General features: G+C 38.4%; 8 protein-coding genes and 2 long non-coding RNA genes across 14 annotated transcripts; 5 read left to right on the top strand and 5 right to left on the bottom strand.

The window, feature by feature from the left end:
* The first annotated feature begins 3047 nt into the window (after positions 1 to 3047).
* LOC131324715 (uncharacterized) lies at positions 3048 to 3834 on the top strand. Its single transcript, XR_009199420.1, has 3 exons — positions 3048 to 3074; positions 3303 to 3373; positions 3526 to 3834. It is a non-coding gene; the product is annotated as an uncharacterized LOC131324715 (long non-coding RNA).
* A 389-nt stretch (positions 3835 to 4223) lies between these two features.
* LOC131324714 (uncharacterized) lies at positions 4224 to 7192 on the bottom strand. The gene is made up of 2 exons (XR_009199419.1): positions 6931 to 7192; positions 4224 to 4529 (listed from the first exon to the last, which is right to left on the bottom strand). It is a non-coding gene; the product is annotated as an uncharacterized LOC131324714 (long non-coding RNA).
* A 33111-nt stretch (positions 7193 to 40303) lies between these two features.
* LOC131324713 (ACT domain-containing protein ACR10-like) lies at positions 40304 to 46180 on the top strand. 2 transcript variants are annotated; one of them, XM_058356795.1, is made up of 6 exons: positions 40304 to 40754; positions 41412 to 41630; positions 42152 to 42257; positions 42904 to 43228; positions 43881 to 44165; positions 45734 to 46180. In XM_058356795.1, the coding sequence occupies exons 1-6, from the start codon at positions 40592 to 40594 to the stop codon at positions 45869 to 45871; spliced, it is 1236 nt and encodes a 411-aa protein (XP_058212778.1). In that variant the 5' UTR covers positions 40304 to 40591; the 3' UTR covers positions 45872 to 46180. The 2 variants fall into 2 exon arrangements, with proteins under 2 accessions (XP_058212778.1, XP_058212779.1); XM_058356796.1 differs by having other exon boundaries at positions 40341 to 40754; positions 43881 to 44100.
* Positions 46181 to 50216: 4036 nt separating this feature from the next.
* LOC131324712 (fatty acyl-CoA reductase 2, chloroplastic-like) lies at positions 50217 to 75748 on the bottom strand. The gene is made up of 9 exons (XM_058356794.1): positions 75401 to 75748; positions 72556 to 72659; positions 70477 to 70676; positions 62750 to 62850; positions 61052 to 61262; positions 60767 to 60928; positions 60601 to 60682; positions 52182 to 52555; positions 50217 to 50628 (listed from the first exon to the last, which is right to left on the bottom strand). Exons 1-9 carry the CDS (start codon positions 75696 to 75698, stop codon positions 50460 to 50462), a joined length of 1701 nt encoding a protein of 566 aa, XP_058212777.1. The 5' UTR covers positions 75699 to 75748; the 3' UTR covers positions 50217 to 50459.
* Positions 75749 to 91641: 15893 nt separating this feature from the next.
* Positions 91642 to 97850, top strand: LOC131324711 (serine/threonine protein phosphatase 2A 57 kDa regulatory subunit B' beta isoform-like). Of its 2 annotated transcripts, XM_058356793.1 has the most exons (3): positions 91837 to 93130; positions 93249 to 93324; positions 97273 to 97416. In XM_058356793.1, exons 1-3 carry the CDS (start codon positions 91994 to 91996, stop codon positions 97278 to 97280), a joined length of 1221 nt encoding a protein of 406 aa, XP_058212776.1. In that variant the 5' UTR covers positions 91837 to 91993; the 3' UTR covers positions 97281 to 97416. The 2 variants fall into 2 exon arrangements, with proteins under 2 accessions (XP_058212775.1, XP_058212776.1); XM_058356792.1 differs by lacking the exon at positions 93249 to 93324 and having other exon boundaries at positions 91642 to 93130; positions 97273 to 97850.
* A 3298-nt stretch (positions 97851 to 101148) lies between these two features.
* On the top strand, positions 101149 to 115003 carry LOC131324710 (uncharacterized). Of its 2 annotated transcripts, none has more exons than XM_058356790.1 (4): positions 101149 to 101387; positions 104865 to 104975; positions 111957 to 112025; positions 114696 to 115003. In XM_058356790.1, the coding sequence occupies exons 1-4, from the start codon at positions 101241 to 101243 to the stop codon at positions 114744 to 114746; spliced, it is 378 nt and encodes a 125-aa protein (XP_058212773.1). In that variant the 5' UTR covers positions 101149 to 101240; the 3' UTR covers positions 114747 to 115003. The 2 variants fall into 2 exon arrangements, with proteins under 2 accessions (XP_058212773.1, XP_058212774.1); XM_058356791.1 differs by having other exon boundaries at positions 101175 to 101387; positions 114586 to 114818.
* Positions 104998 to 107180, bottom strand: LOC131324709 (uncharacterized). Its single transcript, XM_058356788.1, has 2 exons — positions 106887 to 107180; positions 104998 to 105914 (listed from the first exon to the last, which is right to left on the bottom strand). The coding sequence occupies exons 1-2, from the start codon at positions 107178 to 107180 to the stop codon at positions 105444 to 105446; spliced, it is 765 nt and encodes a 254-aa protein (XP_058212771.1). The 3' UTR covers positions 104998 to 105443.
* A 4370-nt stretch (positions 115004 to 119373) lies between the features above and the next one.
* On the bottom strand, positions 119374 to 127211 carry LOC131324708 (probable pectate lyase 12). Of its 2 annotated transcripts, none has more exons than XM_058356786.1 (5): positions 126741 to 127211; positions 123250 to 123798; positions 122714 to 123071; positions 121172 to 121374; positions 119374 to 119651 (listed from the first exon to the last, which is right to left on the bottom strand). In XM_058356786.1, the coding sequence occupies exons 1-5, from the start codon at positions 126869 to 126871 to the stop codon at positions 119432 to 119434; spliced, it is 1461 nt and encodes a 486-aa protein (XP_058212769.1). In that variant the 5' UTR covers positions 126872 to 127211; the 3' UTR covers positions 119374 to 119431. The 2 variants fall into 2 exon arrangements, with proteins under 2 accessions (XP_058212769.1, XP_058212770.1); XM_058356787.1 differs by lacking the exon at positions 126741 to 127211 and adding an exon at positions 124035 to 124058.
* A 10250-nt stretch (positions 127212 to 137461) lies between these two features.
* LOC131324707 (uncharacterized) lies at positions 137462 to 138747 on the top strand. Its single transcript, XM_058356785.1, has 3 exons — positions 137462 to 137733; positions 137810 to 138419; positions 138512 to 138747. The coding sequence occupies exons 2-3, from the start codon at positions 138153 to 138155 to the stop codon at positions 138662 to 138664; spliced, it is 420 nt and encodes a 139-aa protein (XP_058212768.1). The 5' UTR covers positions 137462 to 137733; positions 137810 to 138152; the 3' UTR covers positions 138665 to 138747.
* A 1191-nt stretch (positions 138748 to 139938) lies between these two features.
* Positions 139939 to 142416, bottom strand: LOC131323886 (uncharacterized). The gene is made up of 2 exons (XM_058355726.1): positions 141303 to 142416; positions 139939 to 141030 (listed from the first exon to the last, which is right to left on the bottom strand). Exons 1-2 carry the CDS (start codon positions 142414 to 142416, stop codon positions 139988 to 139990), a joined length of 2157 nt encoding a protein of 718 aa, XP_058211709.1. The 3' UTR covers positions 139939 to 139987.
* Between the last annotated feature and the right edge of the window lie 1763 nt (positions 142417 to 144179).

Genomic DNA, 144179 nt, shown 5'->3' with positions numbered 1-144179 from the left:
TTGATTTTTTGGAAGAAACAGGCATATTGGGCTGTAGACCTGCAGATTCTCCTATTGAGGCGAATCATCATCTTAGTGAAGATGTGGGGGAGCGTACTGATAAAGAGAGGTATCAGCGACTTGTGGGTCGACTAATATACTTGGCCCACACTCGACCAGATATTACTTATGCAGTAGGTGTTGTTAGTCAGTTTATGCATGATCCTCGTACTTCACATCTAGATGCAGTTTATCGTATTTTGAGGTATCTAAAATCAGCTCCAGGAAAAGGAATGTTGTTCTCTAATCATGACCATTTGTGATTGGAGGCATTCACTGATGCTGACTAGGCTGGTTCTGTGGATGATAGGCGCTCTACTTCTGGCTATTGCACTTTCCTTAGGGGTAATCTGATTACCTGGCGAAGTAAGAAGTAATCGGTAGTCACTAAGTCTAGCGCAGAAGCTGAATATAGAGCTATGGCTAATGGTGTTTGTGAGCTCTTGTGGCTCCAAACTTTGTTACTTGATTTGGGGTTTGCTGATAGTGTTCCGATGAAACTTTACTGCGACAATAAAGCTGCCATTAACATTGCTCATAATCCCGTTCAGCATGACAGAACGAAGCACATAGAGATTGATCGACACTTCATCAAGGAAAAGTTGAACGAGGGTTTGATATGTATGTCGTTTGTAAGATCTGGAGATCAGTTAGCTGATATATTCACAAAAGGGCTGGGTAGCAAGAGTTTTCATCCTATTGTGTTCAAGTTGGGCTTGATTGATATCTTTGCACCAACTTGAGGGGGAGTGTTAGATGATGGATCTATTTGTATCTAGTGTAATTATGTGTCTTATCATGTAATTAGTTTAAGTATCTAGGACCGTAGTGCAATTATTATACAGCTTGTATATATATATTTTACGTTGAATGAAATTAACTCTAATGGGTTTTCTCCCTATTATGATTACCCTAAAACTGAACAGAAATTAGTGGGGGTATTAGAGTTAGCACATGGAGTCCAAGATTATCCATAGCTCTGACTCTCAAAGCCCGCTCCTCGTGGAGCTCGAACCGAGATATTGTTGGCAAACCTAAAATGGTAACTTAGTGGGACATTTCATCGATCATAATAAAGCACGACATAGAGACTTTTATTGCGAGACAAAAGTTTATAAGCACAAGCTGCACAACTTTTACGATATTGTCTGACAGTATCCAATAAGAATGTAATTGTGAAAGAAATTTTTTATTTTTTTTATAACTCAAGTGTCCGTTCCAACGTATGTGCATATCGATTGATCTTGAGGCAGCATCACTAACTAGGGGCTCAATTAAAGCCATGACAAATCACCGTATGAATGGCCCTGAACGAGTTGATAGCATCTGAAAGGTTTCAAACCTAAGACTTTAATAGGGAGCAAACCCCCAAGCAAAAATACAAAAAAGAGAGTGAATAACAAAATAATGAGTGTGAATATCAATTCCCAACGAAAATTGTACTCCGATTGATTGAAGGATTTTATAGAATGAAATGATTTGAGAGACTTTTTTTACATATTTATTTATGACTACTAGGAACAAAAAAGACAAGAAGTGAATGACTCAATAAACACGGTAATCCTTTCTCTGCGCTTACGCATTCTTGCCTTTGTTTCTGCTTTCTTCGAAAGAGTACTCCAGTCTTCAAAATAATCCTGTTTCACGTGGTAGGAGACTTTTCCGTTGACGAGGGTTCCAACCTCCAAATAACAATAGGGGTTTGCTTTTTGCAAATTCTCCTTTCCTTTTCATTATGAAATTGATTTTAGCACTTCAAAAATTAATGGATAGGCTCCAAAACGACGTTATTTTGTGTATCAATACAGTTCAATTTTAGAGCTCCTCTATCAATTTTTGAAATGTCAAAATAACAATCATTTTCTTTATTCCCAAGGGTAATGAGTACTTTCATTTAATTGGATAGGATATTCTCTTTATGTATGGGGGTTCTAGATAGGAATGGCAAAGGGGCGAGGCGGAGTGGGACGGGTTTTTTGCATACCCTATCCCGACCCGAAAATCATCACCCGACCCGCCCCCGCCCCTGACCCAATCAGGTTTTTTGAGGTACCCCCACTCTTGCCCCGATTGGGGAACGGGTTTACCCGCCCTACCCCGCCCCGCCCCGCCCCATAAAAATTTAAAAAATTAAAGTATAAGTAAAAAAGTAAAAATATATATATCTAGAAAATAAAAATTTTGTAATTATTTTCGTGTCTTTTGGTATTGTGATTTTATCTAAACTTTTAATTGCAATCAATATTTTAGATACTTCATTCCATTTCTTTATGTGTAGAATTTATTATAAATATTTGAAGAAAACTTTTTAAAAAATCCACTAAACACCAATAAATATCAAATTTTATTTCTTTTTTAAATTTAATTAGGCTACTTGACAATAAAGAGACATTGTTTTTTAGATTAATGCTAAAAAAATGAAAGAACATGTATATAAGTATATATACATATATAAATAAATTATATATATATATATATATATATATATATATATATATATATATATATCCACTCCGGTTCTCTTGAGGGATCCCGGAAAATCTACTCCATGCGGGACTTCACTCCCAGCTCTTGGATCTAATCCAAGGGCTCACGTTTTAAAGGGGAACACGCGGGTCGTTACCGGGTAAATAATACCGGATGCGGGTCGCCCTCTCACTCGGGTTCGAAAACGGGTTAAAACAATTCACCCCCCCTTCAGTCCAGTTCACTGTTCACGCGACCTCAGACCAGAGAAGAGAGAGACAGAGAGAAGTCAAAATGAAGAAGAAGAAGAACGAGTAGCAGTCCCAGCGACGAACAATGAACGTCTCTCTCTCTCTCTCTCGCTTTCTCTGTTAGGGTTTTAGTTGTTTTCGATTTCTCCATCCCTTAGGGTTTTCGATTTCGTTTTGAGAAACCCAAAAATTAGGGCTTCGAAGAACGAACGACTGGTATAGGGTTTGATTTCTGTTTATTAGCATTTGATTTCTGTACAAAGGAGAAACGACTGGTATAGAGTTTTGAACCGACTGGTATAGAGTTTGAATTTCACTGTACGTGTGTTATGCTTAGCCATTTGCTCCTTCTTCTTTTTTTTGAGTTCACTTAGGAATAGCCCTAAGACTGATATTATGATTTTTGTTTGTCTCATTATGGATCCCATGAGTTAGGGTTCGAATCTCTCGTTCGATTGAGATCTGTTAGGGTTTTCAATTTCATAATTAGTAATTTCTCATTCCTGGTTCCATCTCTCACTTTTCTCCTCTCAACAATCTTAACAGAGAAGAAGAAATGGAAGAACAAGATAGACGAGTGGATCCACCCCATTGTTTCGACCACCACCACCGCCAAGGTACTATATAAGTCATTTTGGGAACCTGTTGTCATGGATTTTATTCAAATGTTATGAGCAGTCATGTTAAAACAGGATCGTGAGTTAGGATAGTTGTTAAAACAGGATCGCTATGGTTGTCAGAATTTATTGTTTTCTTTTTTGGTTTGTAGAATGCAGTTATTGGATGATATACAACTATTCTCACCATCGCGACGATGAATGTAAGTGTTTTTCAAGAGAAATATGCACATGAAATAGACATTGACTATGTTGAATGCTAATTTCCTTTGTGTTTCAGGAACAAAATGGTGATGTGCGAATATGGAAATGGCAAGGCAATAGAGAGACTTGATGGGGATATTTTTTTGCTTGGACTGAGATATTTTTTTGTAAGTAATTTGTATGAACTTTGATTGCTTGAATGGAGATGAACTATGAACTTGGATGAACTTTGTATTTCGAGTATGAACTTGGATGAACTTTTTTAATGTTCAAATTAATAGCTTAATGGCTTAGTTGTTGCTTAGGCTCTCAAACGACATAATTCTCATTCATTCTTCAATGGCCACAGGTCTTGTGGTTGCTTTCCATGTAATATTAATCATGTTTAAACAGTAGGAGGTAACTTCAAAATTCAACCGGAAGAGAAGCCTTGAATCCAATTCATTGTAATTGGATGCTTTGTTGAGCTGATCATTATGAAAGAAAGGAAGATGTTGGAATCCAATAAAAGACTGGTAGGTCTTGTGACAAAAGCCTTTAGAGTTGGATGCTAGTGCCCCAGAACACTTGGAAGTTTCAGAATTTTGCTTTTATGTTTCTGCTGAAAATGACCTACGCATTCATCCGCATAGTTGCATTACATTCATCAAATGACATCTCCCTCAAGGCAAGAATCATAAGTTTCCTTAATTTGTTCACAAATCTAAAACTCCTAAAACAAATGGCAAAGCCCATAACTAACATAACAACCAACAAAAGCTAGAGCTTCAACGCTTTGGTTTCAGACAATGTTAAGGACTTCATCAACTCTTCATTAATTTCTCTTCGATAACTTACGGAGGTTGTCGCACAACTCATCAATTTTTTTGGCCACACTCTAATTTGAGCTCATCAATTCCTCAATTTTTATCACCAATGTTTCATTTTTCCTTACAAGCTCTTCGTTTTCAGCCTGCAATGGAACATATCAAATCAAAGAGCTGACTTATTGTTCAATTCTTCATACTTGGATGAGGACACCACCGTAAAACAATTTTCAATGAATAACACCAAAAAAAAAAAAAAGATCTACAAAATTTGGTAGCACATCACATAAAGAAGAGGTAGCCAGCCTTTACAAGTTCATGAACTCAAGTGGTTCTTCTGGTTAGGGAATGGACGAATGAGATATGTGCAATTTCAACACTTTTTGCATTTGAAAGTGTCACGACCCAAAATCTACCTTGGAAGTCATGACCGGCCAAGCGGGTGTTAAGCCGCCGAAGGCCTGCTCATATTCTAGTTTAGGGATTTCTCGCATCATTGCCAATTAAAACCATATAAGCAAAGAATGCGGAAGCGTAGAATAAATAAGATAATCCCAGAGCTTCTAAGTGTACAAGTATAATAAATACAAACCATTAGACACCACTTGATTCACCACGGTTATTCTAGAACCTCATTTAGTCCACAACTTGCTATCTACCTTAACCTGAAAAATTGGAAAAGGTTTTCATAAGCCGAAGCTCGGTGAGAAACGTATACCAAGGTTACAAGTTTGACCATGGAAATACCCCACATTATATAATAGTTCAAAACAACATTTCAAATATTTCGTTGACCATCCAGTACATGCATTTTTGTCCGAAGCTCATTTCTTCAGTCCAAGAGATGGACCCTTTTCATTTCATTTTTCTTTCAACTTTTGCACTTTTGAGCGATAATAGCATTCAACGATATTTTTGCCAGTCGGTTGGGGAGCGACCCCATTGAAGAGTGGTAAGATATCATTACCCGGTGATGCCTGGCTGCATCTCCTACCTTATTACTTCACGCCACTAGTATCTTTACCCGTCCCCTAGTGCTCGGGACACCGTTCGAATGAATCATATTATCACGAGCATGTACTAGCAACCAATAAAATTCAAGTTTCCAAAACATATTGTCGTGGTCTAATTTAACTGAGACTCAAAAGATTTATAAATCAGCCATCGCATGCATTAACATCAATTAAACCAAATAGGAAGTTCAAATTCCATATATTTTCAGCAAAATCAAGCAACATCTCATTCCAAAATTTCAGAAAATACATGTAACTAAGGTATGCGCAACTCACCAAAAAGAAGTAGTGGCCACTTTACACGCATCACCTCACTTCACACAATACTTCCACTTTTGAATTCTTGGGTGCTACGCTAAAGACTTGGTTCGTTCTTGTACTTATCCCTCAAACCAACCTATTGCAATTACTTTGTGTCACAACGCGTTCAAAACTGTAATCGAAATATTTTTAGACCTTCTCGATTGTGAGTCAGCCTACTGGGCAACAGAAAAGGTTCGGGATTATGGGTCTGCTATTCTTAATCAAGTTACCCAGAGAACTAGACTTTGTTTAGCAATTAAGTTATCTACATTTTTATAGAACCGGTAAGCTCTAACTAATTCAAATTGTAATTGCTTGAAAGTTCTTTTAATCTACTGATGTAATTGAATTTAAATAGAGCAACCACACTTTATTTACTAATTAGGTGATTTACAAACTAATACATATATATACATCCACTGATTCCTCCCTTTTGATTCACACACACACATTCTAATTTTATACTAGATGCAAAGATACGCAGCATACTTCTCGAACAGCAGCGGCGGTGCCGTTGCTATTCCTACTTCTGGTTTTGGCCGCAGAAAAAGGGAAAAACGGAATGGGAAAGTCCGACAGGACCGCCGCCGCGTGCGGTGGTCTGCGTAGGGAAAAGAGAGAGAAGAGGAAAGAGGAATTTACCCAAAGAATTTCCTGAACGGCAAGCGGTGGTGCGGAAAGATGTACGGTCGATTGGAAGGAAAGGGCACTTCGCCAGTTCGCCTCCAATTCCTTTCTACCGTTTTATCTCTCTTTCTTTTTTCCTATTTCTTTGGCAATTAACAGCATATATGGCTATTAGTTATTTTGAGAGGTGAAATATACTGATGATTCATCCTTACCTTAGGGGATATTTGGACACTTGTAACAGTTGGACTTCCTAGCTTGGATACGTGGTGCTAGGGTAAATGGTTTACTAAACTTAATTTTGCTATTTACTAAAATTTATTCTGATTGAATTATTCATGTCCGAGTTCCGAACTCAAAAAATATTACAACGTAGACTAATTAAAATGTGTAGATCATTACGGCGTAGTTCGCTTTCTAAAGAAAAGTATTGAACCCCTAAAATTATATCATGCTATCCTCATGTTCTAAAAACGTCGACTGAAAATATTCCCTTAACCGTAATCACTTATTTATTTTTAAAAAAATATTGTAACCTAATTAGAGTCACATAAGTGCATTTTTAGAAACAGGGCTTTACAGAAAGGTTTTGATTTGTCACTACCAAAATATCCATAAGAGATCTAAGCCAAAATGTCTTAATCCTACGTTAATTGGTCGACTCTGATTGTGAAAAGAGAAATGTGGTAAAAACTTGTCCTATTTCTTGACGCCGTCACTCACGATTCCAAGATCTTGTAATCTTGAGAAGCCTTTCACCAGAAACACCACCGTCAACAAAATTTGAAAACAAAAACCTAACTTTTACACAGATCCACAAATCCACCATTTAAAAAACCTAATTTTGTTTCATTTCCAATCGGTAAATGAATCGTGAGACAAACAAATGAGACAAACAAAAACCATAATATCAGTCTTAGGGCTATTCCTAAGTGAACTCAAAAAAAAAAAAGAGAAGTGGAGCAAATGGCTAAGCATAACACACGTACAGTGAAATTCAAACTCTATTACCAGTCGATTCAAAACTCTATACCAGTCGTTTCTCCTTTGTACAGAAATCAAATGCTAATAAACTGAAATCAAACCCTATACCAGTCGTTCGTTCTTCGAAGCCCTAATTTTTGGGTTTCTCAAATCGAAATCGAAAACCCTAAGGGATGGAGAAATCGAAACAACTAAAACCCTAACACAGAGAGAGAGAGAGAGAGAGAGAGAGAGAGAGAGAGAGCGTCGTTCGTTGTTCGTCGCTGGGACTGCTGCTCGTTCTTCTTCTTCTTCGTTCTGACTTCTCTCTGTCTCTCTCTTCTCTGGTCTGAGGTCGCGTGAACAGTGAACTGGACTGAAGGGGGGGTGATTTGTTTTAACCCGTTTTCGAACCCGAGTGAGAGGGTGACCCGCATCCGGTATTATTTACCCGGTAACGACCCGCGTGTTCCCCTTTAAAACGTGAGCCCTTGGATTAGATCCAAGGGCTGGGAGTGAAGTCCCGCATGGAGTAGATTTTCCGGGTCGGGGTCGAGGTCGGGGCGGGACACTTTCACCCCGAACCCTACCCGAATCCGGGCGGGTTTGGAAATTTTTACCCTGACCCTGACCCGATACCCAAAAATGGGGTGGAAAACCCGCCCGGATCGGGACGGGGCGGGGCAGGACGAGTACGATTGCCATCACTAGTTCTAGATTGGCAAAATATTCTAATATTGGAGCGTAGATTGTCTACGGTCCTTAATTGGGTTGGATCAGACGACCAAGATTTCAGCTGTCCAGCTCAAGAATCAATAAAATTAATGTTGTTAATAGTCTCTTACCATACAAGACCAATCTTGCCAGTACTGAAAACTATTGACAAATCCAAATTATTAATTGTCTAAATTGAACGATTCAGTCCAAGACTTTCTTTTTTTCTTTTCTTTATACCCCAAACTATGTTCATTTTCTCTATTTAGTCCATAAACTATCAATTTAATAATTTCATCCCCCAACTATCACCCTGTTACCTACTTAGTCCAATAGATAACGAAAATTATGAATTTGGACGGAAAATGCCGCATAAGGCCCTGTTTGAAACCTTATAGAGTAGATACTTGATTATGAGAGCTCTAGAGATAAAAATTAATTATGACCCTTTAGAAAAAATGATTAAAAAAATAAGATCTTCGCACTGATTCAAACGGGTTGAAAACTGAAGCGCTTAAATTTTTTTAACTATATTTTTAATATATAAACAGTCTAAATTCTATATAAGAACTCAGTTTTTTTGAAAAAAATATGCATGTGTCAGCCTCTATAAAATGCCACGTAACGCCTTGATATATTAATAATGAGAGCCCTACAAAATAAAAATTAATTATGACAATTTAGGATAATATGATTAGAAAAATAAGATTTTCGCACCGGTTCAAACGGATTGAAAATCGGAGCACTTAATTTTTTTGACAAGGTTCATATATTAAAAAATATGATTAAAAAATTAAGTGCTCCAATTTTTAATCCGTTTTAACTATGTGAAGAACTTATTTTTTTTATTATTTTATCCTAAAAGGTCATAATTATTTTTTTATCTCTAGAACTTTCATAATCAAGTATTTGTTCTACAAGGTTCCAAACAGGGCCGTACGTGGCATTTTCTATCAAAATTCATAATTTCCGTTATCTATTGGACTAAGTAGGGAACGGTTTGATAGATGAGAGAATGAAATCGTTAAATTGATAGTTTAGGGACTAAGTAGAGAAAATAAACATAGTTTAATGGATAAAAAGAAAAAGAAAAACTCTTAAGTACTCCAAATTGTCTATTGAAGACAGTAGAGAATTCCATTCATTTTCTAGTGGTAATGTTTGCATCTTCAAGTGGAGAACACAAAACTACAAAAGCAGTTGATTGGAGAAAATTTTGAATTGGAACAAGCTGACTAATTTTTTCCTAATTTTTACTGGAATAGGAGATCGACGTCAAGAAAATGAGTTCGTATGCATTTCAGTATCGATCCGGTTTTGGTTTAATTATCCAGAGAAAAATTGTTAATTATTTCTCTCAACATTTTCTTTTCTTGAAACATCTATTGTCGAACTCTTGAACTTTATAACTTTTCTCTTTCTTAAGCAAATCATGTGCATAAAAGTTTCAACAGGAACTCCCACGCACCTACATGCATATGTCATATATTTCTCACAAATAAGAGTCCTCTTGTAACATGATTCGAGAGGAGTACGTAGTAGATATAGGGATGGCAATCCCGGCCGCCCCACTCCGCCCTGCCCCATTCCCCGCCCCAAATGGATTAGGGATTCGGGGATTTTTCGGGGATCGGGTAAGGGATGGGGATAATTTTTTAAAAAAAAATGGGGAACGGGTAGGGGATGGGTATGAGTCTGTCCCCGCCCCATCCCTGCCCCGCCCCGTTTGTGTGTGTGTGTGTGTGTGTATATATATATATATATATATAATAAATAAGTTATATACATAAATGAAAATTATATAGGAGTACTATATATACATAAGTGAGGAAGAAAGAAAGAAACTAAATCTCACTGTCAATTAACATAGAAGTAATTGAATTCACTTACCACGGATAGAAGATTAGTAGAAAAAAGAGCTCAAATCGATAGTTCTATTCAGATAAATATTGTTCACGTCTGATAAATATTGTTCACGTCGGAAACTCATGAAATAACGTCTTGTTGAGAGACTAAGAAACGAAGCTTTAAAGAGCTTTGCGCGTGTTGTTTGTTCTTGGCGTCTTGCTACAGAAGGGATACCGGATTAAGAATCCCGATTCCCCACGGGGATCCCCGTTTGGGGAGGGGATGGAGGGTAAAAATAATTCCCCCATGGGGATCGGGGAGGGGATGGGGATGAATTTGGATTCGGGAATCGGGGACGGGCCGGGATAGTGGTATCCACCCCCTACCCGCCCCATTGCCAACCCTAAGTAGATAGACAACAATCTCACTTAATTATTTTCTAGTGTGACTGGTTCCAAATTAATTAATTATAAATTCATGAAGAGACGTGCTGAAAGACATCTCGTTACTAACATCAGGACTTCTCTCATAATACCATATCAGTAAAAGTGGTAGATAGACAGTCACACTTCTACTTTCTGTTGAGTTTGATTCCGAATATTTCATAAAATTGCAAAGACGTGATGAAAGATGTGTGGTGACTAACACATAAGACGCCCCTCGTAACATAACATAACATAACAGGAGAGATGTAACAGATAGACAGTCTCACTCTACAGTTTAGTGGCGAGACTTATTCCGGAAAAAGAAACACATATATAGAGGGTCGCAACTAACTAACAGGCATCCCAACCAAACCATATTATACTTGCACGACAGTCAACATGACCAATACGAAATTAACTATTTGCCCTTGGCGGCCTTCTCATCATCAACTTTTACTTTTGTTTTATCCTCCCCAGTAACTGAAGCCTCTGAGTTGCTATTGTTTTGTGGAGGGGTTTTACCCGGATTTATAACTGGCTTCTTGTTTCCTGAAACCTTCTTTGGGGTTGTCGGGGCAGCACATCTTGCATGCAACAAAAAAGGGAAATGACATGAATAGGCACGTAGTAGGGGTACTTGAGCCAGATATTTGAATTCAATGGTGGTAATAGAAAAATTCAATCATATTCAATTAAATAAAGTACACATGTTCTAAAGTTAATTATTCACATTACTGAAGAAAAGTACGTAAATTCTAAGGTTAATCACACACACAAATATATATATATATATATATATATATATATATATATATATATGTGTGTGTGTGTGTGTGTGTGTGTGCCAATATAAAATAAAATTAGTCTAACAATCTACCAAATGGAAGTAAATGTTTTTTCAAATCTCGAAAACAAAGTCAAATTTAAAAAAAATTTGCATTTGGTTTTTTGATGAAATGTGGGATAGCTGGAGAACTGCACATAGGAAATAAAGCCTGGATTTTTAAGGTTTAAACTTCAAAAGTACACATTGCGCTAGATCCCCTTAACTAATTGGATTATATGATTTAAAAGAAGGGTTTTAAAATTAAAAAATCACACTAAACTCTCTTACAAGAATTAACATTAGCATTAATATTTTTAATACTTTTAACTGGGGATGACACGTGCCACCCCACCTGTCTCAGTGACTCTGCGAGTATTAGGTAGTTATTGGATTTTTTTTATTATTTTTGATTGAAAATGACAAAGTCATTTTTTGGCTTGACAATCAGCAAATCAATATTGGAGGCAATATTTCGTTACTTCATGCCAATAATGACTTTTAACAATAGAAAGTTCCTACTTTATATTAGACATGCTCGAATCAAAATTAAGAAAGAAACTGAACTTCTTGGTGTATTTGCCTTCTCCTCCATGTTTTTCTGTCCCTCCAAAAATTCCTCATGTGCACATAACACAAGTGCGTGAAACAAGTTGAGAAACAGAGTACCCTTTTTCCTGCTTTTATTCTTTTTTTCTTAAAAATTAAAAAAGAACAAAAAAAAATCCTAGTTTTTGGAACAAAGGTGTACTTGATTGTTTTAGAATTAGCCATTTTTGGCATGCCTTTCAAATTGAAAAAGCCAAAAAAATACCCAAAAAAATGAATGATACCAGTAGTAAAGTAATTCTTTGGGGGAAATGATCACAAAGCCAACTAAAAGGTAATTGGAACTTACTTAACCATGTTTTTGAGCCGATAAGGTTTGGAAATAGGCATTTGGAGCAAGGTGTAGGTTTTGAAACTAGGCATTCGGAGAAAAGTGTTTGCCATGGGAGGGAGAGAGAACAGCTACAGCTTGTGAACCAAACTGTGTGTGCTATAATTGAGGTCGTTGCTATGTTTTATATAGAGCAGAAAACAAGAGGAAAAGAAAAGTGGAATTCACTTCTTTTTTCTAGTATTAGTTTCCGGTGCTGATGACTTGCATGTGCAACCTTGCCTTACCTCTTTCAGTTTTCTTTTTGTTTGTACGTGTTGGAAAATTTGTCCCCGAAAAGGTGCACGGGCTTTGAATTCCAATGTTCACACATACACCAAATTTGTTGTGTCCGGCGGTCGTCGCTATCTACTTGATGGGGGTGCAAGGAAATTTACATTTACACTTTGCGTGTGTTGGTAATGCCGGGTGTCTTGTGTCAACATGCACGAACCATTAGACTAATTCGTACAACTCTTTTCATGGCCATTTCACATGTTTAAGTGGGGGGAGATGGCCCAAGAGTAGCTGGTTAATTAAAGGAAAATTGAATCCATGCAAGACCTTAGAAGGGACCAAACCTTAAGTCTATTAGGGTTTGCTTTTACACTTACGAGCAAGCTTCATCAATTCGAAAAGGTAATAAACAAAGTGAGATTCAGGATCTGGCGGCTGAGATCGAGATGAGAATAAGGGCAGCGACTCCAGTACTAATGGGTTGATGGACTCAGGAGTAGGGCTGCAAACGAACCGAGGCGCTCGCAAGCGGCTCGTGACTCGGCTCGCTAACGGCTCGTGACTCGGTTCGCTAACGGCTCGTTCGAGCTCGGTTCATCAAGCAAATGAACGAGCTCGAGCTAACATTTTCAACTCGTTTCATAAACGAGCCGAGCTCGAGCCACTTAATGCTCGGTTCGTTGAGCTCGCGAGCTGCTATATACAGTACATACATATACCAAACGAGCCATTCGAGCCGAGCTCGAGCTTACATATACATATATCTATATATATGTATACATACATATACCAATACCCATACATATACCGAACGAGCCATTCGAGCCGAGCCGAGCCGAGCTCGAGCTTTTGAATATATGTTCGAGCCGAGTTCGAGCCCACATATTTCAGCTTGATTCGAGCTCGAGCTGAGGAAAACTAAGGCGAGCCGAGCTCGAGCAAGGCAAAACTCGGCTCGACTCGGCTCGTTTGCAGCCCTACTCAGGAGTAGACTTTAGAATAAATATATTAATTCTGCGAATGTGGCTTACTATGAAGCACATGCATGTTGATATATATGGGATAGAATTAGATTATTAATTATATATCAACTTATAACACAACAGATGCAAACATAATTAGAATACATTATTCCTCTACAACTGCAACTCAGGTACGTTCGATCGGTAGTGTGAAAAACTGAAACTAGAACACACATGCATCATGTGAAATGATCAGGACATGAGTTGCAGGACGTACTCCAAGGATCCTTGCAGAAAAGTTGGGCATCAATATAAACGGCTAGAATAATGAGTCGAAAGAATATCGGATGTGTTTTCTTTTGATAACTCAAGATGTCTGGATAAATTTACACGCAGATCGACCAATTCAAAAGTGTTGGTGTCCGATGGCCAAATACACGTCACCTTGTTTGGAGTGGTGGTCCTTAGTTTTAAGGTATAGCTTAGGAGTTTGAAGCATTTAAATACAGTACCTAAAAAAGTATAGCTTCTAGTAGTAGAATTATTTGGTCAAAGTCAATCCACGAGTACTGGAGGAATGTCTAAAGTGGTAGGAAAAGAGGAATTAAAGTTCATTTCTTTTTAAATACTTTTGTCTGTTGTTTCCTGTTACTATCGATCTTTTTTCCCTTTTGGTCATCAGAGTGGCTACTTTTGACTGATCATTCTGGTCTTCTTTTCAAAACAATTTTTGCTTGACTTCTGAAGGACGACCTGAGATATCCGCTCCAGTAGTTCAGGAGGGCCAAACTGTTTTGGACACACTCCACTAATAGTAAGTACTAAGTACTGTTTTGTTTAAAGAGAAAAACAAAAATACTCCCTCCCACAAACAAAGATTCTTCGTTTTTACTATTTACGCCTTCCAAAAAACTTGTCTATATTCGCCAATCAATTTGTTTTTATTTTTTATTTTTTAATCTGGATCATTGGAGAGGCCTTCCTTCCATCGAGAGATGAAATATTTGCTGGCCAGGGAGTGTTGATGAAGTACTGCGATTTTTATACCCTATACTAGTGTATAGCTTTTGCTGTTGTTTTAGGCTACTATTTTTTCTTGTTTTTCATCTATTGTGCTGTGCCACACCGCAGTGCCAGTAGATGGCCAGAGTTAGTTTGAGTTGATTGCTTTGTTTCTGTAGTTTGGCAGGGACTCGTGAGTCGTGCCCGCTGGATCTATGATGAGGGTAAGGGCATGAGATATGTGTGCAACCCCCCATAGTGACCCATACCCACAGTAGACCCTCAGATCTGTTTTTTATTTTTTATACCCTCCATCTCTATTTTTTTGTCCATCGTTCTATTTCAATTAGTTAAAAAATTAATTATAATTTTTAAATGGTAGTACTATTTATATGTAATATGAATTTTGTTTAATAAATCTCAATGAATTTTTTTAAACGATATTTTCAAAATCACCTAAAAATTTATAAATTACAAGATATAATCAATTGAAAACTGACACGGACTCTCAAAAGAGACTAAAGAACGACGACAGAGTTAGTATTTTAATATATATGACGGGTGACAATAGAACCTCAGATTATCTAGTATTGACAATAGACCACCCAGACACCACCTCTCCATCCCACCTACGTACAAACGCCACCTGCTCCCTTCCCTCAATTTCGCGCGCCTACTTCCCCTTTCAATGTCAGAACCCGCTACTAACAGCAATCACTAACTCTCCACCACCTCGTTGTTGCCTCCGCTGCTGTGCATCTCCAACCTCTTGCTATTTCGGCGAGGATGTAGAAGAAGCTCCTCCGTTTCAGCCACGCATGCTCTTTCTCAAACCCCCAACCGCTCGGACTCCTCTATTCCGATTGCCCCTCCCCCCATCCGTTCGGCTGGTTTTTTCAAAACCTGATCGGCCTCCCCCTTTCGATTTCCCCTTCTCGTCTGATCAGGCTCCTTTTCTTTTTTTCCTTTCTCTAACTGGATCCGACTCCCCCCCTCTTCCCCACAAATCCGACTCCCCCCTTCTTCCTCCCCTACCCTGTCGGATTCGATCGGCTCTGTGTGTGGCTGTGTTTTTGTGTGTAGGCGTTCCATGGTTTCGCGGAGGTTGCTGTTTTTGGGCTACTCGATCTGCATTGGCCGCCGTTTCAATATGGTCGCGATTTGGCCAGTGGCATGGTCCCTTTGGTTGGAGTGGGCTTTGGCAGGTTCATTTGATTCATTTGCTTGGTTGATTGGTTCTTCAAGCTGCATCGGCTGTGGTCCTCTTGTGGTGCATTTGTTTAGATTTTGCTTTAAGTTTTATGCTGTAGGTTTTATGCTGTTTTTGGTTTGTTGGGGTGGGTAGGACAGTGTCTCAGGTGGTGGTTTTTTGGCTTTCGTAGTTTATCGTAGTTCTTCGTTCAATAATCGCGGTTGCGGAATAGTTTACGTTTGCCACGCACACAATTTTCACACTTCCCACGCTGTGTTTTGTTCTTTAGGCCTCTTTTGGCCTTCGCTCGTCGTCAGCGTCCTTAGGCTTCTTGTTAGCCTTTATCTTTTGGCGATAGTATAGCTTTTTGTCTATTTTTGTGTTTGCGGGGTAGTACTTTGTGTTCTGTTCGCTCGGTCTTCGCTCGTCGCTGTTGTATCTAACTATTGTAACGGCGATAGCACAATGTACTTTTATTATTTATCAATGCATTTCTATCGTATTCCAAAAAAAACAGCAAGCACTTCTTCTCGATTGAAAAACACATGAAACTCATACGGTATAATTGTTTAGTATCTTTAATATTTGTTTAATCAATAGAACAAACAATTCGCGTCTGAGTGGATTCTAATAGTGAAACGATGGATTTTGCAAATGTGAGCAGGTCTCAAGAATTTTTTAACTTCTGAGTTCAAGCCTTGTACAGTAACCAGGCCAAACGAACTTGAAAAATGCGGACTTTGAGGATGTCCTAACAAACAAATTTGGAATGTTTAAGAGTTTTTCGACCGAACAACGTGGACTGTGCGAACCTTTTCAGCTGAACGCCCCAAGGTTGGATAAACTAGTTGGTTCGTATAACGGATGCTGAATGAGCTTAATTTGTTGGGCCAGCTATTGCTGGTCAATCTTCATTAAATCGTGAATCAATTTGAAAGAAGCTTGGTTGAATCTTTTCCAAAATGCACAGATCTATCAACAGTAATGTGTATCTGTCAAGTTCCAAGAGAGCTACTTCTTCTAACAATGCTACAAAGGGGTAGTGAATAACAGACGTGACAGTTTTTGGTTGATTGTCATGTAAAGACTAGTTTTTTTGTAAAGCTAAAGTGGTACAAATTGTAATTTGTGTTCTTCATGGTAGTATTAGGTTGTTGGAATTTGTTTTGGATGTTGACTGGTAGTTGAAAACATTTGGTAGATGCAAAATATTTTGGCAATTTGTAATGGTATTGAGAGTTTGTAATGACTTCAAATGACCGTAGTTTCTTGTTAATGGTAGTAATGACTTCAAAACATTATAGTAGTTGGTTTGCAAAATGGCCTTTTGTATTGGATTTTAATTGATGTAGGATAAGATTCTGGAGAGATTTTATGTTTTTATTTTTATTATTCTAGAATTAGATCTTGAGTAAGGATTTTATTTTTAGCTTTAGAAATATTATGTTTCGTTATTTGAGTTAATTCTATGTTTCTATTTCTTTAAGATTCTTGGTCTACAAAAATTAAAAATTTTATTTGCGATTATATTATTAGAAAATATTATTTGTCCTGCCTGTTTGCACATTTTCAATTTTCCCTCTAAGTAAGCCCCTTAACGTTTGTTTTCCAGCGTCTCCAGCCCATCCTTTTACGTTTTCAATTTCACAGAAGTAGATGGCGAGGGTAAATTGACAAACAGAAGAATAGTTTTGGAGTAAAATTGAAATTTATTGAAGTTTGGGAGCTTACGAGACATTGAGTATAAAGTATGGGGGGTATTTTGAAATTTTCCCTAAATATTTGACCATAAGATTCTATTGAGATATGTAGGTATCAAATAAGGGGGCGACTAAGGGTCATCATCGGGCCGGGCCGGGTCGGCCCAGCTCGCCAAGTTGTTGTTCAAGCCCGCCCACGGATAGGGCTAATCAGGCTTTTTCTTTTTGGCGGGCCGGGCGGGTCGGGCTACCTACCATAAATTGAAGCCCAAGCCCGGCCCACGGGCTAGCCCAATTGGCGGGCCGGCGGGCCAACAGGCGGGCTTAATTTTCCTTGGGCAAAACTAAACCAAGGGAAAAAAGAAAGGGTTTTGTGAGATTTTGGGCTAACAGGCGGGCCCGTTGGCGGGCTTTTGGGCGGGTACCACGGGCGGACTGCCCGGCGGGCTCACGGGCCGGGCCTACGGCCGGGCCGAGTAAAAATCCATAGGCCCGAGCCCGCCCATCACAAACTACGGGCCTGGCTAGCCCGCCCGTTTTACGGGCTCAGGCCTGGTAAATGTCCGCCGGACAAGGCGGGCTTTGGGCGGGTCGCGGGCCTTCGGGCTAAATGATGATCCTTAGGGGCGACTATTCGCAGCCATGTATTTTCTTCCTTAACCCGCTAAAAATTTTCAATTATACTCTACAGTTAGTTACCGAAATTGAGATACATTTTCAGCATATAATTACCGAAATATAATATTTTTTTCAACAGCTATTTACCAAAAATGTATGTTCGGCAATTGTTTACCAAAATTTGAACATATTTCGACATGTAGTTACCGAAATATAATCTTTTTTCAACAGCTACTTACCGAAATGTTATGTATGATTTTTAACAACTATTTACCGAAATGTAATGGGCGAAGAGGGAAAATACAGAGATGCGAATAGTCGCCTCCTCAAATAATTAGAACGACCCTTCATGGAATTGGGGCTTACCGTTCTTGGATTGTGATGGGCAGAGGTCGCTGGACTGAATTCCTACAAGAGAGAGAGAGAACCAAATATTACAGAGATGGAAGCATATCTGCGAGGCAGAAAGGTTGGCGATGACAGGGACGAGGCAGGATCTCTGTGCCGAAAAATTCTATGCTTCTGTGCCGAGAGATTTTTCGGAAGTTAGATTTAAAACATAAAAAAAATGACACAATCTAACAGCCGAAAAATCCTTCGTCACAGATGAACAAACATTTTCTGAACAAAGGAGATCGGACCCTGACAGGGACAAAACTCAGTAGGTTTAAAGCCTTGATGAGAGACGTGAGAAAATGATTGATTGAAAGATTGGGAATGTTTTTAGGATTAATTTTATTACCAAAGCAGAATCTATTTTATCGATTGGCGCTAAAACTGAAATAGCACTATTTTATTTACAAGTACTATTGAGTATTCTCATAGCTCCCGCGCTATTAAAATGGCATCGTTTCGTGTTTTCATTTGCGACGGGACAAAGTATGTACCGTGGCAAATAGAGATCTTTTGCTACGATGTTTTTCGAGACGGTATTTTACTGTCGCAAGTGTGCTCTTTTGCGACAGAAAGTTTTCACCGTGGCGCATGTCAATGTTTCGTGACGCAAATGTTATTAAAATTGTTTTTAGTGGCCACTGGATTTGAATCGAAAAACACATTGGTTTAATCCAATAATTTAATTTTGGCGTCTTGTCAAAATTGCACCAAATTGATGCAGTGGCATTGTCGTCGTTTAACTTTTGCACTTTAGCAAAGCTAAAAATAACTAGACAACGTTACGTTGGTAACAGACTAAGGCCTCGTTCCGCAATGCTAAATAAGTACTTATTTTTTAAGAAGGTAATTTCAAGCTTAAAAATGATGGATTTATTGAAATCTAAAAATATGCAATATGGATCTTATTTGAAAGATTTCATTGAGATCTCTAATACGGTGCAAAAAAAATTAAAAAATTATTTTTCATTTGCATTATTTTTGAGTTTGAAAATGTAAAATAAGTACTTATTTTTTAAGGAGGTGTTCTGAAACGGGCTCTAACAGATGAACTTGTTCTAAAATGAGATAATTTAGCACAGCTCGTCTAATCAAGTACCACCACCCTCATAGACATTGGTTTATCAATTTCTCTTTGACCAATTCAAAACCTATGTTGTTAAGTTAATTCGAGATTTACGCAATCATTTTGGAATTTTAGAATCCAAGTGGACAATCTGCATAGACCACAAAAATATTATCATATTAGTGCCACTTGCTCAATGCGTGCCCAACAACAAAAGAGAACAACAGGATGCGCACTACGTCTAGGGTTGCAAAGTGTCGAGCCAAGCCGAGCTTTGTTGAGCTCGATCTCGGCTTGTTTTTACTAAATTAGTCAAAAACTTGAACTCGAGCTCGGCTTAAGTCTTAACGAGCCGAGCCCTTAACGTGCTGAACTTAGTCATTTATTAAACAAGTCTTTTCAATCGAGGCGAGCCGAGCTTTTTACGAACGAGCCGAAAATTTGAACTCAAGCTCGGTTTTTTCATTAAACGAAGTGAGCCGAGCTCACGAGCTGCTTGGTTCATTTGCGGCCCTAATTACATCTCCAAAGCCCAAAACTTTTTGGCTAATTGAGGGTCGGTGAGTTGTTAAACTTGTTCCAAGATGGGATATTCTCCTATTTGATAACAACTTTAATCGTCTAATACAGTATATTCCATCCAACCATGCCGCGCGAGATCAGATAGTTTAGATTATCATAATCTACCTACATTGGTGACATGGTGTACAAAGAGTCCATGACCTCACTCCTTTTCTACAAGCACATAACAACTATATATGTACAAATATGATTTTTATTTGGCTATTAGGTTTTTATTTGGATATCATTTGATATGATTTTGGAACACATTCAGAACACGTTATCTTGCAAAAAAAAAAAGATTGCATCACTGGAACAAAACTATTTCCACTTGTTTTTGGAATATAAATGTATTTCGAAATCATATCAAACGATAATCGATCAAACTGATTTTCAGCATGCTTGATGTTCTCAACAAATTAACATATATATATATGTGTGTGTGTGTGTGAATAGTCCCGGTCATTGAAATGAGATCCAAAAAGTTTTTTCGGTTCTGGATTGGAGAGGATATTCTCTTCGGTCCATTTAGGCTCCGTTCCGAAAACCTTCTTAAAAAATAAGTACTTATTTTGCCACTTCTTATTCAAAAATAAGAAGGATCATTCCACAAAACCCAAATAAAAAGTTTCTTTCACATTTTCAAACTCAAAAATAATATAAATGAAAAAAAAATTCAATTTTTTTTTGCACCGTATTATAGATCTCAATGAGATCTATCAAACAAAATCCATAGTAGTAGAAAAATTATTTGCATAAACACATGATTTTTGAGCTTGAAATTGCCTTATACGAAAAATAAGACTATTGCTATGATAATGGGCGCCGGCGGAGGGAAATCGTACCGGCGGCCGGGCCGGGCCGTCTCCGGCCACCGGACGACCGATCCGAGCCGTCCAAAAATTCTAAAAAAAAAAAAAACAAGGGGGCCTGTGCGGGAATTAACGGCATCCGAGGTGTGTAGGGTGCTTGATCCGAGCACCCCTTTTCCGTGTATATATGATCAAGCACCCTATACGGAAAAAGGGTGCTCGGATCAAGCACCCTACACACCTCGGATGTCGTTCATTCCCGCATGAGCCCCCTCGGTTTTTTTTTTTAGAATTTTTGGACGGCTCGGATCGGCCGTCGGTACGATTTCCCTCCCCGACGCCCATTGGTACTTATGTAAATTCTGAAAAAATAAGTACCACCTTCTTATTTTTTTGGAACAACCCTTATTATTAGACAAAAAATAAGTTCTTATTTGTTTTCTGGAACGGACTCTTAAAGGAATTGAAGAGGAGCCGGACTCTCATTTCTTGGCACAGTAGGAATCCTCATAATTATGTATCATAATTGCACTCTTCTTGATCGAGGTCAAGTTTTTTGGTGATATATGTACAAGTATTTTTATATTGGCATAAATTGAGGCTATTGTAGTAATTTTGTACCGCAAGACGAGGGCAAATTACACAAAAGTATCTTAAAGTTTCGAATAAATAAAGAGGCTTCCTCCATTAATTCTTACATTACTCTGCACCCCTAGTTAATGACGTATGTTAGGATGATATTGTAACGAACTTGATTTTTGATAAATAAAAATTTCGTTAAATATTTAAAATTTATTTTAATTACTTGAATTTCTTTTAAAAATTTCTTTTTAACTTTAATAATCTGTCATAATTAGATTTGATACTTACAAAATTATATCTCTTTGCACCGGATAACCTAGTCATTTTCTAAAGACAAGTATGCTCATAAAAGCACTTGTATATTTTTCCGAGTGAGTAAATAACATCTTTAAATTATATTTCTTGCCTAGAGATTCTACTTGGCAAGTATAGTTAGATTCTAACCAATTAGTTGGAGAAACCGAACTGCCAATTCACTTAGTTGTAATTCCCTAATCCTAGATGAACCTTTACCCATTGGACAATAAAAGTTAGAAAAACTTTTATCCATTGGACAATAGGAAACCTAAATTTTCTATCAAGGATATTTTGTGTTAGATTTGATAAAGTACTCATATATAGTTGTATACAGACTTATATACACATGCCTAAAGGACATTTGGTTATTTCAAATACTATTCAAGTATATATTACCTTATTCCTTTTATCCTTTGGTCAAAAAATGCAAGAGAAAATATTATCCATTAGATAATAAGTTAGTCTTAATAACTAGTATTAGGATTTATTAAATAAATCACTTCCTAGATTTTTCCATGTGTTATTATGCATTAAAGATATGTGAATATCTAATTTCTTAGATTTCTAAGTACACTAATAAATATATAAGTACTAGTACTTCTTGAATTATTCTAATAAGAAAATCTTGGCCATATATTTTATTTGATACTTGGAAATCTTGATAGATTATATGGTACATAATAGTACCTACATTTATATTTGAAAACTTGGACATGCATGTATATATATAATAATATAATAGGAGCACGTGCTTATTAGATTAGTTTATTAGAAAATCTTGACCTTATAATTTTTTATTGGATAGATTACATAGTACAAAATCTAGACTTTCAAGGTCATACCTTTCATAATTGACCCTTTACCCATTGGACAATAATTGCTAGGGAAAATTTTATTCCTTGGGTAATAGCCAAGAATTTTACTATAAATAGCACCTCATTCTCACCATTCAACTCACACCTTCCATTCTTCAACTTCTCTCTCTAGAAAGTCTTGTATTCTTGCCTTGTTCTTACTTTGTTCTTAGTGTTCTTGAGGTTATTCTGGAGTTCTTCAAGAAACTCATCCTAGGCCGCCACTAAACCACCACTCGACCACCCTTTCGATCCAAAAAGTTTAGTAGTATAGTCAAGATCTAGTTTCGAGAGAAACCTTTCTCATTCAAAACTACCGGAAGCTTATCGTAGGAAGTCACTCCGTCCGATAGCCGACTTACTTTTCCATAGCCGCCCTACCGCCAAGGAGAACAGTAGATTATTCTTATCCCCTATCTCTAAGTATATGTAGAATATCTATACTTACTATCTCTAGTATAAATAGAAGTTAGATTATTGCTTATAATATTTGGAATGCATGATAGTTAATATATTTGTTGTGCTAAAGGATGTATAAACATGTTGAATAAACGACTTTTACTTCAATAAACATATGCTGTTTTGAACTTCTCACAAAGAAAGAAAGAACGGATTTTTGGATTTATAAACTTGATTAGAAGTATTCGTATTTTGATCTTTGAGATGGTTATGAGCATGCATACATGAATTTCTTGTATTACTTATGGTGTGATAAAGCATAAGTGTGAATTTCACTCCAAAGGCATCCGTATATGTGGCATTATGCTTTTACTAGTGATTTGAGCATGATTTGTAATATAGAGTTGGATGATCTTACTAGTTTAGTTTCAAGATTATAATGAATGATTTATGATTACGTAAGTAAAATGTCCTACCGTGGAGTCGTTGCATGAAAATGAGACACAAAAATCGAGAAGGTAGAAACATGACACCTAGGGTGTGTTAAAGACAAAGTGTAGTTTTGAAATCGCAATGTAGCCAGACTTGCCTATTGTGTGGTATGGGTGTGTTTTTCGAAAACCCAATGGGAACCCAGAGCGGCGGAACCGAGGGATGTATTGTGGTTTGGTTACCCGTGGAGAGGAGCCAACGCAATTGTATTAATGATTTTCGAAAACCCAAATGGGAACCCGAAGCGACGGAACCATTGTGGGATACTCGGGAACCCGAAGCGGCGGAACCAAGGGTTTTGAATTATGGATTGGTTATCCGTGGAGAGGAGCCAAAGCCAAATTCAATGTTTTATGTGCCAATAGGAACCCGGAGCGGCGGAACCATTGTGCAGATACTCGAAAACCCGGAGCGGCGGAGCCGAGGTTGGGTGTGTAAAAACGATTTTGAAAATGTTGATTTGGAAAATGAAAAGTGGAAAATAGAGACACGGATTACGAGATATTGCGTAGGAGAAACTCAGAAATCACGGACACCAATGTTAGTTGAATAGTGAATGTGGATGTGTCATTATTAATTATTTGTTAAATACGCATGTACTATGTGAATCTCACTGATTCTATGCCCTATTATGTGTAAGTTATGGGTTAGCAGGTATGAAATTGTTCTGCTGAGTTTTCGTAGCTCATGGTATTACCTTTGGTGATCCTGACATATTATACTGGTGGTGACGCTGGTATAATGTGTCAGACTATGTAGATAAACAGGGAGAACTCTACACCTTGGAGACTTTTGGAGCCGAGGAATTGGCTAGGATGGAGGAGCAGGCGAAGCAGTAGATAGGAACCCTAATTTTCCCTCTTTTTGTTGAATAAAAGTACTCTTGTGAGAATTATGATGTAATATTGAGCCAGACTCTATTTAGATTTTCAATGAAAATGTCTATTTAACGTTCCCAAAATTAGGGGCGTTACAACTTGGTTTTAAAACTTTAGGTTCAACCCTCGGCCATGGGTAGAATGGGTAGACCATAAGATAGTTTGATCGTTACACAAATGAGAATTGAGTTTAAGTTTACCGTCCCAAATTGGGTGGGATTCTGACACAACAATCTTCGGATTGAAGCAAGGTGTGGAAATTGACAGTACTACCGAGCTGGGAATTCCCGAACAATTAGATGATGACTTAAGTCAAGAATTGAATGTGGAACTAGAAAATCGAAAGTTTTCTCTAGAAGATAGTAAACCCTTGTCCTAAGACATTACTAATTGAGGTTAAAACTCTTCCTTGTAGATGAACCATCTAGTTGACCTATTGGTTGGAGCTCGCTAACTCAAGGATGCCATAGAAGCTATGACAACTCAACTAGTGGAGAATCCCGACTTTATTGCCGCTGTACTCGCAGAAAAACGAGATTTCATGAGGGTGCAGCAAAATACCCCTATTCCCGTGGAGGAGGACCCTTGGTTTCCTGATATGTTCCCAATCCTGTATGCATTCTATGGGTTCTTTGGTACCTTATCCCCGATGGAGAACTTTGAGGTTGGAGTAAAGAAAGAAGAAGTCGATGGCGACAAGGACGCCAATGAGGTGACCGAGGAGGAAAACCGGTTAGGTTAAAGGAATCTCGAAGAGGACGAGACCCCAAAAGCAGAGAAAACCAATTAGGCATATCTTAGGCCGACCTAGGAGCAATTGTAATCCTTCGGGATGTAGGATGTCAGAAACTAGGATCACTTCTGTCTGTTTAAGAATCTCCCAAGCTGTACTATTCCTATGTTATTAATAAAAGCCTTATTTCGTTTACTACTTGTCCTTGTATGATACATTTAGTATTTAGTCATTATTCACGTACGTGCTTATCCTTGTGTCCCTACTTGCCATTATAGTAGAACTCTATGCTTATGATTGTAATTTTCTGTTTTTTTGTGAAAAGCTTGCTTTTATTAAGAGAGTACTGTTGCATACTACTTGATAAACGACTTTCGACTTTTGAAAGAAACACCATTTGCAAAAAGAAAATTTATTTTAGTAGACTAAAACCAACTTTCAATTTCCCCTAGTAGATGGTAAATACGCGCCATGAATTAGGATACGATAACGGAGAGCCCTCAAACTCTAACCCCGACCTAACCCAAATCATGCAAGCATTCATAACCGCTTTGAACGATAATTGCCAAAACCAAAACCATAACAACGGACCTATGAACCGAACTCAATCAATGAACAAGTTCTGCAAACGCCAACCCTCTACCTTTCACAGAGACACCAATCCCGTTGTGGCTGAAACATGGCTAAACGAAGTCAAAATGATCCTTAGAACCCTAGGGATTACCTAAGACGGAGACCGTGTGGCCTTGGCCACATACCAATTGAACAGAGAAACCTGCTATTGGTAGGACGTGATGGAAGCAACCCATACCATAACCACAATGACTTTTGGCGAGTTCGAGACCCTGTTTCTCGACAAGTACTTTCCCACACCCCTTCGCCTAGCCAAGGAACAAGAGTTCCTGAATCTGAAACAGGGAACAATGACCATTACCCAATATGCGACCAAATTTGAAGAACTGTCCCGTTACACTCTAACCTCCATACCAACCGAGGATAAGAAGGCAAGAAGGTTCGAGTGGGGATAGACGACTGCTCGAAAGGCTGTGGTGGCTCAAGCTTTTACCACCTATGCTGAAGTCGTGAAGTGTGCACTCCGACTAGAGAGTGAGAAAACTGACTTCAAAACCCAATAGAGAAAGGCGACAAATGGCACTAGTGGACCAATCCGAACCCAACCCCCTAACAGCAACCATGGACCCTACCCCACCAAACCCTCTATCCCGCCTCAGAGCAACCAACCCTGGAGGACTACAATCCCCGGAAGTGGCGAGCAGAAGAGAAGTGGTCAAGACATAACGACAGTCCAGTGCTTCAACTGTCAGGCTATGGTTCACTATAAGTGCGACTGCCCCCAACTTCAAAGGGAGAGGAATGGAAGCTTTGGAAATCAGAAGGCTCAACAACTTAGATAGGCCGGTTTTGAGAAACAAAACCCTAGAGGCCCATCGCAGCAGCAAAACAAGGGAAAACAGCCCATGGGAACATAGCAAGGCGCTGGAGGGCGTATCTTTGCACTGCAGACTAAGAAACAAGAGCAGGATCCCTCTGTGATCCAAGGTACGCTACTATTATATAGTACCTACGTACAAACCTTGTTAGACTCTGGTGCATTGCATTCATTTACATCTACTGCCTGCGTAACTGCTTTAGCACTGAAAACAAAACCCTTAAGTACGAGTATGAAAGTAACATCACCGTTTAGGGGGAGTATAGCTGTTAGTCTAGTGTGTAAAAGGTACGAACTGGGAGTAGCCAACCTGCGCAAAAACTGCGATCTTAGAGTGATCGACATGGCAGATTTTGACATAATCCCAGGGATGGACTGGATATCAGTACATCGAGCGGTCATAGATTGTCATCTAAAGATGGTGACTGCGTATACCCCTGAAGGGACTCGTTTCCAATTTAAGGGGGATAGACAGACGGTGAGCTCGACGACGAGAAGATCCAGGTGGCAGAATCAACAGTTTGGATGGCTAACTAGCCTCCAGTTGGGAGAAGCCGATAGGATGGAAGTGGGATTACCACACATCGTGTGTGAGTACGTTGATGTTTTCCCTGAAGGACTTCCTGGCTTACCACCCAAGAGAGAGATAGACTTCTCTATAGAACTCCAACTGGAAATGGCACCAATCTCTATGGCGCCGTACCAAATGGCCCCAACTGAGCTAAAGGAGCTCAAGACCCAATTACAAGAGCTGTAGAACAAAGGGTTTATCAGGCCGAGTACGTCACCATGGGGAGCACCTCCACTGTTCACGAAGAAGAAAGAAGGGACGTGCTAAGAAACGTTTGTGGGATACGAGTCCGCATGATGATTTTGCATTTGACGTTGGCGTTTATAGTGGAAACCCTATCAAAGGCCTACAAGGAGGCAAATTGTTCGACAACTGAAGCAACTCCAACCCCGTCTTGTTAAGCAAGTGATGAGGCTTAATTCGATTAACATCATGGTATCATCAGAAAAGGATCCGGGATGATGATATCGCCAAGATAGCCTTTCGTACTAGATACGAACACTACAAGTTTGGAGTAATGCCATTCGGGCTGACTAATGCTCCGGTAGTATTCTTATGTCTCATGAACAAGATTTTTCAACTCTGGCCAAACCAATGACCAAACTGATTCAGAAAGGAGTGAAGCTGGATTAGAATAAAGCCTGTGAGAGATCCTTTAGGGAATTAAAAAAAGAGACTGACCAGTGCACCGATACTTATCATTCCCGAGCGGGGTGTTGATTATATGGTCTACAGCAACGCGTCAAGAGACAGCTTGGGATGCGTGCTGATGCAGAATGAAAAAATTGTAGCCTACGGATCTCGACAACTTCGACCGCACGAGAAGAATTACTCTCACCTATTCGAATCCGAGCGTACACTTAATTTCGAAGACGAAATTATTTTAAGTGGGATAGTTTGTAACGACCTTGATTTTTGGTAAATAAAAATTTCATTAAATATTTAAATTTTATTTTAATTACTTGAATTTCTTTTAAAAATTTCTTTTTAACTTTAATAATCCGTCATAATTAGATTTGATACTTATAAAATTATATCTCTTTGCACCGGATAACCTAGTCATTTTCTAAAGACAAGTATGCTCATAAAAGCACTTGTATATTTTTCCTAGTGAGTAAATAACATCTTTAAATTATATTTCTTACCTAGAGATTCTACTTGACAAGTATAGTTAGATTCTAACCAATTAGTTGGAGGAACCGAAATACCAATTCACTTAGTTATAATTCCCTAACCCTAGATGAACCTTTACCCATTGGACAATAAAAGTTAGGGAAACTTTTATCCATTGGACAATAGGAAACCTAGATTTTCTATCAAGGATATTTTGTGCTAGATTTGATAAAATACTCATATATAGTTGTATATAGATTTATATACACATGCCTAAAGGAAATTTAGTTATTTCAAATATTATTCAAGTATATATTACCTTATTCCTTTTATCATTTGGTCAAAAAATGCAAAGGAAAATATTATCCATTGGATAATAAGTTAGTCTTACTAACTAGTACTAGGATTTATTAAATAAATCACTTCCTAGATTTTCCCATGTGTTATTATGCATTAACGATATGTGGATATCTAATTTCCTAGATTTCTAAGTACACTAATAAATATATAAGTACTAGTACTTCTTGAATTATTCTAATAAGAAAATCTTGGCCATATATTTTATTTGATACTTGAAAATCTTGATAGATTATATGGTACATAATAGAACCTACATTTATATTTGAAAACTTGGACATGTGTAAATCTTGATCTTATAATTTTTTATTAAATACTTGAAAATCTTAGTAGATTACATAGTACAAAATCTAGTCTTTCAATATCATACCTTTCATAATTGCCCCTTTATCCATTGGACAATAATTGCTAGGGAAAATTTTATTCCTGGGGTAATAGCCACGAATTTTGCTATAAATAGCACCCCATTCTCATCATTCAACTCACACATTCCATTCTTCAACTTCTCTCTCTAGAAAGTCTTGTATTCTTGCCTTGTTCTTACTTTGTTCTTAGTGTTCTTGAGGTTATTCTTGAGTTCTTCAAGAAACTCATCCTAGGCCGCCACTAAACCACCACTTGACCACCCTTTCGATCCAAAAAGTTTAGTACTATAGTCAAGATCTAGTTTCGAGAGAAACCTTTCTCATTCGAAACTACCGGAAGCTTATCGTAGGAAGTCACTCCGTCCGATAGCCGACTTACTTTTCCGTAGCCACCTGCCGCTAAGAAGAACGGTAGATTATTCTTATCCCATATCTCTAAATATATGTAGAATATCTCTACTTACTATCTCTAGTATAAATAGAAGTTAGATTATTGCTTATAATGTTTGGAATGCATGATAGTTAGTAGGCTTGTTGTGCTAAAGGATGTATAAACACATTGAATAAACGACTTTTACTTCAATAAACATATGTTGTTTTGAACTTCTCACAAAGGAAGAAAGAACGGATTTTTGGATTTTTAAACTTGATTAGAAGTATTCGTATTTTGATCTTTGGGATGGTTATGAGCATTCATACATGAATTTCTTTTATTACTTGTGGTGTGATAAAGCATAAGTGAATTTCACTCCAAAGGCGTCCGTATATGTGGCGTTATGCTTTAACTAGTGATTTGAGCATGATTTATGTAGGTGGACAAATTCAAGTAGTACTTTGAACAGCACTGGAATGCAACGGCTTCACGTGCCTCTTGACCGAAACCCTAGTTTGTCAACGAAACCCTTATCCTGCAAAACAGACAAGGAGTGAGTGCACCTTTGCCTCTCGTGGCAAAGGCCCTCCGATGCCTTTGTTAGTGTTTCGTACTAGAGAAACCCTAATTATCAGTAGGTGAATATCGAATAATACAATGTATTGCGTACCTTTTACCTCTAGGTTTACCTAATATTTATAGATTTATGGATGCTTGCTGCCCAAGTATCCATATTGCCCTAGGTTTCCTACCTCGTATAGGAAAACTAGGATCTCTTGGATTCTCGTTCCCTTATCAGTTTATTTCCTTAATCCTTGTAGGACTCTTTCCATAACATGCCGAACATCCCATACTCGTTGGGTATCTTTCTTAGATCCTATATTCTTGGGATCTCATCCCTTAACGGAATACCAGTGATTCTGGATCCTTCTAGAATGTTCCCTCTAATAGGACTTCTCTCTTTGTTCGGCCATCTCATGGCCGAACAGACGGCCTGGACCAGTTACTTCACATGTAACTGGTCCTAAGGAAGCAATTTGGACCATTTCCTTTCTAAGGAGCTCTCCTCCTCTTCGGCTCTCTCTTGCCGAACAAGTGTCTTGAACAGTGGCATCTCATGTCATTTTCCTTGTATTTGGTCCAATAACGTCTCGTGTTATTGCACCGAGAATCGTACAACCTCTCTGGACCATTGACTTCTCATGTCACTGGTCCATAGTGCGTTGACCTTTTCTTTGACCGTGCTCGGGCTCGTTTTGGACCTGTTCGGGAATATCTCCCTACAATTTGTAATATAAAGTTGGATGATCTTGCTAGTTTAGTTTCAAGATTACAATGAATGATTTATGATTACGTATGTGAAATGTTCTACCGCGGAGTCGTTGCATGAAAACGAAACACAGAAATCGAGAAGGTAGAAATATGACACCTAGGGTGTGTTAAAGACAAAGTGTAGTTTTGAAATCGCAATGTGGTCGGACTTGCCTATTGTGTGGTGTGGGTGTGTTTTTCGAAAACCCAATGGGAATCCGGAGTGGCGGAACCATTGTGGTATACTCGAGAATCCGGAGCGGTGGAACCGAGGGATGTATTGTTGTTTGGTTACCCGTGGAGAGGAGCCAACACAATTGTTTTAATGATTTTCGAAAACCTAAGTGGAAACCCGGAGCGGCGAAACCATTGTCGGATACTCAGGAACCCGGAGCGGCGGAACCGAGGGTTTTGAATTTTGGATTGGTTATCAGTGGAGAGGAGTTAATGCCAAATTCAATGTTTTATGTGTCAATGGGAACCCGGAACGGCGGAACCATTGTGTGGATACTTGAGAACCCGGAGAGGCGAAACCGAGGTTGGGTGTGTAAAAATGATTTTGAAAATGTTGATTTGAAAAATGAAAAGTGAAAAATGGAGACACGGAATACGAGATATTGCGTAGGAGAAACTCAGAAATCACAGACACCAACCGTTAGTTGAATAGTGAATGTGGATGTGTCATTGTTAATTATTTTGTTAAATACGCATGTACTATATGGATCTCACTGATTCTATGCCCTATTATATGTAAGTTATGGGTTAGCGGGTATGAAATTGTTCTGTTGAGCTTTCGTAACTCATGGCGTTACTTTTGGTGACCTTGACATATTATACTGGTGGCGACGCTGGTATAATGTGTCAGACTTTGTAAATGAATAGGGAGAACTCTACACCTTAGAGACTTTCGGAGCCGAGGAGCTGGCTAGGATGGAGGAGCAGGCGGAACAGTAGATAGGAACCCTAATTTCCCCTCCTTTTGTTGAATAAAAGTTCTTTTGTGAGAATTATGATGTAATATTGAGCCAGACTCTATTTAGATTTTCAATGAAAATGTCTATTTAACGTTCCCAAAATTAGGGGCGTTACAGATATTAAATCCTTAAGGGATTTTATAAAGAATTTTATATACTTGAATTTGAGAGAGAGAGAGAGAGAGAGAGAGAGAGAGAGAGAGAGAGAGATTTATAAAGAATTTTATTCCTTCTTTTGAAACCTTTAAATCCTTAAGGGATTTTATATATATTATTTCACTTTTCTTCTTTTTCTAATTTTTTTTAGCAAAACTAAACAAGGAATTTTCAAAAAAAAAGAAAAAAAAAAAAGGAGAAGGAACGCGATAGAACCATCTCTACCGTTAAAGAGAGAGCAACATAGGTAGAAGGAGATGTGACATGCTACATAAAAATCATTATATAAAACGTTGCAAAGAAATTATATACTGCAAAGTAATTTCTAAACTATGGGGTGGTTTTTACATGTGTTAGAAATATCAAGAGATATCAGTGTATTTGCCAATGAATAAATTATGTATGCCTTTTGAAGTGCAGAATGGAGCTGAGCCCCCGAGAGGTCTCCCCATTGTCGAGGGATTATCTGGTACGTCGGGAGCACCATCACGTGATATCCTAAGTTTCTCCACGAGTATACATCGATCCTCTTCCGCTTCATAAAAATGCATTGGACGGTCGAGTTTGTCTTTTTTACTTCGAAAAATCAAATAGATTAGCTAACGGTTTGTATGTGAAAAAACAAGGGTTCCTTAATAATCTGTAAAAACCCTAACCGTATGAATGCAAATCACCAAGTTATACTAACTAGCAAAAACTACGAAAGCAAACAATCCCAAAACGCAGAGATATACGTGGAAAACCCTTGAATGGATAAAAACCACGGGAATGAATCAATCACTATAATTATTGTGCAGTTACAGATATACCTATCCAAACGAAGTAAATCTTCATAACGTTCTAAATACCACTTGTCGAGTCAAACGTACACCGCACCCAGTGATCTTGATTGTCACCGCCTTGAATCCTTAAGCCTTCCACAATCGTCTGGAAATCCACCGAAGAACAACTCTAAGTTTTGTTGAGATAAAACTGTGGGCGCCTCTTGGAGTTTCATTGTTGCTTCAACAATCCCACCATTGAATCAGAATTCCCAATGCCCGAAGTCAACCACGAGGAGTTTGTAACTCTTCAATAAACGTTTTGGCTGCTGCCCATGTGTCTCCCTAATTCTAGTCCTAGCTGTAAATAAAAGACTAGTATTTATAATACTAGTACCTCGTGCACAAACAGATCAATAACGTCCATCTCTTCAATCCCACACACTGCCTTAACTAGACAGATTACTGCGATTGATACCCGACTAATCTGTTCCAATTTGAGCCGGTTCCAAAAACGAAAAAAGGTTCTTATTTTAAAAAAAAACAATTTCAAGCTAAAAAATTATGGGCTTATTGAAATCTAAAAATATACAATATGAATATTGTTTAAAAGATTTCGTCGAGATCTTTTATACGATGCAAAAAAAAATTAAAAAATTATTTTTCATTTACATTATTTTTGAGTTTAAAAATGTGAAATAAGCTGCTTATTTTTTAAGAAAGTTTTTGAAACGGGGTTTGGCGCTCTCCAATCACTAGATTTGATGGTGAAGTCGTATTACCTCTTTTTATTTTTTTATTCGATCATTCACTCTTAAATACAAATAAAGATCTCTTCCACTCTAATTCTCTACAGACTCACTAGCTTATAAAAAATAATAAAGTTATAACTCGATATAAAATAGTATATGTTTTGTCATACGGAATTGCCAATTCAATTAAGACTACGAAATTTGGTCTATCTTAAAGAAATGGATAATAGCACTGGATTAAAACCCATTAGAGCAAGTCCAATGGGGGGATGGATAGTCATTTTCCATCCCCAAATGCTAAAATCTGGTCTGCAATGGGGGATAGAAAAGGTGATGCAAAATGACTTTGATGAATATGCGGATGGATATATCTATCCCCAAATGACTATAGCTATTAATGCCACATCATCAGACCCAACTGCAATTCCCAGAAAACGGATGACCGGAGTTACCTCAATTCGCCGAAAAGTTGGTCAGAATCTGCAAATGTTGCCGGTTTCTACAATCTGTTGCCGGAATATGCAAATGTCGTTGGTTTATGCAATCTGTCACTGGAGAGAGAGAGATAGAGGTGAGAAAGGGAGAGATCTCACCAGTGAGAGAGAGAGAGAGAGAGAGAGAGAGAGAGAGAGAGATCGACTAGTTTTCCTGCCTTGGTGATTTTCTAGAGTTTGGTGAAATAGGGGTTTGCTCTAATCGAGAGAGAGAGAGAGAGAGAGAGAGAGAGAGAGAGAGCCGTCATATATGGGAGTTATGGTTTGGATGTTTCTTATTCAGCCTAGATGACTTCATAGAGAGAGAGAGAGAGAGAGAGAGACATAATATAACTTTGGAATTTTTATCCAATTTAACACTTTGGGGAACAATAATATTTTCGATCCCTTTGGTTCTATTTTAAAACTCACAATTGGAGAGGGGTGAGTCCTATTTTACAACTAACTGACTTTTAACAACTTTTTGATACTAAAATAACTATCCATCCCCTTATTTTTCATCCCACCATTGGACTTGCTCTTAGACGCATTTGCTTGACCGATTTCTAGTCCTAAATTAATGGGTTGCCCCAAGCGTAGGGCTGAGACCGACGTAGCACAATACCCGGTAAGACCGGAGTCGAATTCACAAAGACGGTGATGTGTGCTGACTAAAAACTCGGGTTGTTAAAATTAAAATGGGCTCTTAAGTAGCCACCCCTTGTCGATTGATTAAGATTAAATTAAGCTAAGAAATAACAAGTTCTTCTTGAGAATTAAAAAGGAGGCACGGTAGTGGGGTTCATAGTACTCGTAACCAGTCCAGATTAACTTGCTCCATTCAGTGTTCTTAAAAACGTTTAACTTTAGATTGGAAAAGATACCCCGCAAGATGCGAACCCTAATGGTCGCCGTTTACCCATGCGAAGCGGAGAATGAGTTTTGGACCTCCATTCTCCCGTTCACATGGGCTCCGACAATGCCTGGATTCGTCTACGGGAAGTATTTTACTAATCTAGAAATTGTCCTTTTCATTGTTTGAAAATAAGAGCAGTGCCCGGACTGGCCATGATGTGCTAATCACCCTGGCACCCTATCCCGACGACTACTCACTCATTATCAAGCAAAAATTGAAAGAAACCCAAGTTTAAAACATGTTTCTATTACATGAGGTGAATAGAAGATCTAAATTAAACAGCAACCAACGAACAACTTTTATAAAGAACAGAAATTAAAATTAGTTACCGAAATACGAGTAATTAAATAAAACTTCAAAACTTGAATGGAAAAATAACTAATGAGAAAACTAAATAATATTCGGAACAAAGAAATCCTGTTGCAGCTCGTTCGGCAGCCTCGTCGTGCGTGATCCCAAGAAGAATCACGGCAACCCCCGTTCTTTCTTCTTTTCCGTGGGAATTAATCCCTTTTTTTTCCAATCTGCCGCAGTCCTTCTAATTTCGTTCGTCAAAAACCTTTTTTTAAAGGGCACTGCTATTCGCAGCCCTTTATTTTCTCCCATAGCCCACTACATTTCGGTAAATGGTTGTTGAAAATCATAAATACCATTTCGGTAAATTGCTGTTGAAAACAAGATTATATTTCGGTAACTACATGTCGAAAATATGTTCAACTTTCGGTAAACAACTGCCGAACATGCATTTTCGGTAAATATCTGTTGAAAAAAATATTATATTTCAGTAATTGGATGCTGAAAATATATCTCAATTTCGGTAACTAATTGTCGAGTATAATTGAAAATTTTTAACGGGCTATGGGAGTAAATAGAGGGCTGCGAATAGCAGCGCCCTTTTTAAAAGCTGCCCCCCGTCAGTTGGTATTAGGTTTTGATTTTAGAGGAACTGCATGTATTAATTACATAATGGTCCCTTAGGATTTTGTCTAATATTAAATTGACCACCAAAATTCTAATGCACTTCGCACTTCAATCCAAAACTTTTGTTAACTTCCATATTTACCCAAAAATCATGAAAATCGAGCTCGAGCAACCTGTAAACATAAAAACGCAAAATAAATACCAATTAACAAATATAAAAGACTAGTAAATATAGATTGGAGGGCCAAAATATGTATATTTTGGCACTTATCAGCATTTATCTCAAATAAATTTTGTTCAAACCCATACCAACTGATATTCAATCAATCAACTAAGGCTAGCTCATTTGGGCATATTCTCCACCTGATCTATAAGGTAAAAGATCTTGATGATAAATGGAAGGGAAAATTTTAAAGGGAAATGATATTGGCATTTTAAAAATTGATGCAGACACTCCAAAAAAAAAAAAGAAAAGTGGCTTTGAAGTTACACTAATTTTGGAGTGTCTGCATCAATTTTTGGAGTGCCAGTATCATTCCCCATTTTAAAATGACTCTTGAACTTTCACCCAAACGTCTCATAAACACTTAAACTTTATTTTATTTCAATCAAACACCTATCTATACTTACAAAATTCTCTAATTTAGACACGTGCTGTTATATTTCGTCCATTTTCTCACAAAATATGATGATGTGGCATCTTTATCCTGTTAAGTGCCTCAATTGCACATGATAGGAAGTCCAAAAGATGCACACAATGAAAACCCATCATTTTCTCCACAATCTCATCTGCTCACATTCTTTTTGTCGCGCTGTTGAGACCATCTCTCGATGCCTCTCCTCCATCGAAGAAGCGAAGAGTCGGATTCCAATGCGAATAAGTGCTGGAATGGTGGGTGGTTGACTTGAAAACTGGCCCTTTTATTTTATTTGTGTTTTCACAGACTTGGGCCCTAGCCAATTAATTAACCTCAATCAAATTTGTCCAATTTCATGGGTGGTTGGTGCTTCCCAACGGTCCTTCATTGGGTACATCACTGTCATAAACGGCGCCGTTGAACCAAAGCCCCAGTCCCATCTTGAAACAAACCTTGTCACACTCCTCACCTGAAACCTGATCTCCTTCTTCCCCCAATCAAACGGTAAAACAACGGTGGCTGTCACCATACCACTTCCTGGCCTCCTCCATATCCACAAACGAAGCCTCTTCCACCGACGCCTTAAAAACCTAATCCTCGGCAACAAGTGGTGAAATCCATTATTTATCAACCCAACAAGGTTCACCATTTCATCAAATAGTAGATAAGTTTGTTTGTTCATGGGATCCGAGTTTGAATGATGATGATTTTGTGATTGGGACAATTTTTGGTTGAGATTTTGGATTTGGATTTGGATTTTTGTTTCTTGATGGGTTTTTGCTCTTAGATTGGTATTTTTTGAGTGATTATTGGATGAGACTTGTTAGAATTTTTTCGGGTGAAATTTCTAGCATGAATAACCGATGAATAACCAAATTTTTGGACTTGGTCTGGGCTACTATTATTTGAAAATTTGTTGGAAGAGGGAGGTGGGGGAGGGGGAGAGGATGAGGGTGGGTGATGTGGTGGGAGAAAAGAAACGGAGTTTGATTCTCCACATTTTTTTGGGCTATTGTTGTGTGCCAAAGAGGCACTTAACGGAGAAAAATATTCCGCTCTTAATTTTCAACATAAATAATAATAATATTGGATAATTAAAATCCTCACTAGAGTTACAATTAATAACTCAAAAGATAGTTCAGTCCCCAAGTTCACAAACTCGCCCAATAAATTACAGAGTTCCAAAGTAGATAAACACAGTACAATGCGGTTTGTTATACAAAAGTTATCAAGTATTCTCTGAAAAATAGCTTTAATCGATAACAACAGCATGCACTCCAAGCACTTCATAATCGTGACCTGCAATGTACTTGAAAATGATAGGTTGAACTACACTAACTTAGTAGAGAATTCTAAACTCAAAATATATGAAAATGCGAAGAAACATGCGCCAAGAGTGAATGAGTTTCAATAAGCGAACATGAGAAACAAAGGTTTACCATAATGAACCGGTGGACTACGACTACAGGGTTCTAGACATTTTAGAAGTATTCCTAACTATTTACACATCAAACTAGCAACATTAATAAACTCGTATCAGTCTGCATCAACCCATAACCAATCTTCAATAATCTCATTATTTTCTGTACAATACCATAATCCTCCACATTTCCACATCGTTCATCATCAAACCCTTTCTCCATAAAAAGTTTCCCCTTTTGATTTCAAAAAGAGGTAAAGAAATACAAAACCGTATCAAGCTCTGTTGATTCGAGCTTGAATACCAGAATCTGTTGATTTGTGTCCAATTATCGGAAGCCGTTGATTGGCTCAAGAATGCCGGATGATTTTTATCAAAATCCTTTAACCAAAATCAAAATCATTTCTTTTAAAAAACTTGGCAAAATCAACAATTTGTCTCTCTTTCATATCATATATCATCATTCACAGTTTTCGCACGTACCGCTCGTGGTCCAGTCATATCACCGAATGTCCATGGTGATATCCGTTCATTTGCATGGTCCGGCCGTCTCACCGAATGTCCATGGTGATACCTGTAGTGTCAATTCCGGTCGTCTCACCACCGAGTGGTGATACCCCGTAGTGTCAAGTTTTTGTTGTGTTTGTAATCTCAAACATTCATTCATATCCTATTTTATTACAAACATTCAACCATGTCATAAATCAACAAATACATAAATTCATACTTTTTTCCCGAGTATAACACTGAGCCCAACGTAACGTACCGAACCCACAAATAACTTTACAACACACCACTCACTGGGTCCTATACAAGAATCTTATAGAATGAGTGCCAAAGTAATTTAGGAAGATCAACGAGACGAATCATGATGACACAGTTACCCTATTATCATTCGGATTATTAGACAGGCTCACATCATCCAACTATACACCCCACAATATACCTTGTATAGCCTATGATGTTCAATAACAATTCTACGATACGTTTTCCATTTCACCAATCACCACGTCACGTCACGTCATATCACTTAACAGTCTATATCGTTTATTGAGACATGACATAATATCTACTACAATCAACCAAATGCATAAATAATATACGAGTACCATATTCATTTAACTCTACACTTTCTTTTCCAACAATGAGAGCCAAAGGAGTGAGTATGATTAACGAATCATTGGAATATGAACAATCAAACTTAGAAGTGATTTGAAGACATTTAAAAGGTATTAGAAATGATCGGAGGTCCAAACCATGAAAGGAGAAACTTTTCAGAAATTTTCAGTTTGGTATATGTGACAGTTAAGAGCGTTACATGTACCCAGCGAATAGAATAATATATCTGGGTTTTGGTATATGTAGTAGTTAAAGGCGCTAGATGTACCCATCGAACAAAATCAGAGAAATCTAGGTTGGTACATGTACCAGGGTAAACACTGGTACATGTAGCACTGAGTTTTTCAGCATGATTTGACAGATTTCAAGGGCAAACACAAGGCTTCCAAACAACGATCGAAAGCAAATTTTAGACACCGAATCAACTCATAAACATATAGAGAAAGTTAGAAATCCCTACCTCTATCATCAAAGCCGAACCCAAAGAGATCGATCAAGCCCTTGACTCCAAAACTTGAAATCAACCGAAAAACTTTGATCCAAGATTAAGCCCATGGAATTCAAGGTTGAAATCACAGGTAGAAGGTATACTAGAGGTTGAATTTCATAGGTCATTGGTTATTTGGAGGGTTTTTGGTGAGAACTTGAGAGAGCGAGAGGGGCGGAGAGAGAGAGAGGGGTCGGGAGATAGAGAGAGAGAGTAGGAGTATTTTTACTCCTCTACACTCACACCCACATATATATACTGGCACATACACTAATCACACTTGCACTCCCTCAAATAATAATCCTAACACATTAACTCCAAATTAAATAAACTCAATTTACATTTTTCTATCATTTTAAACATATTTAAATAATATCCAAAAAATACGGATCCTTACAAAAAATAGGGAAATTTTCAAAATGACATATGAACTTTGCACCAAATGTCACAAAGACACCTGAACTTAAGTTTATTTCAATTAAACACATGTACTAACAAAATTCTCAAATTTAGACACCTGAACTTAAGTTTATTTCAATTAAACACATGTACTGACAAAATTCCCAAATTTAGACCCCGCCGTTATATTTTGTCCCAAAAATTGCTGACATAACATCTCCAACCCGTTTAAGTTGCCCATTGCACATGTTTCCAATAAGAGACGATGCACCCAAGCGAAACCCATAGACAAACTTCATCGTCCACTATTGGAAACAGTGCAATGGGACAACTTAAACAGGTTAGAGATGCCATGTCAGCAATTTTTGGGACGAAATATAACGGCGGTGGTCTAAATTTGGAGATTTTGTTAGTACAGGTATTTAATTGAAATAAACTTAAGTTCATGTATCTAAATTTGGGGATTTTGTTAGTACATGTGTTTAATTGAAATAAACTTAAGTTCAGGTATCTCTGTGACATTTGGTGTAAAGTTCAAGTGCTATTTTGAAAATTTTCCTAAAAAAATCACATCATCACATTTTTTTCACAAATTGGACGGAATGTGACGACAATGAGTCTAAATTAAGAAATGTTGTATAATACAAGTGTTGATAATAAAAATAAAGTAAAGTATAATGCTGTGTTTTGATGGATTTTTAAAATTTTTTGAGTTTGGTTTTTGGAGTAATGAATAAAGAAAGAAATAAGGTAATGATTGGAGACAAAGGTAATAAGTGGAGAGAAATAGAGAAAGAAATGAGAATACTAATTGGAAGGAGAAGAGAGAAATGTGAGTAATGATTGAAAGTATATGTAATGAGTTTTTTGAGTTGAATTTTTTTTTTTAAGCTCTCATCCAATCAAAGCATAGGTGTTTATGAGATATTTGGGTGAAAATTTAAGTGTCATTTTGAAATTTTTTTTTCCTAAATGTGAATCCGGAAAGAAGTTAAAAAGGGGTTAAACTGACCGGACCAGTCAATTCATAGAGAATCCAGCGGATCCCGATTCTGGCGTTTTCTTGCACGAAAGTTCAAAGAAGTAAGAACGCAAGATCCCGATTCTGGCGTTTCCTGTATGTGTCCGAACTTCACTAGTCTGTACACAGCGAGGAGAATTCCGAATGAGTAGATTACTAGTAACAGTTAAATCAGAGGTTCCAGTGTTTGTTGCTTTGATTTGATTTTGAAGAAGAAGATGATGGGGATGCTATGCGACGACGTGGTGATGATAAGGGAAGCGGAGAGGGAAGGAGATGGGGCAACAAGTGTGATAACAGTGAATTGCCCAGACAAGACTGGGTTGGGTTGTGATCTCTGCCGCCTCATCCTTTTCTTCGGTTTGACCATTGTTAGAGTTGGTAACCCACCCAAAATTCTCCCACTTTCTTCAATCTGCACTACGTGTTCGTTTGTTTTTCTCTCTGTTTTGGTAATAAAATCATGGGTATTTGCGTTTTTATTTTGTGATATTATACTAACTTTGGTGCTCAACGTGTTTCCAAGGTTGGGAAATGGAGATCTCTCTCTGTGTTTTGTGAACCAAGTCATGGGGATTGAAATTTGTGTGATTTTTTCACATAATTTGGTGCTCAATAAGTTTCCTTGCAGAAAATGCTACCAGATCAAAGTGCACAGATCCAGACACAGTTGTCGAAACATGACGAAACCGTCTTCGTGTGTTTGGACCTATATATATGGACCCACGTGCATCATCTGGACAAAATTATGCACTTTCATCATCTGGAATTGTTTAGTTGCTGGTTTTGCATAACATGTTTTCAAAGACTTTAATGGCGAAGACATCATTTTAAGTTTAAAAAATACAATATTGCTTAAAGATTTCTAGAAAACTTGTTTCGATAAATAAAACCAAGACATTTGTTAGTTGGTACTAAAATCCATGCCAAGGACTACAGGAATTGTGCTACACATCTCTCTGGCTATGGCGCTTCTTGGGAAACTGATAGCTGTCTTGATAGTTTTCTTTACGTGTATCCTTTAATTGTGTGGTGTAGATGTGTCTACGGATGGGAAGTGGTGCTACATAGTATTCTGGGTCATCGGAAAACCGACTACTAGATGGGGTTTACTGAAGAAGAGACTAATTGGGGTATGCCCTTCTTGTTCTTCAGCATCTGGGATTTCATTTTACCGATCTGAATTGCAGTCTCCCAAGCCTCCTAATGTTTTCCTCTTGAAACTGTGTTGCTATGACAGAAGAGGCCTTCTCCATGGTAATTTCTCCAGGGCTCGTATCCACTTCTACAATGCTCTACTTTGTGAAATTTTCTCGTGAATTGCTTTATTCAATATTTTTCTTTGAACATTCAGCTATATTCCACTACGTGGTGTTCATGCCAGTCTTGTATATTTTTTTCATTTTGATATTTTAGCTGCTAGCTAGTGTTTTTGATGTGATGAATTTGTTTATTGGCGTATGTTCTATTTAGATTTTTAATGTGGTGATATCTTTGACCCTAATCTTCTTTATTTTCTGTTTGATTACCTAGAAGCAGAGGAGAGATAAGAAAACTTGATTTTGTCTTAAGCCCACAAGTTTCGAGGCTTTCTTAGACATTTTTAGTTTCAAGCATTTCAGAATTGCACTTCTTCCTATTTCTTTAAAGCTAATTAGGGAAATTATTGTATCTGATTGTTCGGCCCTTTTATATGTTGTTTGTATGCTACTTGAATTTTCAGATTCTAGCGTGATTTCAGTAATTTATTCCTGAGATGTGGAGAACATTTTGGACAGATGTGACCGTGGTTCTTTGTGAGCTTGAGCTTACGATAAAGAGAGTGAAGGTATCTACCACCCCAGATGGCAGAGTGATGGACTTATTCTTCATCACAGACACCAGGTTTTACATTCTTGGCTCCCTCGAATTCCAAGTTATTATGATCACATTGCATATCATTTGTAGTATTCCGTGAGCGGTCTTTGCGAAATTTTGTCACTAAGATGACTAGAAACATGAGGTAGGATGGTTTTGAATTCGAACTATGGTCATTTAAGGAGTGTTGAGTTAGTGGATAATAGTTTATGAAGATGATTTACATACTATAGGTTTCGTTTTTATGTGTCTATTTTTTCGGTTGGGTGATGTCCCGATTAATCAGAATTGTAGACCTTAGAGCATCTCCACTTCTAATCTTCATTATTTCTTTGCCTAACTACAGTGTCGAACAGCCAAAAATGGCGAATTTGCTCTATTGGTGCAAATACCATTTTGGCAAAACTGCCTTTCACCTACAATAATGAGCTGATGTGGCAATTTTGCCAAAGCCAAACTTGATGCCAAATGGTGCAAAAGAAATGGTTTTGGCAAATTTTTTGCCATGGTAATGACAAGTCCAGTGGAAATGCTCTTAGGAGGGGAGACTCCGTTTCTTAGGGGGAGAGACTCCGTTTATTGTGCAATGCTATGTATTCGAAGTTCTGATAAAACCCTGCATTCCTTAGTATATGATTCCTTGACTCTTTTTAACTTATTATCTCATTGACAGGGAACTTCTGCATACAAATATAAGACAGGAGGATACGTGTGACTGTCTAAAATCTGTTTTAGGAGATGTTATGATTAGTTGTGCAATACAGATTGTTGGCCCTGAAATTTCTGCATGCTCACAAGGGCATTCCTTTCTTCCTCCTGCTATCACAGAAGACCATTTGGATGATGAACGCAGAAGTGGATCTCGTACCTCAAACAATGTATCTGTCATGTTGGATAACTCTCTGAGTCCTGCTCACACGCTTGTCCAAATTGTTTGCCAAGATCACAAAGGTCTCCTCTACGACATAATGAGAACTTTGAAGGATTACAACATCCAGGTAGGTTATTCTGGTTGTCAGATTTGATGGAAATGATTGGTGTTAAGCTCCTGTGTAAACCGACCAGGGTCTAGCCAAATTGGCCACCATTTCACACACTCAACTTGTCGTTATTTCCTGCCAAATGCAGGGTTTTTTTAAACTTTCTCCCTCATTACAAGGGCTCTTTTTTTTTTTTTTTTGTACTTGTGGTTCTTGGCTGTATTTGTGTTCATCGGAATATATGGCGGACTTTCTTCTATGGGTGATTGTTCAGTTTGATGTATTTCTCAAGATGTTTTGTTAATTATCTCTCGCCGTGGGAATAATATGTCCTTTGTGGTATGTTGCCAAAGTCTCATGCTTCCTTTTCCAAGTCCATTTTGAGGGCGAATTCATTACAAGAATTGGTGGATATCTGCATCTCCTTGAAAACTTTATAGGCTCTTGAGCGTGGAGGGATGTTTTTATGGTAAAGAACCTAATGGATTTTAGGACTTGGGACCTCAAGATGATAGTTTTGCTAATGTACATGGCATTCTCGGCACAGATAAATCCTAATTTCTTTCCAGGCAAACGTTGCTTTATAAGTTTTTATGCTATATTACCACAAACATGCAATGACTGTAATTTCATCTGTATTCTAAACACTTGTCTCTCATCATGTACGCAGATTTCTTATGGGCGAGGCACAACGAAACAAAAAAGAAAGTGTGAAGTGGACTTATTTATCATGCAATCAGATGGGAAGAAGATAGTTGACCCTATCAAGCAAAGTGCCTTGTGCTCTCGTATTCAAATGGAGCTACTTTGTCCTCTTAGAGTAGCTTTGGTGAGCCGGGGGCCTGATACGGAACTTCTAGTAGCAAATCCCGTGGAACTATCTGGCAAAGGTCGCCCTCTTGTTTTCTACGACATTACCCTTGCTCTCAAAATGCTCAACACTGGCATATTCTCGGTAATTGCTGATCGCCCTAGTGTATAGTTTGTTCAGATGAGATTAATGTTTGAAAATGGCTGGATTTTCCCTTCTTTTTTCCTCCTTTAGGGCTGTTTGCTGGGCATTATTAGAGTGCTTGGTCGGAATTGCTTTACAATGAATTAGCCGCGGAGACATAAATTTTGTTGTGTTGGTTATTGGAACGACACTACAAGCTTGTGAACTCATGGAGACTAACGCCCTAGTGGCTATGTTACATGGACTTGGGTGCGGGTGCAAGTCCAAGCATCGTACTTTCCTAAACTTAAATCATAGGATACTCATATGTATCCTCAAATTGGGTATGGCTATGGGGGCACGTCCTGAACAGTTGTTTGTAGTATATATATTGCGTAATTTTTTTCAGATTAATGTATCGTAATTTATATGTAGAAATGAATTTACCCAAGAAGGGGTTAAGAAAGATATGTTTTTGCTATTTCCTGTCCATTTGAGACTAGAAATATTGCTTTTCTAGCTAATTTAATATTAATTTTTCTGTAATATTATAACAAGTAGAGGATCCGAGTGTCAAATGGATATGGTTGTCAGACACATCGACACAGATACTTCAGCCAAAATGAAGGATTTATGTAACATAGATAGTGGAGTGACCGCAAGTAGTATCGGAGCCACGGTTGGCGAGAAAGGGTTCATGTATCTGACCTCTATTGAATGCGACACAAGGCTTATTTTCTTTTGGTTTGAACCCGCAATCTACCTTTGTAAACTCTAAGTGGCTAACTGCCCTAATGGACTGATTGCCACGACCCAAAAGCCTCAGAAGTGATGCCCTCTCTGATAATCTTTGGTTTTTAAGGAGATGGTGGAACTCAGATAGGTCGCATATCCCTTTTGCTAGATTGATTGTTTTTGTCAGAGTCCCTTAAAGCAAGTAGAAATGCAAGATTCTATATTGTTGTTCTCTTTTGCGCTATTGGTATGGTTATATAATGAGTTCTGCTATGAGTACTGACCGGCTGGGAGGGAAATCGTACCGACCGGCCTCGCCGGACCATCTCTGGCCACCGGACGGTCAATCCGAGCCGTCCAAAAATTTTAAAATAAAAAACCGAGGGGCCCAACGCGGGAATCAACGGCATTCGAGGTGTGTAGGATGCTTGATCCGAGCACCCCTTTTTCGTGTATATAAACGTATATACATATATACACGAAAAATGGGTGCTCGGATCAAGCAGCCTAAACACCTCGGATGCCGTTTATTCCTGCGTAGGACCCCTCGGTATTTTATTTTAAAATTTTTGGACGGCTCGGATCAGCCGTTCGGTGGCTAGAGACGGCTTGGCGCGGCCGGTCGGTACGATTTCCCTCCCCGGCTCATTAGCGTTATATAATGGCTCCATGTTTGGACACCTCAAACAAGGGGAGTAGTTCAAGAAAGAACTCTTGCTTTGTTTTCAAATGATCTAAGATTTTCTTCCGACTAGTCCCTTCAAAGACATACAAGTTTGTGATCGTACCAAGAACACCAGTAATTCTCTCTCTCTCTCTCTCTCTCTCTCTAAATTTGACCGAATTTTGTCCAGGCTGAGATTGGGAGACACATTATTGGAGACCGGGAATGGGAAGTTTACAGAATTCTACTTGATGAAGTTGATGGCTCACCAGAACTGAAGAGCCAGATTGAGGGAGCAGTTTGGAAGATGTTAATGGGTTGGGAGTGATTAAGAGACTCCATTCCATATGGATTGCAACAGCTTGATCGCTTGTCTTTACAGTATACTTCAACCAGTATGCATATCTTAGATGTCGACGTAGGATCTATCGTGGAAGGTTGAGCTTTATGATCTACTTCTTTTGTAGTCGAAAAGAAGGAAGTTGATGGTGAAATTGAATAGATGAGAGGGGACATAAAGCGTTCCTGCCATTGTACATATGCCATCTATTGTGAATAGTTGTGGAATCTTATCCTGGATCGATGTTTCCATGTAGCTCAGGCGTTCCTCTGGTGGGTAGGTTTAGCTTACTTTGTATTTGCGCCTCTTGTTTTTTCCTTTTATCAACGTCTGACTTGGTGATAATGTAAAAAACATGACAAACCAGTGAATACATAATCAAATTCTTTTCTTTTTGGTTTCCTTAAAGAAAGGAAGTCACAAAGAGAAGATAAAGCAGCACGAGAAAATCAGTAACAAACTAGAGACTCAGAGAGTCGTTGTCTTGGGTCTGTCAAATAGCAAAAAAACACTCTAAAACACCCAAATGGCTTGTGCAACCTCTGAAAATGTTTTGCCTGTCGTTTCAGGATAATGCTTCCTACTGATGTTCATTTAGTTCTGCATTCCATTCAAGTAGCTAAGACTGCATGGTGGATTTGTCTCATTATAGTGAATTGTCTATCTCTTATTCTTAGAAGTGTTCATAAAAGTTGAATCAATGTTTAAGCAACTATGCTAGAGACAAGCACAAACTTACAGCAACACTTGGTGTGTTTGTGCAACATTTGATGTAAGTTTGTGTATGTCTTTAGCTCTTTCCATATTCTAGTAGAAGCTTCTTATATAACTCACTTGTTAGAACTTGTGGCTCATGTGTTAATATGAAGAGATACTAAGAAGCTCTAGAAAGAAGCTAGATGCCGGAGTGGAGCGAAGCCCAACAAGTGAATCTAGTGGAGTGGATTGCGCCGAAGGCCCGTGGATTGGGGGGGGTTGGTTGGTTACAGTACAGGGGTTTTTGGGATACAGGCCAAATACCGAATTAGGGTTAGAATAGAGTAGGTATAAATATTCTATGTTGTAAATCCTGTTTCAATTGATTGAATAAGAAATGACTGCCGTTCTCGCTCCCGGGGACGTACCTGGTATTGGGGAACCACGTATATTTTGTGTTGATTTCTTTACTGTTTTCTATTCGCATATCGTGTGTGTGTTTCGGTCTTACATCTAATGAGAAAATTTGTATCTCGATGATTCTATAGCCAACTGTCAACTTCTGAGTGGAAGGCGAGTAAAGGGCCAAAGTATAGAAGTTGGCTCGGATAAAATTTGGTAAAACTCACTCTAAATATCAGATGGTTTTATATAGTCTTAGCTAAAATTTTGAGTTCGAGTTGAAAATTCCCATCACATGTAGTCATGTACAATGCAACCTTCTATTACAATCCACTCGGGAAATCAGGCGGGCAAACCCAAACCTTGAACCGGGTGGGAATGGGGGCACTCACGAATTACCCGGTCGGGGCGGGTTTGGGCAGTGTTGTAATTTTCGGGTCCGGAAGAGGTATGCAAAAACCCACCCCGACCCTGCTTATGTGGCGATCAATGCACCCCGGCCAACTCAACTCCACCCACCACAACCCTTGATATGACATGACACTTCAACATTACTAGTACTTCTCAGAACGGCCCACCCAGTCAGGTCAAATAAAGTTGAACAAAGTACTAAAATATGGACCAACATGCATGTAAATCAGTCGAACCTCATATACTCAGCCATCCTATCGGCTCATGCCACACCCCCCTTGTGAGTGTATGTCCAAATATGTGTGCTTATAGTATATTTCTGTTCTAACAAAAGATATATGTTCTGCAATAATAGTTTGCATCATGTCTCTGTAAGACTGCGTCATAGACAATTTATTGTTTTCTAATTAATTTCCTTCTTAAAGCCAATTTTAGTGATAAAATAGTGTCATTAAGTACATATTAGTAAAAGTTATTGTAGTATTATGATACAAGACCAGAAATAGTAGTAGTACTCGGTATTTGGTCTTGACGCCCAATTCTGTAGTTGAGTTTTCTCCTCTCCAAACCACTTTGAGGATGATGGGTTTCAACTTTCAAGACACCAACACCACAGAAATAGTGGAAACCTTTGGGTGGGTTTGAGCCACATAAAATCTTGAATGGCCTGTATTTTTTCCAAGATAAATGAAATTCGATTATGTTCCATCACCTTTATTTTTCAAATGAATGATTCAATTTATGAAAACTACCATATGTCAAACTAGTTGGATCACATTTAGTAGAGTGAATAAGTGGAAGATAACACATAGACCCACCAGGTGACTGTACTACCATTTGCAATTTTTTTCTTTCTTTCCTTAATGCTCTTGAACCACTTTGTACGTACCTTTGATTTTAAACACACTTATTGCGTTACTTCTCAATTATTTTTTAAACATGGAGTTTTCTTTTTCGAACAATAGCAGTTTGATATCTAAGAGAATAACATTTCAAACGTAAGCAATAATAAGGAGGGCTCTTTTTGTTATTATTTTTCCATTGGTCGATGAGTAAGTTTTGTAACTTTTTCCATCTTTTTCATCCAAAAATCGAAAAATTATATGTTTGAACCCCATACACAAAAAGTTCACTAAATATAATTTCTTTCCAAGACTTAATAAATAAACAAGACAAACCAAACAGACAAATTAGTTTTGTAATTGTCTTGAGTGCAAAATCTTGTATTATGATTGTTGTTTATTGCAATCTATTACGGAGTATTTTTAAAACCTTATTCAGTAATCTCCTCACCGATCAAGACAAAGCTAGTGGATCGAGGAAGTGCTTGTGAGTCGTGACATGGGCTCACACCAGAGCTAGGCCTATGCCCGCCCAAGATCAGGAACCAGATCAATACAACTTTTTTTTTGGTAATGCAGAGTGTCCCGGGCCAGCTTGCGCGCACCTCGGACTAATCCTTACAGCCCCTCCCACAACTGTTTCACACGCTTACGCATAGAGTGAAAGAATTGTTGGCAAGGAAAATCGAACTTGAATCAATGCACCTTTGTTCAACAAAAAAAAGTTCTTAGAAGAAAGAAATAACACTTGCACGATATATTCTATTTTGGAATTGGGCGAAAATTTTCAGTTGACCTAAACTAAAAAAGTTCTTGATTAATGACTAATTAAAGAAAAGTAGCATTTAATAGAAAAAGTGAAATCAAAAGGGGGCAAAGAGCAAACCTTGTTATTAAACAGCGCACCAAACTCCCTTCACCAAAAAAGAGCACACTCCCTCTTGTAGTAGGGAAAATGAAGGCCCATGACGTATTTTGATAATTAATACCTGCAAAGGAAATGCTAAGAATGATTAAGAACAATGGTGAATTTTCCGATACGAATTAGTACTTCTTCTTTTTTTATCCGCATACGAATTCTTCAGTATTACAGATCTCAAAAGAATGGAGGATGAAAAGTTTGTGGTCTTTGCCAAGATAATTGATGTTGAGTCAATAAATCAAGTCATTGAAAGACACCAAGTTTATTTGTTTGGCCAAATTTGATTTCTAGCCAAATTCGTCTACTTCACGCCAGTCTCATCTATAATCATTATGATTACACATCCACTTATACATCAAATAAATTAATTAGAGCGTATGTTATAATATTATCCAAAATAAATAGATTTACATAAATCGGACTGGGGCATGAATATCTCGTTTTCTTTAAAGAGATTGAAGCCGTTTGCGGTTGGGAAAAGTTTGAACCACCATCGATGTAGCAGAACTCCTCATATGGCTTGTCCCATGCATTCAGGATACAAAAGCCCGACTATTAAGTCGTGTCATTATGTGTGTTGGATCTAATTACCCTGCACAAGTAACTTGGATTAGAAATTAAGCTCCACCATTAGAACGCCAGCCCCTTACATTTAATCTCTTTAGATCAATAATACAGAAGTACAAATATAAAACAGTACTAGAAAATCTTGATCACCAGCCTTCAGCCTTATGCCCTGCTTCTGCTTTTTCAACGTGCACGATGCATGCATGCTTTATGCACATATATGCATAAAGGGAAAATTTCAGAATAACCCGGCCGCTTACCAAAATCATGCAGAGGCACAGCGAAGAGATACAATAATGCAAGTGCTTACACTTCCACCAGCCCCACAATTATGCACTAACAAAGACAAAGCTCACGGTAGAGAGTGGACTATATGGTCCATCACAAGCATAATGTATCTGCTTCACTACTATGTACGTACAAATTGAATGTGATAATCTGTTGCATTTCATGCTTCGTTGTTTGCTTCTTTGGCCGACACAGTCACAAAAAATAGAGAATGCACCCATATATATATCTAAGATATCCAACAGAAGTTGTTGAACCCAAACAATCTGGATATCAACATATTTACGTACCCACTGTTTCAATTTATTACTGGCTTCTTCTCTCCTTCATTACATACCGCACGTGGAATGTTTATTGTAATATTAAAACATCAAATATAGTATCCAACAAAAGTTGTTGATTAACCCAAACAATCTGGACATCAGCATCACTTAACCACTATTTTGATTTATTTCAGGCATTCTTTTATCTCCTTCATCAGATGTCGCCTAACACCTGGGATGTGTACATTCTTGATGTAATCTTTCCAATCTATGCTCCTCACATTGAATCCAAAATCCCTCTTTTCTTCTTCAGACATGCATTCCATCAGGTCCTCAGTGTTGCTATTATCAAACCTGCACTCAGTTTTTGGGATACATGATGAGCTTGAGTCATCTAAGCTTAAAGTTATAGAGACAAAGAACATATTCTTTTCTCATGTCACTTGAGAATTGGACAACTCCCCGTACAAAATATAATCGGCTAATGCTCTAGTGTTCTAGTTCTATATACGTAAATCAAGAATGCAAGAGCTAAAAAGTTATATTACGGTAACTGCTATATAGGAATAGTTTATTGGAACAATTTAGAATTAGCAATTAAGTTAGTTCAAAAAAAAATAAAAAAAATAGTTACATTGTTAACACAGATTCATGTATTAGGGTAATCAAGAGTCTAAGTATGTCTGACGCATGTATGATTGAGGTACATGTACTATGTATATTGGTGTATGATCGAGGTATATGTATTATGTATCTTGGTGTGTGAGCGGAGGTTCATGTGTGTGATTAATTAATAGCAGTCTTGAAGTATGTAAGACATTTACATAAGGTGTCATTGGTCTTTTCTATAGAATAATCCAGTTAGCCCCAGAAAACACATATCAAGATTGTAATGTTTAGTGTTTAAGGTACTTGTGCTCCTTAGAAGATCTGTACAGTAAAACCTTTGGGTTGTAACTCTCTATAGTGTTCTTTGTTATCTTGCACGCATACACGAATATGGTCTTGTTTGAGTTGCTTTAGTTATGCAGTACTGTTCAACGTATTCCAATGTGCTCACCTGACATAGCAAAAGCATCTTTTGTTTTTGTAGTTTTCAACATATTTTGCATGTACGGCCTGTTTGTTTGGCCGGTGATCGAACAAATGAGCTTTGATTGCAATAATTGGCGAAGGGATAGTACACCCCTTAGAATTAGAGAATACCTTCAAGGCCTAAGACCCGAGAAGTCCGCCCTCACTAATTAAGCCTTCCACAATATGATGTAAGAAGTGATCATCTGTTATTGCTGATTGTAAAAATGACTATAAGAGCCACCTTCAACTAGCAAAGATTTGACGTCTAGATTGGAGTCTAGTCTATGAAAATTCAACAAAGCCTTTTTCATGGTATCATCAGGGAAATAATATATCTCTTTAACTTTTTCCTGAAAGGTGTCGAGATCGTTGGGTTGTAGTACAGCACGTGAACGAATTCTGAAACTTCCCTAGGAAACTTTTATGGATCTCCTAGACGTGGTTCTCCTCAATTTTGGTTAAGGACGTTGGTCAAGCAAATCATATACTTGAGTGAAAGATTTCAATAGTCTTATACAAGGAGTCTTAGATTGTTTTCTTATACGAGAATTGAGAGTGTTGTTTACTTAGTGCGGAGCAAAGTCCAAACGCAAGATGAGGAAAATGCAAAGTTCTATATGCAAATGAAACACGCAAGGCAAAGCCAATATTAGTGCGAACGCAACAATGCGAAGCCAAGGCATCGCAAGGCCATGACGTCAAGTTATTCACTTTACAAAGAATTAAAACTTTGGGTGGAGAACAGAACTTGAAGAAGAAGAAGAAGGAAATAGAGTGCGAAGTAAATGCCCAAATATCTTCAATAAAAATTGCAAGAATAAATGTCTTACCTTCCACTATAGAATGCGAATGCTTTGTATATACCAGCCAAATGCTCAGCATATTGAACCAATTTGTTGTGCATGATTTCGCGTTTTCGTGGTGTTGTAAGCCCTGGGAGTTTAAAAGTATCTCTCCGAAGGTGAGCAGAAAAGTCATCCATAGAGTTAAAGCACTCGATCTCCTCAACATAAACTGGCCTCCCATTTGAGTTCAGGCATGGCATGGAATTAAAGTGTTCATAGCATGACCTCCAAAAGTCCTGGAAAACTAATGGGTTTACCAGTGATGAAGTAGTCTGATAGACATTAATTCCGGATTTCCTAGCACCACCGTGCTTTGCAATGGCTGCCAAGGATGCATTGACAACCATGTCAACGGGGACCTGCAACAAGTCATGTTAATTTCATAAAAGTGTCTCTAGCTTCAATGAGTACAAGAAAGCATAATACGAAAACACAATCTATCGTTAGGCTATTAATAGGACCCGGCACTCCACTCAACTGTAAGTAAAACTGTTGCCCAAAACCAACTAGCAGTGGGTGGAGAAAGCCACTAGACTCAGTGGCGGACCTAGGAATTTCGGACAGAGAGGTCACCTTTTGAGCATAAACTTAATAAAAATACTCATAATCTAATATAAATGTGTTCAAAAAAAATAAAATGAAAATAAAAAATGAATGTACTAATGCATCTACATTTTCACTAGATAATTATTACTACGTTTTTATTTGTGCAATTGGTAGAATTGTATGTGTTGGCTTTGTGGTAGTACAACTACCCAAGTCTGGGACTAGGATGACCTTGGTTCAACTCTTGTTAACTGAAAGTTTTGAAGAATTTTTCCCCCAACCGCGTGCAGTTAAAAACAAAAATCGAAGGCGGTAGCGAGTTTCAAACTCACGACCACTCAGCTAGAAACGGAAGGCCTTACCGCTTGAAGTAGACAGCTATTATGCTCTACTTCGGGTAGTTTAATATATATTAATTCTTGGTTTGATTCACACACACAAAAATCCCGATAATTTCAAGAGGGTCACATGACCCTCCAGTGCCTTAGTTGAGTCCGCCCCCGAATAGACTAGATGAATCAAGCTTGAGTCAAGAACTAAAAAAGAACTGTGACAAGTGTCCATATACTTTCTGCACTGTAAATGAGACAATCCCAAGAAGCTTTAATTCCTTACTTTCTCTATTTCGGAAAGAGTATTGGAAGCAGTGCTATCCATTGGTACCTGAAGGGATGGCTTTTGCTGCCTAGTCAGCTTTTCTACCATGATGGTTAGAGAACCAGTTGCCCCGAAATTCAGTTGACAAGCAATGAATCCAACATTTTATTTGAAGCCAAACAAGTTATGGGCACAATCCAATGGCCTAACACTAGGGTCCTAAAAATGGATCATGGTAGCTTATAGGCTCCAATTTGAAGCCTGAAAGAAGTGCTGCTAAAGTGTTTCATATCCCTAAGTAGGTAAATTTGCCCACCTCATTTTGAAAATTGCTCCCTCATCATGCAGTTCTTGATCAGTCTCACGCAGTATATGTCAAGTCTCAGGTATGGCCAAAACAAAACTTTCTCGCTTCCCTCATTGACAATGAGTGATTCATGTCCACGAGGATGTGAGAAGGAGCTTCAAGATTCGCTCTCCTTGGAGCTTGATAGTCGAAACAAAAGACAAAATGGATATTCCATACAATCATTACTACCATTACTACAGTTAAGCTATCTAACATTACTACCATCCATACAACATAGATATCCAAAATAAATGCGAAAGAAAACAGAAGAGATGAACCTAACAAAAAGATGAACATCCCGAAACACAACTGTAGACACCCTAATTTTGCTTGGCAAATGTTTAAGCCCCGCCTTGGGTGAATCCCGATGATAATATGGTTGTTCGTATGCTTTGATGAAGTGTGAAAAGTCCTACGAACTACGTGGGACTCTTAAGTAGCGAAGGAACACCTTAGAACTAGGGATGTGAGTAGCGAATAACACTTATTAGAGTGAGTGGAAGTGTGCAGACACGTGTTTTGGCCATAGTGTGGCTTCAACGTTCTTCGAATCGATCTACTTCAACCCTCTTTTCATGAAATAAACTTCCTTATTTTTGTGGTTGGAGTCTACCAACTTTTAGTACATACAGAACCCTTTTTATTGATATATTATAAGCCTCAATCCGATTTGAAAAAAGGGAGATGCGAGGATTTTACCAAAATGATTCATTTTCTGATCCACTTAGGGTATAATTGTCATATCTGTTGATGTAAAATTTTTTTTTGATCCAAACCACTTGGGTTAGAACTTAGAAAGTAGACTCAATAAGATTTTCAACGGTCCAAAGAACACGCAAATCCGAGTTCGGAAGTGTCCGAAACAAGCCCATGAAGTTTGTCCTGTTATGCAGATTTAAGGTTGCGGACGCCATATTTACAAGTTGCAGCCGCACGTTATAAGGTTGTGTGTACTCAATGTTACTCTTTGCCCATTTGACGATCGCCATTTTTTTGGCGATAGCTAGATCAAGTGGCGATCGCCAGAATCAAAAGTGGCGATCGCCAGATCGTTCTTCGCAGAGAACATTCCAGTACATAGATAAGCTTTGCAGGGTTCTTCGATCCGGTCAATTGTACTTATCCAATGCTCTCCAAACACTTAAAAAAAGAGTTTTGATGGGACTAAGTTCTATTTACAATTTTGCTATCAGCAGGGACCCAAATCCCGATCAACAATCTCGATCCCACGTGGAAGGTAAGGTCCCACTGCTCCCTTCCGTTCAAAGTTCAAACACGTGAGAAATAAAACCTTTTCATTTCAAAAAAATTTGGGAAAGTGAATATCACTCTCTTTCTTCCTATCTCCCTCCAAAAAACGATCCAGCACCCAACTCCTCCGGAGCTTCTCACATACGCCGGTCCACCATCGATTGACCACCACCGGAGCTCCTAGATACGCCGGGCCACCACCATTGGAGCCCCCACCGACTAACCAGCCCACCACCACCGACGCACCACACCACCACGATCTCCTCTCTTCTTTTTCCTCCCGCATTTCCCTTCCTCTGTCGTTTGGCTGAATTTATTTTGACTTAGAGCAAGACAAAAGGGTGTGGGAAATCTACAGTCGCGGGTAAATTGACGTGCCTTATTTATTTTCCTTCCTATTCCTATGTGGACATGTCGTAATAATGGGTCTCACATGACTGCTTTTCCTGGTTGGCATGGGAAAAGTATTCAGTGTTGCTTGTACCACCATGTACATTATCAGAGACTCGTACCCTCCAACATAGCACACTAACCCTAAGTCACATAATACGTGTGTGTGCATGCAAATGTCAAAGATTTAGGGTTTTCGATTAGGATTTTTAATTAGGATTTTCGATTTCTGATGGTATTGATCGTAGATGTTATTGTTTCTTTCAGTTATCATTCTCTTGATTGAATAAAGAGTTAACCCTCTCTATTTCTTGCTCTCTCACTCACTCACCTGAAAAGGCATTTACAAAGCTTGCTAAAGACAAAAATAATCCATACTTTTCTCTCTTTAATTTTCGATTTTCCTGCTTCCATGCATAATTGTTGTTTCTTCTGATAAGTAGAAATTGAATATAGACCTTGAAAGGGCTTCAGTCTTAGACTTAGATTGGTTGTGTAAAGTAGTTAAGGTCACTTGTAGTTGTATGGTGCAAATATTGTATCTAGACAAAGGGAAAATATTAGTACATATACTTACGCTGTCGTTTTCTCAATGACCAATTTATTATTTTGTAATTGTATGATTGTTTAATGTTTCAGTGCATTGTACATGTGGACTAGTTCAATTCTTTTTAAACATAGTTATGTGGGTATGCTCTTAAGTCTTGTATTTCTTATTTGTAGAATCATGGAAATACAAGATCAAAATTTGGAGGAAACTCAAAATTTTGAGGTGGTATTGGAACCTAAGGTTGGAACAAGATTTGAATCTGAATACGAAGCCTAGGAATGTTATGCTACTTATGCGAAAGCAAAAGGTTTTGGTGCAATCACAACAACCTCTAAGAAGTGTAACAAGGTAAAGTTGAATATAACTTATAGTTGTCATCGGGCTGGAAATGCCAGGCCAACGGGTTTGAATCCCATTAAATCCCATCCAACACCAAAAATAGGTTGTAAAGCCCATATGAATATCTCTTTGCAAGTTGATGGGAAGTTGACGGCGGATTTTCCAGATGGGACGGAAGTAAGGTAAAAAGGGATAAAGAGATAGTCGCCCACCACCTAAGTTAGGAATCAACGGGATACAGATATCACCACCCGAGGATTTAACTAAGGATATAGGGTGTAGGGAACCGCTCACCACTCAAAGGAATCCACCTAAGAGATACAGAAACGGGGAACTCGCTACCTATCGGAATCCACTGAAGGATAACAGTTAACAAGAAGAATTATCTTCTCACAAGCCAAAGGCTATTTTAATTCAACACACTCTTAAGATTTCATTCATAACAATAGAATTTATAGACTACTTGGAACAACCCTCCAAGAATAGGAAAAGACACTTGCATTTTCAAGACACAAATTAAAAAAGACTTGACCATAAACTAAAAGAAAAATGTGTTTGACTCTTTGAAACTCAAAAATCACTTAGAAACTTAAAAAGACTCTTTGATTGACACAATGACTTCTTGAATAATTTCAAGGACTTTGACCGGCATCAGAAGTGGATGTTGAATTTGATTGAATTGAACCATAACCATGAAATAGATCCAGAAAAAGTGAAATATCTTCGGTGCTACCGGAATATCCCACCCCATTCGAAAAAGGATAATTGAATTACACGCAGCAGCCAGAATCACAATGAACAAAACCATTGCCTCATGTGTAATAGAGGTAGGGGGGCCTAATAATTTACCATGGATAGAAAAGGATGCAAGGAATTTAAAGGATAAAGAAAGCCGCGTGCTGCTCAAAGAAGGGGATGCTGATGCAATGCATAAGTACTTTGTCAAAATGCATAAAGATAATACTAACTTCTTCTATGCCTTAGATCTTGATGAAGATAACCGATTACAGAATGTCTTTTGGGCTGATGCGTATAGCAGAGAGTTGTGTAAAGAATTTGACGATGTGGTCACCTTTGACACAACTTACCTTGTTAAGAAGTACAATATACCTTTCGCACCATTCGTAGGGGTCAACCATCATGGTCAATCGATTTTGTTTGGATGTGGTTTGGTAACACGGGAGGACACCGCTTCATTTTTATGGTTGTTTAAGACTTGGCTTTCTTGCATGAATGGTTCATACCCTAACGCCATCATCACAGACCAATGTAGGGCAATGCAAAACGCGATAAATGAAGTCTTTCCAAATACACGATATCGTTGGTGTTTGTGGCATATCATGAAAAAAATTCGTGACAAGTTGAAGAGTTGCAACGAGTATAAGGCGATAAAAACATCTTTGAACAAAATTGGGCAGAGCTCATCAAACAATTTAATCTACAAGGCAATGTTTGGCTAGCTGGATTGTACGAGGAGAGGCATCGATGGGTACCAGCGTTTGTTAAAGATACCTTTTGGGCAGGGATGTCAACAACCCAACGAAGCGAGAGCATCAATGCCTTCTTTGATGGTTATGTCCATTCCAATACGACCTTGAAGGAGTTTGTGGGGCAATATGAGAATGACTTGAGTAAGAAGGTGATGAAAGAAGAAGAGGCAAATGCCCATTCCTTAAACTTTCAAATTCAGAAAGTGTTCCCTTATGGTTTTGATGATCAATTTCAGCAAGCATACACAATTGGAAGAAGCAAGCAATTCCGAGAGCAAGTAGGCCAAACAATTGGGTGCAATTTGACTATTGGACCGGTAGTAAATGGTATTTCACAGTTCCACATTGAACAAGACATCCTAGTTAGAAAGAAAAAAAAAATTTAACACGTGCACTTTCCTTGTTCATTTTAATGAGGAGTCAGCAGAAACTAATTGCAATTGCCGGTTGTTCGAGAGTAAGGGAATGGTGTGCTCGCATATGATCTCGGTTTGGTCAAAAAAGAAGCTTGAAGTAGTGCCCGATAAATATATTCTACGACGATGGATGAAAAACTTGGTGAGGAGTCACACAAAAAATTAAGGTGAGTTATGTTAATTGGGAGCGCAAGCCCAAATTTGTTTGCTATGACAGATTGTTGAAGTTATTCAATGAGGTCGCCGACAATGCCATGTACTCCATTGCCAAGACTGATAGGATGGCGGCTAGGTTGCGAGAAATTAAAGTGGAGAATGACTTATACGATGAGGAGTGTCAAACCAATATGCCTATGATTGGAGATGTACAAAATGATTTGGAAAGTTTCCAAGATAAATCAAATACCGTGGGCGATCCAAGTGTAGGGCCTCGGAGAGGGCGACCGCCGACAAAGAGGAAACAATCAATGATTGGGCAAATTGTTAGGAAGAATACAAAATCAAACAAAAGGGTCCAATGTAGTCACGCCAAATGCAAAGAGTACACCGGTATACCAATCATTATAATTTATGCATTCCTTTCGATGTTTCACATAATTATGCTCATTGATTTGTATGATTTAGAATTTGACTTTGTTCCATTTTAGGATGTGAAAGTCCACACTCATGCTATGGGATTTCACGAGATTGTCATGCAAGAGAGTGGAAACATTACTGTATGTATAACTTCAAGGCGGTATATTCACATAGCCCTTACGGACTAGCCTTTTATTTATTTCAAGCTTTTTTTTCTTTGTTCTTTGCTATTTTTTTTTGTTTTTTGCTATTCTGGTTTAACGAGGAGTGACGATTGTCACAACTTTGTGGTGGTCGCCAGACCTGTATATTGCATGTGCCGATTGCTAGACCTAAAGTGGCGATCGCTAGTTTAGTTTTGTCAATTGCTAGAAGTTTCTGGCGATCGCCATAGTCTGTTGAACAGAGACTCAGTTTTCTTTGTTTTCTGCATGTTCCCCCTTTCCTCTCCCCCATTTGTAATTTTTTTTCTTGTTATCACCCATTTCTGTTTAATGGCTAAAAATCAAGTTTTTGCAAAATTAATGGAATAAATTGAAACGCTTCATGTCAAACAATTAGAGACCAACCTTTTGGTTGGGTCAAGAGGAGTAACACCTTCCCTTCATCATACCCTTGGCTCCCGAATTTAGAATCTCAATTTGGTTTCTTGATTCCTAAAATCAAGTGGCGACTCCAAACAAAGCAATGTGCGTTGCAATAGACACTATAGATAGAGACATGCTACAATTGGTGTCTAAAACCAAAGAGTGTCACTTATTGGCCATCCTGTGTGGTGAGACCTCAAAAGGGGTATCCACAACAACTCTTTCCTTGACCCTCTAAAACCCTAACAGGCATGACCCGAAAGGTCAAATCTTCCCGAGCCAACAACCCAAGGTCAGACACTCTCTAAGAAAATCACTCTTTCTTGTCTTTCAATCACATCACAACCTCCTTCATTTATTTTAACTCCTTTCTCGTTTGTTATAATCCTGTTCAATAACTCCAGCATGAGGCTCACTACTTGGGCCTAGCAACCAATATCGCACCCCTTGTGTGGCATTGATACTTCTTGGGCCTAGCTACTTCTTGGCCTGCTCAAGGCGAATAGAACACCACAATGCCTTGTCAATTATTGCTGAGTAGGAGTCAGGTTTCTGGAAGAAAATTCAATTGTCCCCAGCATATCGAGAAGAAGCAAAGAATAAATACCTTCAAAAGCATGGCCGGTCTCACCCCAAGTTCCAGAGAATGTCATTTTACACTCCAACATGATCACTAACCTCCAATCACAAACTACGAATAACTTTGTACCATTTCAAATACACTAGTAACACCAACACCAACGTCTTAAAACTTCCAACACTGGCTTAGGAAGGCATAGTTTTTGTACAAACATGAATAGAAGAACTAAACCAGACATGCTAGACTTCCTTTACCAAGACTTGCTAGATATCTCTTTAAAATAATTGCTTCGAGCATGTTTTGAAGGCTTAACCGTACAAACCATACACCCATTGTTTTTGCTATCAAATCTACGAAGAAACTAGAAAACAAGCAAAAATCTCTAAGCACTAAAAAGGAGAGCCCACATGGCATCCGTTTTGCCCCCTTATCGTAAAACAACAAGTGGAAAGTGTCAAAATAGTATGGACACCCCAATTTGGCTACATAAGTTAACTAACTCCCCACCTTGGACCCAATGATGAAGCTGGTCCCTATTAACAAAGGGAGTGACCAAGATGACTCTAGAATGAGAAAACCTCTCCCCAAACCTTTGAAACCTGTTGGATGGGAAGAAATAGCCCTTCTTTTGAAGGGAAAAAAGAGCACAATGATGCTCTAAAATGAACAATTTTAGCTACTTATGAAGATCGAGAACAAATTGTGCATTTTGGTATTATGCAATGAAACTTACCACGTCGATGACCGCATTTGGGTCAAACGGAAAACCAGTGAGCTGACCTTTTCCATAACCCAAAATAACTGGATCTAACATCCTAAAGAGAGAAAGGAGAGGTATTAGCATCAAAACGTTTACATGCAAAACAATTAACTGATAAGATGCTAACATTATCAGTTACCTGTTTCCTTGTATCCATCCCGGAAATGGTTCTCGGTAAGTGCTTTCAATAATACTAGGCCGAATTATGACGACTGGTATGTCTCCTCTCAGATTTTCAATCATCATTTCTCCCATGGCCTTCGTGAACTCATAGGTGTTGTGCCATCCATACTGATTTGCCCTGATTAATTGTAACTTATAACTGATCATTGGTGCGACAGAAACTTAAACAAGTACAATGTTTAATTGGTTTGCCTCAATCTCTTGGTAACAGGAAAGTAAAGAGGTAGGACAACCATCTCACCTCATTATCCCAAAGTTTTTCATCATTTGAGCAAGTGCATATTCCGCAGAAGATTTCTTTGAAACCAACGCTAGCTTTATTTCATTTTCAACATCCAATGCAGGGACAAATGTTTGCGGTGTCTCAAAGAGAAGCATCTCTCTTGCTATGTAATCGCCCATGCGAAGTGGGTTTTCCATGATGCAACCTTGCCTTCCACCATTGACATAAGCTCCAAGAGCAACAAAACTTACATCTATGTGGAGGAGTTTGTCACTGATGTAACATAAAAGTTACAAACATCAATCAGTAACTTCATTTGAAGACCAAAGCGTCATCTTAATGGATGATGTACCTTATAGGTGCCATGCCCCAGTCCGAATACCATTACCAGTTGCTAGTGGCAGTTTTCCCTTTAGCTATTTTGCAAAAGATTGTTTAAGAAAAATCGCACTTTGTACTGTTGGGTGTATATTGCGCCAAGGTATTGGTGCATGGCAGTTAAGAAGTACGGATAAGGACATGGAATACAACAACTGAAGAAAAACTGGGGGATAAACATGACGGGGACAGTAGGAAAATTTACTTACGTATTTTATGACTTCTTTTTTAATTTTTCATATTCTCTATAAAAAAAAACCCAAAGACTAATAGAAACTAACACCGACTTGGCACAATAGAAAGTAACACTAATTCTACATAACTAGTAGAGATCCATCAAACTGAAGACATCCGACACGCAAGTGACAAGTTTTCCAAATTTAACTCTTGAAACAAGTATTTTATCATCTGAAGCATGTCCCCGGGTCCCCAGTGTGTACCATGCTTATAATTTAACAACATTAATTGAGCACACCACCAAGTGGTGTGTCATATACCAAATCCTCATCCCAGACATGTCCGACATGAATATGCGACCATTTTGCTGTGGCGGTGCTTCAAAGCATGGTAGCTTTCACAAATTAAATTTGTGCAAACTACCAACACTTAATGGAGCAAGTAAAGCTAAACTACAGAAACACTACTGTTGTGTTAGTCAAGAAAAGAAACCAAGCATGAGAAACGAAATATACATGTTCAAGTGATATAAACCATAAAAAGATTGGATTCTTTTACAACTCTCTTTTCATTTCTTCTCACTTTCATAACTCTACCAAATCAGGGAAAACAAGTTTGATTGCTTATTTTCCCTCACATTCTTTCTTCTCTAAATCTCAAGATCCAAAAACTGGCCAAGTTTCTTACCATATTCTTGTTGCCCAAACACACAGGAAAATGAAATCTACTAGTCGTTATGCAAGAAGATGGCCAAAGGAAGTCCTCTACCTCCCTGACCCGATTCACCCAAGTTGGGGTATTGATCCATCTGATTGGTAGTCCTGGTTAAACAACTAGAAGTATTAACCAAACGGTATCCCCTCGACTACCTTGTTGATGTAGTTTTTGACTCCTCGCGATTCTAGTGTTTATCACGAGAATGCGAGGGTAAAAAGGGGAATGTTAGTGACTAAGCCCATTCAGAAGTTTGCGCGTATGATGTCCGGGTGTATAAATTAATATGAGCAATGAAACCTAATGGGATCCCCGTGGCCAGCCTTCTTTGGCGAATTCTCATGGATGATAATTTTTTTTTTTTGACTACAAATCCACCGCATGGACGATGCTTTCATATACTTCCCTGTTTATACTTGGGAGAAATTAACCCTATCTTTTGCATACCTGTTGAGATATGCAATAACAGCTTCAATTCCTTGCATTTCTTTGTAAAGCTTATCAAGTGTTTGGCTCCTTTTGTGTTTGTGTCAAGAGCAACATCATACCTGCAAATACAGAAAGAAATCATGTAAGCACTCCATTAAGTCGGCTTGGGAAGCTGTAAGGTGGGCACGGCCTGTGGGGCCTTGGAATAAAGTGATTTGGTTCAAACATCTGTGTCCGGCCTATATTGCTATGGATGGCTGTTCTAGGTAGTTTGTCCAAGAAAGAAATAATGCAGAAGTGGGGGTAAATGACAGATTTTATGCGTGGTGAGGATGGGGTTAAAGCCATAGCCACCTATTCTTTGAGTGTTAGTTATTTCCCAGATTCGGGGCATGCACTTGATGAGGAGGTATGAGATAACAAGTACTCCTTCCAGTTTATCTCATGAAGTAGAATGGGCTAGTCAACATAAGAATTGGAAGGGTTTAATTACAGTGTATAAGCTTGCCTTGGCTGCAGCTTTTTATACCATGTTTGCCGTTCGGAGAGAGAGAAATAGTAGAATTTTTCATAACATTAAGAAGGATGTGGATTATGGTATTAGGATGGTCGAATCATATCCGAGACCTTAAATAAGCTCTTGGAGAAGAATCATGAGAACTTCCAAGAATCAGTCCCTGAGTACTGCTGGAACATTTCCTCTTGTATTTTACCACCTCAGCAATTGTTAGAGAGTTTGTTCCTATTGATTCTGCTAGTAGTAGTAGATTGTTCAGGGCTTTTGCTCCTTGATTCCTGTGAACTTTGTAGACAGTTTGGAATAAGACCCAAAGTTAGGGTTTACTTTCTCATTAAGTTCTATTCATACAAGTGTAAAGAAATAATTACATGCAAGGACTTATCTTATAATATACTTACAAAAGAGATTAAACTAAATACACTTGAACCCATAACTTAACACTCCTCCTCAAGTTGGTGCGAATATATCGATCAAGCCCAACTTTGAACACAATGGAGTGAAAACTCTTGCTACCAAGCCCTTTCTTGAATATGTCGGTCAATTGGTCTTCAGATCTCATAAAAGGCATACATATCAAACCCTCGCTCAGTTTCTCTTTGATGAAGTGCTTGTTAATCTCTACATGCTTTGTTCTGTCATGCTGAACATGATTATAAACAATATTTATGGCAGCTTTATTGTCGCAGTAGAGTTTCATAATACCACTATCAGAAATTCCTAAATCACGTAACAAGGTTTAGAACCACAAGAGCTCACAAACACCATGAGCCATAGCTCTATACTCAATTTATGCGCTAGACTTGGCGACTACTGATTGCTTCTTACTTCGCCAAGTAATCAGATTTCCCCCAAGGAAAGTACAATAGCCAGAAGTAGAGCATCTATCATCTACAAAACTAGCCCAGTCGGCTTCAGTAAAGGCTCCAACCGCATGTGACCATGGTTAGAGAATATAATTCCTTTTCCTGGAGCTGATTTGAGATACCTCAAAGATGCGATAAATTGCATCTAAATGTGAAGTAGGAGGATCATGCATAAACTGACTAACAACGCCCATTACATAAGTAACATCCGGTCGAGTGTGAGCTAAGTATATCAAACGGCCCAGAAGTCGCTGATACCTCTCATTGTCAGTGCACTCCCCCACATTACCACTAAGATGCTGATTCGCCTCAATATGAGAATTTGCAGGTCTACAGCCCAACATATCTATTTCTTCCAAAAGATCAAGTATATAATTTCGTTGGGAGATAAAAATACCTCTATCAGGCCTTGTCACTTCCATGCCAAGAAAGTTTCTTAGTGATCCCAAATCCTTAATCTAAAATTCTTGAGTCAGACTAGACTTGAGATTAAGAATTTTATTCACATCATTGATTGTCATTATTATATCATCAACATACACAATAAGGACAACAATCTTACTAGCGCCTCCCTTGATGAACATAGTTTGATCTACATGGCTTTGTTTGTATCCAAATCCCAACATAGCCTTGGAAAATCTGCCAAACCACACTCTAGATAATTGCTTCAGCCCATAAAAGGCATTTTTCAATCTACACACCTTCCCTTCAGCCTCAGAAAACGAGAAATCTGGTGGTACATCCATATACACCTCCTCTTCTAACGCACCATGGAGGAATGCATTTTTCACATCAAATTGTTGAAGGATCCAATTCAAATTGGCAGCACAAGAAAGTATAGCTCGCACAGTGTTCATCTTTGCTACTGGTGCAAACGTCTCCTCATAGTTAATACCATAGGTTTGAGTAAAACCTTTGGTAACAAGTCTCGCCTAGTATCTCTTAACTGTACCATCAGCATTCTGCTTAACAGTGAAAATCCATTTGCATCCTACTGATTTATTTCCTCCTAGAATTGATACTAGCTCTCAAGTGCCATTCTTATTCAAAGCTATCATCTCTTCTACAATAACTCTTTTCCACTTAGGTATTATGAATGCATCCTGCTAATTCTGTGGAATACATATAGAAGAAAGAGACGAAACAAAGGCATGGTACGAAGGAGATAAACGATTATAAGAGACAAATTAAGAGATGGGATGTTGAGTATATGACCTAACACCTTTCCGAAGAGTAATTGGAAGATTATCAGACTCAATAAAGGGAGGTTCAATAGGAGAAGATTCATTACCAGATAAGTCAGCTGAGGAATCTGGACCTGGAGCAAGGGATTGTAATTAACAAGTTGGTATTAGACATGAGGACTCTCCATTCTTCTGTCTAATGTAGGTCTTTAAGTTAGACCCTTTCAAGTTTCAGTCATTGTGGTAGTTCCTCAATATTGTCACAAATGTCATGAGTTGCTCTTTCAGCAGACATTGGTTCCTCTCTAAATTGTTTCCTTTCCCCCTCACCATGATTATAAAAAGAGGTAAGCATCTTTTCCTCCATCATCTCTTCCTACTGATGATCCCCCTAAAGAGATGGAGTGGAGAGCGAGTAAAATGACACTATTTCCCAAAAAGTAACATCCATAGAGACATAAAACTTTCTAGAGTGAGGATTATAACATTTATAGACCTTCTGGGTAGGAGAGTATCACAATAAAGACACACTAATGAGCTTTAGGACCTAACTTGCCCCTAGAGGGATGAGGGGTATGAACAAAACACACAAAACCAAACACCCTCGGTGGGAGAGTTGTGACGCGAGAACTATGAGGAGGACACTCAATAGGAGTTTTGAAAATACTAGATGACATACGGTTGATAAGATAAGTAGCAGTCAAAATCGTCTCTCCCCAAAAATATTTGGGAACATTCATGGTGAATAAAAGAGAGCAAGCTACCTCATCAAGATGACGATTCTTGCGTTCAGTAACTCTATTTTGTTGTGAAGTGTCAACACAAGTCATCTGATAAAGAACGTTATTTTCTTCTAGGAATGCCCTAAAATTCCTATCTATATGCTCAGTCTCATTGTCACTACGGAGAATTTTAATATTCATATCAAATTGAGTGTATACCATGGCATAAAAAGATTTTAAACAAGAAAAGACGTCACTTTTAGATTTAAGTAAATACACCCAAGTAATATGAGAATAACAGTTAATAAAAGTGACAAACCACAGAAAACCTTTAAGAGAGGTAACAAGGGAAGGACTCCAAATATCAGAATGGATAATTGTAAAAGGAGACGCACTCTGCTTATTAATAGGAGCATAAGAGGAATGTTTATGTCTTCCAAACTCACAAGCTTAACAAAAAAATGACTCCTAGCTAGGACAATGCTTTATTAAATTAGAAAAAAATTTCTCTAAAATTTCAAAGGAGGGATGACCCAATCTACAGTGACACTTATGTAACGTAATAAGAGCTGAACCCGTATCTGCTTGCAGAGCAAAACCACATGACATGGGTAGACGATGTGCAAACTCCAAAAAATAGAGGCCACCATGTGATTTACCATTGCCAATTACCTTCCCCATATTCAATTCTTGAAAGACACAATGAGTAGGAAAAAAGGTCAAAGAACAATTTGCAGAATAAGTTAGGCTACTAACAGATATAAGATTAGTAGCAAAGTTGAGAATATGTAAAACTGAAGAGAGAGAAATAGAAGGAGAATAGCGAACGGAACCCTTCCCTGAGATAGCAGAGAATGATCCATCTGCTGTTCGGACCTTATCCTTACCAAAACAAGTAGAGTAAGAATCAAACACAGAGGAACACCCAGTCATATGATCTGTGGCACTAGAATCTATAATCTAAGAAATAGCAGAAGAGGTAGTAAATACACTAGTCGGGATACCTATGTGAGTAAAATATGATGAAGCAGGAGCTGCTGTGGAAGAAGAAGTTATAATAAATTGAGAATCAACCCGAGCCATAAGGCGCCTGAGAGTTTGTATCTCCCCTTGAGAAAAATCACCAACGTGATCAGATGACGCCTGAATCCCAAAACTGAATCCAGAATCAGGCAATGTGCCAACTACAGACTCCGAAACATGAGCCTGGGCCTGAGAACGTACCGAACCACGACCATGGCCATCACGTCCACCCCCGCGCCCACGAAAGGACTTGCCATGTAGCTTCTAACAAAAATCTCTGGTATGACCAATACTGTGGCAATAATCACACTAGAGTGACGCACGATCAGAAGGTCCGCTGCTAGTACCAGACTAGGACTTGTCACCCTAGAGAATAGGCCCACTACCAGAACCAAAATGACCCTAAAGAGTAGCAACCAGGGCAGAACGATCAAAAATAGGAGGGTGCAACATAGCACCTCTCCACTCTTCTCATGCTGGACAATAAAATAGGCCTCTCCCAAAGATGGAAACGGAACATGATCCAACACCTGCACTCTAATCGGATCAAACTGCAAATCAAGACCAGCAAGAAAGTCACAAACACGCTCTTTCTCCATCCTTTTTAGCCAATTAGCAGCATCCACAGTACAAACAGCCTGAAACCCCGGATAATAATCAAATTCTTGCCATACTCCATTCAAGTCAACAAAGTACATAACGACGGAGCGATGATTTTATTCCAATGTACAGAGTCTTTTTCTTAACTCAAAATACTGTGCATCATTACCTTGTTGCGAATAGGTTTAGACTATAGTAGTCCAAATCTGATGCAGAGTATTAAGAAGCTGGAAAGTATGGCGAATATTAACTCTTATGGAGTTAAACAACCAGGTCATGATCAACGATTTCTGATATTAAACTTCTTAAGTTCAACAGCCTCAACAGGTGGAGTAACAAGGTCTCAATGAACTCTGACACCCCTTTGGCCTCGATAGTTAAAGTAAAAGTGCGAGACCAAACCAAATAATTAATACCATCCAATTTAATATGATAAATATCCAGAGGAAAGTTATCTAGAATCCCTACACGACTCAACTCATTCTTTGTACTAGTAGAAGCCGTTTTTGATTTCGTTGACATCTTAACAAAATATGCAGTATAGAGCTACAAAGCTTCTAAATAATCTCAACCCTTGAAGAAACTCAAAAAATCACACATACTCAGTGGTGTACAAACTGTCCAGTGTTGTACAAGTAACCCAAACACAAACGACAGAAAAAATAGAGTGTACAAGATTACCCAGTGCTGGAACGTGATTGTAGGAGGTCAAATACAAGTCACTGGTGAGATTCAGAACTATACGTGATACCACAAAGGTTGTCGAGCAAGATCCAGGCACTATCGGAAGTCATACAGTGTCGTAAGGCGTAATGGAAGCAGATACAAGACCTGGTCAGAGGTCGAAGGCGATGGAAAAAGAGATTCAAAGGCTAGTCGAAACCTAGCAGGCCTTGTCGGCATTGGAAAGATCAGTTGGAGGGCCAATGATGGTCAACAAGGGTGATAGAAGTTGTTATCGAAATGAAAACAAGGCCTGGCGAAGGCAGATTAGGGCAGAAAGGACTGATCGACTTTGTGAAAAAGGAGTAGACGAGTCTGTCAGAAGGTAGAGGAGTCTGTCGGAGGTTGCCCAGTTGAGCAACAAGCAATTACGTCTGTCAGAGTCAACTGGAGTTGCTGAAACGAAGCAAAAAAACAACGAAGACCCATAACGTAAGCGATCGTACACTCTAATACCATGTGAACTTTTAGACAGTTTGGAATAAAACCCAAAGTTAGGGTTTACTTTCTCAATACGTTCTATTTATACAATTGTAAAGAAATAATTACATGCAAGGACTTATCTTCTAATCTACTTATAAAAGAGATTAAACTAAATACACTTAGACCCATAACTTAACAATTTCTTATCAATAGATAGTGGTTCTTCCAAGGGTATGCCCTGTTGATCTTGTACCATGGTTTTTGTTTCAACGAACTAATGTCTTACCCACGGGAAAAAAATAAGAAATCAAGTAAGATTATGTGCACTTGTATGTGTATCAATACTTCTATATTTTCTCAAGTGATAAGTGATAACTGTAGTGGGGTCTTCCCCGGGCAAAGGAAAATACGCTAGAATAAGTGCGAAGTAGGTCACCGTATGGGGCCGCGCCACAGGCTATAAAAGCTGACCTCGTGATGAGCACAGGAGCACCACGAGGAGAGCATCCGAGTTGATGTACGTGGCAGCACAGTAGCACCACGAGAAGGTGCGTAGAGCCAAGCAAGGTTATAAGAAGACGATAATGGGCAATGGTGCCAAAACTAATTGCCGAACAAAGGGTGCAATCAGCTGAGTTAGGCCGACCAACGAGATGGGAGGCTGAAACAATCCAGAATGTTCTAGAATGAGCCCCTTACGTAATAAAGGGGAATCCCGCGAATAAGGGAATAAGATATTCTGCCATGAAGGGCAGGGGTAAAGTTACTACATGGAACGAATTCTATATGAGTAGGAGGATCCTAATGAGATTAGGATCCTCGGTTGATAAGGGAAGAGAGTCCCAAAAAGCTAAGTTTCCTGTACGGGATAGGAAACTAAGGGCAATAAGGATGCTTAGGGAGCAAGTCGCGCGAAAGCTATAAATACGAGGTAAACCTAATGAAAAGAGGTACGCAGCTATCAGCTCTAAAATATACTTACGTGTGTTGAGGTTTTTTGTTAGTACGTGCTCTAATTTAGGCATCGGAGGGCCTTTGCTGACGAGAGGTAAATGTGTGCTCACCCGTGTTTGCAAGTGTAGGTTTTAGGGTTTCCGGCAGGGCTGTCACATGTGAGGTGATCCGTAAGAGAGTTATTTTTCCTTTGGCGGATTTTATCCGTTACAATAACTATACCACCAAATAGCTTGATACCATAACACAGTTGAAAACTTGAAACTAATGGGCCCGGAGTGCCCTCATGGATTTGGGTACATAATGTTACTCTCTGTAGCCGCTCTAAAAACAAACTTAAGGGTGCGATGTCGAATACCATAAAAGACTTAATTAAAGCTCGCTCTAATACCAATTGATTTTAAGAGAGATTGTGGAAAAACGGTCCGATACCAAAAAGTCATGGGTTTGAGTCGCATGAGCTTCATCCTGCGGGATGGATTATTGGGCCCAAAGTGCCCCATGAATTTTGTTACACAATACTACTCTTTTCGACCGCTCTAAAAACAGATTTGTGGGTGCGATGTCGAATACCATAAAAGACTTAATTGAAGCCCCCTAACACCTATTGATTTTAGAAAAGATGGTTTTAAGAGAGACGGTAGAAAAGCGGTTGATGGAAACAAACTAAGAATTTAATTAAATAGAGGGGGATAAAATAATGAAGGTGAAAATCAGATGGCCTGAAAGGTACCTTTCCTCAAAGGTTGTGTTGGCTGCAGAATTTACAATCACATCTACTTGATTTACTATCAAATCAGCTGTGTCGCCTTCTAATGCAAGATTAGATTCACAAACATTTCCTACCACAGGAACCAACTTGTTGAGCATGAAAGCTTCATAGGATTCTCCGTGCTTCTCTTGGAGACACTTGAAAACATCTGCATTTATAATCTGTGACAGAACACAAAGTAAGTTAGAACAGAAAGTATTTCTGCTTTGGCAACTGTCGCACCAGTTTTGATGACTGATATTTTTCAAGAGGGCGGAGGATCTATTCTCTAATTTTAGGGCAATAATTACAAGTACAAAAGATGATTCGTTCTTTGGGTGAACATTTCCGTCACCAACTGTCCACTGGCAGTTTTTTTTTGGCCCTTTTCTTCGGCAATGCCATAGATACAAGATCTAACACAATTATATTCGGAGCCGTCCGCACATGAACCACAAGATGCATGTGGAATCCGCACCTTAAACGGCTCCAAATTAACACATCTTTACCTGAACAACAACAGTGATGGGCTACATTTTAAGAAATATGGCTGGTCTAAACAGCAACAATGATGGGCACATTTTAAGAAATATAGCCTATTCCACGTGGTCAGCTGGCCTATTCCATTCCAAATTAAAAATTCAAATAATTCAGTTAAAATTTCAAACTATTTTAATGAGCATTGCATGTGACTGTAAATTATGCAGCCAACATAACCTTTGATGAAAGATTAAGGACATCTAATTTTCTCTTTTATTATTTTATCCCCTCTCTATTTAATTAAATTCTTGGTTTGTTTTAAGTTTTCAACTGTGTTATGACTTGCAAGTAGAGTGCAGTGCAGTTGGTCCCTCCCTTATATTTTCATGTACATGAGCAGGGTTTGATTCCCCATTCCCGTAAGTACCCATCCCCTCCCCAAGCCCCCTAGAATAGAGTAGATTAGCTTTAAAGAATGACAAAAAAAAAAGAAAAGAACTGTGTTATGACTTGGAGAAAGCCGACACTAAATGTTTTCCTGTTTAATTCAGTCAAAATTTCAAACTATATACCCCATCTATCCCAATTTGTTTGTCCAATTATCGAAATTCGTGTCTTTCAAAAACATACTTATATCTTATATTTTATAATGTTTTTTTTTTATGATTTTGAAGATTTTGTATAATAAAACTAATTGAGATCTATCAAATAAGATCCATATTCAATATTAAAAATATTACGAATTAAAAATTATAGACAATTCTTTGAGATGTCAAACGCTTCCAAAAAGTCAAAAAGAGGACAAACAAACCGGACTCCATAGGGCAAAACAAATCAGCTCACTTTGGGTTCTGCAAGGATGATTTGAACCACTCTTTTTTCTTATGTTTATGGGTTCTTGTAAAAAATTAGCTCAACTGAATGGCGACAGTAAGGGTCATTTCGGACTCCATAGGGCAAAACATAGTGATTCACCCTACGAATTATGAAAAAGTTTTTACCATTATCCGCTTTAGCGGAATTGTGTCACAAACCCAAAAAAAAAAAGTATTCAAAAAAAAAAAATGATTCGAATCATCTTTGCGGGACTCAAGGTAGGCGCCGCGAAGAATCTGTGCACGATCTGTACTACAATTAGCTGGATCAAAATTATGCTCCGTCCTCCAGCACAATATACATGCATAGTATCTATCGCTATTAGACGTTTCTTAGAGGATTATTGTTGGTCAAGGATGAGAAAGAGAGTAAGTATGCTAGAGCAAGGATTTATGTTCGGGAGGAGCCGAGCTCAAAACAAAAAGCAAATTCTACCACAACTTAGTGGAAAGCCTTAATAGCAATATTATTTCAAATTTCTAAACACAAAATCCCCAATCCCTAATTTAATATGTCAGAAGAACATGCAATGCTCATCAAAAGTAATAACTTCTTACTACAAAAGGCAAAAACAAAAAAATTAAGGGGGGACCTAGCCCCACCCAGCCCCTGTATACATCCTCCTATTGGTATTAATGCAGAATGGGCGAAAAAAAATTACTAAAAGAGAAGATGGACCAAAATTTCGCATGAACAAACATGTACCTCATGCTTCAATCTTTCTTTTGCAGCTTCCTTATTTTGTGCCTTGATTAGGAGATATATTCTGCCCAAATCAGGGATCGTCCTTAGAATCTTCTCCACAAGAACTGGATTTGGAAAACACATAAAAAGTTAGGCTACCACGGTAACAGTACCCCATATCAAACGGGAAAAGGTGGTGAAGTTTGGTTATGGAGTTGATGGTAATTAATGGAAGGGCGGGAGAGAAACAAGAGGATGATGTGTATGGAAGATTTTTTATTTTACAGTGGCCTCTCTCTCTCTCTCTCTCTCTCTCTGCTTGGCCGAAGTAATGATGTGGTGAGTTTTCGGTCAAGAGTGTTTATTTTCAAGCGGTGGCTGATAACTGGGGCAATCTTGGAGGGGAGCTGGACAGTGGGTTGTGGAAAAAGTTGTGAGGGTTGAATTTGCCTCCTAAATTTGCGTTGTTTTTATGGAAGGTTGTTCATAGGATTCTTCCGGTTAGAGAAGCGTCGGGTCGTAGAGGGCTTGGTGGGGATGTTGTTTGTCCAGTTTGTAGGTTGGAGGGGAATCTCTGGAGCATCTGTTTTTTAGTTGTGAGGAGGCAAGGAGAGTATGGCGCGCGGACATCAAATCTGGGTTTGGACTTTTCTGTGGGTAATCCAGTCAAGGCATGATTAGTTCATTGGTGGAAGATTGTGCCTGATAAGTCTATTTTGGTTGAATCCTTTGTGATAATGTGGATTATTTGGTGTCATCGCAACAAATGTTGCGTTCGGCTGTTCTCAGGATTCGCTGCCGCAGAGGTTGGGGGAGGTTTACAGAATTGTAGCCATGATTAAGGGATTGATGGAGAGGTTAGTTTCGGTGTTTGGGAATATCAGTAGTGGTGGTGGGTGTGGGTTGAAGCATGTGATTTGGAGGAATGGGTTGCTGGGGGATGATGCGGTTGAGAGGCTCCTGGTTAATTGATGGAGCGTGGAGGAGGGACTCTTGGAGAAGTACAGCGGCTTGGTGCTCGGTTAGAGAGGATGGTGCTGTCCAGAATGAGGGTGCGGTTGAGGTTTTTGCGAGTTCTGCCTTGATGGTGGAAGCGCTTGCAGGTTTGGAAGGCATTGAACTTGGCCTTTTGTGAGGAAGTGGATTGCGGTGGAGATATGCACGGACTGCTTGCAATTGGTGTATGGGCTAGGGCGTTAGATCTAGTTCATGTGAATTTTCGTTTGACCCAAAAAAATGATCTAGATCATGTTTTAGTTAGGCCGGTGTTGGTTGATATACTCCCTCCGTCCTCATTCTTTTGTCCATCGTCCTATCTCAATCGGGTAAAAATTAATTATAATTTTTAATAATATTATATATATGCAATATAGATTTTGTTTGATTAGATTTCAATGAGCTCTTTTAAAATATGCTTTCAAAATTATCTAAAAGATTATAGATTGCAAAATATAATTAATTGAAAAGTGAGATGGACTCCCAAAAGGGATTAAAGAATTGGGATGGAGGAAGTATTAGATTTAGCTTGCAAGGAGAATTGAACCTAAGACCTTTGGAGTGAGTAAACTCCTAATGGTATTCACAATGGCATAATAAAAAATGGATAAACAAAAGTTGCCATATCAAATTTTGATTATATGTAAGAAATTATTAAGTTATCAATGTAGAGGTTCACAATAACATAATCAAAATTGAATAACTAGAACTTGCTGGCCATATCACCTTTTCAAACTATAAAAAATATAAACTGTGAACACAAAAAATAACTTTTCTAAAAATAATTTTGAAACTAATAAAAACTCTTTATTAGAAATAGAAAATAGTTTATGAAAAAAATTTCAAAAAAAAAAAACAATGCTCTTAAAAATAATTGTGTAACTACGGTTTTAAAATTGCATAACCAAAAATTTCCAGTTTTGGCTACCCAAAAATCAAAATTTGATTATTTCTAAGGAGGTTGCTAACATCCACTCATGCACTCACACGTTCATATAGGAACAAAATTCTTGAAATGTAATTCAAATAAAATTGCACAATAAAAAAGAAATATCTTTTTTCGAATATAAATGTTATTTGGAAATTCAGACCATTACATAATTCCCATGTGAAATTTTGAAACAGCAAATAGACAAGAAAAATAAGTGGAGAGAGATAGATAGAGAAAATTTATTAGGAATTGTGCATAGGGGTTTTGAGACTCTCAAACAAACAAGATCCATCGGAGAATGAATCCATCTTAGGGAAACATGTGATACGTGATCACTAGCCTTAATATTCACGTGATCACTAGCCTTAATATTCTTCTAGGATTTTCAATTTCTATTTGTTCGTAAATTTAACTATTTTGGTTCTACTTGATATTTTATTTGTCACATTTACAAAGAAATATCTTTTTTTGTGCCACATAAATCGCGTAGTATTAATTCTGCTTATTTTGTTAGAAAACATGATATGGTTTTATGCGGTTTTTTAAGAAAGTGGAGAATAAATTGAACCAGATTCCCTTCGTTCACTCAAAAAAAATACTATGTACATAATATACTTAGTCCTACTCAGTATACCAGCTATACTTTTCAGGTGTATAGTTTTCACTTTTCATTTTCTTATTCTTGGTTGGCTCCTTGCCATCCTTGGTTAATTTGTTTTTTCCTGGATTCTAGGTAGCATATTATTCAAAAAGGTTGCATATTAGAGTGCGGTGTCACCCTCGTTATGATGTTGTCTATCCTTGGATCCGTTTAATCTTTGTATTCATTTCTAAGGTTAATTGGATTTTTTTTTTGTTTTTCAGGAAAAAAAAAATGGAAAAAAGAATGAACAGACACAAGAAGAATAAAGAAAAAGGGAAGAGAGAGCGTGCTCTTACCTTTAGCAACGAACCCAGTGGCACCCGTAACAAGAATGTTCTTGCCACTGAAAAATTCAACAATTCCAATACCCTTTGGCAACCTTTTTGTAGACATTGATGGTGACATTGTTGAATGATCAGTACCAGTGCTCTTCGAAGTTTCTTTTGAAAGTAGTCTTGGATTGACATTCCTTTCTTGGTAGCAACCAATACTAATCTTCTTTTCCTTCTTCAACAGCAACTTTTGATTACTACCCAACAATTTTATGGATTGAGTTGATCCAATTGAGGAATTGTAGAACAACAAAGCACCCATGATTCCCTGGATAATTCAGACACAAGCGATATGACACTTATACTGATCAAACCATAGGTCTAAAGTTAGGTATATGCTAAGCTTTTCTTTTTTTTTATCGGCAAAAATAATATTTTATTAAGCGGAAAAAGGGGAAGGGGATTCGAACCGAAGGTTGGAAAATGCAGCTGGATGGGAACAAAGCCCATACCTACACACTTATAGGACAAAGTTCAAAATGCCTGAAGGCCTAAAATGCTCAGATAGGATCGTTATCCCACATCTTTTTAGGGTTGTTCAAATTGGTTTAATAGAGGGAATAGAGAAGTAACATCTTTAACTGCCTAAACTAGTCACTCACTGTTGTGGGCAACATGCCCTAAAAATGCAAGGCGGATCGAGGGGCGCTTTGCAGACGAGCACTCAATTCAGAGTCGTCACTTGGATTAATTTGAAGGTCTGACACCTAAGAAACCGAACTTGAAACGCTTTCTACGTTGTTTAATTTGAAAAAGGTGACGGCACCGGTTCGTCATAACCATATCTGGGTTTGAGAGTCAGGTTACAAGAGGGAAAGGGTTTTAAGGCACTTCTCTCGCTCAATCCGAAGATCAGTCTTTACTTGGGCATTTGCGAAAACATTTGCGATTTTATTTGATTAATCAATTCTTTAGCTATTTAGGGGCGGGAAACAGTTTAATGGGGATTAAAGCTGTAACACTTTTGCCGGATGTGATAGATGGCATGCTCGAACAGTTAGTATAGGATGAAAACAGACTCCTGTGGGAGTTTTAAACAGACCGGAAGGCCACTATTTTGGAGTGTCATCTGCAAGAAGAAACCAGCATGCACTAATCAAGTCACTACATGCTGATCCAACCTGCACGTGCTACACCATAACCTGCCCATGCAAGTAAGCTTAATTAAGGCATTTCTCTCGCTCAATCCGGAGATCAGTCTTTACTTGGGCATTTGCGAAAACATTTGCGATTCTATTTGATTAATAAATTCTTTAGCTATTTAGGGGCGGGAAACAATTTAATGGGGATTAAAGCTGTAACACTTTTGCCGGATGTGATAGATGGCATGCTCGAACAGTTAGTATAAGATAAAAACAGACTCCTGTGGGAGTTTTAAACAGACTGGAAGGCCACTATTTTGAAGTGTCGTCTGCAGGAAGAAACCAGCATACACTAATCAAGTCACTACATGCTGATCCAACCTGCACGTGCTACACCATAACCTGCGCGTGCAAGTAAGCTTAAGCTCACAGCTCTTATTTCCAACCCTCTAGGCTCTGGAAGGACCAGTGCACACCCAAAACAAAACAAACAGTTCATAGTATTTACACTACACAGCTTAAAGACTGAAAAGCCCAACAAATGACCAAAACATCCCATAAACAGTGTGGGGATAAAAACAGAGGCCAAGGCCAAGTCACCCATGTAAGAGCAACGCAATGGAAAGCCACTGGATCAAGAACACCTGCACGTGCGGGTTGGTAACTTGCGTACGCCCATCTAGGCTGTTTCCAGTACTTGTTTTCACATGACTGGGGCTCTTGGACATGTCCAGATATACCCCAGTTGGTGTTCCAACAGAATAGAAATAAGTATTGAAAGGCAAGCTAGCAGTTTTAACATGGAAAAATAGTAAATTGGTTATTAAGCATGCTCACAGTGATGAATAGACAAGAAATAAATCATAAAATAAGGATCATGACCCCACGCTGGATCTGCACACTAGTCTAAAAGTGGAGCACGCGTGTTTAAAATAGCGCGCGCAGGTTCCAGACAGGCCCCAGACAAGTCCCAGTCCCCACGAAAAATCTACGCGCGCATTCACAGAGTGGTGCGCCCGTACTAACGACCGGCGCGCGCTGGTCACCTATACACGTGGTTTTTGAAACCTTACTAGCTTTAGGGCCAGGACTTGATATTGATTACCAGTCTTGACCCTACTAGCCCCCCTCAGGGATATATCATAACATAAAGCAATACAAAGGTGTGATACCTTTGGTTTTAAGGTTTGAATGGAATGATTGAGCTTTGAGTTTAGGTTGGATGGTGGTGTTTGATTGGAAGCTTGTTGAGTGGTAGAAGCAAAGAGCAAGGTACGTAGGGTGTTGCTTGGTATTAGGGTTTTTGCTTGAGTTTTGTGACTTAGGGCTAGGATTTTTGTAACTTGGTAACCCTTTGGAAGAACAATGGAGGGGTGTATATATAGAGGGAGAGGGTGAGAGAGGAGTTTAAACCAATCAATGGGCTGGCCTTGCTTCCCTCCATAGGCTTCTCTCTCATTGGATGAGAGGGAAAAGGTGATGGGATGTGTGTAAGAGATGTCCCCAGGCGAAGACTGCTTTTTCGACGAATTGGAAGGTTCCCGTACGTGTGCTGTAGACCCCTAATCATGGCTTCTGCATGCTGAACAAAGCAAGTTTGACCAGAGCTTTGACCAGCGCGCGCAAGTCAACGAGAAGGGTTGAATAGCACATGCGAGTTGGGGACCTGCACGCGCCAGTCAAAGCTACCCTGCCCTGGTCAATGGTCAAACCTGATAGTTTAACCAACACCTAGCATTTTGACTAGCGCACACTGGGTCTAAACCAGCGCGTGACAGTAGGGTTCTGGTTAGGTTTAAAAGGGTATCAAATACTCAAAGCTTTGTATTGTCTATTTGGATTCCACTAGGGTTAATGTGTGCTCTGTTTTGGGTTCCACTAGAGATTTGTCACTGAATATTGTTTTGTGCTTCACTAAGAGTTATGGATATAGCTGACTTTTTTGTGTATTCTCCCCTCGTTCATAGTGAATTCACTATCGCTCTTCGTCCATGGAGTACGTTTAATTAACCTTTGTGCTTAGGTGGAACCACGTAAATATATTTGTGTCCTTGTTTTGATTACTTGTTGCTTTGTTTATTCTCTACCTTGTGGTTATCATAACAAACTGGTATTAGAGGCTAGGGTTTCATCCTTGGCTTTTGTTTATTCCGCTGCTCTTTGTGTTTGGTGATCCTTTTTTCGATTGCAATAATGAGCGCGATACGAAGTTGAGAAGTTTGATAGGCAAAGTGTAACAACCCAGATTTTTTGGTGCATTTTTGGGCTACAAATTGATATACTATGTCACATTAAATAGTTTGTGTGGTTGACTGTCACTAATTTATGTGGATTGGCAACATTTAATTTAGTTTTTATTTTTTTATTTTTATGCATAGATATAGAGGAGCTAGTTAGAAGCAAGCAAGAGGTGGAAATTATAAAACTAGCCCCACGTGCATGGGAGCCTTAAGGGCAAAATCTTGCACGGGATAATTGTTGAAAACTGAGAAAGAATTGTATGATTCCTACATGACAAATTGGCAGGGGGCCATTAGCAGTGGTGTAGCCAGGAATTAATTAACGATAATGGGGGCACTTTTTAAACACACTTCAACCAAAGAAAAAATCATAATTAGCAACACCAAAATAATAAAAGAATGCTTGTGCTAAAAATAATTTTTAAAAAAAAAAGCTAACACATTTACTAAGGAAGGTAGTAATTTCATAAACTATCAAAACAAATCAATTGTTTGAATTGTCTCAATGGACCAAGTCTAATTGTAGTTACATACACAATAACTAAAATGTTAATATTCAGCAGTCTTGATCCATTCAGAAAAAATGTGCTTTTCTTTTCAAATTTTATGCTTAAACCTCTAATTTCGTCATGCGTTGTGAGTTCTATCGACAAAGACAAGATTAATTTCAAAATTGTGAATAATTAATGAAGTATAATGCATATAACCCATGGTTTAGCCACTTACAAATTTGGACATTATATATTGAGGAGTTTCAAATGGTGAGTGGTGACTCTTTTTATTCATTAAACATCTCACTTTGCAAGTGTAATGGAATTGTTGTAATATTGGAAACAAAAAGTTGAGAATGAAATATATACAAAATGTATTAAAGTGATTAAACAAAGAACAATTTAAGAAGCCAATTACAGAAAAAATACAAAATCTAGAAAGAAAAAAAAAAAGAAGTATTCAGTGGGGGCGCGTGCCCCCCGCTCGTTCTCAAGTGGCTCCGCCACTGGCCATTAGCTAGCCATGAGTAGGGTTGTGATAAGGTTAATATAAAGTCATGAATCCATTAATCTTACAATCGGCAATTACAAAGCCCATATAAATGCAATGCAACTTTAAGAGGGCAAGAAGATTGTCTGGCCTAATTATGGCCATCAAATTCTATTCTCTAGTAACACTACAAATTTTGGTAAGCTGGAAGTCTAAAACCAGTGGACCGAGTGGTGTGCAATACATTCTTAGCTAAATCTCTTTGCAAAAAGTTTTCTTTGATTCTCTAATGTTTGTACTCATTTCACTTCCAAGTTTATTGATTCAGTAATTTTATATCGTAATAACACAGAGAATATTTGACTGAAAGTCATGGAATAAATTGGTACATGTACAAACCTATCGGATCACAGACATATGAAAGATGTAACTATCCTACAGGGAGTCCAGAGTATTTATCGGCCTCAAGTGGCGATACAGACTTGACCTAGGTGGTGCATGCTTGGCATGTTACCAAGATGAACCGGGTGTGAGACTACAAATGAATTCTCATTTCAGCTAGATTAAATTTGATTTTTTATCCTCGTTTATTGAGCATATTCTTGATACTAACCATTTTTATTGTCGTCGTATTACATATACTATCCGATCTTTTAATATTTTTCAAGTGCAGAGCAAGTTAAGTTTACACCAAAGATGGAGTATTTGTTTTGTTTAAATCCCTAAAACCCTCTCGTCTTGTTTTGTCTCCTCCCCGTGGCCTCTCCATGACCACTCCCCACACCAACCCAAATTATTCCAGAAATAACCCAAAGCTCCTCCTCCTTTTATTCCTTCATTTATTCCTTTCCATTAACGGCAGAGAGAGAGGCGGCAGAGAGTCAATGTTTTGAAAACCAAACCGAAGAGCGAACCGGAAAACCGACCGAGTGAATGATCATTGGTTCAATAAGAGTTGATTCAGTTGAACCGGAATCAAATTGTGATGTCATGAATATGTTGATAGTATATACTCCATACATATAGTTTTAATCGGGGCGGTTCCAGGGACCCTTAAAAAAAACCCCCAAGTTCTCGATCGAATTTTGATGATCCGAGTCGCTCAATGTAATCAGAACGTAATTTTAAAGGTGCCCGTGAGAAATCAACAAAAAAAATGACCGGAAAGGGCTTCATCCGAAAAGTTTTTTTATTGAACTTTATTGAACGGTTCAATGAAAAACTGCTCAAATCAAGCCCTTACCGGTTAGTTTTTTTGCCAGTTTCTCACGAGCACCCTTAAAATCACGTTCTGAACACATTGAGCGGCTCGGATTATCAAAATTTGATAGGAAATTATGAGATTAAGATTTGGAGGATTTTTTTAAGGATTCCCGGAACTACCCCGTTAAGCATGTAAAAATACAAAGTTTGGAAAAATCGAGGTCTTGAAGTGAAAAGAGGAGGAATTGGGCTAGAAATGAATTCTGGACACTTTTTTTCAATCCCCACATAGGGGGATTTAGGTCTATTTTGGCCTAATAAGTTAAATGGCTTTTTTTTTTTGGTCCTTATTCAATTTTTTTTGCATTTGTTAGTTTTTCGTTGATTTTATTTATGGATTATTATTACATCATGGAGAGAGAAATCAAAAAATGAAAAATAACGATCGAAGCCCAATTTTTTTTAATAAAGACGAAAATTTGACTTATTGACTTGTTTTTGTCTTTATTCAAAAAAATTAGTTATCGAAGAAAAATTAATAAATGCAAAAAAAAGAAAAAAAAATCATTTAACTTATTACACCAAAATAGGGAAAAGAACAGTAGGTGTCTTACAATCTCTACAGTGATTGTAGGGCACCATAACTACGTAGTTTTGGTACCAAATGAGATGCAAAACCGGTGCCAAAAAAATTTAAGTGCTTCAATTTTTAATCTGTTTGAACTGGTGTGAAAATCTTGTTATTCTGATCATATTATTCGAAAGGATCATAATATAATTTTGTTCTTAAGTCTCTCATAATCAGGTATCTGTTTTTTATCTAGGACTCTATAGAGCAAAAACTTGATTATAAGAGCTCTAGAGACAAAACCAAATCATATATGACCCTTTAAAATAATAAGATCAAAATAACAAAATCTTCGTATCGGTTCAAACGAATTAAAAATTGGAACACTTAATTTTTTAAGTACCATTTTTCCATCTCATTTGATACCAAAACTACGTAGTTGGTGCCCTACAATCCTTCCCCCGTCCCCGGCCGCAATTGTAATGAGAAAGCCAAGTGACTTTTCTCTTTAACATTTTCAACGCTAGCCCCCGTCCCCGCAATTGTAATGAAAGCAAAGGGACTTTGTTTCTCTTTAACATTTTCAACGCTAGCTCATATATATACTAGCGCCCTACAATCCTCTCCCTCCCGGCAATTGTACTGAAAGCAAAGTGCTTTAACATTTTCAACGCTAGCTCATATATATACTAGCGCCTTACAATGATTTATTATTTCTTTTACAGTAGGATTTTTAGGGTTAGGGTCTTATAAAAAGGGCTATAACCTATTTAATTATTCAACTTTTTAAAGCTTTTTATCAATAATATTCAGACTTTGTTTATTTCTCTTGTGGATTCAAAAACTGCTCGTGGCTACGAGTACCTATCATTCGTTTGATTAGTACGCAACTAATCTCTTCGTGAATTCCGCTGCATCACTTCACAAATGCCAATGCTGCCTTTTTCGATCGCCCAATTACATAAGGAAGCCCCAAGCACTAGTTTTCAGTTGAACTCTGAGTAAATTGCAGAATACCCCGACATTCCTGCTGGCATCAACCCCCTCCCTTTCTCCCATAGATTACAATAATTGTAAGAAGTTGCCTTGGCCAAGAAAAAAATCCACCCATCAACCCGTCCGCTACTCGTAGAATAATTGGAGATACTTGCCTTGACCAAGAAAAAAAATCCATCTATCAACCCCAACCGTACTCCTCGAGTAGTGGTACAAAACTTGCCTTCACCAAGATAAAAAGTCCATCCATCAACCCCTCTCCTACTCCTAGAATAGTTCTAGAAATTTTCCTTGACTAAGAAAAAAAAACCCCATCCATCATCCTGCAATAGTGCTATTTTTAAAATTACTAGAGTGAGAAGGGTACCCTACAAGTCACGCACGAGCTGTTAAGAACGTAAATTCAAGCCATTATTGAATTGTTAAAACAAGTATTTTTTGTTGACCTCTTGCTAGTAAGCTTTTTCAATTTGGTTATGTACTTTTACTCTTTGCGAACTTTTTTTTGATGCTCATAGTCTAAATGAATCGGGGTATTTGCGAAAAGCCGTAGGAACAAATTTTATGTTACAATTTAGCTTCTACTTTAGATTATAGATGCAATGGACTTCTGGCAGCCAACGCCCAGGGTCTTGGCTCAATCGGACCCTGGAGGGGTATGTAACAGATGGAGAAAAATAGTCATGGCTGGGTTAAAATTATTTTTTAAGGAGACTAGATAATTAATCGCACCAAAACTGGTGGACTGGGCATGGTGGTTCGTGATTCTAATGGCTCTTTCAGAGCAACCAGAGCAATTCATTTCAATAACATGATGGAGCCTGTGAAGTGTGATGCTTGAGGCTAGGCAATGGCATGCAGCAAGAGAAAGTTTAGTTTTTGCTCAAGAACTTGGGTTACCAAAGATTCACATTAAACGAGATTCTCAATAGGTCATCTCATTGATTCAAAGGAGAGATGAAGTTAATTCAAGCGTCGGAGTTTTAATTTCATTTACATTAACCAGTGTAGGAAGTTTTAATCTTGATGAGATGGAGGTGAGTTTTGTTAGAAGTGTAAATTATGTGTCTCACGATGTGGCCAAGAATGTTGTGAGAGGGTGGGGGACTCGTACTCGAAAATTTTCCCTGCCTCTTGGCTTTTATCTCCTCTTCAGAGAGATGACAGCCCCTCTTGATCTATTTAACATATCAAAAAAAAAAAAAATTACTACAACCTTCGGCCAAAAAAAAGACCATTTTTCGTTACATAGAGGGTAGGTTGAGTTTTTGTGAGTAGCAGTAATAGGAGACTTTCTTATTCTTTGAAACTTTCTAATGCAGTTCTTTTCCTATTGTAATAATTTCATTTTTTTATTTTTATGATAACGAAATTTCTTTTGTCTCCCATAATCTATACTAATGTCTAGAACTGCGGAACCTTAAATTAATAGTGGGGTAGATCCCACTTTGCTCCTAAAAAATTTGCCTATTCCCACTCTGACTCTTCAAGTAGTCTTTTTTTTTTCAATTTCATACATTAAAGTTTATTTTCTGTCATATATCCCAATTGTCGGCTACTATCGTTTGCATACGTATGTGAAAAATAATATTATCGTATCATTTGAGATTGACATGCGGGTAGACTCATATATCCAGGTCACCCAAACCACACATTCAAGAGTACTCCATAAACATTAGTACTAATATATGCAGAATAAGTTGAATAACCATCACACGCTTCACGGGTAACCAAAATTATTAATTGAACTAATTTAGAAAAGTTCCCGCGTAAGAGTTGATTAAGAAAATTACTACTCCATTTATTTAAGAAGAAAAAAAAAATGACACAAAAGTAAACCAAAAGGAGCCAAAGAGTAATTTAACCTTTGTCTTTAAACTCCAGCACGCCAGACCCCCTTTAGTCCTTTACCAAGAGAGGAAGGGCACCCTCATCCAGTGTAGACTGTACAGGATTCAGAACAATGGTGAATTTTAGATATGCATCCTGCTAAGCAATCTGTTTAGAACTACACAAAATAAAATTATTAAACGAAAACATTACATTAAATTCACAAGTTGCAGTATCCACGCTAATGAAGTTTCTGAAACTGAAAGAACAAAACTAAACTTGAAATTGGAAATGTTAGGTAGAATTTGACGGAGGCTTGTGTTTGACGAAATTCACCCTCTCTACGAAGCTACGAGTTTGTAATGGCGCCCGTCTGCCAGAGTGCAACGATATTACTTTGGGTGAAGTCGCACTACGTACAATCTACTAACAGTGCCGGCCCCTGCATATGGATTGTCTAAACCTAACCTTAAATTTGGTTGTCCACATACTATTAATTAAGTCATAATAAAAAATAAAAAGACATATAAAAAACAAAAACGAGGTTACATTTTGCTTTTAGCTTGAATTACATTCCAAAATCAAAATCAAAATAAAAAATGCAACCCTGGTTATAGTGATTTATGATGAACACGATCCAATACAAAGAAAACGTACAACTTCTCCTTGCATTGTTTTTAGCAAATTCTTCAATTAAATCATCATATTTTAACTTATCCAAATATTCATTTTCAATTGAGCTTATAGCTAATCCACATAATCTCTTCTATGACATGTCAGTCCCAAGGTAAATTTTTATGAACTCCAACTTCGAAAAGCTCCTCTTTACCGACCAAAACAACTGACTGGTGTAGTACACAAAATTCAATAAGCAATCCATATCAATTGAAAACCACCATATTTCCTGTAAGACCTTATAAAATCAAGGTTGTCAATCGATTTTACCACTTCTCTTTGCAATATTGGTTTCAAATGTCCAAGAAACTTTCTAATTTTTTTTTGGATTAAAACTATACATACTCCTAATTTTTTTCTTCATTGGATTTATCATTTTTTTTTAAGATAATGCCCAATCAGTCCTAATTTTTTCGATCATGGCTTGGGAAATCCTTGCCCTATAAAACATCCAACTTTGATTTAGAATTCAACTTTGTTTCAAAATTCTGTTTAATGGATTGGTCTTTATGCCGTTCAAAAAAAAAGGGGTTGGTCATTGGTTTTTGTTTAACTGATAGTGATCACACCATTTAAGGACCTTTTTTAAATTTTGAAGGTTTTTTTTTACCATTAAAAAAAAAGGATTACCATTAAAAAAAAGGATCGGTCGTTGGTCTTTGTTTGACTGATAGTGATCAATCGAAGTTGACTTGGAGAGAGAGAGGACGGGGGGTGAGAATGACTGGAGATACTTTTGAAGCACATCATTTAAGCCCTTTTTTAAAATATTTGGATTTTTTTTTTGTGCCGCTCAAAAAAAATGGGTTGGTCATTGGTCTTTGTTTGATTCATTTAAGCCTTTTTTTTAAAATATTTGGATTTTTTTTTGTGCCGTTCAAAAAAAGTGGGTTGGTCGTTGGTCTTTGTTTGACTGATAGTGATGAATCTAAGTTGACTGAGACAGAGAGAGAGAGAGAGAGAGAGGGATGATTGCAGATAAGCACGCCATTTAAGCCCTTTTTTAAAATTTAAGGATTTTTTTTTTGTTGTCCCATGCCGCCAAGAGTTGCCTAAGCCCGCCGGCTTGCGGGTCTTATCCCTAACCGGCCCTGTCTACAAGTTTGTCAAACTAGAATTATGTATTGAAACTCTCTCTTAATGGGAAAATTGTAGAACAATACGAGGAATAATGCAATAAGACGTCAGGAAAAAAAAAAAATTGGGGGGAATGATTGCCGATACTTTTGAAGCACGCCATTTAAAGGACTTTTTTAAAATTTAAGGTTTTTTTTTGTACTGTTCAAAAAAAATGGGTTGGTCATTGATCTTTATTTGACTGATAGTGATCAATCGAAGTTGACTTGGAGAGAGAGAGGACGGGGGGTGAGAATGACCAGAGGTACTTTTGAAGCACGTCATTTAAGCCCCATTTTAAAAATTTTGGATTTTTTTGTACTGTTAAAAAAAAATGGGTTGGCCATTAGTCTTTGTTTGACTGATAGTGATGAGTCTAAGTTGACTTAGAGAGAGAGAGAGAGAGCGGGGGGGGGGGGGGGGCGGCGGCGGAAGGGGGATGATTGCAGATACTTTTGAAGCACGCCATTTAAGCCATTTTTTAAAATTTAAGGATTTTTTTTGTTGTCCCATGCCTCCAAGAGTTCCCTGAGCCAGCCGGCTTGCGGAACTTATCCTTAACCGGCCCTGTCTACAAGTTTGTCGAACTAGAATTATGAATTGAAACTCTCTCACTTAATGGGAAAATTGTAGAAGTACAATACGAGGAATAATGCAATGAGACATCAGGAAATTTTTTTTTTTTTTAATCGGCAAAGAAAATTTTATTAATCAAAGAACCGAAGTATAGAGGAGTAGTGTGAGGTGTTGTTTTAGGCAAAGAGGGCTATCCGAATAGGTGTCAGGCTGCCAACCGAAGGGAAGCCATGGTTCAAAGTTATCCTTGGCGAACAGACACATCCAAGGACGGAACCAGGGGGGTCTAGTAGCCGCGGCCGCCACGACAAGGATTTTAAAAAATCCAATTATTATATGTGAATTTTTTTTTTCCCCAACTTATAGAGTGTTGCTATATGTACCGAAAATGGGGGAGGGATTTCGTACCGACGGCCGCCGGTGGGCCGTCTCCGGCCACCGGACGGCCGATCCGAGCCGTCCAAAAATTCACGAAAAGGGGTGCTCCGATCAAGCACCCTACACACCTCGAATGCCTTTGATTCCCGTGTTGGGCCCCTCGGTTTTTTTTTTTAGAATTTTTGGACGGCTCGGATCGGCCGTCCGATGGCCGGAGACGGCCCACCGGCGGCCGTCGGTACGAAATCCCTCCACATTTTCGGTACCTCTATCATTTCTGCAACTTATATAGTCTTGCCACTGCTAGGTTTTTTTCATTATTTTTTATTATATACTAGTCATAAATCTTCTCTCTTTTTTTTTCAAGAAATGAGACCCAAAAATGTATTCCAAAACTAAATTCGATAGGCCAAAGTGAAATAATATAAATGATGATGTGTAATTAAGAGAAAAAAAAACTCCACACTTTAACCCTAAAACAACTTAACCTAAAAAATTAAGGGAATTTAATTATAATGTCACTCCCCAAATTTGTAACGTCACTCCCAAAAGAGAGTGCGGTTATCAATTTGGGAAATCCATATAGCTAGGAATTTGGGGAGTGACATTATCGATGCCCAAAATTAAATATCATTTACTATAATTTTGGTTATGTTATTTTAATTTTTTCCGGAGCCGATGACTATTAATATTGTAATGCATCTTTTTATTTTAATTTCTTAGTATACATTTTGTCACTGCTAGAGTAAAATTCTGGTTCCGTCCCTGAACACATCTATTCACTTCCAAACCAACACGTTGGAACGGCACATGGAAAAGATGCCAAGAATTGGTTTATGCAACCGAAAATAATAGGATACATGAAAGTGAAATGAATAATTCAAATTCATATCAGCACATTAGTGTGAATATGGATCATTCATTTCACTTTTATGGACACTTTCATATATCCTTTTCATGTACTCTATCAAACCTTCGATTGCTAATAAACCAACCCACGAGATTCAAATTTAAAAGTTTTAGAAGGGAATAGCTGAGATTTGAACACGCAACCTGTTGAATAGTAACTGCAGCACTTAACTACTTAGCTACATGAAACTTTGTGATTTATATAAAAACTAGAGAATACCCATGCTTCAAAGCACGTTAGAACATAATATAGTCCTAACGTAAATAAATTATTACATACTCTAACGACAAACCTAATCTACACAGAGCGTGAGTTACTTGGAGACATGTTCCTATTTAATCATATATAAGAGCAATATTTAAATATGGATACATTTTACCTTTAAAATGAGGACAGATGGAGGGGTAGATTTATTAAGAGAATCTTTTCTGTATCTTTCGGGAAAAAAAATTATATGACATCTACAACTTAATATGAAAATTTGATTGAATAGCTGTGGATATTACTTTCTTTGTATGCTTAGACAAAAATCGCTCTATTTTATAATATCGATAACAATATTTTATATTATATACTGCCATTATTACTAGTGGCGGCTCTAGAAATTCTTACAAGGGTGTTCAAAAATATATACGTTATACTATCTCTAGAAACCGCAAGAAGGATCAACTTTTTCCTATAAAAAGTAGAAAATGAATTTCTAGGATTCAAGTAACTAGTATAAAGTAGCAACTTCGTATTTACTTTTGTGAAGCAATTGTTTAGTGAGCTAAAATTTCAAAGTGGATTAATTTGTAGGCTATTTTTTGGATGGGTGTTCATTTATTTATGGATTGGGTGTTCATTGATATTTCGGTTGGGTTAGGTGTTCAAAGTAAGATTTACAATTTTTTTAGGGAAAATGACGGCACATGACGTGTTTTGATAATTAATACCCGTCAAGGACATGCTGAGAACATTTGTTTATGCTGAAAATGTCCTTGGCGGGTATTAATTATCAAAACACATTTTTGGCCGTCATTTTTGTAACACCCCGCTTCCGATGGCCGGCAGTACTGCAGGATAGCAAGCTCCGTCCAGACGAGAGGGGGCAAATCATAATTTATAAGAAAAAATCCCTCCTACTTGTACAAGGCTTTTTAAAGCCATGAGGGCGGGTCAAAGCGCATAGGAACTTTACAGTTAAGCATGCTCATCTTGGGGTAATTCAGGGATGGGTGACCTATTGGGAAGTCTATAGATTTTGGGCCTCTAAAGCAAACAATATTGTACAAAGATAGAGCGGGTCGTTACAATTTTCCCAAAAAAAATTACATGTAAAAAAAATAAAAAATTTGGTGTTCAGTTGACCGTGGACCCATCCATGGAGAGCTGCCTCTGAATTTATTACCAGCAGTTTTTTTGCTTACTACTGTTAATATTTACTTGTACCGATTGCTTCACATTTTTGTCGTCAATAGTCACTTTTACTTGTGGTTTTACTCTCGTCGTTAATAATTACCCTTAAAATCATGTTCTGAATACATTGAGTGGCTCACATCATCAAAATTTGATCAGAAAAGAGGAGAAAAAGGGACGTCTGTATTTTATTTAAAATGAAGACGCCCTTACCTGAAAGGGGCTCGTATATATATACACATACACATGTGTGTAATATTTAGTAAATAATTATAATTTTTACCAATTGTTATAATTTTTTTCAACAATTTTACCTTAATGTGCTAGTAGTATATTGTAACAAAATATAACCTCATGGATAAATTGTGTTTCATTCCTAGGGAAAAAATCTCACGCCGTATATACTATATGCTCTGTTCCCTTTTTGAGCTTGTTTGATAACCTAAATTTAGCACTTAAAACTGAATTAATTAAGTAATAAGTGATTCAGTAGATTTGATAATAACATTATACATTACTTAACAAATTAAGTGCTACTTAAAATGTAGGCTAAAAAAGTTGAAAAAAATTAAGTAGCTTTGAACTACTTAATTCTGGCCGAATTCTTGTGTACTTGCATTTAATCACCATACTATCACCACAACCACTCTCACCACCACCACCACTCTTACAATCACTCCACCACCACCACCACTTCGCCACCATCACCACCACCACTACCCCCACCACCATCACTCCCACCACCACCACTACCACTTCCCCACCATTCCACCATCACTCCCACCGCCACCGCCACCACCACCAGTACCACTTCACCATCACTCCATCACCACCACCACCACTCCCCTATCACTCCATCACCACCACCACCATTACCACACTGCCACCACCACTACCACATCGTCGTCGCCGCCACCATTGCACAACTATCATTCTACTGACATCACTCACTGTCACCATTACACTATCACTCCACTGCCGCCACCACCATTACACCACCACCATCACTCACTGCCCTCGTTACATCACCATCACTCCACCACCACCATTACACTACTCTCGCCAACACTCCAACACCACCACCGCCGCTGCCACCACTACCACTCCATCATCACCAACATATCACCACCACCACTACAATCACCATTCCACCATTATTATAAATACATTGTGACCATTAGTAAATTAAGAGAGAATCGAAACTAAAATTAATTTATCATTTTTTAATTCAGTATTTAATATGTTTACCAAACAGCTTTTCAACTTAAAAAATTCAGCATTCAGCTTTCAGTACTTAATTTTTCAGCATTTAGTTTCAGTTTTCAGTTTTATCAAATAGGCCCTTAGTCTCCAGCAGTATTGTATACTGGATTGGTACGGCAGTATTGTAATGCTTGTTTTTTTTTTTTTTTTGCAACAATTCTTTTTTTGTTGGATTTGCATTTTAGTGTTTAGGAAATGTAATCCGTGGATAAATCTGAAATCTAACCGTGACTTACGGATTGGATTAGAATCGAATCGTAAAACTTTTGATCTGGATACGAATTATATTTTCAAGAAACTGTGACTCGCGAATTAGGATTGAATTCATAGCAATCCGATCCAATCCGAACTAGGGACAGCCCTAATAAAAGCCATGTATTAAATAGACACAATGGGATAGAACTTTCATACTCGTAGTAGCCAAAATGCCAAATATTGTGGGAGGACTTATCAAAAAACAAATACAAGTAAGGCTCAGTTCCGGAACGGGTTTTAAGTACTTATTTTTTAATAAAGCAATTTCAAGCTAAAAAATAATAGGCTTAATAAAAAAATATGCAATATGGATCTTGTTTAAAAGATCTCGATGAAATCTTTTATACGGTGTAAAAAAAATCAAAAATTATTTTTCATTTACATTATTTTTTAGCTTGAAAATGTGAAATAAGTACTTATTTTTTAAGAATGTGTTCTGAAACGGGCTCTAATGTAATACCTGTAACACTCTGGGAGGAACAATAAAATAATGATTATTTTAAAATCAGTCCGAATGGGTAGGATAATAGATAAAAAGTTACATTGATATCTAAGAAAGAAAGACATATTGATATCTGTGAAAGTGTATTAATATCCATGAGATATGTATTGATATCTGAATTTATTTGAAATTATGTGTACATTATCGTCGGCTTAATGGGCTGAAGTTAGCAAAATCGATAAAATAAATCTTTTCTTTTTCCATTGCCTCTCTCTCATTTGAATTATCCGCACTTTTGTCACATTCTCTATCTATACTCTCTCCCTCTCTCTCTCTCTCTCTCTATAGTAACCAGAAGAACCTCCCCCTGTGCGATCGACGGGCCCGCTTTCCGGTGATCCATTGGCGGCGCTCGCCGTTGCGTTCTAGCTTCCCAATGTTACAATTTCTCTCCAGTTCTCGACTATATCCATTTTTTGCTTTCCTCTTCAATAAAATGTCATCACCGCAAAAAGCTTCGCTGATTTGAATGTGCTTATCGGTGCAACCGATGAATTAAATAGTATTGCGAATACAAGTCTAGGGGTTGGGGTTAAATATCAAAGAAAAGAATAATTTCTGGGGTTGGGGTTTATTAGAGTGAAATGCTGAACAAATTTATAAAACGCCGGCAGCGTAAGCCCTTCAAATCGGACGGTGGTAATGACTTAGGGTTTATTCCACCAGGGAATCGAAACTCCAGTGCTGTTTCAACCTCGAATCACACTTCTAGAACCACTCCGTTATCCGTTGCCAATTACGGTGTCCCCCCACCTAGTGCGACCGTAGAGACCCTACCTATGTTCAGGGACGTTCCGGCCTCTGAACGTCAGACCTTGTTCCTTAGAAAAGTTCAGGTTTCTTGCTTCCAATTCGATATGTCTGATGCCCTAAAAATGATGAGGGAGAAGGAGATTAAGAGGCAGAGTCTAGTTGAGCTCGTTGATTTTGTGCAATCCGGGTCAGGGAAAATCACAGAGACAAATCAAGAAGGCATTATCAAGATGATTTCTATAAATATATTCCGTTGTTTGGCCCCGGCATCTCATGAAAATACGGGTTCCCAAAACATGGACCTGGAAGAGGAGGAGCCCTACATGGACCTCGCGTGGCCCCACTTACAGTTGGTGTACGAGCTACTTCTGAGATATGTGGTGTCCTCCGATACTGACACCAAGGTTGCCAAGCGGTGCATTGACCATTTGTTTGTTTTACAACTTCTTGACTTGTTTGATTCTGAGGATCCTCGAGAGCGGGAATATTTGAAAACAATCCTCCACCGGATATACGGGAAATTCATGGTGCATCGCCCTTGTATTAGGAAAGCGATCAATAATATATTCTATCGGTTTATATACGAGACAGAGAGACACAGTGGGATTGGTGAGCTCTTGGAGATTCTTGGGAGCATAATCAATGGGTTTGCTCTGCCAATGAAAGAGGAGCATAAGTTGTTTCTTGTTCGAGCTCTTATACCAATGCACAAGCCTAAGTCGATTTCATTATACCATCAGCAGCTCTCATACTGCACTATTCAGTTTGTCGAGAAAGATTACAAGTTGGCTGACACTGTAATAAGGGGTTTGTTGAAGTTCTGGCCTGTCACCAATTGTCAAAAAGAAGTGCTTTTTCTTGGGGAGCTAGAAGAAGTGCTGGAGGCAACACAGGCTGCAGAGTTTCAGCGCTGCATGGTCCCTCTATTTAGACAGATTGCGCGTTGCCTTAATAGCTCTCATTTTCAGGTTTGGGAAAGCTTTGAAACCCTCCATTTTCATTTTTCAATGGTCCTGAGTTTATTTCGTTTGATACTTCTCATCATGTTTTATATTTCACATCTGTTTCATAATTTCGGCAAAGCAGATTGGTGCCTTGCCTTGGGGGTTGAAATATCATAGATGTGCAATTGGTGCTGGTTTAAACTATATATCCTATCAGGGTTAGTAATTGTTGCGCATGCTCATGACTTTCCTCTCCTCCTTTTGCTCGTTGACAAATGTCTGCTTATGATTTCTCATAGTTTTCTCGCAGTGACGAGTGTAAATTTTTGAAGTTTTGTTTCTGCTAAGTTTTTTATTTTATATTGACTGGTCATATGCTCCTTTTAGTCATTTGAAGTCCTGCTTATCGAGTAGTCTTTTCTCATGGGAAATCCGTTTGAGGGTGTTATGCCCATCAGTTTCGTATATGAATAAGTAGCCAAAACGGCTGCACTACGCTTTTCATGTGTAGTTCTTTTTTGACCTGTAGTATTCCTTCTCATGCATTCTTGTTTTGTATGTTTCATGTTCACTAGAGGTAAATATGACCTGCCAGTTACTATTCCTAATGAGGTTCTGGCTTGAGTCTCCAATTTTTTACCCAGTTGGTGCTTCATGCATTTTGATGACGTTTTTTTTGAGGGATCGCCATAAGTTCATATGCTTTTTAGTTTTTGATTTAGGGGTGAGAAAATAACCTACTGGCCCGATGAAACCGTCCAATCTGATTCGATCTGATCCAAAGGCCAACGGTTGACTTCTTAAATTCTAAAATCCTTGGGGTCAGCTGCGCGTCCAAATCATTATGATTTATCGGATTACAGAGAGGTAGTGAGTTTGTGAAGATTTTGAGTGTAAAATTCAATCTTACCGACTGTAGTGGCTGATGCGTGGTGATAATAATCCATATCATGCCATAGGTGGCTCCATTCCATTTGCTTTAGAGAAGAGCCCTTAACGTCCTTTCTCGCCTCTCTTTTCAACCCTAATCTTTTCCTCTTCCAGTAGGTTCTGTTTTTTACCTTCTTTACAACAAAACCATAATTTCCTCTGACACATACTACAATCTTGTAATCACAAAGTGTAATACCCCGTACCTTGAATGCATTAAGTTTTCGTTAATGTTATGGAACCCTTGGTCAAATATTTGCTGCCTTTTAATGAAGCTATTAGCTATATTGTGAATAACCTTTGGGTTTGACTTAGTCAAATAATGAAATGGATAGATATGGAAGTGCACGTGAACTTTTGGATGTTTGTGTGAGTGCTGGTGGCTTGACTGACATGTGTGTAGATACAAGTTTCATGTAATTTAGAAAGAGACAAGAAAGTGAAGGAAACAAAGAAAATGATAACTATTAAATGGCCAAGTGTCAGTCCCTTAGATCTCTTTCATGAGACAGCTTCATATAGTATATATAAAGAAGGGAGAAGAGGCTGGAGGGGGAGTTCCTGGAAAGGAACTAGCTGGTTAAACTCTCAGGAGGAGAGCAAAATAAAAAGAGAAGGGCGTGTGCATGGAAGTGTATTTGTTAAGTTATGTAAATGTTTAAGGAAGTGGGTGATGGTTTTCAATAATTGTTTGGTATTTATATTGAGCTGGTGGCCTACGACCCTCGACTTGTTATGTCTTTGTTGAGGTGCTTGAGGATCGGGTTGTTACACACAGGTTCTTGAACCAGTTGAACTGTATGGACGAGTGCCTAACAATAAGAAGTACAAGCTTCAGATTATTCCCCCTCCCCCTTACTGCAAGGCTTGCGGTATTGACGTCAGGGATGGCTATATTTCTCGGAGCGAACTCCGGGCGCCAAACATTCCCTCAACTGTTTGAACGAGCTGCCCGCATGCAATTGATTCGAATGTAATTGCCATATAGAAGTAGACGCGATGCGTTCTATTTGTATGAATTGCGAACATACGCCCTTCACTTAAAGGCTATGCCATCGTAAGGTGCTGCTGAATGGAAGGATGTCATCAACGTCCATGAAAGATGAGTGAAAATTCTAGATCGATCCGTGCTCAATCAGAAGCAAGTTGACGTCATCCCTGGTGACCGGCCCTTGTAGGTAAAAACATCGGATATGTGGTCCAAATCATTGGGCCAGCGCGCATAAGGGTAAGGGTCTTAGAACCCGAAAGAAAAAGAAATACTAGCACCATGCCAAATGTGCCCGAAGAAGAAGAGGGCTTTCTCATCCCTCCATTTTTCTCCGTCTGTTAAGGTAAACTGGGAGGAGGGATGCCCTTTAAGCGCTTCAATCTCTCTCCCCATCCCCGTAAACAAAGATAACCTTTTCTCACCTTTTTAGTTGATTGCTTCTTCTTTTGGGGTTGCACAACGAAGGGATGAGAAGCGAATAAACAGGGAAAATAAAAGAGTCTACTCGAGCTATCCGTCTGAATACAATTGCAGCCCAAACAAACCGACTGCTTTGGGGTCAAGTAACGACACCGTTGGAATCGAGTCCTTCAATTTCCCATCCGATATGATTGGGTTGGGTGGTGGGCCGAGAGTGAACCCGGTCAGATCGAAAAGTGATTACCCCTACTTGTGATCTTGAACCTACTTAAGACTTTTTGAACATCGTCATAGAACACCTCTAAAGAAGTAAACCTGAAGGGTCACGAAAGACTAGAATGAGAAACAACATGGAATGTATAGGATTTTAAGCACGTACAACCATCAAACCAGAGACCAAAGCATGACTTGACGAAACAGAAAGTATCATGGTACGTCGTCCTTCCCTGAAATGGAACTTTCATGCTAGTTCTTACTCCTGCATGAAAGTCGATCTAGTATGACCAACACAGTTGTTCTTATTTTATTTTCTTCTTCCAAGCCATTCTTAGAAAGACCTCACTGAGTTACTTACGGAATCTCAAATCTTTCTCGGCCGCCTCCGGTCCGGTGGGTCAGTCATCTAGCTCCGCTATGGGGCTAAGTGTATACCGTCATGTCGAGACTCTCTTTTGAAAGTGAGATCACCACCAGCTTGTTGAAGGGGGAAAGCCCCTCCTAATAGAGTCCTTCTAGATCTATCTTTATCATTCGTATCTTTCTAGTTGCAAAAGTTTTTGGATTTGTTCTAACCAAAAAGACTGTTGTCCTGGTGGTGTTCGTATACCACGAAATACAAATCTTTGTCCAAAACTAATGCAAGCCCATGTTTACAAGACGTGCAATATGACTATATGTTGGATAACTCTCTGAAAATTAGGGGGCCGAAGCCAAACTACAGAAAATTCTGCAGGTCCGCATTCCCAACTAAGGAATCAAAACAATAAGCTGCCACTTAATTTGAGGACAGAATTATGCTTAATTAAGTCACTACCAGAAAGGGACTGAAATACCTAACCCAAGTAAAAAAAGTTTGATGCAGCACAGGGGAAGGGAAGAAATGTGGTAGAGGATAAACTGACAAGAAGGTACTGAGATATAGAAGAAGCAGAGGGTGGGAGAGCTCTGCTGAGAACGGAGGTATGGGGGAAACCTGCAAATAGAAAGAAATAAGAGGAGAAGGAGAAAGAAATAAGGTAACAATGTATGAGGAGGAGGAGGGCTGCAGCGACCACAATAGTGAAAATGTTCTGTAACAGTCGACCTCTGGAAAATGTAAAAGCATTTAGGTAATCGGTGTGACTAGCATATGACCAATAAGTGGACGTGGACATCCCTAGATCATAGACTAGAGAAACAAGACAACCAAAGTTAATCCCAAAAGGGTCAAAACAACTATGTTATGGAAAAGCAAACCCTAAAGTACACCTGAAAGGCTGAAACTAATCCTCTTGTTATGGGCCCCGTGGTCAGAGCTTAATAGCAAAATCTATTTCGTGATCTGAGAAGTCTTATTTGTGTTTAGCTATTTGAGTGCGATAATTTTGGTCTGTTAGAACTCTGGGCTTAATAACTTAGGTTTTTATTCAACTTTGATATTAGTTCTTGTTTTGGTCCTTGTTCATACAATGTTTTCTTACTATTTTCGTCTTATGGTAAAATTCTGCAGAGAAAGTTTTTGAGATTTTTAATGGTTGATACAAGTTTCTTTGATGCATTTTTTAGTTCAGAGTACCTTAGTGTTCAAATATCCCTATCTGTGTTCTCATCCAGCTTCATGCTGCAGGTTGCTGAAAGAGCTCTTTTTCTATGGAACAATGACCACATTGTGGGCTTGATTGCACAAAATCGGAGCATCATTTTGCCAATCATTTTCGATGCATTGGAGAAGAACATTCAGTCTCACTGGAATCAGGCAGTCCATAGGTTGACTGTTAATGTTCGCAAAATGTTATCTGCAATGGATACTGAACTGTTTGAGGAGTGCCGAAGGCAATATACAGAGAAAGAGGTCAGGGCAAAAGAGAAAGAAGAGCGGCGGGAATTGAAGTGGCATAGATTGGCCGCTGCCGCTGCACAAGGAGGGTGAGAGAGGATGTGAATGTGATTTAACTCATTACTTTACTTGGCTTCTCTATCTTGCTCTTCTTTTTGCAGTTTTTTTCCCATACTCAATTATTTTAGCAAGCAGTGTAACTTAGAATGCATAGATAGTTGCTGGTGGCAATATGCTGCAGACTAAAAATGGTTTGTGAAGTATCGCTTGTATTTTTGCTCCTCCAAATGTAGGAACCATTTATTTGGTTTTAGATGCACAAACAGGGACTTATCTTCCTATGGTCGATTGATTTCTAATGGGTTTTGTAGAAGTAGGAGAGCATTTTCGCGTTGTCGTGATAATTGTTTATAATTATTTTTTTCCGCATTATTTCCTTTTTATTTTTGGTCATTCGTAAAATGCACAAATTTGTAACTTCGTTCCTTTCGAAAATCTTTGTATTAGAATTTTGTAGGTGAGGCTCGGTTGTGCTATATGTCTTTGGTATATTGAAAAATGATTCTTGCGCTCAGCTTTTGTATTGATGCATTCTTTTTCTTTTTCTTTTTTTATCTTTATTAGTATATATGATTGCCCAATTATGTAGTGTTTCTTAAAGAACTTTTACATATAACAAGGGTGAATTTATAGATTTATGAAGATAAGGGGTCAAAACTATTTTTCGAAATATTTGACAAACTATAAGTAAAACATGTTGGGCCTGAAGCAGCCAATGTTTGACACGTCCATGGCCATGTGGCCCATGTTTGGTACACTCTCTCCAGTTCTCTTTCTTTTTTCTTTTCTTCTTGTTTTGATCAGAGCTCTCTCTAGTTCTCTGTTAGCCAAAACATCGATTAAGTCATTCTCCTCCTTTAGTATAACTTCGTAGTTAGCTATAGCTCTGCCACTTCCGAAGCATCTCTGAGTACGGTGTTGAGTCATTTTTTTAGGAGTACAAATATATATTCATCACCAAACACTACAAAGTACAACGGACCTAAAAGATCCGAACAAGCAAAGAAAAACAACTAAACATAAAAATTAAACCAAATTGATAGCTGGGTTGATGGAGACCATCCGCCACTCGTGAATGTAGCTGGAGGAAGATGGAGAATTCACATCGCAACTGAAGCTCAACGTCCTTTCGTCTTACCGCAATCGCTGCTACAGAAGAACTCACAGATTTGTCGCAAGGCTAATCGAATCTAAGAGCCAAAGACCCCGTATCTGAAAAACCAGATCAGGGTTGCTAAGGTTCAAAAATGATGGGGTGGTGGGAGAATATGCCTCATGAGGACGAGAGTTTCGACCACCACACAACCATAATGGTGAGAGAGAACTAGGAGAGGAGAGGAGAGGAGAGAAGGATGAGGGAAAAAAGAGGTAGAAGCCGCCAACAAAGATGAGGGTGGGCTACTGACTCTCTCTCTCTCAAGGAAGAGAGAGAGGCTCTCACTCTCTAGATCTCTCTCGATATTGAGTCTTTTGAGTTATCTTGTTCTTGTTCACTTACATGCTTGGTTTCGTATTTAAGTACTCCTTTATTTCAATTTACCCTTAAATCTTTCATAAGTTGTCTTCCGAAATGAATCTGCTGCCTTCTACTACAATTCTCACTGCTTAATTTTCTCAATTGTTAGTCTTAAACCACATTCAATTCCCCCCCTCTCCTGAATTGAATTCCACCGTTAAGCCCTCTCTCTCTCTACACTATTTTGTTGATTTCTGAAAATATTTTTCATATACCAATCAAACACCGAAAATAAAAGTTCAAATTTTATTTTCTGAAAAAATATTTTACATCGAAACAAACAGAGCCTAAATGTCAAAACTGCCTTTCTTTTGGAGCCAAAAGAACACCCATTGGGGTTGTCGTCAACATTGTATACATCGGCTCCCACATCGGGAGTTTGTGTATTGTGTGTGTGTGTGTGTGTGTGTGTGTGTGTTTAAAGGGTCTATTATACCTCTCTCTAGTCAGTAATTGCCTAAGTGAGTTGGTATGTGGAATTGTCCGCTTACCCTCATTCCAAAACAACCAAGTCTCGCCTACCCGTTGTGATTTGGGTGTTTGATCTTTGGTGCAGGTCCCTTGGGCCCTCTATCGTGATACCACTCTTTAGTGGCAGGGCTCTTGGGCCTGCGTCAACTAGGCTGGTTTCCACATCGGGAGTTTGGGATATTATGTGTGTATATGTTTAAAGGGTCCATTATGCCTCTCCATAATCAACAATTGCCTAGGTGAGTTGGTCTGTGGAATTATCTTCTTGCCCTCATTTCCAAAACATTGTATACATCAGAGGGGATTAGTAGGGTGTGTTAGAATTAGCAGCAGAGAGCCAGAGGGCCCGTAGCACTCGAAAGAATTAGCAGCAGAGAGCCAGAGGGCCAGTAGCACTCGAACTCTAATCACTACTAGGGAAGGGAGATGAGCAACTAACTTCACTGGAAGTTGGGGGGAAAATTTCACACAGGCATCTGACCTTTTACACAAATCACACATAAACACCTGACCTTTCTTAAATTTCATATAAACACCAGAGCTTTCTAAAAACTCATCAATCCAATACCTGCTGTCACTCTTTCATCTAACGAGAGCCTTAGAGGCAAAAATTAATTATGACCCTTTAGAATAAAATAATCAGAGAAATAAGATCTTTGCACTAGTTTAAACGAATTGAAAATTGGAGAACTTAATTTTTTAACCATATTTTTTAATATATAAACGGTCTATACATGGTTGAAAAATTAATTGCTCTAATTTTTAATCTGTTTAAATCGATGCGAAGATCTTATTTCTCTGAAAATTTTATCCTAAAGAATCATAATTAATTTTTGACTCTAAGGCTCTCGGAAATCAGTCCTAGGAGATATTTAATTCTTCAACTTTTTTAGAACTGACTAACGAGAGCTTTAAAGTCAAAAATTGATTATGATTCTTTAGGATAAAATTATCAGAGAAGTAAGATTTTCGTACTGGTTCAAACAAATAAAAAATTGGAGCACTTAACTTTTTTTCCGTTTGGTTTTAGACGGAGATGTGATGGCAGATGTTGAATTGATGAGTTTTTAAAAAACTCAGGTGTTTATATGAAATTTAAAAAAAAATCAAGTGTTTTTGTGTAATTTATGTTAAAGGTCAGGCGCCTACGTAAATGTTTTCCAAAGTTGGGGTAAGTTCATAACATTTCCGTCCATTTTTTGGGATGGGAGATAGTAATTGGATTGTAACCTTTGGTTAGTTAAAGAGTATGGGCGCTGCTATTTGCAGCCTTTTATTTTCTTTCATAGTCCGTTAAAAATTTTCAATTATACTCGACAGTTAGTTACTCAAATTGAGATATATTTTCAGTATCCAATTATCGAAATATAATATTTTTTTTAACAGCTATTTACCGAAAATGTATGTTCGGAAGTTATTTATCGAAAGTTGAATATATTTTCGACATGTAATTACCGAAATATAATTTTGTTTTCAACAGCTATTTACCGAAATATTATGTATGATTTTTGACAATTATTTACCAAAATATAGTGGGCTATGAGAGAAAGTAAAGGATTGCGAATAGCACATCCAATTGATAGTTAAAGAACTAATAAGATAAAGCAGCACCCTATATCATCACTCCTCTGTATCTATATATATCTGTGTGTATCAGATATTACTTGTAACATAGTAAACCAGTTGGATAAAACCCTAAGAGTGGTGGCGAATGTCCAAGAGAGGAGGAGCTGTACTGCAGGAGGATGTGCCGTGGAGGGCCTCCCCTTCCGTAAAACCCGTCCCTAAAATCCATCACTCTCCCGTTCTTCGTCTCCCCCAAACCCCTTACTCCAATTACGCCCTCTCTGTCATGAAGGTTTCCCCCCCTCTCTCTCTCTCTCTCTCTGTCTCTCTCTCTCTCTCTCTATATATATATATATATATATATATATATATACACACACACACACACACACACAGTTACACACAGATGTGGATTTAATACTGGGCACAGTGTGAGAAAATACCCAGTAAGCTACGGCTTTGTTTTCTGGGTATCGGATAATATTTGCTAAACTTTTCTCTCCTGCTGTTTTCATGACTTATTATATGGACTCCGTTAGGGTAGATGTTGACTTGAGATGAAATAATTTGAATGCTATGAAGCGTGGGGCAGGGGATGATACGGATACGGTAGTACGAACACCACCCTTATGTCGGGATATATATCTGTAAAAAGTAAAGAGTTTTCATAGTTATTAGTATTCTAATAGGCATAAAAGTACGGCTAAATGAAATAAAAAGACTAGTTGAATTTCTAATACCAAGCGTTTAGCTCATATCAATTGCCAAAGTCATTCCAAACAAAAAGAAAGCCTACAAAACTAAAATGAAGCGTTCAATACATTCCCAAAGTCCAAAAAAAGAAGTGAAAATTCTTATTAATTTCTGCTCATATGAACTTCAATCTTCAATTAGGAAGTTCAATTGCATCTCCTTTGCCTTGCTGTGATACTATTTTACAATTCCTCCCTTTAAATTTCTACTTATGCAATAAAAAAAATTCATTTTAGCGCCCTCCATATCTCAAAAGTATTCCGACACATCACGTAAGAAACCCTCTCGCATCTGAAATTTAAACATTCAATTTAGGTACTACATGATAATTGTTTGCTGTATACGGTGTGTGTCGGGGCGAATCGGATCGCATCAGTATCCGATACCCATACACGAGTAGTTTCGTAGTATTTGTGCTTCATAGTTTGAATGTAAATCTTCAATTGAATAGCTCAAATTCCCCTAAATCCCTTTTTGCAATAACCGCTATGTCATGAAGGCTCTCTCTCCCTATGCATGCTGTGGAGTAATCATCCTATGTGGGACAAATTGGTGGACCGGTGGTTGTCTGAATAGCGAGGTTTTTTTAGTGCAAGCCATCAATTCCATTATTAGTGATAGCCATTGCAATCAAAGCGATAAGTTGGCCTGCCAATATTGATGAGTGCAAGATTGTCATACTAGTAGTATGAAGACTCCGGTATAGATATACATGGGGCTATTGGTTAGGGAAGAGCGGAGGAAGTTCTCAGAGAGAATTGGAGAGGAAATACACTTTAGCAAGGGCTCATGGTTAGGTATTTTACCCCCTTATTATAAACGCTCAACATAGTGGAACTCTCATTGGGCTGTGAATGTAGGCAATGCGAGGCCGAATCAAGTAAATTCTCAGTGTCACATTTTATTGCTGTTTCTTTTGTGTGCGGTGGGGTCCCTAACTTTCAAACAAGTGGTATCTGAGCACAAGTAGAGTTTTGTGGTATCGACTTTCAAACAAGTGGTATTGGAGCACAAGGAGAGTTTTGTGGTGTCATTTGAATAGTTTAGAAAATTATTTTGCACAGAAAGAGAGAAGGTTATTTGCGTGCAGCTTTGTGTCGTGGGAAGAGGTGGAGAAAAAGGGAAATTATGATGAAAGGAGGACCAATTTGTTTGATATGGAGTCTGGGTGTTGCAAGGGAATAGATGAGGAAGTTTATTTTTCTCTACTAGGAGACGAAGCAATGGCTTATGGCTCCATGCGAAGACCAGCACGGATAGTGACGAATACTGTTGGTGGCTTTGGATTACCAAACGGCATCCAATGTGGCAAGCCTAGCAATGGACGTCTTGGAATTTATTTTGCTATATCAGCATTATAGCAGAAAACTTTAAGGAAGGAGTATTTTCAGAGGTTATCAGGGCAAATTCGCTTGTGGGATCATAATTGTTGAATTGTGGTCGGTATAGAGGGGTTGGGCAGATTCAGCGGTGATGCGTGAATTGTGATGGCACATGCTCAAGGTGATCCGTGATAAATCTGTTTCAATCATGAGGCGAGTAGTACAAGTCATGGGTGAAAACTGAAAAGTACGAGCAACAATTGCAGAATACACACGTGGCACATGAGTAGTGTGAGATGTGGTGTGCTTGATTTGTGGTTGGAAAGGATGGTAATGTGTTGCTGATGATCACAATAGGAAGCTCCGGGCATGGAAATCGAGACAGAATGGAAAAGGTGCGCCAAAAGGTGGCTGGTCTCTTTCTATGTTGTTTTGGTTTGTGGTGGTGTGGACACCTCAAGGAGTAGGTGCGGATCTTTTAGGATGAGCTTATGTGGTGAGATGGAGCCATGGCGAGCCCAGGTAAAGGGCGAAAACACCTCGGTAATGTCCCCTCAGCATGTACCATGTTAAAAAGCCATAAAAACCAACGAAGCAAATTACAGAAGAATTACACGAAGCACCAAGTGCACGTGAGAGAGAACCACCTGGTACATCACATGCTGAGGTGACATTACCTTACAGGGGACCACAAGTCTGTTAGAGTTTTGTTGTTCTAGGAGATCCTTTTGGTTATGCGAGATCTTCCCTCCCTTCTGCAATGATTCCGATCTGGGATACGTGAACATATGTCCATGCAGCGATGTCAAGTGTCCCTCTACAACAGTCTTACCCTTAGTTACACGAAGCGGGAGCGGGAGCGGAGGCGGGGGAGCGGATGATCACAGAAGTGTGGGAGCGCCATTGGGAGCGGTTAGGAAAAATTATTAAAATTATAAATATATTTTGAAATTTTATATTGTTAAATGTCAATATAAAAATATTATTCTACCACAAAATATTACTATTAAAATTATAAGTTTCTAGTTATAGTTCAACATCTTTATTGTAGCACATGATTACACAATAGAGCTCTTTGTGCATATTAAGTAGGCGTAAAAGTTAAAGGCATTAATATGACTTTAGAAGGTTAATATTAGATGTGCTCACTAACAAGATCAAAACAACTTTAAAGGTACCAATTGCAACTTGAATCGTAAGTCTCTCAACCGTTTTTTGGGTGTAAGTTCCCATATAGGTAAGGAACAAGTTCCCGTCGTCATTGGGACGGGTTTCTTGGAGTTTCCTTCGACGGGAACGCAGAAACGCGTTTCCGTCGAAGAAACGTGGGCATAGTTGAAGGATCCTGCAACTAAGGTCTTACCATTCGTCGTAGTGTGGTGAACCTAGCTTGGTTGATTTATCTCTGTTTGGTTTAACTTCAAGATAGCACGGTCTTGGGCTGTGCTCTAGGCCAAATCCTTTACATGGGCTTGCCCCCTCGACGGGCTATCCATGGCCCAATCTTTTGGGGTCATGTATTCTGACCCCTGCAGTATGTGTGGTTATGGATAGTTGTTGTAAGATTTTTCTCTTTGTATGATTGTATCCTATTGACTATATGTTAGTTTTTGTGTACATGTTTTCTTATGGGCGTACATTTTATAAGGTTCTGATCATTCTAATACTATGGGGTTTGGATTGAAAATTTGCAGCATCCAAATCCGGTTCGAAGTGGGCTGGGGAACGAAGCTATGGTGGAATCGGCAGGGCCGGATTGCATTATACCAGGACAAATCACTCCCATAAGGTTACTAGGTCTCAAGGTACGTTTCTATTTCCAACATCTGGAGAATGATTCAATTTTGAGTTTGTTCATTTGTTGTTGTTCGATATTGGGTACCTGAAGACCAAGTGTTGGGTTATTTAATTGTCTTCGCTTCTATCGTGTTGTGGAACTGTAGTTCATTTGTTTTTTTGCTAGAATAAACTGAAGTTCATTTTTTTTTGTGATAAGAAAATAATTATATTAGAAAGAAGGCATTAAGGGAATGCCACCCGTATACAAAAAGAGGCCACAAGACAAAAAGACCCTATACACTTCCATGTGAAAGGAAAAGCTCAAACCAATCTAAGAATTGGTCAAGAGAAGGATTACCAGCCCTCTTGTCCTAACTATACAAGCTATTCATCAAAAAACTTTTGATACTGACCAACGATTTTTCAACCCCTTCAAACTTCAAAGCATCTAGAATTTCTTTCCGGCGATGTGATCCACATCAAACAAAGAGGGATCAAAGTCCAAACCCACTTCTGTTTCTTTCCCACGTTAGCACCTTTCCAAGCAATTTAGGAGTTCCATCACATTTCTCGACAAAGCCCACCGAATACCAACCAAGAAGTTGCCACGGTCCAAAGCTCCCATGCCACCGGGTAGTGAATAAGGAGATGATCAACCGACCCGTATCCCTTTTGCACATACAACACCAATTGAAAATGATTATCCGCCTTCGGATCAAATTATAAATCGTGAGAATTTTTCTTTGAGCCACACACCAAATAATAAAGCTTACCTTTAACGGCGCCAACGTCTTCCAAATTGCTTGCCAAGGAAAGGAAGAGTTGCCCCTCCCACAAAGAGATTGATAGTGGAATTTCACATGAAAAGAACCATCTTTTGATAAATTCCACCGAATCTCATCCTCCCCTTCTCCTATCCTTCGAATATCATGCACTCCTAAAAGCAAAGCAATCAAAGCCTCTTCCTCCCACTCATTCACTTTCCTAAACCAAACCAAACCAAACCAAACCAAACCGAGCCTTAAGTCCCAATCACTTGGGGTCGGCTACATGAATCCTTTTCCTCCATTGAGCTTTGTTAAGAGCCATTTGTTCACACAAACCTACTATACTCATATCGTTGCGTACCACAGCATCTAAGTCAATTTAGGTCTACCCCTCCCCATAGCATTGCTACCCAAAGCTATCCTATCTGCTCTCTTAACTACTGCGTCTCCTGGTCTGCGGTAGACATGTCCAAACCATTTTAGCCTATTTTCCCTCAACTTCTCTTCTATGGGTGCTACACCTACCATCTCACGAACCATTTCATTTCTAATCTTGTCTCTTCTAGTTTTACCACACATCCACCTCAACATTCTCATTTCTGCTACACTCATCTTGTTCACCTGTTGCTTCTTAATAGGCTAACATTCTGTCCCGTAAAGCATCGCTGGTCTAATGGCAGTTTCATAGAATTTTCTCTTCAATTTTATGGGTACGCTCTTGTCACACAGTACACCAGTAGCGCTCCTCCACTTGAGCCAGCTCACTTGAATCCTTTGGGTCACATCATCGGCAATCTCTCCATCTCTACTAATGATTGATCCTAAGTATCTAAAGTGATCACTCTTAGGTATCTCCTGGTCTAGGATTATCACTCTTTCTTCGTGCGCACTGCTTGTACCACTAAACTTGCACACCATATACTCAGTTTTACTCCTACTTATTCGAAAACCCTTTGACTCTAATGCTTCCCTCCAAATTTCTAGTTTCGTATTAACACATCTTGCGGTTTCATCTACGAGGACAATGTCATCTGCAAACATCATACACCATGGGATATCCTCCTGAAATTGTGTAGTCAATTCATCCATAACTAAGGCAAAAAGGTAAGGGCTCAAGGCTGACCTTTGATGCAATCCTACAGTGATTGGGAATTCACTCGTTTCCCCTACTGGTGACTCATTCACTTTCCTACGCAAACTAATGTCCCATACTACAACTCCTTCATGAAAACGAAGATAATAAAAAACACTAGCTTCTTTGTCGCAAGCCAAAATATAAATACTCGGGAACGCTTCCCGCAAACTCACTTCCCCACACCACACATGCTCCCAAAACTTAACCCTTTTGCCATCACCTACCACCAAGTATGTATTCTTTTGAAAAGCATCCCACCCGTGCATAATTCCCCTACAAAGCGCCACCCCATTAGGCTTCTCGCCTGCAAAGATGACCAATCTCCCCATCCGCAACCATACTTCTCAACAACTACCTTCCTCCACCATCAATCTCTTTCACACGCAAATCTCCATAGCCATTTGCCCAACAGATTAAACAACTTTAACCACCTCACTCCCAAACCTCCCTCCCCAAGGGGCGCACAGACCGTGTCCCAATCAACGAGATGTTATTTGAATTCCTCCCCCTCCCAAAGAAAATCTCTTTGAATCTTTTCTAACCTCTTTGCCACCAACACTGGAATAACAAACAAAGACATAAAGTAAGTAGGCAACTATGTTGCTCAGACTCGGGTACAGGAATCGGGTGCAGGTGTGAATCTAGGTGTCGGACACCTCAAATTGAAAAATACATGATACGTGGATATGGATCCAGATTTGGACACGGGTACGGGGATACTATATACTATTAGTTTATATATATATATATATATATTTCATAAGTTAACAGCTCAATAAAAACATGTACTAAATCAAGGATAAACACATGTCTTTATAGTCCATATATAAATAGCCCATTAATAAATAAGATGTCTTTATGGCCTACTATGTGAGAAATATAAGCCTTAAATGGCCCAACCCATTAGGCCCAAACCAAACAAATAAAGAGCCATGTCTTCATAAATACTAACAAAACCCTAAAGAGTCTTTTGACGATAGAGCAACAGCTCTGTCTACGACAGGAATCGCAGTAGCAGCAGCTCTTCATCCAAGTCTCTCTCTCTCTCTCTCTCTCTCTCTCTCTCTCTCTCTCTTCCCCTGTTCTTGCTCCATCGTCGTCATCAGCCCCGATCGATTGTTCATTTTGTGGTCTTCTCTCCTCCTCTCTTCATCTTCATCTTCTTTCTTCTGAGATTTGGAACTGCAAAGTAAGCGTATCCGGATTCAGTCGGCTGTACCCTGTACGAATCTCGCACCCGTACCCGTGTCGGGTCATGTCGACACGGGTACTCCACAAAAAATGGGGAGTCCGCATAAAATAGGTAGGCAGACTTGAAAGCATGCTGTTCATTAAAGTAAGTCTACCTCCTTTTGGGATAAATTGGCGTTTCCAACCCGCCAATCTCTTTTGAAATCTTTCCACCACTGAGTCCCAAGTTGACTTTGATTTGAAAGATGAACATCGGCAGCCCCAAATACACTGTTGGCATCGACGCCACCCTACAACCCAGAATGTGAGCCAAAGCACCAATATCATCCACCGCCCCAATCAGAATCATTTCTGAATTTCCCAAGTTCACCTTTAGGCCTAACACAACCTCAAAGAATGGTTTGAACTTTTCCTACCATAGGCTATGTAGCACCCACACTCCAAAAGGGCGCCGTGTCCATGTATTGGACACGCCATGTGGTGTGTCCAATAATTTTTATTATTTTTCGATAGGGGACACGTCAGAGACACAGCTAGGGGTCAAAATGTAATTTTTGGGGGTTAATATGAAATTATTCAAAACATTTGGGTTAAACTGTAATTATGCCTTTGAAAAAAATTTATACAATTTGTGAAATTATTCATATACAATGGTTCATAATTTTTTTTTTATATATGTACATATATTTATTATTTTATTTTTTTATATACGTGGCGTGTCCCCAGCCGTGTCCGTATTCCCATTTTTTTAGAATTGCCGTGTCCCGTATCCGTGTCTGTATCCGTATCCGTGTCCGTGCTACACAGACCATAGGAGAATGGCCTTTTTGTCTTGTGGCCTTGTATTCGGGCGGCATTCCCTTTGTGCCTTTTTGTTAATAAATTACTTATAAAAAAAAAGAGAGGATCCAGGCTAAGAAACAACAGATATGGGCACATGACATGGGAATTCTAAATCAATGGAGACACAGACGAGGTGCGAACACGGAAAAAATGAACAGACATTTTCTTTTTCTTTTTTTAATTTTGGTTAGTATGAATATTGTATCCTCAAACACCCAAATTATTGGAGAAAACCAAGCTAGCTCAGTTGGTTTGTCTCATTTCCCCCCAGTGGAGGCTGGTGTTCGAGCTCCATGAGGGGCGGGTTTAGGGTCACGGCTATGGGCAGCCTCTGAACCCCTGTTGACTAACATATTAACACCCCGCTAATGTATGTCGGCTTGACAGAAAAAAAAAAAAAAAAACCCAAATTATTGAACTCAACACTAACTTAGCACAAAATAAAAGCTAACATTGTTTGTTATAGTTAAGAGATATCTTTCGAAAAGACACGTGGCATAAGTGAAGTGTTTGTTATAGAGTTTAACCACTGAAATAAGTTTTCATAGTAGGAAGTGAAACCAAGCCGTGTCCCCTCGTATGCGTGTCACTTGAGACTCTTGTGTGTCGGTGCTTCATAGGGTTCAAGCATACATATACGTCTGCTATTCCATTATTCTAAGGCTGTGCGGAAGTATGGAAAACTTCTACTTATCCATTGGTATTAGCTTGACCATCTAAGACTCTTGATAAAGGGTTTTGTATAAGAATATGATTGGCCAGGTAATTGGTCTTTCAATGTATACTTTCTAAGAGATTGACTAAATAATTTACAAATATTTGAATAGTTCAATTCAAAGTGAATGTAGAGTATACGATTGGTTATGTTCATGAGATTCTAAGTCAAATTGTCAAACAAATGGTACATGCGTGGCTTTGAGAATGGATTGAATTGAGTAGAAAGTACATGGACTTGGTGTTTAACATCTGTGACACAACACAACACAAATAAAATAAGAGTAGGTGTAGATGAAACAATGATATTAAGGGTATGTGTGGTATGACAATAAGAGAGAATTGAAATGACAGCTTTCTACACTTGTAGTTGTAAGGGACGAAGGGTAGCATCAATTGGAGATAAGCTGTAGCCAGATGATTAGTCGCCGACGAATCGGCTAGGTGGGATGAGGTGGCTAAGCCAGATTAACCGGAAAATTAGGCGACTATGTGGAATTAATCGGGGGTTAAATGCATAATTTTGCAAAATTAAGGGGGTTAACTATTAGTGGTGACATACTATAAGGGTTTTTATATACATATACTCTATACAGTATAGATGATACTCCATTAATCTAAACCTAAATAGATCTCCTCGTGTCAATGTCTCACTCTCATAATGCCTCTTTGGTACTACGTGGTTTCATTTGGTTTTGAACTATGGACATTGAACTTTGCAATAGTGATTGACTAGTTATTTGATAAGTACTTAGTTTGCATGTCTCTATAGTCTATACATTAAAATGTTTGATTTTGAGGGATGGATTGATGGACGAATGTCTGATGTTTTCATTTTGGATGTTATTTAATATTTTGTCCTACTTATGTTGTTCTACTTGCTCAAAACTTGGGAATGGAGAAGGAGAATATTCTAAAAAGATTAAAAAAAAGGAAAAACTGACTAATCCTAGGCTCTAGGCTGTGCCCGGCCGCCTGACTAGCATCTAGCGATTTTAGAACATTTGCCATATGCGATTGTAATATTTTGGTTTGTATGGTTGCTTTGGTGTTTTAATATTGTCTATAATGGATAAGTTATTTGTTGTTTATTTGTTCTTTTTTTATTGAAATATATTGCTATGTTTTATGCGGATTGAATGTATACAGTGTCCACAGATGCATTTTATATGTTCTGTTTAAACGCATCCCGACGTGCCCATGTCCTGTTTGTTATCCAATGCGTCTGTGTTGTATTGCTGTCTATGCCGCAGAATCACTAATTATTTTTCATGTGATTGTGTGTCCTATTTGTTAATGCGTCTGTGTTGTATTGGTGTCTATGCCGCAGAAGTGCTAATTATTTTTCACGTGATTATTCGTAACTGTGGATTAATTAGATCTTCGCTTTTCCCTTATGGTGGTTTGGCATGAGAGGGAATGCAAAAGGGCAGTTCATCTAGGGTGTCCACTCCAGTGTTTCTGTTGGCTAACATGTGGTGTTCTCCTATGACGCATCAAATGGCATGTGTCTCATGAAGCCACCGGGTTTCTAGAATAGTAGTTAGCGAGGGGAAAAGGCTTTCGATATAACTTAATCCGATGTGGTGGCATCTTTTATATTCATTGTCCATGGAAGTGTACGTTTGTTGTCTGCTCGGAGGCTATGTTAAATTGATTCTTCCGACACTTGGATATGGGCATGGGGTCCATGGCAGATATGTTTAATTGGCCATTACTTATCATGCATATTTGCTAATCTAAATTTACCATTAACTATGCATAGAACTTAGGGATGAGATACCCCAAGGCACCTTGTAAACGCCATTTATCCTTACAATGAAAGAATTTTACTGAGATAGATGAACAGAATGTCCCCATGACCTTAAAATGGAAATTAGATGAATCCAACACACACTCATAACTGTACCCGAAATTCATACCCTGGTCCATTTAACTGAGGGCCATGAATGATGAAGCTGTGCGTCCATAGTGAAACTAAAAGGGTTCTGTTTGGGGCAGACAAAGAAGCCTGATGTTTTTACACTAAAAGAACATCTATACCCGCCATCTATGCACTCTGGGGGTTAGCCGTAGAGTTGAGATTTATCTGGAAGCTTGGTGTTAGATCCACTATTGGGTCTTGAAGAATGAAAGAGATGAATACATTGACGAGGCTTGTATTTTTTCAACGCCATGTTGAATCTAGAGCTTCATAAATCTCGTATCATCTGCTGTTTTATCCATTTCTGTTTTTCATTCTTATACACATTTCTGGCACCATACATTCTATTTTCCAATATATTTACTGCAGATTCTGCACTGTTCTTTTGAATATTTTGTTTTGTGATCATTATCATTTCATTCCTCCGGTGCAGGTATGGCCCATTTATGTCGACTTAACATTTTTGGAACCTGTTGGACGACAGCTTAAGACCATTGGCAAGGTAAAATTCTTCGTTTTGGTACATTTTCTTGCTGTCCTTGTTTAATTTCATTGGGGTTAGGAGCTCTCCAGAAATAGTCATAGCTTAAAGTTAAGATACTCATACATGCATCTCTCTCTCTCTCTCTCTCTCTCTCTCTCTCTCTCTCTCTCTCTCTCTCTCTCTGTGTGTGTGTGTGTGTAGGGGACACCTAAAAAAAACATCTAAAAAGACACCCCAAATCTCAATCTCATAGTTCCGATCAAATTTTGATGATCTGAGCCGCTCAATGTGTTCAGAACGTGATTTTAAGGGTACCCACGGGAAATCAGCAAAAAAAAATTACTGGGAAGGGCTTGATTTGTGCAGTTTTTTATTGAACTGTTCGGATGAAATCCTTCCCGATCATTTTTTTGCTGATTTCTCGCAGGTACCCTTAAAATCACGTTTTGATTACATTGAGCGGCTCGGACCATCGAAATTTGATTGGGAACTTTGGGGTGTTTTTTTAGGTGTCCCGGAACCGCCCCGATTTACTTGTATATGTATAGATGTATGTGAGCGTTTGTGTCTACATATGCATACACTAGACTCCCGAGCACACCCAATGCCTGTGCAAGTTGTGTTATCCAAAAGATAGAGAACGAAAAATCTTGATTTCAGACTGTTTACTAAAAAGTTCATTCAATCGAGAATCGACAGGGTTTCTTTTCGATATGCTGGAATGTGGGTGTGGAAAGGTAGAGTTTGGTTCCTTGCCATTTTTAGGACTTCTTTGGACGAAACAAACCAAGAGAGAGAATCAAAGAATAACAAACCAAGAGAGAGAATCGAAGAATAATAAAAGGACTTTTATTACTCTCCGAGGGTTACAATCGACAGAAACTAAGTTACTTCTGCTCCTAAAACTTGTACTGGAAAGACATAAATGTAAAGGGTACAACTTAAAGGAATAGACAAGTAAAAAGTAGAAGCATTTGGGCGATTGATGGGGGCTTTGCTTTGATGAATAAATCTAGTATTTATAGGCTCACCACTTTGCCCTTTGAATTCAAACTTGGATGATTTCCCTCTTCAATTTGAACTGGGCAGTTACTTGACTTGTAATTGCGTGTCCAGATTAGGTAGTTACTTATCCAGGTGTCTTCTTCTCCAACATCCTCAATTCAACTGCCTTTGTCTTAATCCAGACCATTTCTGTCCTTTCTTCAACCTTTACCATGCGTCCTTTATCGATCACCACATTCTCGACAGGCTAAAGAAGTTGCCAAATGTCCTTCACTCGACACAACCTTCTCAACTTCTATCGATAGTAAGAATTTTGGCAAAATAGGGTGTAAACAGAGACTAATGAAATCTGGGCTGTGAAAGTAGAAAAGAGGGGAGAAGAAATTTGATTGGCAAAAAATTAGAAGAGATTGTGACACAGTTAGTGAATTAAAGAAGCAGGAAGAAAGAAAACTGACAGAAAAAGAAAAGAAAAATGAAGAATGAGTTAGTGAACGTACCACTAACCAAGGAATGATTGAAGAGGATTGAAAAACCAAAGAAAGAGGGTTTTTGCAAATACCATTCTGTATTTGCTCCTCTGATTCCATCTCCATCAAAATCAATGGAAGAGTAGTTGCCTTATCTCAAAGAAGACAGAAAAGTGATGCTGTTAGACATTAAAATGGGTAGATAATGGGGCAGTTATATGTGGGTGAGTGTAATTACTACTTTGTCCTGCATTTTAAATAAAATTAAAGCTCTTTAAAAAGTAAATATGCTATTTTCGGTGATAGTTTTGGAACAAAAAAGTGTGAGCCTAAAACAAATGTTCACACCATAAAGGGGTGTTCCTTTTTAAATAGTAAGGGATCGATATGTCTCTGTATGTTGTGTGTGTGTTTTTTTGTGTGTGCATACGTGTACATGCATGTGGCCAAGATGGCAGGACCTAATGGCGATATTGATTATTCCCTAACGTTCCCCAGGTGACTCAAATCCTTGACTTCCTAGTCACTGTACCACTGAGCTTACCACTGGACCACCACCCTTTGGTATAAAATCTTCTTGATATTCTGCCGTTAAAAATGCCAATCAACGTTCAATGTAGACAATGAAATTTAATTTTGTGGGTTAGTTCTATGGAACAAATTGCTAGATCCTTAGTTGGATTGATCAAGACATAGCCACGCGGCTTGAATAGGACATGTCAAAACGTCATTTTGCCAGAATTGTGTTTTTACTTGTGTCTAATATGTAAATGAAAACAAAACAACTTAGACGAAGCCTGAAGGTAATTAAAGCTATGCATATTATACTGATGGACGTTAAAAGGCATAAGTTTCATTATGATGGAACATAACATCGTGTTCTAATTTCATAGTGGCTGACACATAATGAGAAGTATTTGAGGAGTGTCGATGTCCAACACGACACAGCTCCTCCTTAAAGTTGTCTGTGCTTCTTAGCCCAACGCTAAGTTATGTCTGGACTATTGACTTGTATATCACAGTTATTCCTTAAAGTTGTCTGTGCTACTTACGAGCTCCGACGCCTTACTTTTAATATATTCCATCATGTATATGATTTTCAGGTATATAGTTTGTGACAACACAGAATATAACCTTTATTACGTAGCATACCATGCTCATGAACGTTGCTGATTGTCCTTTTTTGTTTGTGTGTGTGTGTGCATGCGTTCAGATCGTGGATTCAGCTTGTGACATTATGGATAAGTCATTTGCAGATCGTTAGCAATTGGGAGTTTTATTTTGTGATATAGGGCTCGCCTCCTGTGGATTGTACTATGACTGGAAAGATTAGAAACCTCGCCCAGTGTGCAGAGCAATGGCAGAAACCCCTGTTTTTCATGTAAATTTGACATTTTTGTTATGTTTATTTTTGAAGTCTGAATTCTTGGCACCTGGGTAATTTTGGGTTTGTATAAATTTTGCTGTGGTCAACTTTGGGACCCTATACGTAAGGGATATCTTCTTTCTGAGGCACCCAAACAAGTGGTTCGCAACAATAATTTGAGCTTGTCAAAAGTAAAAAAGAAAAGAAAAGAAAGGGAGTTGTCTTTTTGGTGGGGAGTTGTCAAAAACTTCTTGGAATGGAATTATCACTTGATGTAAAGGGCCGCTGACCACGCCCTAATTTAATAGGTGTGTGGCCAAACTTACGCAGACTTAGACTATTTTCCTCTCCGGTCATCAAAGGCATGTCATTTATGCCGGGACTAGGGGATGCACAATAAATTTATCTCTTGCGGCTTACCCCTTAGAGGTTACCAAACTTCAAACTTAGGATGTTTAAATTTACGGCTTATTTTTGTTGCGACTTGAGCTACCATTTCGAGTTTAATAGGGCACCTCATACATCTTGGTTTGTTTTTTTTTTTTTGGTCAAACGGAATAGAATTAGGGGTGTCAAACGGGTCGGGCCGACACGGGCACGACACGGTTAAATGCGGCACGGGCACGGCCCCACGGCACGGTTTTAGTAGGCACGCGGACTGGCACGGGGCACGGAAGTGGGCAGGCACGGCACGGAAGTTGGCCTGGCACGGCACGGCACGACACGGTAGTTGAATGGGCACGACACGGTTCTAGCCGGGCACGGGCCCGACACGGTAGTTGAATGGGCACGGCACGACATGGTTTTGGCTGGGCACGGCACGACACGACACGGTTCTAGCCGGGCACAACACAAGGCACGGGAAAAAAGTTATTAATTTGACTTGTGACTCATGAATATAATGTGATTAAATGACAATAATTTTAATTACAAAACAAGGCATTTTAGTTTCATAATTTATAAAAAATAAGCTTTTAAATTGGAACAACTAAAAATAAATAAGGAAAAAACTAATTTTAAAGAAAAAAAACCTCCATGTGATTCAAATCCAAGTCCTATGAAACTTGGGTTTGAAGCACGGCCTGTTTGACACCTCTAAATGGGCACGACACGATTAAAAATAGCAATCAAGTAAAACGGGCACGTCACGAAGCACGACACGATTAAAAAATGAGCCAACATGGCACGACACGATTTAAGTAAATGGGCCCAGCCAGCACGATTGAAAATGGCACTACAAGATTAAAAAACGGGCCAGCACGGCAAGACACGATTTAAGTAAATGGGCCCAGCCCGGCACGACATGATTGAAAACCGGCACGACAAGACACAATTAAAAAACGGGTCGGCACAGCACGACATGATTTAAGTAAATGGGCCCGGCCCGGCACGACACGATTGAAAAACAGCACGACACGACACGACACGATTTAAGTAAAGGGGCACGGCACGACACGACACGATTGAAGTAAACGGGCACGACACGATTTAAGTAAACGGGCACGGCACGGCACGGCACGAGGCACGGTTGGCACGGAAGTTGAATGGCACAGCACGGCACGACACGCACGTTTGACACCTCTAAATAGAATACATCTTGGTTTGTTGCATTTACTATCAAAGTTGTTTTTTCAGCAGTAGCCTACCCCATGTTTGACTTTTTGAGCCATGGAGTTTGTGTGTGTAAATGGGAGAATCCATTGGAAGAAGAACCAACCGAGTGCAAGGAGAAACGTTCAATAACAAAACAAGAAACTACAGATGAGAGAAAATAGGTTTTAGCTGAATCTAGCAGGACCAAAAATACGATGAGGAATGGACCAGTTTCTACATAAAGAGAGGATCCAGGCTTTCTAGTATTTACTCAATGAGTCCGACACAAATAAAATGTGCACAGATAGTGATGTGAGGCCTACTATGAGCCTTACAAAAACAATCTGAGTCATTCATTAGGTTTAAAATATTTTTCTGAGTGCTTCTACGAAAAATCAGTTCAATCCGATAACTGTAAGTGCTCGATTCAATCTTCTAACTTTTCATTCAGTTTTTTCATTCAGTTTTTAGACCTCTAAGAATTGAATGAAAAGTTATAAGATTAGAACGAGAACTTAAAGTTATCGAATTGAGATGATTTTTGGCGAGAGCACTAGAAAAATTATTTTAAACTAAATGAATGATTGAGATCGTTATTGTGGGACTTGTAGTGGGCCTCACATTTCTATCAGTGCACACGATAGGTGCACAATTTGTCAGCGTGGACAGAATTTTCGTTACTCAATTGAGCGTCAGGATTTTGTGCCAAAAACAAAAGTATTCAAGAATCCAAGGGTGTGAGGTTTGGAAATGCCGTTTCACTAATAGACAGTGGCAGCCCAAACAAGTTCACCCTACTTGCTAGGTTGCTGTGGACCTACTCTTTAACTTGGGTAAAGATACACTTTGCACCCTTTACTTTCAATTTGAGCATTTCAATCTTTGCACTTTAGTTTAACTTACAATGGTCCTTTTCCGTTAATACCATTGCCATATGACTGGCGGAAATAGATTACTTGTGTTGCATTTTGGACCTAATTTAAGAGTCTTAAGGTCCTTTTCATTTTTAAGTTTTATTACAAACTACAAATTTCAAAATCCACCATCTTTTCTCTTTTTTCCACCTCTGCCATGGACTACCCTGTCACTGCATCACAAAGAAATTTATATCCTGCCTCCTCTTCCAAGCTCTCTTGTCGAATACGTCCACATAGATTTAAAGAGAATAGAGTAGGGATTACGAAGTTGTCCAAATATTTTTTCTTTATATCCATTGAATGAAGAGAGAACAATTATACAAAGATCATTATACCCTAAATTAGGTCCCCATGTAACTCACCTGACTATTTTGCGCTAACAGTTGTGTTAGCGGGTGGAGGAGGAGCATTGTAGGTTAACCGAAAGTGTAAGAGTTAAACGGACCGTTGAAATTATTAAAAGTAAGAGGTGCAAATTGACAGGGAGTATAAAGTGCAGGTGCAAAGCATGTTATACTAGTTCACCCTTGTACTCCAGTAGTATTTACTACTAGCAGCGGAAGTAGCTGCTGACTGACACCAGAGGGAGGGAGGAGCCATTAAAACACACACAAAAGCTGAGCTATGTAAAGACCAAAGCTGGAGCAGGGGACACCAACATTTGATATGGTCAACTGCATGGGTCTTCCATTTTGTTATACAGAGGAGGACAAGTTCAGAATCAATGATACCTCCTGGTCCTGGTCTTCCAACATCTCTCTGCTGCTTCTCAGCTTTCCCCTTTAGTTTTGGGTCAAAGGAAATACAAAGTTATAATAAAACCAAGCAATAAGGGTATTTTTGAAAATCTGAAATACTTTTCAACCTCAAGACTTTAAGTCTGACTTAAAATGAGAAAATTCCCATAATGAGCAAACAAATTGGGATGGATGGAGTACTTGGGAAGTCTCATTTGTATTTTAGCTAAATCATTTTTTCAATATTCTTTCCATATTCTTTTTGCCAAGGTAGCAGTTAAGACCGTTGAGAGAGAACACATAATAAAATATAGTACTGTATATGAAAAAGGAGGGAATGCCTCTTTTGTTTTAGGAGGCACTGTAATTGTTAGAGTGCTTTAAACTTTAAAGAGGCTGAGTGAGAGAGAGAACATTTTAGTCGAGTGGCAAATTAGGTTACATGCATATTCATATAATTAAATTTTGCCGTGTACCTTTTTTTTAAATTGAAAAAAAAAAAAAAAAACTTGGGCCTACTCTCTTGTGGTCTTCAAGTGAAAAGTGAAAACCACTATAGTAAGACATTTTTTCTATGATCCAAACTGTTTATTTTGGTAGAAGAGATCTTTACATTAAGTTTATCAAATATGAAGTTGCTTGAAAACCGGTAGATGCCTAATTGAATTTTCTTACTATAAAAGCAATAAAATATTTGGCTTCAAATTGGGGGTGGGGATGCCACCAACCCCTTATTGCAGCTCCGCTCCTCTTTGCGAGTGGAGGAAAAAAAAAACTAATGGAACTAAGAAAATGATTTAAGTACTATAAAAAAGATTAAGCCTTCAAGCTAAATTGATTTTGTTTGTTCTGTAACATTTGCGTGCCCTTGCCAAATAAACACCGTTTATGTAAGAAAGATTTTCTAGAGTAATGAGTGGAAAAAAATAGATAAAGAAAATTTATTAAAAACCTTGCCTGACAACAAGGCCTGCTTATCTATACACAGACAATGTAAAAGCATATTCATGACCTAAACACACTCATTAACAAATATCGCATCTTCATGGATTTACTGTACTGCGTATATACCCTTACCCCACCAACAAAAGTAAAGTAGATTGTGACGCTCTCAAAAAAGAGATTGTGAAGTTCTTTTGACGTACCCAAACCACTTTGCTTTGCCATTCCAGCAACCTCAAGATCTTCTTCCAAGAGGTGCCCGCTCCAAGTTGCTTTATTTGAATTGGGCACAAAAAAAATTAAAAAAAAAAAAAAGAAACCATAAGGCCTTCCTCGTAACAAGAGTCGGTGTCAGATTGGAAAATGGGAAATAAAATAGTCTTTTGAATTCATACTACAAGGAGGCATATAATGTGGTGAAATACAAAAATAGAAAGGATGACAAAGAAATTAGAACAGAGTAGAGAATGGCATCAGAGGATGGCTGCGGTGGCGCGTTGCTCCCGAACATAGCATCGGAGTTGTCTTCATCGCTCTCCGACTCTAAAATCGTCCCGCCACCACCACTACCAACACCATTGTTCCCGGAAGTCCACTTGCTTAACTTGTTGCTCCTGTTCATTACCAAAGTCTTAACGTTATACGTACTGGAAAAAATTGGAGTATCTTCTTGCTGGATCATATACAGATGGGGATTTATTTTTCCCCCTTAGCGCTTAGATATACAATGAGACTTACAATTACTTCACCAATAACGTGAGAGACTAACAATAATAAACCAAAGCTTGCAACAGAACAAACTCAAAGAAAATAGTCCCACAGGGAATAGAAAGATCCCAAGGAGAAACAATCAATCGTTGGTTTTGGCAAAATTTCACCGCCAACATTTCAACTAGAATGCGGCTGCTAAATTCGAATTCTGTTGTGATAAACCTCTATCCCACCCGCAACGGAAGTGCAACCAAAAAATAAACATGCACAAAAGAACACACAATATTACTTGTTTCGGTCTCAATGCCTACTCCACATGAGAGAGAGATTCCACTATATGAAAAATTGAAGATGACAATGTGAAATGAAAAACCACCCTCGAGCTCCTAACACCATGGCTCTATACAACGTTTTTCAGTCACCCCCACATCTCTATTTTTTTCTCACATCTACTACTCTCCTCTCACCTTTCGGCTGGTGTACCCGGCAACCTTCGAAGGGGCTGCACTCTCACCCTTTTCCCTTTATCTCACACACGGCACACCAATAAACCTGAATGAGCCGTTTGGTCTTTTCCATGAAGCTTCTGGTAATCACTAATGTCCAACCACCAAATTGTTCCCAATACCAAGCCTTGACGAATGTCAACCTAATCCACCGAATGAGTTAATGCAAACTAATAAATTCTCTCCTTTTTTTTTCAATGCATTATCAAATGGGGCAAAAACCCAACAAATTCGGCCATGTCTTGGAGACAAAGTACTATAATTTCGAAATCTTGCTCCTGGTAAAAATGCCTTTCTATTTTTACTTTTCTATTTCTCTCACACAATGCCACATGCACATTCCATGTTGGGATCCCTCACGAGGGAGATCGAGAGCAAGTGAGTTGGCAAATTTGGCATCACCAAAAGTTGTGCCATATTTGCCATAAAGTTTGGCTTTTCCATTTTTCACAACCCTTTGGCAAGCCAATATCGGACTGGATTTTCATGTGGAGGCACTATTAGTTGGCAATAACAGTCACAGAAGTAGCTTTAAGAGTGTACAATACGCCAACTAGACAACTTCGAGTTGGTTGACAGGGGAAGCAGGTCACATTGTTTTAGTCCTGTGTTGAAGTACAAGCACTAGTAATAAAGCTGAAAGAGCAATTTTTACTGGTTTTGCATGCTTATAAATGTATTGACACAAGCTCTGGGGGAATAACAGGTTTAAAGGTATGAGCTTTCATGAAATTGAAACGAGTATCCAAAGGGTGATCCGAAAATTCGCAAAATGTTGGGGACTGGTATTTCATGTTGTCAGGAATATTAAAGTTTCAATTGTTGCAAAAACCAACATTCATGTTTCCAGTAACAATTTAATTCAGGCCAACAAAAAAAGAGAGCCAAGTGTGTTTGAGAGAGAGATGAGAATGGACCTGCCACCAAGGACACCGGCATTGAGGGTAATCTGGTCAATGAAACTTGCAGATTTGGGCTCAACACTGTAGGCCTTCTCGTACTTGACCTCTACACCTTCACCTGATGCCACAAAGTATGCTCCATTTACCATTATGTCCCCCTCGCTCCTCCAATTCCAGCCCCTCCATTCCTCCTCCCCCGTTTCCACCCTCTTTGTAACCTATTCCCCCACATGCCACCAACCAAAAAACCATGCTAGTTTAGTAGATCCAAAGAAACACCCCACCAGTCATGAATCAGAAACCAAGGAAACACATCTCATGCAACATTGGCAGTATATTTTCTTAAAAGGAAGTTTGATAATTGGAAGTCCTAGGAAAGTGTGTTATTTTGACATGAATTACTCATTTTTTTCTTGCATAAAGTAACGAACAAAATCGTTAGACAGAACAGTTGTTTGTTTTAGCGACCTTTTACAAGCATATAATCTCTTTTCATAACAGTTGGAAGCAAAGTGAAAATGCCAATCATGTTCACATCTTGAAAAATAACTGCCTGCAAATGCCAACCATTTGTTATATAAAAGCCATCCCTGAATTAAAAGTACTGTTTACCATTGCACTTCTTTATCCAGTTATATCATTAAATCTAGTGATTGCCTTGGCGCCATATTAAACTAGGACTATATAATATGCACATTAGCAACGTTATATAATATGCACACAGATTGACACATTAGCAACGTTCAGCTTAGTCCCGTCAATAATATGCAAAAAGTGGTTGCCTTTCATGAGCATCTCATCTTCCTACATTTATTTAGATGGACTGCAGGCTCTGTATAATGTCATCTCTACTGCTTACTTGAATCTTCACTCAAACTTAAATTTGGGGTGTACAAACTCTCAAAATTCTTTTCACGATTTCGCTCAAACTCATCCAAAATAAGCTTTACTCACCTTTTATCTTTGTTAAGTCAAATTTCTCAAACCACTTTGCATCTTTCAAATTTACCATTTCTTAAAAAGAAATTTATTTTATTGGTGGTTAGGAACTTTTAATTAAGATCTTTAATCTTACATATACTCGAACTTGAGTTTACCCGCTGCAGTGTTTGATAGCCATCAGGATTCAAGCCCATCATGTTGAATGAAATGTTTACTCAAATTAAACAAACCTTTGGCTGAAGGGTTAGAAGATGGCCTAAGATTAAAACATTGTTCCCAGCATTATATATTTCTATTACAATATAGTCCATCTGTCTCATAATTTGAGTTTTTCACGGAAATCCAACTATTTAAGGAGACATCAGGAAAGTTACTGAAATTGAATTTACATAATGCTGTATTCTAACCCAAATGAAGACGAATACCCCATCCAGTTTGCTTATGGTCCAGTCCATACTAATTTAGGCATTTGTGGGTTTCTCTTGGCCTCACAACCGTAATCATAACTGTTCGTTCATTATACGAAACAGAACTAACGTAATTGAACAAACATGGTAGCTCTATAAACAAAACAGACTCTTGCAATGAAAAAAAAAAAAAAAACAGTTCACTCACCTCTTTAGCATTGTAATTGAAGGGTGCAATGTAGCGGTTCCCCTGGCTGTTAATGGTGGGATTCCCACTTCCCCCAATGGCGTACATCTCCCACTGCGTAAAATCGTTGTTGACCACGTGTATGTACCCTCGTCTGCACCTGGGCATCCGCTGCACCAGCTTCTGGCCGAAGTGGTTGAAGGCTATGGTAACCTGCATGCCAGAGTCTGGCAAGTAGGCGTCGCTGTGGCCCAACAGCATCACCTCGTTGTGGTGCGAGAACCAGTTGTTGGAGATGGTGATTGCAGTGGAACCCATTACAGCGTCGATCAGGCCGTCCTTGCAGTGGGAGAGCGAGCAGTGGTCTATCCATAAGTCCCTGAGAGACAGAGAGCGGCAAAACGCTTTAATGCATGGATCCAAGTTTGCAAGCAAAAACTGCGATTGAAACTTGTTTCAAATACACCTTTTGCTATAGATCAAACCACTCTTCATTCACCTTACACTGTACTCCTTGTATGAATTGCTGTTCTTGTTAGTACAAAAATCAAATTTACCTGGATCCGAATATCGATATTCCGTCTCCATCAGATAAGGTACGCCACCCAAAATGGGTCGGGCTAGACCGGATATTGGTCTCGCCTGATTGGTAGCAATGATGGACATGGATGTTATGAATGATGACATTGGTGATGTACTGGAGCGTAATGCACCCGCCCCCGGTTATGTGCACGTTAACGCCACGACCATCTAGGGTCTTATAGCTGTTGAAAATGAGCTCTTGAGAGAGGTGGATGAGCATGTTGGAGGCAAAGACGATCCAGAGGGGCTCCGTCTGGATGACGGCGTAGCGGAGGGTACCGGGGCGGGGCGTGACGGCGTCGTGGTCGGAGGAGTCAGTGACAACGTAGTAGCGGCCCCCCTTACCGCCGAGTGCGTGCTGGCCAAACCCAATACCGCAGTCGGCAAGGCGCTGGCGGTTGAGCTGCCAGTTTGGGTCGCAACGCCAGCAGTCGTCAATTGGGTTTCCGGTTAGGCATGTGCTTGACTGGTAGTTGGTTGTGGTGGATAGCATTTGCCTTCTTGATAGTGAAACATTCACTCTTCTGCAGATTTGTACAAGGTCAAGAAAAAAGGGTCCCCTGAATAATGTGCTACATCACTCCTAAATACGTACATCCATGGACATGTAATTATCAATGAATAATGTGTCATTTCTATGTAGTTATTATGGATATTAATCGAAATTGAATCAAAGATTCTTTATTGCTGCCAAGTTGTAAAAATCATTATGAAGTTATGTTGACAACATTTGAGTAACAGTCAAGTGAAATATATCCACCTCTCTCATGTAATATGAAGGGATGGAAGAAGGATCGAACCACTCAAACCGCCCAAACCAACCAAACCGAGATATGCTATGGATGGTTACAGATTCTGCTTTCATAAATATGGCGGATCTGGTTTGGTTTTTGTTCAAACCGAACCGACCCCTGTAAAAAAAAAAAACCAGAAGTAGAACAGGTATAAACCCCAGGTCCTACCTGATAGTTTTCTCTAACTCTCTCCCTCCCTCTCTGGCTCTCTCCTACGTATAGTTTCAATTTTCCAAGTACTGCTGGGCTTTGGATGTGGTAAATTAAACTACTATTGTGCTTGGAGCCTTGGAGTACTAAGGATCAATGCTCTGGTATTTGGAGTATGAAAACTGTTATTTGTCCCTTGTGCTCCTAAGTCCTAAGAAAACTTGTTTGCTGGGATGGATCCAGTTTTGGATGCCTTATAGGTTCTCATATTGAATTTGTCCATTACACCAAACTGTTACTCCTAAGAAATGCAACTGTTTTGGATGGTGTAAATTACCATTGTGTTCATACCACTGGTAAAGTGGTAATAGTTTTGGATGGTGAATCAGTTTCCTTTACAAATGCATGCTTTAATTTGGAGTTGGATCATTTACTTCAGGCCCTTTATCAAAAAAGAAGAAGAAGGAATGGGCTGAAACTGTTCAAAACGCCCAAACCGCATCTGAACCGACCAAACCGGTCAACACTCACGGATGGGTTTGGGAACTGAACCGAACTGCCCAAAACCGATCTGCGGACAACCCTAGATGATGGAACCATCAAATAGACATTTAGAATATTCATTTGATACCTGAATGTTGTTTAGAATTACTTCTACCCTTGTTTGCTTATTTTACAGATTCATGTCATAAATCGAACATAACGAGTAACGTATTTTCTTTTTTTCTTTTTGTATTGATCGAAAAATATCAATTACTCTGTTCCTTAAATTTTTGAATACATTTTAAATGAACGGACATTTTTAATTTTTCACTATTCAATAAATGACAAGATTATAAGAATTATACACACAATATGACAGGAGGAGTACAATTGTAAAAGTAAAAGGCTTTAGAAACATACTCCTATCTTCTACAGGAAAGAAAGACTGTGAACAAGAAGTAGAGTATAAGTATGAACAATAATTTCAAGCTCGATGACTTTCTGATATGCATCCACAATTGTCACACTTAAAACAATTGTCAAGTACTCCAATCAAGAAAAAGGAGAACTAAAGAAAGGAAAAAGCGATAAAGGAGAAAAGACATGCATTGGATGCCCCGCTAGCTACAAACCTAAAATAAAAGTGTTACTCTAACAACTGAGAAAATGTGCTTACCCAAAAAAAAAAACTGAGAAAATGTAAAACAAAACAAATTGGCAGTGAAAACCCCCAAATGCAGAGCAGCAAATGCGCCCAGATACCAGAACATCATGTCCCCAGAGAATGAAGAAGTTTCAGAGGCACATTATCAGCAGGAAAAGGACTAAAAAACAACGACCGCTCGTGATAGCCTAGATGGCGACAGTTCTCGCCCCGGAAATGACTCCGGTTTGAGTCTTGCCAAGAGGGGAAAATGGACTACTGTCATCTAACAGTACATAGTTGATATTGCGGTGATGGTCTATCTTCACGGACAAGACAATAGCTGTGGCTTAAACCAGACATTCCACGACGGATCAGGAGCGCCCTTATGGTTATGTAGAGGGTTGCCATGGTAGTCGTCCCCTCCCACCCTTTTTGACGATAAAAAAAAAAGGGACTAAAAAACAGAGCGTAGCATAGGAAAAGCAATGTAATGAATTTTTTTGGTGCATGTACGCACATTTTTTTTATTACACAGAGGTTTGCTTTGAAAGTTTATGGTGCTTATATTTTTAACGAATGATACGCATATTTATGGTGTATGGTAGTAATATTTTTGGTCTATAGTGCGCATATTTTCTGGTTCATTATCTATAAATTTTATGGTATTATTTATGTTTTTTTTTTTTTTTTGGTGAAGTTATGGATAAAAGTAAATGGTAAAATACAAAATATTTTCGTATATTTGGGTTAGTTACACAACTTCTGGTTCTAATTACGGATTTTTTTTTGTGACAGTTGCACATTTTTTTGATGAACCAAAGTTTTGTTACCAAAATTATTTTGGGTATGTACCATACGCTTCCCCTGTTCATAAACCCACAAACACTAGAAAATGGGGAAAAAATAAAGAAAAACAAAACCAAGACCAACTTAGAAAATTAGGACATACACTAGCCGCATTGTAAAAAGAGGATTGGTACAATACATGAAATTCGGTCCATGAAAGAAAATTACCCGCATTGTAAAAAGATGATTGGTACAATACATGAAATCCGGTTCATGAAAGAAAATAAGTGTGAATCAGGACCATTCATTTTCTTTCATGCATCCTACCATTTTTGTTGTAAAAACAGGGGATACCATATTTCTAAACCACAAACACTGGAAAAAGGGAAATGAAAAGACAAAAAGAAGAAGGCTAGCTTAGAAAATAAGAAAATTAGGACATTCAAGAGCCACATTGTGCTAAAACATGGATAGAGCACCTAAAAAAAGCAAGACAGACTCCTACATTGTAAACAGAGCAGGTTTAGAAAAGACAGAGAGAAATGAAAGAGGTAAAACCCCCTAAAAGAGTGAGACCCAGTTGTATTTTCTAACTTAGTGTTCATACCTGTGAACTTCTTGGACAACAGCATCAGGGTCAGGGTGCTGACCAGGCAAAGTGAGGTTGAGCATTGCCGTGGAAAATGGAGAAAATGAGCTCAGAACACAGATCAAGAAAATGCAGGTTTTGTGGAGCATTTTTTGGGTGAAGAAGACGACAATGTACTATGGTCTACGGTTGTTTTCTTTTCCTGGAATGCAGTTAACTTAAGGGATTGTGTGGACTGTGGAGAAGAGTTGATGGTAAATGGGTAAATTAAATTAGGGGAAATGTAAGTTGTTGTGGGGAGTGTAAATGGTGTTGGTGAGTGGGGGAGACAATGGGAGCTGTTTCTGTCTCTCACTTCAACTCAAGAGCTTCTGCTTTTGATCCTCTGTATCATAATTTATAATAATTGTAGGAGGATCTTGAGATTCAATTTAGGGCGAGTAAAAGGGCAAAGCAACAGACACACACACAGAGAGAGAGAGAGAGAGAGAGAGAGAGAGACCAGACCAATGTTGTAGGGCTTTTGTAGTGATGGTCCACTCACATCTGCATTGTGTTGACTAAAGTGTTATAGGCTCGTAGTTGTGGGTGATAAATGTAGGGTTCTGTACATCTCTGTTCTGAAATGGATTCAGGGTCAGAGCATACAAAATTAGGGCTGTTACGAACCCGACCGGACCGAAAAAGACCAAAAAAACCGACCGATCGGTTCGGTCTTCGGTCGGTCCAAGGGATTTTTTTTTCGGTTCGGGGTGGACCGAACCGAAGCGAACCTAGGTCGGTTCGGTCTCGGTTTTCTGGAAATCTATACCGACCGAACCGAACCGAACCGAATGCGGACCGAACCGACCGAGGACCGAACCAACCGAACTATATATTTTATATATTTATATAAATTGTTTTAATTTTCTGGCTCTTATTGTTTTAAATTGTTAACTTCCAACAAAATTTTGAACGGTTAACTTTTGGCTCTTACTTTTTTTTTTGGAATTTCATTGCTTGATTTATTTACTTTGTTACTCTCATTGGTCAGATCAAGTATAGTTTTTAGGACTTGACTTGAAAGAGAGGGCCTAGGGGTGATATTCCTTACCAATCCAATTTCTTCTGTCTGGATTGGGAATGCTGTTCCACACATTGGCTCAATTCTACACCTTAAATAACCGTGGCTTTTTCTTTTCCTTTTGAATAAAGCGGAGTTGGGCGAAGATGGGGACGTTTTTGCAAAATTTTCCAATCGATTGCTCTCTCTGTTCTAAATTACTTTAACTCCTCCAAGTTATATATAGTAGTGTAGAAGATATTTCCAATCGATTGAAAAAAAAAAAGAAAGGTGGAAGAGTACTTGTGAAAGTTGTAATTGTTTAAGCATACTTGTTGTATGTTAATTTTTTTTTCAATTGGTGTTTGAAAAAAAAGAAAGAAGGTACAAACCGTACAATGGCCCAAATATGGGTGAAAAAATGGCCCAAACATGGGTCGTAGTCTATTGTTAGTTTTTAGAATGGCCCAACTAAGGCCCATTTCGGGCGGACCGAACGCACCGAACGCCCCGACCGAACCGAACCTACCCCGAACCGAACCGAACCGAAGTTAATGCCGGTCGGGATCGGTCTCCGGACTATGTACCCCGAACCCGATCGGGGTGCGGCAAATCCACCCCGAACCGAACCGAACCGACCGAATAACACCCCTATACAAAACTGCTACCGACACAGATTTCTGAAAACAGATAGCGCGTACAGATGGATTTTGGATCCGTTTTGGGTCCCACAAAGATGATCGGAGCCGCTCATTTTGTTCAAAACATCTTGTTTAAGGTCCCCTTAAAAAATCAGCTCATTTGGATATCGGTAAGGGGGTTTACGAAACACCCAACTTTGCTTCAAAAAACATGCTATTTTCTGAAGGAAAGTTGGGTGTTTCGTAAACCCCTTTACCGATATCCAAATGAGCTGATTTTTTACGGAGCCCTTAAACAAGATGTTTTGAATAAAATGAGCGGCTCCGATCATCTTTGCGGGACCCAAAACGGGTCCAAAGTTCATCTGTACTTGCTGTCTGTTTGTGAAAATCTGTACGTATAGCACTGTTGCAGAGCATAATAGGGTAGTGTTTTACGGAAAGTCTACACACACGTACAATCTGTGCACAGATTGTGCACAGATTTTGTTGTGGAGTCCATCACGGATTTCATACAAATCATCCTAGCCGTTCATTAAATGTAAAATATTTTTTCAATGGTCCCCGTAAAAAATAATCTCAATCCGATACCTATAGGTACTCGATTCAATCATATAACTTTTCATTATCCGGAAATCTGAATGAAAAGTTAGGTGGTTGGATGAAGTACCTATAGATATTGGATTAAGCTTATTTTTTACGGAAACCCTTGAAAAAATATTTTACATTTAATGAACGGCTTGGATGATTTGTGTGGGATCCGTGGTGAACCCCACAACGAAATCTGTGCACTATCTATGCACAGATTGCTGTGTGTAGCACAATTCAGTGTTTTACGAGCTAGTATTTTATTAAATCAATAAGGGCATGTTGTCCTAAATTATTGTTTTGATGTTTTTGTCCTTTCTAAATTTTTATTAGAGTTATGTCAAATTTTTTGAATCAATTATTTGTTGATGAAAGAAGATCCAAAAAATAATTTGCGAACAAAAGCAAAAGAATTCACTTAACTACGGAAATAGTTTGAAACAATTGGATTTTTTTTGTCTTTAAAGTCATCTTATGTCCACACACACACACACTCTCTCTCTCTCTCTCTCTCTTTTTAAATTCACATCTACCTTTCTTCTCTATTTTTTAGTCTGTGGTTTGTTTTTCTTGTGTCTCTTCAGATGAATAACTTGTCTAATTTGTATGAGTTTTGTTTCTTCTTTCTTTTGTCTCTCCTTTTTGTGAGAGTTTTTAGTTTTGTCTTTGGGTTAATATTTCATATACTGATTGTGTTCTTTCAGATGATATTGTTTTACAACGGTATCCGTGTCAACAGTGCTCTATTATCCCTGTATGATATCTTTGCTAGAGCAACTTATGGGGGCTTGTCAGATCTGTAATTTGAGAGTTCATTGGCGCTTTTATACTTGGTTGGAGTTCGTCTAATCATCTGGGCATTTGTTGTTTTTTTTTTCTTGGCTAGTATTTTATCTCTTTTTGAAACTACTAGAAAGCATGAAATTTCAGCAGAATGTGCAACAGGCGATGCCTGAGTTGGGGTGAAAGACATCAACCGCCTTGTACTTTTCTCGTTTTGTATCAATTAGATGATTAGTTTGATTTTGTCCAAAATATTTGTAATGAATTATGTATTGTAAGTGTCGTTAGGTAAGCATCAATACAACTTTTCACTTTTGTCAAAAAAATAATAAGTCATCTTATGTAAACGTTTTTCAACTTTGATTCATTTTTTTGTATTAGAACTATGGATTAATCAAACCAGACCTTTGAAGAAATGTTAACCAATTTAGGATTCAGGATACTATATAACATTTGAAGAAATGTTAAACAATTGTGTACGCGGAATCCCTTTGATTGAACCCCACACATCGTAGAGCTTGTTGAGAAGAGTATTTATTTAAAAAAAAATATAACAAGATCGAACATCTAAGTATGATTACAATTCATAATTTTTAGATAATCTTTGTGTTTTGATACCTATCGATCTGATCAAAATAATTCTTTTAATAAACACTCTTCTCAACAAGCCCTATAGGGTTCGCGGTTATCAAATGGATATTGCGCACACAATTGTCTAACATTTCTTCAAATGTCATGTAGTATCCTGAATCCTAAATTATGAATGAAAAATTGGAGGATTGAATCAATGACTTACAATTATACAATTGAACTGATTTTTTACACGATCAATCGAACAATTATTTTAAAATTGTTGAATGACTCGGATTATTTATGTAAGATGTAGCACCCTGCTATTTTCTAAAAATAAACTCCAAAATACATTTTATGTCAAACACTTTTAGGCCCTATTTTCTCCATAGATAAATTACATCACCACAATAATCTTAAGCCGCCTTCTAAATAATCTTCTACATGCTCCAAAATTAACTCTTCCAAGACCTCTTCAAATTAATCCTTATATGCTCCAATTCAATTTCCACTAATCTGGCTTCACACCTGAAAAAGAAATTATCAGGGAAGTATACGATACAACAGAATAGCAAAGCTCATAAGTGGAATCTATAAACGATAATCGACCAAGTCAAAGCAACAATCACAAGGAACCTTATACCATGTCATCCTCAGTACATGACCAGTGATCCTCCCCCAATTCCTTCCTCACCGAGTCATTCTCGACCCATTCTGGCTATTGGATAGGCTATTGGTGCATGAGTTCACTCGATCCATGTACGAAACAATTCCACAGTACTCAGCCAACAACATCATATTCGATACCAATTATTTCACTTTTCAACAATATTCCACATGATTGAACAATTATCATGAGATAATCAAAAGGAGTACAAAAGTGAGAGTGAAGAAATGATTTCGGAAGTAAGAAGCATATCGTACACTCCCCGGATTACCTCAAAATATGTTGTGAACCATATGCATAACCGAGTACCACTACTCCACGCCAATTGAATTCGGTCTATCGTAAAACATCTCGGCTCCTCCCCTATTTTCTCTTCTTTTTCTTTTGCCAGACTACTCTTTCTCATTTTTTTTTTCTTTCTATAGAAACTCAAACGAAGAAAACAAGAAGTGAGGAAGTGAGGTGTGGTGTGTGGAGATGAGTGGATGGCCTATTTATACTAGTAAGCTACAATATCTATAATTATCCAATGAGATCTATCCATATCTTTTAATATCTAGGATAATCTTATATAATCTAATAAAATCTAAAGAAAATCCAAGTATATCTAGAATAATTTCCCAAAATCTAGGTATATCTAGAATAATCTCACAAAATCTAGGGATATTTAGTAAAAGAGAGCTTCGGCCGGAGGTCCATAGTATAGGGACTAATACTGTAATAAGGACATGAATAATTTTGGTACTGCCACCAGGACAATTGGACCCGGTTTCCAAATATAACCTTGTTTTGAAACAAAAGCGGGCACACTTTTCCCCACTCTATTCGATCAAAAACGTTTCCAGAAGGAGAGAGAGAGAGAGAGAGAGAGAGAGAACGGTTCACGATCATCGTCGTTGCCGTTGTCATCGTCGCCATCCTTCGTCGCCTGCCACAGTCGTCGTTGCCGTTGTCGTCGTCGTCGTCGTCCCCTTCAACGTCGTTATCAGCATCTTCCTTCGACTAGTTCGTTCTGCAAATTTACGTTTTGTAATGGTTCTTTGTTCTGCACATTTACGTTTTGTTTCTCTGTTTCTACACATTTAGGGACTACGAACTGCTTTCTTCCAAAAAATTTAGTTTTTGTTCCACATGTTGTTATGGTTTATTTAGGGTTTCTTTGCTACTGATTATGTTTTATTTACGGTTTGTAGTCCATTGGTTAGAGCTTCTTTGTAATTTTGCAAGATCAGTACTCTGCATTTTATTTGTTCTTACAAATCACTTGACAAATGTTGTTATCTGTTGCATACTCTGCGTTTGTAGTCCATTGGTTAGGGTTTCTTTGCTACTGATTATGGTTTATTTAGGGTTTGCAGTCCATTGGTTAGAGCTTCTTTGTAATTTTGCAAGATCAGTACTCTGCATTTTTTTTGTTCTTACAAATCACATGACAAATGTTGTCATCTGTTGCATACTCTGCGTTTGTAGTCCATTGGTTAGGGTTTCTTTACTACTGGTTATGGTTTATTTAGGGTTTGTAGCCATTGGTTAGAGCTTCTTTGTAATTTTGCAAGATCAGTACTCTGCATTTTGTTTGTTCTTACAAATCACTTGACAAATGTTGTTATCTGTTGCATACTCTGCATTTGTTGTCCATTCTTAGTGTATTGGTACTCATAGCACTGAATCCAGAATGATAACGACATTTGTCTGTTTTATTGAGGAACATCCATAAAACACAAGTTGACTGATGATAAGCACCCGAGAATGTAATGCAGGGTGCGCTAGTATTTAGTTTTAGTTAAATTTAGTTACTTATTAGTTATTATTAACGTTGTTTGCTCGTATAGTGTCTAGTCCTATTTTGTAGGTAAATCGCCAAAAAGGGAGCTTTCGTTGCACTAGACAAGGTTTTGCCCGAGCAGAAGTTGACTTGCCAAGGCGGAACCTGTCATCGCCCGAGCCGAAGCAGATTTGCCCGAGCAGAAGCCCGATGGCCAGAGCAGAAGTTGAAGTTGCCAAGGCAGGAACTCATTTGCCCGAGCAGAAACCCGATGGCCAAGGCAGAGGCAGAGTTGCCCGAGCAGAACCCATCATTGCCCGAGCAAGAGGAAGGCGGCCAAGGCAATGACCCACTATTGGCCTCGGCAGCGATGTAAACTTTTACATCCCATCGATGCCGAGCCCCTTAGTGGCAAATACCCCTTAACCACTTCGGCAGCGATGGGACAAATCATCTTCCATCGATGCCGAACCCCATAGTAGAGCATTCTAAGGCCGTTGCCATCGATGCCGAGGGGCTTAAGAGCGGATTTTCTGAGCATCTTGGGAATATTCCAGGCGCGGACCTTCGGAGTATAAAAGCCTTTGTCATTATTTTGTACAAACAAGTAGACTTAGATTTGCTTACCTAATTTTAGATCTAGAATTAGATTCAATTTGCATTTTGAATTGTTCTTGCTGTTCTTCATTTTTCCAGCACTTATATTTTAATTTTCTGCCCTTAGTTGTTAATTTTTGTTATTGTTGCCTTAATTAAAGTTGTTTATTTTCTCCCGATCTATCTTAGTCTCTAGTTTAATTCAAGTCTTGTTATTTCATTATGGTAGCTAGATTTTTGCTTGCTCCTATCTCTCTAGATATGGGTGAGTAGTTTCAAGGGTTAGGTCATGGGATGATTAGCATCTCATGGCCCGGGCGAAAATTGCATTTTACACCCAATAAAGCTTCAAACTTTGATTTGAAAATTGATGTGGGGTTCGGGTTTGTTTGATAAATCACCGAGGTGTTAACCTCTTTGATCTTGTGTAGGTGGGAGCGTCGACTACCCACCACATAAGATGCTTAGAGCTCTTTCGCACGAGGTATTTGTCAAATGAATTCTAGAGCTAGCTTGGTTCTCAAATCATTCGATTTTCCGACTTGAGAACTTTAATCAAGTATCTTAAATTGTGTAATTGGGTGAAGAGTGTAGTTTAGCTCGAGTCTTGGGTGTTAATAATTCCTAGACCTAGCCTATCTTTTCCCTAGTTAATTCGCTTTAATTTAGCCCTTTTATTTCCACCTTTCAAAGTAAAACAAAGTTGGCCGTCTAAAGGCCGAAAGCCCTTACTTGCATCTACAAATCCGACCAAGCCATATAATTTTTCCCTTGGGTACGATCCCGGATTTCCGGTTTATTATGCTTCAACCGACGTGTTAAGCCCTACGCTTGGGGTATTATTCCGCATTATTATTATCATCGGAGCGAACGAAGCAACTGATGTCTCTCTTGTCTGTTTTATTGAGGAACATCCATAGAACACAAGTTGGCAGATGTCATTATTTGTTCATCTCTGTGCTATACCATATTTGAAGATTCTTACATATAACAACATCACCCGGTGATTTTGTTCAAATTTTCTGCTGTTTTGTTACATGAAATGGTGAAAACAAAGAACTCTAATAAAGAATTGGTACTTGTAGTAGATACTATGAAACCATTGCAAGTTATTTTGCCTCCAGATAGGATGAGAATGAAGAAGACACCACGGAAAAAAACAGCAGTACAGAGTCCAAAAAAGATAGCAGAAAAAGATGAAGTTAAACAGCCTGCCTCTCGAAAGAGAACAAGAACAATAGAAGATGAAGAAGAAGATGAAGCAGAAAAAGATGAAGTTAAACAGCCTGCCTCTCGAAAGAGAACAAGAACAATAGAAGATGAAGAAGATGAAGTTAAACAGAGTCCAACAAAGCGAATGACAAGATCTGTCACACAACAAGAGAGAGATTCTCATAAAATGGACAAGAAAGAGAAGAAGAATGACAAGAAAAAGGGACTTAGCCCTGTTAAACAGAAGAAAAACGACAATAAAGAGAAGGACAAAAAGAAGAATATACAAGAAGAAGAAGTAGAGGATGAGGACGAGGAAAAGGAAGAAGAAGAAGAAGAACAAGTTCACAAGCCAACGAAAAAGGAAGCCAATCAAAAATCTAGGTATGGTTTATGACTAGAATACTACAGATGATGAAATCTGTCATACTACAACATATGGTTACTTTGTGATAGTCTGCATATATGTATTCATTCATATACTGACCAAAAACTTTGAAACTCATGCAGGTCTAGTCCAAAGACGAAGCGACTTAGCCCTATTAAACGGAAGAAGAATGACAAGAAAGAGAAGGACAATGTGAAGAAGAACGACAACAAGAAGAAGAAGATACAAGAAGAAGAGGAAGAACAAGAAGAACAAGAACAAGAAGAAGAAGAAGAAGAAGAAGAAGAACAAGAAGAAGAAGAAGATACTGATGATGATGATGAAGAAGAAGAAGAAAAAGAAGAAGACGAAGAAGAAGAAGAAGAAGAAGATCTTCACAAGCCAAAGAAAAAGGCTGCCCATCACAAATCTAGGTATGGTTTATGACTAGAATACTACAACATATGGTTACTGAATCCATTCAAATACTGAATAAAATTTGCAAATTACTTTGTGATAATTTGCATATATGTATCCATTCATATACTGAATTAAAATTTGAAACTTATGTAGGTGTAGTCCAAAGACGCGCGGTAAGAAGCAGAAGCAACAGAGGCAAGTGGCAAAAAGGACAGCAGTGAAAGACGCAAAAGAAAAAGGGGAAGAAAAGGTCAAGAAAGAGGTCAAGGAAGAGGTTAAACCTAAGCCTAAACAAATTCAGTACAGGTAATCTAAAAATTTCGACATTTGTCTGTTTTGTTGGCAACATTCATATAAAATAACGACATCTGTCCTATACCAACATCTTCCTGTTATTTTGTTCAAATTTCACACAGGTCGAGTTTTCAAAGTTTTGTGAAACTCTTGAAGGACATAAAGTTCACAACTCTCCAAAAAGAGAAGATAAGAAAAACGTCATTTGCTAATCTTATATTTGCTCTTGTTGATGAGAGCTTGACTGAGGCGTACCTGAGGAAAAGCGACCTGCATGCTCTTTCGCTGATAAGACGATATGAGGGATCGGGAGGGAGGTTCAACCTAGGAACTAAATCAGTCAAGATAACAGCACAAGAGTTTGCACTTGTATTCGGCATCCCGTATGGGCCCAACCGAATTAAACCAACAACAAAACCGAGGATGCCAGAAACAAGGTTTGCTAATGAAATCTGTGTTCGAGGAGGTAGGATAATGACGAATTCAAGTCTGAAAGAATACTTCCAAAAAGCTGTGAAGAAAAAGGATGAAGAAAGTGCAAACGATGTAGCACGTGTGCTAACATTGTATCTTATCTCGACAGTGTTTCTCAAGCACAGCTTCAAGGGTGAGCTGGAATTTAATCGAGTTCATTGAAGACTTGGATAAGATCAGCTCCTATGACTGGGCAACATTCTTTACGGATGAGCTCATAAGGCAACTGAACGACAATATGGAAACACTGGCATCAACCGGGGGCTGCATATCAGGGCTTTTGGTAAAATTCTACCCTCTTATGATATCAACTTTTTATCTGTGATAAACTGCCTATATATATACTGGAAGATGTGGTTATCTTTCATAATCTGCCTACATGTATACTAGAAGATGTGGATATCATTGGTCTTTTGCCTATTTTGTGTATTTAAACTAATTTGTATTTTTCATGAAATACAGTATTGGTTCTGTGAGCACGTAAAATTGGTAAGCCAAGGAGATCCAACAAACTTCCCGAGGTTCGTCAAGTGGAGGCTTACCGACCTTAGTGTTGGTTTGGCAAATAACCCGTTGGATGTTCTTGATCCGTTAATCGTGAACGACTCAAAGTTGGAGGCAACGGAATTGGAGAAACAGATGCTCGGATTTGTTGAGGTGCCGGAAGATGATCATGTGAAGCCAGAAGATGGTGATGACCCAGACCATGATGATGCAAATACAGAGCTTCAAAAAGAAAATGAAATCCTCCGAGAAAAAATCAAAAGGTTGACCGAGGAGAATGAGCAAATCAAAAGGTTGACCGAGGAGAATGAGCAAAAAGATGCTACAATTGCCCAGCTTCAGAAAAGAATTTCGGAGCTTCAAGACGAGACATATGAGGAAACAGTTGCTGAACTCAATTTTGAAGTGGAAACTGCTCATGTTGAGAGGGATTTTTTTGTGAAAGAGGTTGAGCATAAGGAAGTTGAGATCTGCAGCGTGCTCGTAGAGAACGACATTATAGCTGAAAAGCTAGAAAGAGCAGAGGGAACCATTGACGACATAGAGACACATATTATTACCCAACAATTCAAGGTAATATAACCTAATCTTATTTCTAAAACACATTTTAGGTTATAAGCTTCCTGGTTTTTTTTCCCTTTATCTTTCCACAGAACCATACAGATAACCTAATCTTATTTCTTTATTTTGGAAAATAGACAAGTGAAAGTGTGGAAGAAGAAGAAGAAAAAGAAGAAGAATGTGGTCCTGAGCATCAAATGGTACCGGATGAAAAAGTGGAAAGGACAACTATTGAAGCTTTCATGGGTGTACTAGCTGAAAACAGTCCAAAACCAACCAAGAAAAAGAGGAAACAGGTGGACCCTTCATCTCTTGTACAGAACGTGAAAAATGAGACAAGAATAGAGAAGAGGGAGGATGGTTTCGTCTATGAAGACCTAAAGAAGGTAAAGAAGAATAAACAGGAGGAGATGGATGATGTGATACCAAAATGGAAAGTTGAAAAAACAAAATTGGGTAAATGGCTGGAAGAAGAAGACAAAGCGTTGCTGAATCTGTTTTATGACCTAAACCAGGGGCAAGTGAAGTAAGTAAATATACACTTATTTCATTAATTCCCGATTCCATTCTCTTTGTATAATTTTTTCCTTTTGACATCACAGTGAAGAAGTCTGGACAGACAACGAAACAACTTATACCATAACTTTCAAATCAATAATAAAGCTTTTGGATGAACTAGACATGGGGAACGAGGTAATAGACGGGTACACATCAATGCTGAAAAGGGAGCAGGAAGTTAAACAACTGATGCAAGGAAACAGTGCGTTCTTCACATCCACCTGCTAGGTAAGTACATTGCCCTTTGCCCACAACAAAACACTGTTATGTTCACACTGTTTTGATGTCATTATTTGTTCATGTCTGTGCTATACCAGAAATGCAGATTTTCACATATGTTTGTGTTTATCTAACTAACATACTTTATTCCCACAGACACTTATCACAATGGCAAACCAGTCCCCCAAAAAGTTTCTCATTGATAGCAAACTTGAACAACTCTACAACGAATTACATGACAGGAGCTTAGATTACTTTCGGTACCTTGTTTTCTCGATGAACTCTTCAGGAAATAAGACGAACAAAAACAGTCCATATCATTGGACTCTGCTTGTTTATGATATGCAAGAGCAGGAATGGAAGCATTATAATTCATTGAAACCAAGAAAGAAGGAGAAATCAGGCGACCCTTACCTTAAAGATGCTGCAATAGTGGTAAAAAACCTTCACCTCTCTCTTATTTGCTTATTTAATCGCTTATAATCAATGACTGCAACTAACATAAAAAATTTACTTTGAAAAAATAGAAAGATGCTGTTGAGAAATTCATGAAGCAATTGGAAGAAAGAAGGAGTAGTCAGCCACAATTCAACTTGCTAACTCCCATAGAGTCAATCTTTAAAGATGGTGCTCAACTAAGAACAGTGCAAGAAGCACCACAACAGAATATTGCTTCGTAAGCTTCAATCAAACTTTCCATAGTTAAGCATATGACGACATCTATTGCAATTTACTAAACTCTATCTCTTGAATATATGCAGGGTTGATTGTAGACCTGTTGTTTGTTATGTCATCAAAAAGATTGCAGAGCTTGAAGAAATACCACAAAAGATTGAAAAAGAAGATGTTTCAGCTTTTAGAGTGCATTTGGTCCACAAGATTTTACATGATGAGCCAAGATCATGGACGAAAGAAACGTGGCAAGACAAAAAACTAGCTCATGATTTTACTTCTGATCAGTAGAGAAATCTGGATTCAGCACTGGTTTAGGAGCAAATTCTCCTCTTTTGTTTAGGAACACAAAATGTGTTAGTGGTTAGTTTAACACTTTGTAGATGGCAGAACAGTGTGTAGGTTGTTGGTTTGACAGTTTGTAAGTGATTCGTTTGACAAATGTGTTAGTGGTTGGTTTAACACTTTGTAGATGGCAGAACAGTGTATATCTTGTTGGTTTGACAGTTTGTAAGTGATTCGTTTGACAGTTTGTAACTGGTGACAATCTGGATTTTGATAGTTACATAAAACTTTCATTTTGGCTATGATTGTTGATTGTGGTTGTTGGCTATGATTGTTAACTGTGATGACAAAAAGGCCCGGTGTGGGTTTATTTGTGAATTTCTATTGTGAATGGTAATTTAGGATGAGAAATGCCCGGAGTAGGCTGATATACACTGTTGTTTGTTGCTGTTTTTATTAGTTTAAGACGCAAGGCGTCAGGCTAGGCCATAAAGCAACGAAACCCTGTCAATTTTTTCCCTTGTTTGCTGCACATTTTCTGGGCTTGGCTTCTTGAGTTGCCATGCTTTCCAAAAATGACATTAATATTGGTACATTTGCTGGATACCTAAGCTGCTGCTGATTTGAAAACTGAAATATGTACATTTGTGTTCATAACACTGATGTGAATGTGCAAACAGATGATGAAATCTGTCATATTCTGTTCGGCTAGGTCATAAAGCAAGGAAACTATGTCAATTTTTTTTCTTGTTTGCTGCACATTTTCTGGGCTTGGCTTCTTGAGTTGCCATGCTTTCCAAAAATGACATTAATATTGGTACATTTGTGTTCATAACATTGATGTGAATGTGCAAACAGATGATGAAATCTGTCATATTCTGTTCTCTGTATTTTGGCAACAAAACATACAGGACTGAAAAACTGTGAAAATTAGTACGCTTTATTACACCAGCAAAATCTTATCTATCATGCTAACAATCAATATCCTAAGAACAAGTTCAAATCGAACGAATCAAATAATACTCAGCAATATCCTAAGAACAAGTTCACTCAATTGGCTCTTTACATCTCTTCCTATTGTGGTTTCCCAACTTTCCACACCTCCCACACCTTATTTGTCTCACCTTCTCCCCCTTTGATCGAATTCTTTGAACCTTAGGTCTACCCCGCGGCCTTCTTGTCTTAGGAGGAAGAACTACACGGTTCTCTTTTGTCACTTCTGGAGCTCCGAGAGTGGGAATAGGATTTATCATACTCTCATACGACAATCGGAAAGCTTCAACGGTGTAAAAAGGATCTATGTAGTTTGAAACTTGGAGGCCAACCTTTTGAATAGCCGTCACTGCATGCACACAAGGAAAACCGTTCAACTGCCATCGACAACATGTGCACGTCCGTCTCTGAACATCAACTACAACTGTCGGAAGGGAGAACACTTCAAAAACATCTTCACTTGCCTTTGCCACAGTCCACGACCGACCTTTGTTGAAACTTGTGACCAACTTCTTATCCATTTCAGGACACACGATGCCATTCCACTTCCATGACTGTTGCCTCCTATCACACATTTGCTCAATCAGTTTAACCCTTATCGTGTCAATTGCATTCAAAATTGGCAAATGACGGGCTTCCAAAATCCATTTGTTGAAAGACTCAGCTGGATTTGAACACATGTCCCCATATCTTCTACCTTCAAAATATGCATTTGCCCACTTGTCAAGTGGCAACGATTCAACAAAATCCTTAGCTTTTGGACCACCAACATTGCACAGTTCTTTAAAAGCTTCCTCATAATCAGAAATCGATGGTGCATATGCACAATAAGAAAACAACTCGACTACTCTGTCCCTAAAACCATTAGACAATCTGCCCTTAAACTTGTCCCTCAAATTACACTTCAGATGCTGCAAACAATACGCATGATATCCATTGGGAAAAACCTCTGCAATACCTTTCAAAAGCCCAGAATGACGATCTGTTATGAATGTTATTGGACGAGATGACAGAATTGTTGACAACTTTCTCAAAAACCAAAGCCAATTCTCGTCAGTTTCAGAATCAGCAATGCCAAAAGCCACTGGAAACAGTCCTAATCCAAAAAAAAAGAAACAAGCAACATTAATCTACATTAATATATTCATGGTATAACATAATCAATGCAAATTAGTCCTTTGTATCTTAGAATCTAAGGGAAAATATAACGTTATCTGTATTTATTTATTAATCTGCTATGACTGTATATCAACAGAAAACAATAGATGTTGTTATCTATATTAAACTTGTCTCCCAATCTTCCAAATAACATAACATAAACAGAAAACCAATATTGAATAGACAAGAAGACGAATAAAAATAACTAACCTTGATCGCCATCTTTTCCTATAGCTCCGAAAAGGGTTCCAATGTACCTCCCCTTCAAAAAAGTCCCATCAAGCGCTAACAAAGGACGGCAGTAATTGAAGCCTTTGATACACACATCAAATGCTACAAAAATCCTTCTAAAACAATTAGTTTTGTCACAATACTCAACATCAATAACACTTCCTGGGTTTTTCTCCTTCGCTACCTCAGCATACCACCTTAGTAGGTCAAAAGACAATGCATAATCTCCATACAGCTCATCACCTGCCTTCTCAACCCCAAACCAAGCATGGTGATAACTGATTTTACTCTCATAATACTTCTCAAAAAATTTCACTGCTTCTATTGGTGCATAGTTTGTCTTAGTTCGAACTTCCTCCCTAATCTGTTTAGCAACCAACTTTGAACTCATCCGAGGATTCTTCGAACTAGCAAAAACACCAACACAACTGTGATTCTTCTCAAACTCCCTAATACAAAAGAAACTGTTAGATCTCTCAATGGTTGCATGAATAAACCAATGACAACCAGATTCTGTATGTTTTTTTGAACATTCCGCCGTTACTCTAGTCTTGTCATTCTTCAAAAACTTATATACAAATCCGACTTCAATAGCATACATTGCCAGACAATCCCTAAATTCTTTTACTCCGCTTCTAAACTCTTGGCCAACATGAGTAATCAACTTAGCCCAACCAGCAGAAAGACGGACAGTCTCGTGGTGCTGACAAAACCTCTCAAGTGGATCTTCTTCTACTTCATGCATAGTACTACTTTGACCAACTTCAAAACTTCTTCGACATTCAACACTTTCAACAACAATACTCCGATTATTATGATCAGCACAAGAAGAAAGCACTTCAACAACTACATCAATGCAACTAACCCCATACGCACCAGCCAATGCGAACATATTTACAAAATCAGCATCATTATCTAGAACGCAATTGTCATGTCCACCTACAGCATACAAAAGTTGAAAACTAGAGGTTTCCAAATTTGGCCACTTCTTAACCAGACTACGGACAACATCGTCAAAGCAGAAATCTCTTCTAACTGATACGACAAGAGTTTTTGAACCATATTTGCACAGAAGAACAATAGAAGATTCCATACTGGAAATTTAACACCCTCTGCAAGCAAAAAATGCAAAACAAATATCATTATCTGTCCTATTAATCTGCTCCAAAACTCTGAAAAATAAAATATCATTGTCGACATAGATCTGTTCTATCCATTCAGTCCACAAACCGCACAAATGCACACACACTCAAAAGCTGACTTGTAAATTGGATTATCAAATAAACGAGAGAGAGAAAGAGAGAGAGAGAGAGAGATCACAGTGAGAAACCTTCGGCTACAATTCAAACCTTCCAATCGCAGTGGGAAATCTTCGTCAGATCACAATGAGAAACCTTCGACAGCAATTCAAACCTAAATCTCCAAACCAAACCAAACGAGAGAGAGAGAGAGAGAGAGAGAGAGAGCTTAACAATTGAAACCATGAGAGCGAGACAGAGGAAGCATTGATCGTGAATTTGGTGGATCGTGAATTTGGTCGTCCCCAAATTCACGATAGTGACGACAGCGAGAACTCTTCTCTCTTCTCAGAGTTTAAATCTGGCCTTTATATACTAAGGGTAGTTTGGTCCGTTAATGGACCTAAGGCTGCATACAAGTGACTATAATGGATCCGCAGCCTGTTAAAAGAATTACCCGGACTAAAAGGCCCAATAAGTCTAGACTGTGGACTCTAACCCAATTTTCTGTTAGTAAAATCTAAACAAATCTAAGTACATCATCTATTGGATATCCAATCATATCATATCTAATCTTTAAAAATCTAGAATAATCTATGTATAAAATCTACTCATAATTAATAGAATTCAAGTGGATCTTCAAGATCTAAGGATATCTCTAGAATTTTCTCCATATGTTATCCTAATCATATGTTATCCTAATCCAATGTAATCTTATCTTAGATTTTTAGGATTATGAAGTAGAGCTAAGGTTCTATAATAGTTGGGTACAAGAATATCATGCTTCAAGATATTAAAAAAATCCTATAATATCAAAGGGGTTTTAATGGCTAGCTCCTAGAGTTAAATTATAATACAATCACTTTAATAAATGATAAAATGATTTTTAGTAAAAGTATTATAATAAAATGTTTAAAAAAAATTGACGTGAAAATTCGGGTCATTACATAAGACTCCAAAATAGGCCGTACATAATGATCCGTGCCCTATGAGAGAAGAGGGGCAGCACAAGGGTAAAGTGGATGTGTAAGTACTTGACCTCAAACAGTGTTGCTTTTTGCTCTGCAAATTGCAGCGAGGACGCAAGTGGAGTGAATTGCAATTGGTGCTTTGCTTGTAATCTCATGCACATAGACATGATTTAATTCCTGTAAGTAACCCATCCCTTTTCCTAAATTCTCAAAAATAGAGTAGATTAAAATTAACAAATAAAATAAATATAAAATAAATTGCAGCAAGGATACCTCAGTGCCTCGCTACAGGGACTCGCCCTCCGCATTACTATCAATTGGGTGAACTCCATTAATCAATTGCTGTTAGAGGTGATATCATTAGGATCATATTTTGCATTCATGATAACTTAAAAATTTATACCGCAATTATTGCTTCTAAAATTTAAAGACATGATCTTGTTTGCCCAAAAAAAATTTAAAGACATAATTATCCGGCTTCCTTCTTCTCCAAGGCTTTCCCCTTTATTTTATCAAGAGTCATATTTGTCTCTCAACAATTTTAGAAATACTTTCTCTAGTGGCCATGTCCTTTCTTTTTTCTTTTTTTTTTGGGACAAAACGTGTCCATTTTATATAAAAATAATAATTTCTTTGTAAGTAGGACT

Source organism: Rhododendron vialii, chromosome 4a, assembly GCF_030253575.1.
Source record: "Rhododendron vialii isolate Sample 1 chromosome 4a, ASM3025357v1".
Lineage (NCBI taxonomy): Eukaryota > Viridiplantae > Streptophyta > Magnoliopsida > Ericales > Ericaceae > Rhododendron > Rhododendron vialii.
Note: the sequence above shows the minus strand (reverse complement) of the source record. Positions and strands in the feature narration are given on the sequence as shown.

Bases quoted from the DNA above. Each gene is read 5' to 3' on its own strand.
- LOC131324713 (XM_058356795.1), top strand. From the start codon at position 40,592: ATGATGGGGATGCTATGCGACGACGTGGTGATGATAAGGGAAGCGGAG. The intron at 43,229-43,880 runs GTAGGTTATTCT...TCATGTACGCAG, and splicing joins TGAAGGATTACAACATCCAG to ATTTCTTATGGGCGAGGCAC. The intron at 44,166-45,733 runs GTAATTGCTGAT...AATTTTGTCCAG, and splicing joins TCAACACTGGCATATTCTCG to GCTGAGATTGGGAGACACAT.
- LOC131324712 (XM_058356794.1), bottom strand. From the start codon at position 75,698: ATGGGTGCTTTGTTGTTCTACAATTCCTCAATTGGATCAACTCAATCC. The intron at 72,660-75,400 runs GTAAGAGCACGC...TTCCAAATCCAG, and splicing joins CACTGGGTTCGTTGCTAAAG to TTCTTGTGGAGAAGATTCTA. The intron at 60,929-61,051 runs GTGAGATGGTTG...ACAATTAATCAG, and splicing joins AAAAACTTTGGGATAATGAG to GGCAAATCAGTATGGATGGC.
- LOC131324711 (XM_058356792.1), top strand. From the start codon at position 91,994: ATGCTGAACAAATTTATAAAACGCCGGCAGCGTAAGCCCTTCAAATCG. The intron at 93,131-97,272 runs GTTTGGGAAAGC...TTCATGCTGCAG, and splicing joins TTAATAGCTCTCATTTTCAG to GTTGCTGAAAGAGCTCTTTT.
- LOC131324710 (XM_058356790.1), top strand. From the start codon at position 101,241: ATGTCCAAGAGAGGAGGAGCTGTACTGCAGGAGGATGTGCCGTGGAGG. The intron at 101,388-104,864 runs GTTTCCCCCCCT...GAAAATTTGCAG, and splicing joins ACGCCCTCTCTGTCATGAAG to CATCCAAATCCGGTTCGAAG. The intron at 112,026-114,695 runs GTAAAATTCTTC...GCATGCGTTCAG, and splicing joins AGCTTAAGACCATTGGCAAG to ATCGTGGATTCAGCTTGTGA.
- LOC131324709 (XM_058356788.1), bottom strand. From the start codon at position 107,180: ATGGGGAGATTGGTCATCTTTGCAGGCGAGAAGCCTAATGGGGTGGCG. The intron at 105,915-106,886 runs GTAGGGGAAACG...AATGAGTGGGAG, and splicing joins GGAAAGTGAATGAGTCACCA to GAAGAGGCTTTGATTGCTTT.
- LOC131324708 (XM_058356786.1), bottom strand. From the start codon at position 126,871: ATGCTCCACAAAACCTGCATTTTCTTGATCTGTGTTCTGAGCTCATTT. The intron at 123,799-126,740 runs GTATGAACACTA...ACAAATCTGCAG, and splicing joins GTTGTCCAAGAAGTTCACAG to AAGAGTGAATGTTTCACTAT. The intron at 121,375-122,713 runs GTGAGTGAACTG...GTGGGGGAATAG, and splicing joins TCAATTACAATGCTAAAGAG to GTTACAAAGAGGGTGGAAAC.
- LOC131324707 (XM_058356785.1), top strand. From the start codon at position 138,153: ATGGCAAACCAGTCCCCCAAAAAGTTTCTCATTGATAGCAAACTTGAA. The intron at 138,420-138,511 runs GTAAAAAACCTT...TTGAAAAAATAG, and splicing joins TTAAAGATGCTGCAATAGTG to AAAGATGCTGTTGAGAAATT.
- LOC131323886 (XM_058355726.1), bottom strand. From the start codon at position 142,416: ATGGAATCTTCTATTGTTCTTCTGTGCAAATATGGTTCAAAAACTCTT. The intron at 141,031-141,302 runs GTTAGTTATTTT...TTTTTGGATTAG, and splicing joins AGGAAAAGATGGCGATCAAG to GACTGTTTCCAGTGGCTTTT.